Raw genomic sequence first — 137,018 nt, 5'->3', positions numbered from 1 at the left:
TGCCAGGACCCAGTTGTTTTCCCAGGTGTAAGGCCTTCAGTCATTTCAGTCATCTCCTGCCCTGACCCCCAGGGCAGACGCGCTCTGACACCTCCTTACTCCTGTGTTGTTGTCCAGTGCTGGGCACATAGGCACCCTGGACGGCCAGGAGACCCTTCGAGTCCCCTTGACCTGAGATCTTAATGATTACTGGGCTAAACTGGCATTTATTCCGAAACAAGTATCAGTATTAGCCAACAAGACTTCAGGGCCAGCTCTCCCAGCAACTTTTTCTTGTAATCCCCAGATGTATAAGTTTGGGCGAGTTCTTTCCTCTTTCTGGGCTTTTTTTCTCCTCTGTGAAAGATGGGTGTTGACCACAGCCCCACGCGGTAGCCTGGATTTTGGTGAGTCCACACTTCTTCCTGTTGGGTCTCTGTGTTCTCCCTGGGATCCCAGCCCAACCAGGCTGCGAGGTCTCCATTCTGGGCTGTGCATTCCTGCAGCTCCCATGTGAGTGTGGCCACTTTGCCCGCTGTTCTGTAACACTATACAAATGTAACCATAGGCCAAGGGGCGGGATCCAGGGTTGCAGTTATTTTGGGCTGTGCAGGAGCCTGTGGGAAAACGCTGGAACATGTCCGAGTCACTCCGGCAAATATCTTTCTTTCCATGTTCCAGCATGTTTTCAACCTTGAGGCGGCACAGAAAAAAGCCCAGGCAGGCTCACATGCCCTCCGTGTTCCAGCGTGCCCTTCCTGAGCAGTGCTCTCTGTTTCTGGAACGTACCTCCACATCCTCTGAGCTCTGCGAAAGGGCCACGGCCAGGGCTGGATTAATCCCTTGGAGGACCTAAGCATGGAAAAAAGTGTGGTTCCTCCCCCTCTACATAAAATAAAAACAATAGTAAGCCTCAAGTGTAAGGGTGTATTTGCCATGTTATGTACTCTGTAGCTATGGAAACATTAAACATTAGATTCCTCCAGTTGTGTGTGCTTGGGCGTGCCCCTGCTTTCCTGCTACTCAAGCTGCCTGTTGTCCAGCACTGCCCACTAGGGACCAGTGGAGGCCAGGAAGAGCTGTTTCAGTCCCCGGGCCCAGTGTTGCCCTGGGTGGGGCGGGGCTAGGACCAGCGGAGTGAGGCACGGAGGAGCCAGGCATGTCCTACCATTGCACTCAGTGGAAGGGAGTGGGAAGTGACCACAGGTCACCTGCACGGGTCCTCGCCAGACTTAAAGCGCAGACAATGGGGGCAGAGTTCCAGGTGCAACTGGAAGCCAGCCTGAAGGAGGTAAGGAAGGGGACTGGAAAAGTATCCCAGGTAGAGGGGGACTTTTCTAGAACACTCCCTTTCCTGTCCTTGTTACTCTAGCCAGAGCTTGGCCCTGATGTCTTGGGTTGGCCCACACGGAGGCTGTGATTCTCCACAGCCCTGTTGCTGAGGAAGAAGGTCTCCTCTTGTCCAAAGAGAAGTGCCACCCCTGACCCCTCCCTTGCTCCTTTCCACTTCCTCTTTGCCAACCAACTGGCTCCTTCCTTCTCCTTCACCTACTAAAATGCAGACCAAAAACGAACGTTTCTTGCTTCTCAGTTTACTCCCTTTATTACCAAATATCTGGAAGGAGCCAGCTGATGTCACCTCCTTGTGTCCCATTCACCACATTCCTCCATGCAACCCCCCCCTCTCCTGTGAGCAAAGGGCTGCAGTTCTGGGCAGAATGGGGGGGTCTTCCCAGGAGGCTCCTCCCAGGGCTCCTCCCAAGGCTCATCGCATCACAAATACCCAGGTCACCCTCCTGCCTACCCACTGAGAAACCGTGGGGACCCCTGGCTCCCTTCCTCAACCCATGGCTCTTACCACTGTATAGTCAGCTTGGCTGGTGGATAGTACCCAGCTATTTAATCAAACCCTAGTCTAGTGGCTACTGTGGAGGTATTTTGCAGCCGTGGTTAACATCCACAATCAGTTGACTTTATTTTTTAAATATTTTATTTATTTATCTTTAGAAGGGAAGGGAAGGAGAGAGGAAGAGAAACATCAATGTATGGTTGCTTCTCCTGCATCCCCTGCTGGGAACTGGCCCCTGCCGGGAACTGGCCTGCAACTCAGGCTTGTGCCCTGACTGGGAATCGAACCACAATCATCTGGTTCACAGGCCCACACTCAATCCACTGAGTTATGCCAGCCAGGGCCACAATCAGATGACATTAAATGAAGGAGATGGCCCTTGATAATGTGGGTGGGCCTCATCCAATCAGTTGAAGGCCTCAGGAGCAAAACAGGTTTCTCAGCAAAGAAGAGATTCTGCCCCCAGACTGCAGCATCAGATCCTGCTTGAGTTTCGGGCCTGCCGGCCTGACATAGATTTCCAACTTGCCTGTCCCCCCAACTGCATGAACCAATTCTTTAAAATAAATCTCAAAAAAAAACAACCAGACACATGCTCATGTACATGCACGTGTTTCTCTGGAGAACCCTGACTGACACGTACTGTCCGCGCTCTCATTGGGGCACTGGCTTCCACTCCCCAGACCCCAGACTCCTCTGGGTCCGTGTTTCTGGGACCCTGTTCCTGCCGAACATCCATCTGATGTGCACCACTGTCTAAGGGCACACAGAAAAGCGAGCATGGCCCAACATTCTCCAGGAACCTAGGATTCCAATCCCAGGGTTCCTTCAGCACCCAGTCAGCTCTGCTGCAGCCCAAGCCTTGCATGGGTATAATCCCCAGTGCTCACAGAGGCCACCAGGTAGAGGAGGAATGGCAGAACCAGCTGTCACAGTGTGAGGCGCGGGTCGGGGGGCAGACGGCTGCTGTTCAGCCCCAGCCAGTGGTTGCCATGTAGAGTCAATGAGTCCAATGTTATAAACACTTTCCAATTTTCAAAAATACCAGAAGTCTGTTGGGGGAAATCTCACAATTTTTAATTTTTTAAAATGTTTAAAAAGGCAGGGTTGGGAATATAAGACAGAAACCTGTACTTGAACAAGAATTAAATAAAAATTATATTTTAAAAAAATGTTTAAAAAAACCAGCAAGCCCCCCCGAATCCATCTGCAGGCCAGATTCGGCCCTCAGCTGCCAGTAAGCACGTTTCAAGTCCCCTTGTGCCTTGAATAATTAAATCTGTCTCCAGTCCTCCTGCCCTTCCCTCAGCCCCTGTGGGTAGAGAGAGCAATGACTGTGGCCTGGGGTTCCTCAGCTCAACGGCCCCTCATGTGGAGAGGAAGGAATGAAGGGGAGAAATGGCTGCAGGGAGAGGGAACTGGGCTCCCTGGCCCCATTCTCTCCGTCTTGCTGAAGCCCTTTTCTCTTCTCCCGCCCCACCCCACCCCACCCATCTTTCATTCACCCTCTCACCCAAAGGCTGCCAGCAGCACCCGTTGCCTCTAGTTCAGAGCAGGTCTACTGTCAAGCTGCCCTGTGCTGAGCATGTCAGCGGGCTGCCTCCAGGTCCCCTGGTGTAAGTCACAGTCAAGTCGCTTCTCTTTCACTGGCCGGCACCGTCCACAGGCATTCTAGAGGCAGCAGCCTCAGATAGGCGGAGCTCCCATTCCAGGTTCCTCGCTCGATACCTCACTGTGAGCTCAGGTAGGCTCTTAACCGGTTTGAGCCTCCGCTTCTCCCTCAGTTAAACAGTGAGAATAAATGTGCCTAATTCTATACCACGGGACACATTTAATCCTGAAGACAGCGTGCCCCCTGGAGCCCTGTTTCTACCAGTCTTCCCTTATGCCGCCTGATGGCCAGGAGAAAAGGGCCAAGGAACAAGTCTGTGGTCGCTCCTGCTTGCCAGCCCCAAGGCGGCACCAGGGCAGAGGCTGGGGAGGGGTAATGGCACATCGCTCAGTTCTCTCCCCACCGTCCCTGTCATCTCTGCAACCTCCCGTTCACGTCTGGGTGACCTCTTTACACAACGCATTCTAGGCAGGGATTTTACAGTTGTGGAGAACAGGGAACACAGAGACACCCTCCCCCCAAAAAAGAATCTCAAGCAACAGGTGTAATGCAAAGATCTTTGAGTCCTGGAACCCAGGAAACACCCAAGCCCCGCCTTTAGGGAGCAGCGCTGAAGGGCAGCGTGGCCCGGAGGGGCCCAGGGTCGGCTCTTGGACTAACTGCCTGCACTCCCTGCACTTGCTCAGGGAGCCTCTCTCCCACCGGTGCTGAGGACAGAAGAATCAGGGCAGGTGATGCCACCAGGGAAGCACTCACGTCGGCCTCTCTGGCCATTCCGGGGAGAATGACCTCAGCAAAGGGAGAACCGGAAGCAGGAAGCAGCGTGGTGCTGGGAGCCGGAACCTACAATTGGTAAACACAAAGGAACGGTAGGAGCGCGGTAGGTGTGCTGCCTGTAGGAGCACACTGACCCTCAATGCCCTGGCAGTTGGTCCCTAACCATGCCAGTCACCCGTCAAGGTCCCTCGACAGTATGTATGTGGAAGGGCAGTGATTAAGAGGAATGGTCCAATTCCAAACCAAGATACAGAAAGGATACCCCTTCATACATTTCTAAATGAAACCTAGATCAACCCAGTCCTAGGTGGCGGGTGCTGTGCAAGACAGAACAGACACAAGCGCCGGCTTACAACCCGCAGCCTCAAAGGCGTGTGTGCTCAGCCTCACAAAACCACACGCCACTGCGTGTCCTTCTCCCAGTGAGACCAGAAGGGGGTGACAGAACAGACAAACCTCCAGCGAAAAGGCCTAGGTCGGGAATCGGTCGCATGGAAAATCACAGTGGACAAGCTCTGGAGGCATCTATAATGTGGTTCTCTGTAGCGATAGAGTCTTGGAACTGTTTCCTTCCAAAGATCACCGCTGCGGGGTGGGAGCAAACAGTGGCATGAACTTGAAAGTCAGAGGCTGGTGGAGCTGATTTCTCACAGCCTGGGGGACAGGGTGGGCTTCTTCTGGCTTACAGCTCTGTGGGGCAGAGTTCTAGGAAGTGGTGGAAGGGTCTGCGGAGAAGGCGGCCACTGCACGGGTGCCAGTAAAATGACACAGCTTTGGCTGCCCCAGGCTCTCCACGGCCGTGTGGTCTCTTTACACGTGGTCTCATCTGAACCTTTTAGCTTCCTCTTCCACTGTTCCATTCTCTGCATACCTTTTTTTAACTTCAGCCTCACTGAGATATAGTCCACATACCATACAATTGATGATTTAAAGCACATAATTTAATAATTTTTATATTTTTTATTTTTTATAAAAGATGTTATTTATTGAGCTTTAGAGATGTGGACAGGGACAGAGAAAGAGGGCTAGAAACATCGACGTGCAATATATACACCCACCCCAACTAGGAACCTGGCCTGAAACCCAAGCATGTGCTCTGACTGGGAATGGAACCAGTGACCTTCTGGTTCACTGGTCCTCAATCCACTGAGTCACGCCAGCCAGGGCACCCACTCACATTTCTACCAGTAGGATAGGAAGATTCCAGTTTCTCCATATCTCATTCTCCATGTATCTTGGTTAAAACGTCTAAGACCACCGGTTTCGCTGAAGCTCATCTCTCAGTGCCAGGTGTTATAGTTCACTGACGAGCTTGTGGATTGTCTGCCTTGGGCCAGTTTCTCACCCCTGGCCCGATCAGCAGGGGCCAGAGGGAGGGGGCTGAGTAACGTGATCCAAAACATGGCTACAAAATGCTCCTCCTTCAGCAGAGCCTCTGAGGAAGAGACGAGGTCTGAACACGGTGCCCTGGAGACCGAGAACTTGAGGAGGATACCAGCTTCACCCCAGGACCATATGTACAAAGAAGGCAACAGGCCACAGAAAGGTAACGGCATTGGTTTGGGGGATGATCAACGCAACAGATTAGGCGATCTTGTACTTAGTTTGACCTGCTTCAACCACATACAGTTAGGGGCCCACACAAAGTCAGGTCTCTAATTTTTCCAATTAGTTTCTTGGAGCACCCGCCCGCCCGTATGAACAAGACATTCCGAGTCTCCGTTTGAAGGCATCTCCTTTCCTCCCTGAAATGTCCAGGAACCTCAGGGTGCACTCACTTGGGTCAGTGAGGGTCTAGCCCACTGCAGGCGTTGGCAGAGAGAAGAGGAGGTGTGGTTTGTTCACCAGTCCTTCCAGCCACCCTCAGTGTCGACCATGAACATGAGGCTATTGATCATGGCCTTTCCCAGTTAGGTGGACACTCGCTCTTTTTGCAGAGGTCTGGCCTGGATCCCTAAGGCTACCACCCAGGGCATCCACGCTCTCCGTTCAAAACTATCTTGGGTCACGCCAACACGTCCAGCGGTTGGGTCCAGAGCTTCCTCCTCAGCCACACCCTGTTCGGAAAACAGCTTGTGATCCCCGTGAAGACTCAGCCCAGACCTGAGGCCCAGGACTGATGAACGCAGACTGGTCTAGGTCGTTGGATTGCAAACTCACACCCTTTCTTAGTTAGTACAAACAGATAAACAATTTACTTAGCATAATAAGAATATGGCTGCTGAGAAGGCTAGTGAGAGGATGCTCAAAATGCATACTGCTAACAGAGGGGCCTGCAAATTCATGGCCTTTGTCGAGTGGCAAAGCCGGGAGGCGCCCTGAGAAGCCCTCCACTTTGGCCTTTGACATTGCCTTCTAGGTGTGATGCGGAGAAGGTGCTGATCACTGTAACAAGACTCTCCTGCACACTTTCACCTGAACTGGAGACCTAGCCACCTTCAACAGAGCAAAGCCGAATAGAGTCTACTAATTGTCACCTGTGGGCATTCACCCTGGAGCCACCAGGTGTGTCCTCCTTGAATCCTCATTAAGCTCCTTGACCCCTCCCAGCCGCCTCTCCACCTTTCCAGCCCTGGCCTCCAGTTCAGATTTCTTCCACAGAGTTGTTCCTCACAGACTTCGGTTTTCTTTTCTGTCAAAAGGTCCTTCATTTATCCCCGAAGGTTTTTCTGCCTTTGCATCTCAAACAAAGAGAGGGACCTGCAGACTTTGGCCCCCTGAGGCTCCAAGACTGTCAGACAAGTTTACACTCTTTCTCCCAGGCAACCACGCTGGATTCACATCAAGAGGTATTAAGGGAGGGGCAGCCTTCATCAACCCCTTAAATAAGCGTTACGTCAGCTCCACTCAGGGGAACAAGTGCCTGCTTGCCCTCGGGGTTCAAAACTCAAAGAATCCACTCCAAGAATAATGAAAATCCTAAGATGATCTGGGTCTACCCTCAGACCTAGAAGCAGCTGGAACAATGTAGAAATTTCTCTTCATAGGTGACTACTTACATTGAAAAATTTTAAAGATAATTTTGATGAATTATGGGGTGGTAAAGTTCTTTCAGACTAAAAGATCATTATCTCTGATACATTTTAAACCCTTAGGAACAAAAATGGTAATTCTTCCATTTTGTTCATTATATTTCACCCTAAATATCACGATATCAGAGAAGAGTTTAAAAATAAAGAGAGATTCTCTAATTATTTCATGAACAGTGTTAAGGATAAAGTTTCTCAGACAGGAAAGAGAGAGAAGGAGGAGGGGAAGGGGAGGGAAGCAGGCAGGCAAGGAGGGATGTAAGGAGAAAGAAAAGAAGGAAGGTAAAAAGGAAGGAAGGAAAGGAGGGAGGGAGGAAATGTATGGCTAAAATGGTTAATTTTGGACAAATGTGATATTTTTATAATACATTGGAAAGTTAAATTCAAAATATTTCTTTACAGCTAATGGTTCACCAGAGCTAGTGGCAGGTCTGAAATCTCCAGGGGGGTCGATTTATGAGGATAAGGTTAAGGCTGGCAGTCTTCAGCCTCGGTGGCCTCCGACCTTGCAGTCCTGAGACCCTGGCTCTTCACCACAGCAGCAGCAGTAACTCACTGTGTGTTTTCGCAAACGGCTGGCCCCCGGTTCTGTGAAATTCTGCATTGGTTCGGTTGTTAATAGAGGGCTCAGTGCCACAAACCATTAAATCTGAGACCAGTGCTGACTTCGGCGGCCCATACACTGTAGTAAAATCGGAGTGATGCAGCGGAGGTTAGCATGGCCCCTGTGCAAGGATGACTCACAAATTCATAAAGAGTTCCATATTTAAAATAAATAAATACAGTGAAATAAAATCTGAGATGAGAAATTTCACCTTATTGACCAAAAGGGGGCGACTCCTGACTGTGCCTTCCATTTTTACCCCCAGTCCCAAGAAACCTTTTCTTGCTTTCTCAGGAAGTCATTCCTGTGAGTCACAGGATTCATTTCAGAATGAATTACTTCTTTTGCTATTTCTTACTTCATGTTATACAAGTGATGCACTAACAGACACTAAGGTCTTACATGAAAACCAAATAAAGGGAGCAAATACAGGATGCACTACTGGTCCAAAGAAAGGGACGCAGCCATGAATTCATTCACTCTTTTGCTCCATGAACGAATGCCACATCCCTCTTCTCTGACATTGGGAGATATGTGTATCAGAAATCATCTAATTCACCATCTGATTAGAATTTCCTTCTAATAATGGAAATTAAGGGTCTCTGTTCCAGACCCTAACAGCCTGCCAGAATCCAAAATAAATCTTACCATCACCTAGAACCTCAGATTATATCTGTATTTCATACATGATGTCTAGTACCTAATAAATAGCAGAGCTTCAAAATAGATAATAAAATTGGTAGAAATAAAAATAAATGGACAAACTGGTGTGAAAATTGACATAAGTGGAGACATTTTAATTTTTTAATTGATTTTTAGAGAGAGAGGGAGAGATTGTGAGAGAGGAAAACATCAATTTATTGTTCCTCTCACTGATGCATTCATTGGGTGATTCTTGGATGTGCCCTGACCCGGTATCAAACCCACAACCTTGGCCTATGGGGATGACACTCTAACCAACAGGGCTGTAAGTGGAGCCATTTAAAAATCGAGCCAAAGCAACAATATTGTAATAACTATGATAACTATGCATGGTGTCAGATGGGTACTAGATTTATCGGGGTGATTGCTTTGTAAGTTACATAAATGTATAATCACTGGGTTATACACTTGAAACTAACGTAGTATTGTATGTCAACTAACTGAAAAATAAAAAGTTATTATAGAAAATAAAATAAAATAGAGCCAGCGCAGCCATTGCAAGGGACCTGTTTGCACATCTTGCTCCTTGAACCTCTGGAATATTTGACTGGGCCAAATAGCCTTTGCCCCGGATCAAAGTCACGTGTCCTACAGACAACTGTTGATGAAGCTAACGGGATGGCAGACATCCTGACCACGAGGACAGGTGATTCTGGACGTTCTTTAGAATCATCGGTGACCAGCCACGTGTATCACTAAAGAGCAGCTCAACTTGTTCACACCTGAAGGAAGTTCAAGTTCTTCTCTTCATGCACTTCTTTCCCTTGCCCTGTTTCTTTTCTTATAACTCCACAAAATGTACACTCCTTAGTTCTTCTCCTGCTTTTCTGTTTCCTTCTAGTTGTTTTGTGGGCTCCTCTTTCTCCACCTCCCCTTTTAAAGTTGGCCTTCTTCTGGGTCCAGATTTTCCTTCCCTCTCCAAGTTCTATCTTTCTTCCTAGTCACTCTCCACACACTCATTGTTCCCCACGACCCCAATTGCCTGCTCTATGCTAACAGGTTCTAGAGTGACAGATCGTCCTGACCTCTGTCCGGACCTCTGAATCAACTGCACAGCTCCACCAGGGTGTCCCATGGGCCCTCCCAAGTCACTGTGTGAACACCTGAACTTACCATTTCCCCCCCTATCTTTCTCCTCTTCTGATGTTTTCTACTTCAGCAAATGGTACCACCCTCTGCCCCAACCCAGAGACTGGGCCTCATACTCAAGGGCCATCTCTCTGTCACTCCCCACACCCAACCAGACACCAAATCTGGAAGAATTGACAATCATTCCTTTATATACCAAATACCCAGTGTTTCACTTTCTAAGTATCTCTTTATCTTTTCTTTTCCCTCCTGCCATCGTCATCATCTGTGAGGTCACTCAAACGACCCCCTAACTGGGCTTTTCACCTGCAGTTTTCCACCCCCCCCCCAGCCCAGGGTGTTCCTTTTCCTCCTCCTCTTTAGAAGAAATGTAGTTTCAGTACTTTAACATATTCGCAGAGACTCAAACCACTATAAAAGTGCAGGCGGACTGCTTTGCTATAAATATAAATTTTGGTTACTTTTAAACTTTGTATGCAAAATTTTGTTGATGCATTAAAGAAGACAGACTGTTGTAATCTCCTTGGGTTCTCCTACTTCCAGAACCAACAACCATCAACCCGGGTGAGGCCTGTCTCCTCCCCATTCCAATCTATAAGCCATCACAGAACACTTGGAAGCAAATATCACATAGCCTATCATTTTACCCACAAATATTTTAGTAGGGACGGCTAAAAGATTTTTAAAATATTACACCTAAAAAGAATTAAAAATATTTTTAATATCATGAAATATCTATTTTCTAGATTTCGAATGTCCTCATAGATGTCATGAGTTTTTAAAATTTAGGACCTAAATGAGATCCATACATGGCGACTGGTTGCTATGTCTTTAAATATCTTGTGATTCACTGGTTCTCCTCCTGTCTCTTTATTTTCCTTGCATTTGTTTACTGAAAGTAAAAAAGAAACCCATCATCTGTTTTGCAGAGTTCGCCGCAATCTGGCTTTTGTTGATTGCGAGCCTATGGTGTCATTTAACTAGACCCTCACTCAGGCTCCTGTGTTTCCTACGGAGGGTAACTGCACTTTGAGAATGTGTTAGTTGAGGCGGGCTGCCAAGACAAAATACCATAGACTGGGTGGTATTTTAGAAGTTTACTTCTCACAGTTCCAGAGGCTGGGAAGTTGAAGATCAGGGTGCCAACATGGCCGCATTCTATGAGAGCCCTTTTCTTGGCTTGCAGACAATTGCCTTCTTGCTGTGTCTTCAGATGATGTACAGAAAACGCTGGTCTCCCGTCCTCTTCTTCCAAGGGCACTAATTCCATCATGGGCTCGCACNAAATACCATAGACTGGGTGGTATTTTAGAAGTTTACTTCTCACAGTTCCAGAGGCTGGGAAGTTGAAGATCAGGGTGCCAACACGGCTGCATTCTATGAGAGCCCTTTTCTTGGCTTGCAGACAATTGCCTTCTTGCTGTGTCTTCAGATGATGTACAGAAAACGCTGGTCTCCCGTCCTCTTCTTCCAAGGGCACTAATTCCATCATGGGCTCGCACCCTCACAACCTTCACTTAATTATCTCTCCAAGGCCCCATCTCCCAATACCATCACACTGGGGATTAGAGCTTCAACACAGAAGTTCTGGGGAATGTAAACATTCAGCCCATAACAAGGAATATCTTTTTTTTTCCACTAGTAGAATCATTGCATGAGACTCTTGATATGCTGAGTCTAAATTGATTTTCCTTTTCAGTTTAAACTTTCTGGACAAGTGTTTCTACAGCTAATTATGTTTTCCCCCACACACTTCCTATCTAAAATCTATCGGTAACTCCCTTATTTTCCTTTGGCTGAAGTCTGAAGAAGTAATCTTGCAATCATTCCCTGGCCACTGTGATTGGCCAGTGGGGAGCTTGTGACCTACCCAGTCGGGGCCCACCCATCGCAGCTCTTTATCAGCTTTTCCTGCTGAAGCTGCTGGAAACTCTTTTTTTTTTTTTTTTTTGCTGTGGAATGACCCCACGTGAGGCTCAGAGGAATTCCTCTGGAAGTTCTCTTGTTTTCATGAAAGGACCCCTGCTAGCACAGCGGTTCTCGAACCTGGCTGCCCACCCAGAGAGGTTTCGAAACAATACGCAACCCATGAGAGAAGCCGGACTCAAAAGGCCACATCCTGTATGATTTTGTTTATGTGAAATGTTCAGCATAGACAAATCCCAAGTCGATGGGTGGTTGCCAGGGGCTAGGGATCAGGAAGAATGGGGAGTGACTGCTAGCGGGTTCTTTGGGGGGATGATGAAAATGTTCTGGAATTAGATGTGATAGTTGTGCAACTTTGTGACTATACTAAAACCAGTAAATTGTACACTTTAAAAAAGTACGTTTTATGGTATGTGAAGTGTATCTCAATTAAAAAAGACACCATCCCAGACTTTCCCCAGACCAATTAACTCAAAATCTCTGTGGCTGGGGCCCAGGCACTGACAACTCTGTAAAGCTCCCAGGTTATTCTAATGAGCAGCCAGGCTTGAGAAACTCTGTTAGGGTCACATGACTGCTCCCTTTCTCCCCACCAGGCTTCTCTCCGAGAAGTGAAGAAACTGGGGAGACGCAGAATTTGCGTGTTTGCTTACTGTGGCTCTCTGTCTCTCACCCTTCCTATTTCTCTTCCCTCTCTAGATCAGTTCAGCAGGAAAGCTATCAAGAAGCCCGATTATAGCCAGTTATGGACCGAATTGGATCCCCCAAATTCAGACGTTGAAGTCCTAATGCCCAATGTAACTATATCTGGGCATAAGGCCTTTAAAGAGGTAATGAAGGTTAAATGAGCTCATAAAAGTAAAGCCCTGTCCTGTTAAGAAGAGGAAGGAGCACCAGGGGTGTGCTCACACAGAGAAAAAGGTCACGTACGGGACACCGAGAGAAGGCAGCCATCTCCAAGCCAAGGAGAGAGGCCTTAGAAGAACCCATGCCTGCTTGACACCTTGAATTTGGACTTCCAGTCTCCAGAACCATGAGAAAATAAATTCTTGTTGTTTAGAGGGCCAGTCTTTGATATTTGTCATGGCAACCTGACAGTTTGGGATCCAACTGTGTCTGTGATAGAGCAAGAGGTGGGCAGTCATATGTGAAAATAGTGATGATTTTGTCTTGTCTTCTCATTGTCATGCCTCTTTTTCTTCTTTTTAACAGACAGACCTTGTTTTATTAAGCTTCATTTTATTGCATGTCACAGATATTGCACTTTTTTACAAATAGAAGGCAAGACTCTCCATCAGCAAAAAGATTATGGCTTGCGTTATTGAGAAAGTCTCTTTATGATGGTGGTCTGGAACCAAACCTGCAGTTTCTCTGAGGTATTTTGTTGCGTTATCTAGAGGAGATATATATATATATGCAATTATGTACATAGATCCTTCTCCTTATTCAATACTATACAAAATTTCTCTATCTTCCTTTTTTAAATTTGTTTTTTTATTATGGTAAAATATTTATATCAAAGTTTATCATCTTAACCATTTCTAAGTGTGCAGCTCGGCAGCATTCACAGTCCTGTGTACCCATCATCACCACCATCTCCAGAACTTCTTCCGTCTTCCCAAACTGAAACTCTATTCTCATTAAATTTACACTAACTTCTCAGTCTCCCCTCCAGCCCCTGGCAACCACTGTTCTGCTTTCTGTGTCTCTCAGTTTGACTAGTCTAAGTACTTCATCTAAGCAGAATCATACAATATTTATCTTCTTGTAATTGACTTATTTCATTCGGCATAGTGTCTTCAAGGAGGGAGAATATCCATAAATGCCTCAGCCCTGAAGCAATACACGTTGAGGTTCATTGGCCAGATCTAGTCACATGGCCCCAAATGAACGGCAGGGGAGGCTGGGAAAATATAGAGGAGCACATGGAATATTTAGTGAGTCCCATGAAACACTGGGTTCCATGAGACCCAATCGTATCGTGTGATACATTCTCTGTTTCGCTTAAGCTAGCTCAAGGTGGTTGCTCTTCCTTGTAACCAAGGAATTCAAATCAAATCCATTCTACACATGTGTCTCAACATCTGGTTGTGGAGGGAGCTGACAACTGAGGACTCTTTATTTCTAACTGGGAATATTTTTGTGCTGGTTTTTAAAATTAGAACTACAAGGTGCTGGCATTAAAAGAACCCTGAATCCAGACTCGAGGCGATCTTGTAATTTAACTTTCTGTAGACCACATATCTATTTCAATCAGCATTTATTAGACAAAGTGCATTGAGCACTAAGGACGCCCCCAAGTGAACTATGAACAATGAACTGTGAGGACTGGGGGGGTTACACCATGGAATACAGTTTGGTCTCATTCTAGTTGATGGAAAACATTGCCTTTCCTCTGTTGATCATAGTTACTTGTTTGACCTGTGACCTAAATGTTGGTTATTATTAGACTGTGCTCACAAGGGAAATCTATGAGTAACTGTGAGTGCATTTTTGAGTGTATAATTTCACTTCCTTTTTCTTAACACTTTTACTATTGGTAATACTGTATTAAAATTTCCACTTTTTCTTGTTCTCTCTCTCTCTTTTTTGTAAAGTTAAATACTAAGGATGCCACATTTCTGAAACTTTTATGAAATCTTTTACCCAGGAATGACTCCTCAAAAATTTTAAGTACCAGAGTAACTTTTCTAAATCTGTACTCGATGATCCCAAGCCTATGATTTGACACTATTACACAGCACAAGAGATCAGCAAGCTTGGCGGGGATATAAAAATATTTATATGAATGTAGACATAGATACAAAGAAGGAATCAGTTCTGTGTCTACATAATCAAGACACGTGGGGTCTCATGTTGGGTCTTCTCACAAATTAACAGCATCACTTTGAACAAAATCCTTAAACTTTCTAGCCCAAATATGGAGAAGGCAATATAAAATAATTCAGAACAGCAGAAAGTGGAGTAACACAAAAAAAAGGTGAAAATGAGGAAATGGAAGGTTAAATTTTTTTTGGAATTGCATAACTAAATCATATGAAGTTTTATTTTTAAGCCTAAAGAAAAAGAAGACATCTGGTTATTTATATTTCTCTTGCATGAAGATGAAATCTTTGGGAACTACTGTGACTATGACTTGCCTGTCTAGGACTTAGCAACTGTGGAGGAAAAACCCAGCTGACCTCTAGCAGTTACTTTGAGCTGTCGTTCTGTTCAAGCTAGTCCGTAGTCATTACTGAGTAAATAAGTGCTTTTTAAAGGGAAAGTGGACAAAGAACATTGTAACATATCACGAGACAATGTGGGGTCACCCATGAATAAATCATTCGCTTTGATTGGCTCTTCCCCAGACTCAGAAAGAATGATTGTGTTTGATGATTTCCGTCAGCCCCCAGCAGAGTTCTCTACAGATAAGGAGAGCAGTGCCTAGCTCCTGGCCACCTGACTCACGTGGCAGTGGGCCCCATCACACCAATGGTGATGTGAGCGGCTTATTCTGACTCAGTCAACTGGTCAGAGGCCACACAGCACACACAGAAAGGGCAGTCCCTAAGCAAACCATTGCTTGGTACCGAGGGAAGGCTCTCCTCCAGGCCTTTCCCTCCCCATCCTGTCTCCTTCTCTGTAGCCCTAGTTGTCTTGCTCTTGGGTCAGACGCAGGGTCCCCCCATCTGTAACTTACCCTTCTACCCTCTTAGGGCCTAGGAGACCTTGGCAAGTTCTTGCGTTGCTGCCGGTCATCTTCCATATCCCTAAATGGGGACAATTGTGCACATACACTAAGTAGACTGACGGTACCTACCACAGAGTCTTACGCAGAATGGAAATTCAAAAATGTTAATTATTTCTATTATAGGTATTTCTATCTCTGGATATTCTTCTCCTCTCTTTATAAAGAAGAATCATTTAGAGTTGATCACTACATCTTGGAAGAAGTTTCCTCTGAAAAACATTGTTACCAGCTTTACGGATGGGAATACGAAAATTTTGTAATGGAAAAGTCACATAAGATTCTAATAGATTCTGTGGGATAAGTTTCAAGTGATAGCGTCATGAATATTAGAGATGGGCAAAACTCCTAGAGAGCTTATTTAGAGAAAGATTCTGAGCTATTTCACCAGTAAATGTGGTGGTGTCTCCCTTTTTGCCTGTAGAGACATGGCTCGGGGTGGTTTTGACATCTCTGCCCCTAGGAAGCGATTAGCCTGTTCTCAAACTGATTGTTGTAGGTTGAATTATATCCCCTCAAAAGATATGTTCAAGTCCTAACCCCCAGTAGCTGTGAATATGACCTGAACGGAAATAGGGTCTTTCCAGATTTAATCAGGTTAAGATGAGATCACACCAGAGCCCCAGCCCCATGGCTGGTGTCTTTGTAAAAGGAATAAAATTTGGACACAGACACAGAGGGAGAACACCATGTAACAAGGGAGGCAGAAATGAATTAGAGTGATGTGTCTGCAAGCCAAGGATGCCAAGCATCCCTAGCAACCACCAAGAGCTGGAAGAGGCAAGGAAGGATGGTCCCTGGAGCCTTCGGAGGCAACATGGCCTTGTCAACACCTTGGTTTTGGACCTCTAGCCTTCAGATTGTGAGAGAATGAACTTCTGCTATCTTAACCACCCAGCATGGTGTAATTCATCTCCGCAGCCCGAGGAAACTAACATGCTGACCAAATGGCCACATTTCTCTGTCCCTTCTCTTCTTTAATCTGTAAAGCAGGACTACTTCTTTCTCTGGACAGCTTTGGGATTTCTAATAGAAATTTTACTATAATTACTAATATATACAGTAGCTTCATCTTACAATAGTCCATATCTGGATTGGGGAACCCTTCTAGTGATGAGTTTGTACGCTCCTAGGAAAGAGAGAGACACTCCCCCTGGAAGCTCCCCTGTCATCCGTGCTGCTCCATCAGGGCTGGAGGTTCTGCTGGGAAAACCCAGGCACCCTGGGAACGTCTGTAAGGGCTGCTGACACCAACTTCCTGCTCCCTCCGAGTCAGAGCATGTCTTACAAGTGTTTTGAACTCTGTAGAGACTGCTGTGGAAAATTAGATGTAGCATCGTCTTCCTTTGCCTCCTTTTGCCCCAGCCTCACCCACCCAGCTGTTTGTTTTTTTTTTTTAACGGACTTTCCCTTCCCCAGGACTTGTTATTCATATCGTTTTCCTTAAGACATCTTCTCCTTGGTACCTGACAACAATAATTCTTGTTCTGATATCGTTGGTGAGTCCACACCTGAGCAAAGGTGATATTTTTCCAGTCTATCAGGAACTCAGCTGTTTACTTCAATCCATTCATAGACCCGTAGCAGAGAAGGACATTTTGGTTGACTATATTCCCTTACTCATCAGACTATAGATGCATTCCTTGCACTGTGGTTTGTTGTTTTTTTTTTAACTACGTGACATTGATGTTAACTCTGTGGACCTCATGGATTTTCTTGCTTTGTTTTGTTTTGGCTTCTCTCACTACTACAGTGGGTCACATAGAACTTGGAACTGACATAAACTGGTGCCCTGAAAAAGGATCCATCACTTAATTACATCATTAGTGATAGGCTCTTTGGTCTCATACTTTCTAACTCCAAAGAAGGTTCTGTTGTGCCTGTCAAATGAGGAATCCTCTGTCCTGGTTCCAGGGAGTTTTTCATTCTCCTTTCCGGCTTCAGTGTTAACTCTCCTCTAGAGCGTCCCCAGCATTCTTTTTCCTCAAGCCCTAAAGAAAAATATGAACAGCTATTTGGTTTTGTATTTCTGTAAGCATAGCCTCGTGGCTCTCATGCTGTCTCTAATACTTAGACTTTTTTTGTTGCCCATTTTTCACCTTTTTTTCTGTGCTTTAAGAAGAAGATGCTTTTTCGCATTGGATGTTGATTCTGATTGAGGGTTTTATGATTGTTTTTAGAAACCTGTGATTATTCTCAGGCATCTCGCTCATTTAGACTGTTGGTGCTATTTTTAGCACACAGCGTACCTTGCACCTGCTGTTTTAGATTAGATTAATACTGGAACTAAATTTCTTGACTCTGTTTTTTTCCATTTTCTCAGCTAACGAAATACTTGCCAAATGTCTGAAATGGTCATTTTTAAGAGGTACTCTCATTTATCCAAGAATTTTACAGAGTATATCAGTTATGGGTGTATTATTGCAAGTATCCAGTTTATTTTCTTTCTTTCTTTCTTTCTTTCTTTCTTTCTTTCTTTCTTTCTTTCTTTCTTTCTTTCTTTCTTTCTTTTTCTTTCTTTCTTTCTTTCTTTCTTCCTCTCTCTCTCCTTCCTTCCTTCCTTCCTTCCTTCCTTCCTTCCTTCCTTCCTTCCTTCCTTCCTCTTTCTCTCTCTCTCTCTCTCTCTCTCCCTTCTTCCCTCTATTTTCTCTTTTCTTTTCTTTTCTTCCTCACCTGAGGATATGCTTAGGGAGAAGAAGGGGAAGCGAGGGAGAGAGAAAGACACCCATGTAAGAGAAACATCAATCTATTGCCTCCTGTGTGCCTCAACCAGGGATCAAACTGTGACCTAGGCGTGTGACTGAGAATTGAACTCGCAGACCTCTGGTGGATGGACGATGGTCAACCAACTGTGCCACTTGGCCAGGGCTCTATGTTATTTTCTGTATTTCACATTGTGTTTGCAAAAAGATTCCACAGTTTTGGATGGTCCCCAAGAAGTGGTAGGGGGATGATGGGAATAAGGTAGGAGAGTAGGTAAGCTGAAGATGAGATCTTTGGCTGATATTATGGGCTGAATTGCATCTCCCTAAGGCCTTATGTTAAAATCCTCAAACTGTGTCTTTATCTAGAAATAGGGCCTTTAAAGAGGTAGCGTAAAATACGGTCATATGAGTGTGCCTGAATCCCCTATGAGTGGTGTTCTTTTTTTTAAAGAATTTTTAAAACATTTTATTTATTTATCATTAGAGGGGAAGGGAAGGAGAGAGGGAGAGAAATATCAATGTATGATTGCTTCTTGTGTGCCCCCCACTTGGAACTGGCCTGCAATCCAGGCATGTGCCCTGACTGGGAATCAAACCACGATCTTTGGGTTCACAGGCCCGCACTCAATCCACTGAGCTATACCAGCCAGGGCTAAGTGGTGTTCTTATGAGAAGAAGAAATTAGGACACATATGACATGTGACAGACGATCATGTGAGGACACGGTAAAAAGGTAGCCAGTTGCAAGCCAAGGAGGGAGGTGGCACAAGAAATCAACCTTGATGATACCTTCATCTTGAACTTCCAGCCTCCAGAGTTGTGAGAAAATAAATTTCTGTTGTTTAAGCCACCTGGTCAGCGGCACTTCGTTAAGGCAGCTGGAGATGCTGATATGGCTTGGGGTGGGCAACACGTCCTTGCCTAAGGTGGAGCTCAGCTGGAAGGGGGGGGCGTGGAGAAGGACGGTGGCAGAATCATTGATTGGGACATTGGCTTGGTAGCACTCTGAAGTCTCTGAGTATGTCATCCTGTGTAGGCTGACTGGCAGAGATGGGGAAGGGGACGCAGTGCGGGTGGTGACAACACATGTTCCTGAGACAGAGAGATGGCTGCGAATACTCACACCGCAATAGTCTGCCTCCTGTCATGCTTGACTCCCTGGTGGCCGCCGTCGTGCCTTTCCTTAAGAGCAGATAAAACTCTACTTTCCAGAAACAGAAGGAAACAAAACAGTTCACTTGTATGGGCTTCTATTATTCTCTCCATGGCTTTTTATCTGAGCAGTGAGGGACTGGTGAATTGAAAGGGGCAGTAAGAGAAAATAAAGCCATTTAAGAGATCTGCAAATCTCCCCTGGGCAAGCGTGCTTAGTTTTATAGTGTCTCTCACATCGTGTCCATAAGGAAACCGTGAGTGGAACCTTATTTGGAAATAAGGCTTTTTGCAGACATGGTTAATTGTTTACATGGTGTCATACTGCATTAGGGTGGGCCCTAAATCCAATATGACGAGAGTCCCTATAAGACGAGGAGAGCCAAGAGACTCACATAGGTGCAGAGGGAGAAAGGCCGTGTGATCATGGAGGCTGAGGTCGGAGTACTGCTGGTGCAAGCCTCGGGAGGGAGGGAATTCCCGGGAGGCTGGTGTGGCTGTGGCGGGTGGGGATCACCCTGGACTAGCAGTTCCAGGGTTGGTTCCTACGAGGCCTGACCTCAGAAACTGTGAGATGCCTCGTCCTTGTCAAGTTCCTGCAACTCGCTGAGTCTTCATTGAGCTAGATGATTGCTAGAGTTCTCCATCACTCCCCACTGAGTGAGAAGGGACGGTCATTGGCCCCTGCAGTGGGTAGAATAGCGTGTCCCCTCCCCGCCCCCAAGTTCTAACACTCAGTACCTGTGAGTGTGACCTTATTTGGAAACAGGGTCTTTGCAGATGCAATTGTCTTTCTCTGAATGAGATCATCCTGGACGAGGGTGGGTCCTAAATCCAATGACCCATGTCCTCATAGGAGACAGAAAAGGAGAAGATACACAGAGATGGAGGGGAGAAGGCCATGTGAAGACCCACGTGAAGACAGAGGCAGAGACTGGAGTTGTGCAGTGACAGGCCAAGGACGGGGAAGCAGGAGGGAGGCAGGGAGTGGATTCTCCCTGTGAGCCTCCAGAAGGAAGCAATTCTGCCAACACCTTCATTTTGTGTTCTGCCTCTAGCACCTGGACAGTGCAAATTCCTGTTGTTTAAAGACACCGAGTTTCTGATCATTTTATGGCCACCCTAGCAAATTAACGCAGTCCCCTGTAGTCATGAGGGCCCTGGCAAAATAGGCCCTTTCCACTAGAGACCCCCAGTAATCTTTTTTAAAGAAAATATTTTATTTATTTATTTTTAGAGAGAGGGGAAAGGAGGGAGAAAAAGGGAGAGCAACACCAACGGGTGAGAGATTATACATAGATCTGCTGCTTCTTGCACAGCCCCAGCTGGGGACCTAGTCCACAACCCAGGCATGGGCCCTGACCCGGAATTGAATGGGTGACCTTTTGGTTCACAGGCGGACACTCAGTCCACTGAGCCACACCAGCTGGGGCAACCACAAGTAATCTTGATGCAGCTGATAATTTAAAAAAAGCCAGTGCTGTCCAGGTCTGCCAATCTTTGGCAGAGCAAACACTTACCGAATTCTAACAGGGGTTGTGTTAGTTTCCTGTGTGACTTAAAACAACACACTTTTTATTCTCCTATGGCTCTCGAACACAGAAGTCCAGAGTCAGCCTCACGGGGCCAAATGAACTCAAGGAGTCAGCAGGGTCCTGTTCCCTTCAGAGGCCTCAGGGCAGAATCAATTCCTTGCCACTTCCAGCTTCTTTCTGGTGGCTGCTGGCATTCCTTGGCTTGCGGCCACGCCCTTCGAATCATCTTTAAATCTCTCTCTGCTCCGTCTTCATACAGACTTCTCCTCTCTGTGTAACGTCTCCCTCAGCCTCCCTTTCACAAGGACACCTGTGATTGCACGGAAGGCCCACCTGGGCAATCCAGGACAAGATCCTTAGTCACGTCTCAGGACCCTTAACCTTATTTGCAAAGACTCCTTTTCCATATGAGGTCACATTTGGAAGTTCCAGGGATTAGGACCTCATAGCTTCCTAATTATCCAGCTGGCTATGGAGCTTTAGACTGACATTGAAATGTCAGATGAGCAAACTGAAGCAGTCCAGTATCAGGGCTGGAAGCTGTGCCTTCCTTGAACTGACTCTTTTCCTCATGCCCTTCAGGGCGAGGGGCGGATGGGGCCAGTCCTCTCCTTTAGGCCTTCAGAGACCATTCTGAGTGGATACTACCTGTTTCCTTGATTTGATCTCTGCAGTTTTTGAGTGTCTGTCTCCTGTCCCCCTGTAATCCCAGTCCCAGTCTGATGTCTCCCAGTCCTTATTTAGAAAATTCCAACCTTCCCAACAGATTGGAACCCGTCCTCATCTCCCCAAGTATTTACTACTTGGGCTTCAGCCTGATATTACTGAGGATGTTCCTTTGTTGGCTGTGGAGTGTGTGTGTGTGTGTGTGTGTGTGTGTGGTGTTGTGTGGTGAGAGCGAGCTTGGGTTCCTACAAACCAGGGAAGAACTGAGGTGCCTTGTTTCCAGGGAGTGGTTTGACCAGAAAGGGCTGTGGCCAGGCTCCTTCTGAATCACCTAAGGTCAAGCACAACGTGCTACCTGGAGCGTTACATTTCCTCCCAAGAAGACCTAGTGTGACATCACACGATGAAAACACTCTCTTCTTATGGACAGCACTTTCGGATCCACTCCTGGAACAATCTGTAACTCCAGCATCATTGAATCAAAGAACTCTTCCTCCCTCTGTTTTCACGCGAAGGGCTCCACACTGACTGGGAATAGCTCTCTCTCTGAGTCACTCGGGATGAATGGTGCTATCTTTGTACACGCTGTTTCCGATCTCTAAATTTATCTCTCAATAGAAGTGAGTATGTAGGGTGTGTGTGGGCTGGGTGTGTTCACCCAGCTATATGACTGTTAATGAATTAGAGAACTGGAAAGAAGCAGAACGTATCTCTGCATTTAGACAGAGAGGAGGAACTACAACCATACGAGAGAACGATCAAAGAAGGGAGTACATACCAAGAGAAGGCAAGGAGCAGGCCCCCAGCTCCCCACCTCTCCCATAATGTAGAAGCACAGAACACTCTTTCTCGCGAGGGTTGGAAGCAAGGTTTGTGGCACCCGAAGTTTTTTAAAATAGGGAAGGTCCCCTTTGGAAGGAAGAATACAAAATAATGAATACAGAATTAAGTCTACGGCTTTGGATGAAATCGAAAATCCTGAAGCTTAATCTTTATTACCTGCAGGGCAAATCCTCCGTCTCTAGTAGGGAATCCAGACCAACACCCTACTTCTATTCTCGTGATTAGTTTCTATTACTCCCATCTCCCAGTGATGTGGTTCCAGGTGAAAAACATTTGAGTCAGGTGTGTGTGTGTGTGTGTGTGTGTGTGTGTGTGTGTAATATCAGGATTCTAAAGTATAAATGCTATTTAATGTTAGGAATCTATAATGATAATGTATAATGTTATGAATTTGTCAAATAACCTGAGATCTAGAAACTTCACACATAAAGCAGATTTTAAAAAATTACAAAATAACATTTCTATAACACTTTATTGTTTAGGGCACTCTTTCAAAGACTTAACTTCACTTAATCCTGACAAGAACCTTGGAAGGAAATTGTATATTTTATCTCCATTTTACACGAGGGAGACTAACTTTGGAGAGTTGGGAGATTCGCCCAAGTATGTAAGGCTCGGGTTAAGAGAGGAAGAGGGGTGGGACCCGGGGTTTGGCACTTGCCATTATGGACCCGGTGGGCGTAAACCCTGTTGGCAAGCACATCTTACAAGGGGTAGAGGAGAACAAGAGGAGAGGGTTCATCTAAACTGCCTGTCTCTCCATCTCGACCCTTCCTACTTGTCACTCTCCATCCCCTTGGATTTCTCAGCTCCAAGCTTGACAGGCAGAAGAGTCAGTAATTTGCTCTGAATGGGGGGTGGGGGTGGGAAACGAGGGGAAAACGAGGGACTTCAGACACCTTGGGGAATGCCTACCGATCCAGAGCTGTCTGTTTCTGCAGGCGGTTACCTGTCCCCAAGCTTGTCGTTGTCCTCTGAGCCAGACACTCGAATTCCAATCATGAAATCACAGAAGTCCAGATACTAGTCTGGGAATTTTGAACGTGAGGGCCCAAAATAAAATTGTTTACGAGCTCCCTTTTTTTCCCCCCATTCAAAATGAAAATAGTTTTACCGAGTTCCAAGGGAGAAATCAGGTTCCTGCTGGGGCGGAGGGATAAACTCCCGCCTTTCTCCACAGCTGGAGAGCTTTGTGGTTTAGCCTCCTGCTATCTCTCCCCTCCCCTCTCCCTCCCAAGCAGGACCAGGCCCCTCCAGGGGAAATAGTCCTAAGAGGTCAGATTTCACCACTGAAATAAAAAAGGAATCTAGAGGGCCATTTGGCCAGGAGAGGCATGGGAGTATCTGTGCTGTATGAGGGCAAGGGTGAGAAGTAAAGAAATAAGATAAAGAAAAAAAACCCCAAAATTAAGGGGTGTACAGTATTGGGGAAACACACACAAGGGACCTCCACTTTCTCAAATTATTTTTAATTGTATGGAATGGATCTTTTTAAAATCTCAATGTTGCTCCAGACTGAACCCTTTGCATTGGAGCTTTGTAAGCATTGGCCCTACAACCTAGAACCCCTACTTGATTAAGTTATAGAACAGCAATGAGAAATAATGCATAATGTGCAGACAATTTAAATGTTCATATCTCATCATATTCAAGAAAGAGCAACAGCACTCTGCTTCTGAAACCAGACTGAGGTCCAGCTTTTAAAAATATATTTGCCACTTCTGCACCTGGTCTCTGGTCGCCCTCCCTGAGCCTCACTGAAAACACTATCTTGAAGATTGCAAATCACATTCCACTCTTCACTTCCCCCATCTATGCTCCCCCACTCCCTTTGCTCATCCAAACAGCCTTCCCCCAACACACACCCTTCACTGGGCTTCCTCCAGTTCACTGAAGAATTGCTGTAAAATTGAGAGAAAGGATGGAGCAGTATTAGGAAACCCAAACCCTATCTTTCCCTTGAAACTAAGGGCTGATTTTACAAAATGATGGAACACTAAGATATTATTTTTCTTTATTTATTTTTAAATTTTATTTTATTGTATTTTTTCCTATTAGCATTTATCCCCCCCCATGCCCTCTTTCTTATTTTTCTTTAACCAGGAGAAGAAGTAATGGGTTTAAAATCTGATTTTTCCAAGGATGTAAATACCAAGTTTCTACAGAAGTAATTTTGCCCCTGTTGTTTTTCTGGTGCAGAACAAAGCATTCCTTGAAAAATCTCTAATGTGATTATCTAACAGGAAGCATTTTGGTCATTGTTATTGATTTGCGATGGTACAGACCCCAGAAGGCCATCAGGCTGAGAATTAAAATTGGCAGAGAGGAAGAACAGGCCACAGCCACTCCTGTGGTTTAGAAAAAGTGTTAAAGAAAAATACAAAAAAACCTCTGTTTCTTACACTCCATTTAAAAGAGTATACAGTGCAGAAAGATGGCTTATGTACTTACCTACACCTCACTTTGACAGCATTTAAGGTATTAGACTTCCAGTCAGGATGTCAGCATAGGTAAACATGGCTCATCTCACACTACAACATCAAAATTGCAACTAAACTATAGAACAACCATCATTCAGAACCATCAGAAATTAAGCTAAATGGATGTCCTACAACTACAGGATTAAAGAAGAAACCACATTGAGACTGGTAGGAGGGGTAAGAATGTAGAACAGGCTGGTCCCACACCTACATGTGGTGGATAAAAATCAGGATATCTGAGGAGTGAGGGGTCCCAGCCCCACACCAGGCCCTCCAGCCCAGGGTTCCAGTGCTAGGAAGATAAGTCCCTGTAAATTCTAGCTGCAAAAACTGGTAGGGATTGAGACTATGAAAGATAGAAACTGCTGGCATCTGAGCCAGTTTCTCTTAAATGGCCCCCACACAGACTTAATCAGACTTAGTCCCTCTGAGCTCCAGCATTGGGGCAGAGATTGGAAGGCATCAGAGACATACATGGAGAAAGTGAATTGCCCATCATCAAGGTGAGGGTTGTGGGGCAGTTTTCCCCAGACAGAAGTGCTGGCAGAGGCCATGGTATCTTTTCTGAGCCCTCCCCCAACAGAGCCAAGGGCAGGCAGGCGGGTGGCATATTTGAGACTCCATCCACCTGACTATCCCTGTTTGCTTCACCCTGATGATTCCCTGAAGCCTGGCCCCACCCAATGTCTGGGCCCACCCAAGCTGTTTCCAGTGGCTTTTCCATACAAATGGCTTGTCTTGGATTTTCTTAAATTCTCTCAAACAAGCAGCATCTGCCTTTAGCAAGCCCCATGCCTCTACCTAAGTTGCCCCAGGTCTAGCACCAGCAGCAGCTGGCCTTTGTACATAGCTTGGCCTCATCTGGGCACCTCCAAGCCCAGCACAAGTAGCAGCCATCTACAGATCCCTTCATAGCTTATGCTGTGTGACCCTGAACAGAACACAGGGATGGCTGACCTTGGATGTGCCAACAGCAATCAGAGCTCAACTACAATAGGAGGGAGTACACAGCCCACGTGGTGCATGTACCTTGAGTACCCAGCTTAGGTAATAGGGGAGGCAGTCTCACTAGACCCTATAGGACACCTGCTACACTAGAACCAAGCTTGGGAAGTGTAGCAGCTCTACCTAATACACCAGAACACACACAGGGAGGCTGCCAAAATGAGGAGACAAAGAAACATAGCCCACATGAAAGAACAGAACAAAACTCCAAAAAAAAAAAATAGCTAGGCATAATGGAGACAAGCAACCTACCAGATGCAGAGTTATAACACTGGTTTTAAGAATGTTTAATGAACTTAGTGAGGATCTCAACAGCATAAAAAAGATCTAGTCAGAAATGAAGGGTACACCAATTGAAATAAAGAACAATTCATAGCGGAGTGGATGAAACCAAGAATCAAATCAGCAATGTGGAATATAAGGAAGCAAAAAACAACCAATCAGAACAGCAAGAAGAAAAAAAAGAATCCAAAATTATGAGGACAGTGTAAGGAGCTTCTGGGACAACTTCAAATGTATCAATATTCCCATCATGGGAATGCTGGAAGGAGAAGAGAGAGAGCAAGAAATGAAAAACTTATTTGAAAAAAATAATGACAGAAAGCTTCTCTAACTTGGTGAAGGAAATAGACATACAAGTCCAGGGAGCACAGAGAGTCCCAAACAAGATGGATGCAAAGAGGCCCACTCCAAGACACATCATAATTAAAATGCCAAACATTAAAGAGAGAATTCTAAAAGCGTTAAGAAAAAAGCAGTTAGTTACCTACAAGGGAGCTCCCATACGATTGTCAGCTGATTTCGCAAAAGAAACTTTGCAGGCTAGAAGGGACTGGCAAGAAATATCCAAAGAGATGAAAAGCAAGGACCTACAACCAAGGTTACTCTACCTGGCAAAGCTATCATTTAGAATCAAAGGACACATAAAAAGCTTCCCAGAAAAGAAAAAGCTAAAGGAGTTCATCACCACCAAAACAGTATGACAAGAAATGTTAAAGGGTCTTCTTTAAGAAGAAGAAAATAAAAATGTGAACAACAGTATGGCAATAAATACATATCCATCAATGATTGAGTCTAAAAAACAAACAAGCAGAACAGAAACAGAATCATAGATACAGAGTACGTTTTGATGGTTGCCAGATGGGAAGGGGGTTAGGGTTATGGACAAAAAGGTGAAGGGATTAAGAAGTACAAATTGGTGGTTACAAAATAGTTATGGGGATGTAAGGTACAGCATAGGGAATAGAGTAGCTAAAGAACATATACTCACGACCCATGGACATGGACAATGGTGTGGGGATTGCCTGAGGGAGTGGGGGCAGTCTGGGTAGAGGGGGCAAAGGGGAAAAATTCGGACAGCTGTAATAGCATAAATGAAAAAATATTTTTTAAAAAAGATATTAGGAAATCTAAAAATAAGAAGCTGTGTATGAAGCATAAAAATAGCTAGGTCTGGAACTCCTGGCTTGTCAAGGCAAAATGTTCTAGATCCTTAGGTAATAAGTCACATAAATATATCTTTTCGGTTGTGGTGGAAGAATGAGTTTTACACACATGCATACACACATGTGCAAGATAAGTATAATTTTTAAAAAATAAAAAACAATCCCACAGGATTTATTGTCATCTGGTAATAACATAAGGGTGATTAAAGCAATATGAATAAATGTTTAAGAATTCTACCCCAACAAAGGACACCTAAAAAACACAGCCTGTGATAACTTTGCAACAATTTCTCACTTTATTAGCCATTCCTAGTTAGAGACGCTTTGGAACAGAGTAATATTGTCTGACACAGTTGTTTTCCTGACTCTGTTTTAGAATGAATCTCTTTTGCATCGTCTAATACGGTTCATATACTCATCAAAACCAACGATACAGTCCTCTATCCGCATGTTCACTTGCTCCTAAAGCCACACCTGAATCCGAGATCTATTCTGCAAGTATTTGAAGATGAGGTTGATGGGCTGCACCATCACCTTCTGTACTTTTAAGCCCTGGCCAGAGCATGCCATGGTGGAAGCTGATAAAGACCACACTAACTTATGCCTTTTAAAAGTTTTTTTTTAAAGATTTTATTTATTTATTTATCTTTAGAGGGGAAGGAGAGAGGGAGAGAAACATCAATGTATGGTTGCCTTTTGTGTGTCCCCTGCTGGGAAATGGCCTGCAGGGAACCGACCAGCAACCCAGGCATGTGCCCTGACTGGGAATTGAACCGCGAACCTCTGGTTCGCAGGCTTGTGCTCAATCCACTGAGCTACACCAGCCAGGGCTAAAAGTTTTCTTTTAAGGCATTAAAAGCACATGGTTATAAGCCCCTGGCTGGGTAGCTCAGTTGGTTAGAGCATCGTACAAGTACATCGAGGTTGTAGGTTTGATCCCTGGTCAGGGCACATACCAGAATCAACCAAAGAATGCATGAATACATGGAACAGCAAATCAAGGTTTCTCTCTCTCTCTCTCTCTAAAAATTATTTGCAAAATGACAAGGAAAAGCTTCTACTCTCCCTTTATTCCCGATTGCCTTCCACCGCCACATCTCACCTCCATTTGCATTCCTCAGAGGTAACCACAGCTAGTTGTGTTTTGTTTCAGAATGTTCTGGACAAATAAAACATAATCTCTATCTCATCCTCCCCTTTTAAAATGCAAATGGAATACTTTAAAATACTATTCTGCAACTTGGATTTTTTCTATTTAATGGTATACCTTGGACATTTTTCAAACTAGCTTACTTAGAACTATTTTTTAATTTTTAAGATACTTTTTAAATTTTATTTTTCAATTACAGTTCAAATTCAATATTTCGCAGTAGTTTCAGGTGTATAGCAGAGTGGTTAGACAACCACATACATCACAAAGTGTTTCCCTCAATATTTCCAGGACCACCTGGCACCATACCTAGTTATTACACTAGTATTGACTATATTCCCTATGCTGTACTTTAGAAGTCTCTAATTTTTAAACTGTCTTATCTTCTTTTTTAATTGAAAAGTAAGTGCATAACAGAAAGGAACTGAGAAAGCTGGCTGTCCACAAATATGAAATTATCACTGTAGAAGTCTTTATCTTTCCTCTGGAGGGAGCTTAAATGCAGAAAACACATTTCATTTTTCTTCTCTCTCATACTCACAGAATTGTTCTAGCTGGTTTAAACAGTAACTTGGGTCCTTGACTATTTTATCAGGCCATACAATGAAATAGCCAGTACTTTTTAACCCCCAGAGCACAGAAATGGAGGAACGATGGTCTTCTTCATTAAACAAAGTACTCTCTCTCTTTTAGACCAATGTAATGGTCCCCTGAGGGACTTTCCCACTTTCTGTTCTATGTTTGTTTAATTTTATATGCCTCAATGCTCCAAAGTAGTAATTACAATTTCCAATTATCCCTGATAAAGTTACAGGAGGAAGTTGCACATGGTCACTGGCAGACAAATCCACCAGAAATTGGCTGATGTTTGGTCAAGTGTAACAATGGGCTTCTGAGTGTGTTGGGCCCTTAAGCACCCCAACTGCTGACGTAAGAAGTTAGCAGCCTCCTGGAAGGCAGAATATGTTTTTTCTTTAATCTCTTCTTTGGGAGATTTCTCATATACAAAGAAGACTGAAGAAAGTTCTTCTTACATACAAGGCTGTGGTCAAGTGTGACAGGAGATGATGTCAAAAGTCAAATTGCAGTGAGGATACTAGATTTTTAATCAGAACCCCAAATCTGAGAGACAAATGATAAACTTGACATTGAAGGCCAAACTGGTCATCAAAGTTGAGTCATTTGTCATCATTATTTGAGTAGGTTTAACTATGTGGACTCATTTCCTCATGTTCCTTGATTTCAGGGCTGGAAAAACCCTAGTGATCATCTCTCTTAATAAATAAGCAAACTGAGACAAAGAGATTTCGTGGCTTGGCTGAGAGCACACAGAACCGGCTAGAACCTAACACCCTGGTGAGCATACTTAAATTAGTATAAATATACCACACATGTAAAAGAAGATATGTACGATGGTCTTCACGTTTAAAAACAGAACAGCATCATAAACATTGCACTATAACCTGGGTGACACCATCCGAGGGCAGGATGGCCTTGAATTAGGAAGCTGGATGGGAGTGATGAAGATAGGGAGGCCAATCAAGGAGAAACTTCAGGACACCTGACAGGCAAGCCAGCTGAGGCAGTCGACTGGGGACCTACTATCTGCCAAGGCCAGAATATTTTCTCTTTCACTCGTTCTGCTCCGCCAGGCCAGGGCTCTACCTACCTCAAAGTCAAGCAAGTATTTAGAGCAAGATGGAGAGAATGGTATACGACTAGGTCAGATCGACTCCAGGAAATTTTTCCTTCCGTTTTTTTCCTGTAAGGACTCTGCTTGTTAATTCTGGATTTACAGGTAACCAACCCCTCACAATGGTATTGGTTAAGGGTTGGTTGCTCTTTTCTGCTAAACTGCTGTCAGGTAAATTTTTGCAATTAATTTCATGGGAAATAGTAGTGCTTACCTCAGACACACATTAGAATTCTCTGGGGAGCTCTGAAAAAAAACAACCTGATAACAGAGCCCACCACAATTAAATTCTGGTTTATTTAGTCTGAGATCAAAACATGGGTAGGTTTGAAAAACTCCCCAGGCCCAAGTGGTCCTAACAGCTAGGGTCAGAACCACTATAGGTTTAAAACATCAGGCAAAGTTTCAGTCAACTAAGCAACTGCTTTGAAAGTTACAATAGCATTGTTTTCTTTACATCTGGCAATGTGATTCACTAAAAAATAATGAAGTCACTTGTAGAACATTCTGTCTTCATAGGGCTTTCTCATTATGTATCACTTTTGCTGAGGAAAGTCAATATATGACTGAATTCAACCCTAGATCTGAAACTGATGGTTCCACTGAAACTTCTTACCACCTTATTTCTATTTTCTACGTCTAAATCACATCACAGTGATTTGATATGGTAATTATTCCCCGGGACTTTTATGTTGCGGTGTCTGGGCAGCATAGAAGGCATGGTACTTATCAGAGATTCCAGGACATTTTTGTCATCATGGGACTTTCTGTGCTATGGAAATTCAACAAAGAAATCAGTGTGGGCTGGAATAATTAGTAATGTGTAACTCCTTCCTGTGTCTGGGTCCTTTCACTTTGATCAAAGCAGAGGTAAAAATCATTACCTTGCTTTTCTGGTCTCCTATTTTGTCTTTTTTTTCTTCTCTTATAAAGCAATGTTTAAAAAAATTATTTTAGGAAGAGTGAGAGACAGAGACAGAGAGAGAAAGACACACACACACACACACACACACACACACACACAGGATCAGTTATGTCTACCCAGTTTTCAGATTTTCAGCCTGGGTGCTGCCAGAATTTTTAAAACATACAATATGTGACTATTTTAGTCCAGGGCACTGAACTCTTTTCCCTTAGACTGTCAAATGAAAAAATGACAACAGCTAACTCAATGATAGCCATGTGATGTGAATGAATCAAAATAACACCTATTTTTCTGTCAGATTGGCAAAAAATACATTTTCTGGTGTGCCACAGAATTTTAGTAATTGGCTTTTATGGGTACCATGAGATGAAAAAGGTTGAAAATCGCTGCTCTGAGTCATTAGAAAAGGCAAGAGAGAGGAGGAGGAAGGCTCACTGATTTATAAACCTGGCCGTGTAATGAAAGGCCATTTAATTCAACCACCACCTCAGACCAAAAGACCTTCCCGAAATGATCCAGGTAGATTACACCTGGAACCGGGCCTGGAACTGGGGCCTGACTAGCACAATTCTGTTCACGAAGCCAGCTAGCCCGAGACAGACACCTGTCTGTGGCACCGCGGGCAGAACCCGGTCCCCCTGAGTCAGGCGGGCCGGCCTCCTTCCTTGTGGCCTTTGGAACCGAAGCCCACTCAGGGCCTCCTCCTTCCATAAGAGGTTCTTCAGCTATCTTGCCCTTGTCGGACTAGATCCATCCTCTTCATTAATTGACTTATTTTATGAAGCGTTTTCCGATCCATCCTGCTCAATTTGGGACACAGTAGTTTCTGACTTCGTTCCTTCCTCCCGGCTACTTAGAGCCCTGCCCTACTAATAAGTAGTGTGTTTTCTATTGTTACACGCTCCTCGTTGACGTGCACTTATCCAATACCTGCTGTTGTCAACGGCCTCAAGGTTCTAATAGGAAATGCCAAAAGAAGACAGCCCAGCTTTGACAGAGAGCCTGTCTGGACAGTCTCCGACCCCAGCCCCACCCCAGCCCCACGGCTGGCTGGCCGGGTTGTGCGGGAAGCTGGTGCCTGCGGGAAGGAGTGGGTTTCGAGCTGGATTTAGGAAGTTGGTCTGGCCTTTCTCAGGGCCGGTGAAAGGCACGAATAACCTGCTGGCATGGGAAGGGAGGCCCATGAGTGGGCTTCGGTTCCAAAGGCCACAAGGAAGGAGGCCGGCCGGCCTGACTCAGGGGGACCGGGTTCTGCCCGCGGTGCCACAAGCGGGCTGGCCATCCGGCCCGACCAGCGTGGGAGAGGGAGGCTGGGGAGGCTGGGGAGGCTGGGGAGGCTGATGAGGGAGGAAGAGGACCCTAGGGGCAGGAGCCGGGGCAGTAAGCCCGGGGGAGTAAACTCGGGGAAAGCAGGAGGCACGCAGGCGGCCGGAAAGGGCAGGCGCCAGCGCAGAGGGAAAAGAGGCGCGGCGCGGCCGCAGCCAGGCACTGGGAGGAGCCTGGCAGGAGTCGGGGGCGGGGCCAGGCGAAGGTTGGAGCCGGGGGAGGAGTCAGGGGAGGAGCCGGGCGGAGCCGGACGAGGGGAGGAGCCGGGGGAGAGGCCTCTCCAGCCAGTGCAGCTGACGGTCGCCGCGGGCCACCGCCTCCGGGGCGCGTTCTCTCGAGGGTCCGGCCGCCTGGGCGCTACCTCAGCCGCCGCTGCGAGGGGCACGGGCTCTGGCGGCCCCGGCGGACGAAGACGCTCCGCGCGCTCCCCGCGGGCCGCCGCCGCCCGGGCCCGGGGGCCGCCGCCTCCCTGAGCTCCCCGGGCCGGCATGGAGCTCTTCCAAGCCAAGGACCACTACATCCTGCAGCAGGGCGAACGCGCTCTGTGGTGCAGCCGCCACGATGGCGGCCTCCAGCTTCGACCCGGTGAGGCTGGCGGCGCGGGGTCACCCTGGGCCTGGCGGGGCGGGGGGCGAGGAGGGGGCGCGGCTGGGCCCCTCAGCCCGCGACCGCGGAGGGCGCCGCCTGCGGCCCAGGAGGGCGCGGCGGGCTCCGCGGGCACGAGCGAGAGCGCGCGAGCTGTCATAATTTCCTGACGGAGGGAGCGTTCGCCTCTTCCCTGCCCCTCCGCGGGGACAAAGGGCCGGCGACCCTCGTCCCTCGGAGATGCCTCGCGTCGAGCTCGGCGGGGCATCCCCGGGAGGGCGGGCCCGAGCTGCCAGCAGTCGGGGTCCCGCCGGCTGCCGCCGGAAAGTTCCGAGCGAGGAACCCCTGGCCTCAGAGGCCTCCTCCACTCCGAGCGGCCTCTGGCGCGCCCTTCGCCGCAAGTTCTGGGTTCGAATCCCGCCCCCAGGCCAGAGGCGACCCCAGGGCAGTGAAGCGTGCCGTGGGAGCCTCGCTCTGTTGACACCTGTTTCTGGTCCCTTTTTAACGGCGTGGTTCGTTCTGGTTACCCCACAGGCGTCGGATTTTAAAGCCCCTTTCCTTTGATTTGTGTCGCAATGAAACTCTACTGTAATGTCCAACTTTTAATATTTTTGTGTGATTCAACGTGGGGCGATGCGGCATGGGTCATGGGTCCGTGTTTGGGGTCAAGGAAGCTGCCCTGAGACGCCGAAGTCGGCGGGGACCAGTTCACGTTGGGAAAAGCGGTTCGCGATGGCGAGTTAAACCGCAGCCGGGCCTCGACACCGACCGGCCAGGGGCCCTGGCAGCACCTCCGCCTCCGGGGTCGTTGGTCCTCTTCCTCACCTCCGCAGACGTCTTTCCCCGGGGAAGTGAGAGAAGAGAGCTCGTGGAAGAAACAGAGCCTTCCAGATTTGCTCACGTGTAATCTCGGCAAAGGAATTCCGTGGTAGGACTTGAACCGTATAAAAGGTCCAAAGGAGCTTTTCGTTTCGCAGCAGCTACCTTTGTGGGATGGTTTCCAGGGATCTGGCCCTTCGAGTATCACTCCCAGGCCCCAGGACAACCTTCCGGGGCAGGTGTGGCAGGTGGCGTCGCCGAGGTCGCAGGGGGAGCAGAGCTGCCACCCCCCAAAAACTTTGTGTCCGAAGGCCTGTGCGCTGCTTTGCTGGGAAGGAAAGCTGTGTTTTTCCTGACTCTCTCGCCAGTGTGCACTGTTTCCTCTTTTCAGAATGGAGGAGAAACTACTGCCCCCAGATAAGGTTCTTGATGATTCTGGGACAGAAGTTGTTGTCGATTGGCTAATTTTGGCCAGCCTCCAGCCGGTCTCCTTTCTCTGTTTTTCCTGATATGACTATTGTGCCTGGCTCTCCCCCATCCCCGACCCCCACCCTCGCCCCCAGAGTTTGGGTGAGGCTCCAAGTTTAGCTTGTGGCAAGGGAGGTGGCAAACTTGCCCAGGCTGTCGAAGAGCCGACTCTGTAGGTAACGATTTACAGCTGCAGGAACTCGCGATCCTGTCCCGCTCATGGGCCAGAACACTGGTCTGCACCTCCTTTCCTCAGCTATGAAATGACGGTCAGCTGCTTAGTCCTGGTCCCTAAGGAAAGTTGTTCGGAACGATGCCCACTAGTTCAGTGTACGTCTTGTTCGGCCAGGGGTCGACCTCGATGTGTTTCATGAGAGACACTCATAAAACCTCGTGGCCTCACCTGTGAATCTGGGCAGTGAGCTGGGGGATGCATAAATAGGGTGGGCTGCGTTGCCTCCATTCGTAGGGCCACGCTCTTCTTTCTCGGAGCCCCTAAGATTGACAGACGTGAACCGAGCTGGCGGAACAAGGTGGCATCACAGGAGATGCCATTCATCTCTGAATAGGAGAGGTCTTAGGTGAGTCGGTGGTCATTCGGTTTGGTCCGCTCGGTTTTCTCATCGAGGGAGGTTCTCCTGTCCTGGTGGTCGTTTGTGGGTTAGTCCTCTCAAGTGAAGCCCCTCCGCTCTTTCCAGGACGCTGGCCAGCGCCTTCTCTTTCTTTGGGAGGGCGCTTCAGCCTGTACCTCCGAGCTACAGAGCTCAGCGAAGACACAGATCTGAGGCTTTTGTGGGTTAGGAAGATCCACCGGGTAACCTGGGCCCGGATTTGGGGTTAAGCAATGTGGTTTGAGTTACTGTTTATACATCCAAAGTCCACACCTGAAGGCAAATTAAAACTTTTTTTCCTACATAAAATGCCTGTAGCCTGTGCAATTACATTTAGCTCACTTCTTAGGAAGTAGTCAACCACAGACTGAAGTAGATTGAAAATCTAGAGGAAGGAAGAGGCCACTGTATTTCAGAAGCAACAGCCTGTTTTGCTCTTCAGGTGTCCAGGTAGACCCAGTGAGCAAAGAACCCCATGCACTTGACCAAATAGTTCTCCTCTCCAGTACTTAAATCATTTTTAAAGATGGGCTATTAATAATGGTATTTTAATTGGATAAGTGCCTTTCAGATCTTTTTCTATAGAATCACTTAAAATTCTTTTCATTTATTGGGACCTTTTCCCTCTGCTTTTATGGCCAGTTTTACTCTTATTTCTAATGACAGCATTTAAACTCATGATTTCCAATTGGCTGTTCAACTGAATAGATTACTGACTGAGTTCTTTGTATCTTTTCCAAATGGCCATATTATAAGACCAAAAAAGCCTGTGGGCATTGTGTGTGGTTTTTATGTTTATGTTTATTGAACAATCTGAATCAGGCCTTTGTTTTGTCTTAGAGACATCAGAGAATCAGCATTGATATTAAAGTTAAAATGGCCAATTTCTTATCCTGGAATGCTTGTTACTCTCAGCCTCGTTTCCTGCCTCGTGTATCCTGTGAGACCCATCTCGGCCGTCACCGCCCCTGTGCTCACCCCAGCCCTCATTCCGGGGGCAGAGCTATGGTCACAGTAAACGCATTACTGTGTACTCAGGTGCTTTATACACCTAGTGCACACTTTGATTATAGCCCTTACTGAACTGTGTAATAATAGTTGTCATGCGTTTTCCTCAGGGGACAGTGCATTTCCCAAAGGCAAGGGCCGTACTTTACTCATCTTGGTATCTCAGGGCTCTGGAGTGCTTAGGACACAGAAGGTATTTTTGGTTGAGTTGAGCTGAATTAAATTTAAATCAAAATTTTCTCTCAGTAATATTGTTGCCCTAAAAATAGGATGTTTCTTGTATTGTTTATTGCTCATTTTAGGCCCTGTTTTGAATATCTTCTAACTGGGGTGGAAAATCTTTGTCCAGCTGGGTGAGGAAAGAAATGAGAAAGAAGGTGCATTTCCTCTTGTGTGTGTGTGTTTTTCCTATCTGACTTAACATTACCTTTAAAAAAAATCTTTGACCCTGACCCGTGTGGAGCTCAGTTGGTTGTGTGCTCCTGCATAGAGAAAGGTCACCGCTGATTGATCCTCTGTCGGGAAACATGCGTGGTTGTGGATCTGGTTCCCAGTTGGGGTGCGTACAGGAGGCAGCCAATCGGTGTTTCTCTCTCTCTCTTCCCACTTCTCTCTCCCTCTCTCCCTCTCCCTTCCTCTTTCTCTACAATCAATAAAAAAATTAAAGTCTTTGTATTCCTTATCTTTAACATTGTTTATTTTTCCTATTTTTTCTTTCTAGTTGAACAGTTGAGAGTATTGTTATTTTTTCTGATGTTTTTATTTTTTTAAGCATAGTAAGTAGTCTGTAGCATTGCTTTTTGGTGGTTGCTTATGTCTATTGCAAGGTGGCCACTACCGAAAAACATCTAGGTTGTTTTATTTTCTACCAGGGAAAGTGATAAAACACTGTGTAAACATTCAGTAATTTCCTGCAAGTGGAGTTTTACTATCTGAGAGTAAAGATTGTACGATGATTTAAAGACTTTAAAAGGAATATAATAAAGTCTTCCGTTGGGAAAGGGTAATATGGTCTTATCTCTTCAGCTTTGAAACTGTTTCTACTGCCCTGTGTCTTTGTCTGATACGACTGTGTTATGTAATTTACCAAAAAGACGTGACGTGTCTGGCACACACATACCATTCATAAACCTATACACTAGGGAGAGAGAGAGAGATGATACTCCGGATGATGAATACTGGTGAATGTTTTTTGAGGGGATACTAGCTATCAACTAGAATTTACAGAAACATAAAAAGGTGTTTCTATTCTTAGAGTTATTTTTTGAAAATAAAATTTTTAGTATGTCATATGAAGTTAACTTTTTTTGAATGAGAAATTATAATTGTGGAATTGAAATCCACATAGAAGCTTTTTATCTCTTTTCAGGATCAATCATATTTTATGAAACTATATTCAGTGTATTTAGAGTTTTGTGTCATTTGGTATTTACTTTGACAAAAAAGATTTTGAAATGTGAAAAAAACCACATTTGCTAAAGAATCACAAATTACCATGACAAAATATAATAGCACATTTTAATTTAAAATTTAATTAATAAATATATTGTAAAAATCTTTGTTCTTCTTGTTGTTGAATGACCAGTTTTTTTCCTAGTGGCTTTACTCTTCAATTCCTTTAAAGTAGCTTAGCAGTTTTTATACCTGGAACTACTTTTTACCCCATGTTTTGTATTTCTGATAAGCTGTTGGTTGATCATATCTGTGTGTTTGTTTTTATGAACATTTATTTTTAAGCATTTATATTCCCTCATCTTTCCAAAGTTTTTTCTTCCTTCTTGGGCTAGAAAGACAGACAGATAGACAGAGTCTTTCTAAGAAGGCAGTTGACAGTTTTTGGATTCAGATTTTGTAGACGGAGGGAAATTTTTTAATATACTGTGTTGTCTACATTGCTAAATGAGATTCATAGGAGTTAATAACAACTTTTATTTATTGAGCATTTTCCTGAATCAGACACTGTATCCCCACAAACCTCAGAAGGGTTTATTATTATCATTGTGGGTGAGGAGACTGAGGCACAGAGAGGTCATGCGTTCAAGTTCACAGAGCGAGTGGGAGAGAGTCGGGCTTCAACTCAGCATGTGACTCCAAAGCCAGATTTCCCTCAATATTGACACAGATGTTTTATACACCCTCCTACCTTCTTGACTATGAAATGATAGCATTTATATTTTAATGGATAATACTGAGATGTATCTTTAGCTATTATAATCATTGTAGTATAGCCTGAATAGAGAATTATGGCTTCTCATATGTCAAAGCACAAACACTGAGGGAGGATCAATATAGAAAGAAAAGGTTGATAAAGGGTCTACAGGTTGGTTCTTTGACCCAACACCTACCCCGGACTTCTTGCAAAATTAGTTTATATGGTTACAGGGGATGTTGTTATGTAATAGATTGACTAGTTGTTTTTCCAGTTCCAGTCAGTTTATCAGGTTTCTCTTCTTAAGTTTTTAGAACATCTGCAGTTTGGGGAGGGAATAGATACAGGGTAGATCTTTGTGCAGAAACATTGATAAGTACTGGATAGGAACTATTTCAGCCCGTGATGAGCAACCTGAAGCCTTTCTCAGTCTAGCTTTGCAAGAGCCCTAGATCCAATTTCACAGGCATCTTTTCAGAGCCTACAAAGCAGAGAGGGAATGGCTGAGAAAAAGTCTTTAGGGCAACTACCTTCAAAGAGGGCAGGTATTTTTGTAGAATCATTGGTTCCTAAATGCTCTGTTCTGACCAGGTAAAGCCAGAAACTGGGGTGCCCTGGCAGCTTGGCCTTTCAGGAAACTGGCCACATGGGTACTGCTCCAGGATGCCCAGCAGAACGGCTACCCCTTGTCCTGCCTGCCCAGCCTGATTCGTCCAGAGCAAGGAGGAGAAGATGTAGATTCATCTCCATACCCCTAGCACCTGGCCCACAGCAGGCCTGCTGTAAAAATTGTGTTGAATGAATTGACGTAATACTAGTCCCTGGATGGCCCTCTTTGAGCAGCAGAGAGGTTGTTGGAAGGATTAAATGGAGACTATAACAACAGAAGGCTAGAATGCTGCCTCTCTTGCTAACTAAAAAAATCGTGGTAATTTCTCATTCAGTAAGGTGGGGAATCTAACTTCTAGGTCTGGGATTCAGTAAACTTGTTCTCTTTTATTTTAAACTTTCTTTTTTCTGTTAAGATTTTACTTATTTTTAGAAAGAAGGAAAGGAAAGGAGAAGAGAGGGAGAGAAACATTGATGTGCAAGAGATACATTGATTGGCTGCCTGTTGCATGCCCCCAACCGGGAACCTGGCCCACAACCCTGGCATGTGCCCTGACTGAGAATCAAACCAGCGACCTTTTGGTTCGCAGGCTGCCACTCAGTCCACTGAGCCACACCAGCCAGGGTAAATTTGTTCTCTTTTTGAATGAAAGTAAATGGGACCCAGAGACATTTTTATTTTTCTTGAATTGGCTCTTATACAAAAAAGAGAAAAGAAGAAAGTTGATGATTTTGGTTCTTGTGATTTATGACAAAATGAGCTGATGTATTTGCAGATATATGTTAGACTATTGGAAAAATCAAACTAGTTTGTCTATGCTATTTATTGATTTAGTGAATTCTCAGAGCCATAATCTAACCTTGGTGTGGTTTTGTGGGGATTTAAATGTTAGATCTTTATAAGCTGTATTACTGTCTCTGTGTATCTTTTTGTTAACTTCTATTTCTATTCAAGTATGTTTTAAAATGTCACTCTTTAAAATCTAGCATTACAAACACAAGTCTGAGAAGTAACAGTAATGTCATAGAACTGTAACAAAAATTACTTATTAGCTGGTTAAGTCATAATCATTATATGCCAACTGACCAGAATTGAACTGAAAAGAACATTTGAATTAGATTATGTTTAACAAAATAGAGCAACTTAAAAAAAATACCAGTTGCTGTTGATCTTAATAATTATGTATAAATAGCATTTTAAAAGTGAAGATAAACACTGAACATTTAGTATTGTAGTACTGTCACAACTTATATTGGTAGTATCTTAATTAAATCCCATGCTCTGTTAGAATGACTCACTTTCTGGTTGCTGTGAGACCCTTAAAGGAACTGCTCATTCAGAAAAAGCATACACTGCTGCCTGCTTTCTTTGGAAAGGCTGGTTGAATGAAATACAGGTTGGTTTTAGGTCAGAGTTCCTTGGTGTTTTTTCTTTTAAGTTATTTCATTTTAATTTCAGGTTCTTTCAAATTTAACCTTGCATTTCTTCCACTTGACAGTGGGATGTTTAAAAGTACATTCATCCCGGGCAGGTGTGGCTCAGTGGACTGAGTGCTGGCCTGCAAACCAAAGGGTCTCTGGTTTGATCCCCAGTCAGGGCATGTGGGACAGGTACCCAGTTGGGGGCACATGAGAGGTAACCACACATTGATGTTTCTCTCCCTCTCTTTCTCCCTCCCTTCCCCTCTCTCTAGAAATAAATAAATAAAATCTTGAAAGAACAGTACATTCACTTTCTTTATAAATCTTATTTTTTGAATCAGCTTCCACAGGTGTCCAACCTTTTGGCATCTCTGGGCCACACTGGAAGAAGAATTGTCCTAGGCCACATTAAATGCATTGCGACACATAATCACAAAGAACTCGCATAATGTTTAAGTAAGTGTACAGTTTTGGGCCACATTCACAGCCATCCTGGGCTGCATGTGGCTTGTAGGACGCAGGTTGGACACCCCTTATGCTGAGCTGAAATCCCAAAATCTCTGCAATGGTCATTATATACAGTCTGAAGCAGTTCATACCATCTAACTGAAATATTAGGAAATTTTAAACATACCCTATGCTTATACTTTTAGTTTGCATGTATAATAATGATGCTCACAGTGTCATTACACATTGCTTTAATGGCAGGTATAAATGTTTTTTTCTCCTCCAGGCAATAGCTGTGATGGGCAGATCTGAGTTTAGCCGAGTTATGGTTTGCCAGTCTCCCTTCTGGGCAGTTGTGCTTCTTGACTTCCAGGATTTGTCTCTCCTTCTTTAGTAGCTATTGCACTTGTCCTCCTTTGCAGCTTTCAGAAATTCCCTTTTCTCAAAGAAGCACCCCCCTCCCCCCTTCTAATTTAGTATTCTATTTCTCCTTCCAAATATATTAAAGCTGAATTTCTGTGTAATCATTTACTTATTCTTTCAGCAAGCATTTACCGGAAGACCTGTCTGCTGGGCATTGTGCCCAAGGGAGAAGATGGTTAAAACACTGTCTGCCCTCGCCAAGGACGCGGCCCAGGGTGGGAGAGACATGCACAAGCCTTTAGAGTAAAGATGCTGTGACCAGGCTGCAAGTGGGGTTCTGTGCGAGATTTGAGCTGGGTTTGAGGTCTCAGTGTTTTGTTTCTTTTCTCCCAAGATGGTAAAAACCTCTTTTTTCCTAAGAAAGAAAACGGGAAGAAAAGTGCTCTTTAATTTTATTCTGTGAAGTTTCTTCCAGCTGTAAGTAGTCTGATCGTTTCTCTCTCTGAGTGGAAAGCTGTGGAAGAAACCGGCTCTCTGTACTTGTGAACTTTTATGGGGGTTTTGTTTTTTGCCAGAAATAACTGTTCTTATGTTCAATGCCTTCATTCTAAGTGGGTACTCAAAACAACAAAACAAAACAAAACAAAAGTTTCTGAGGACGAATAGTGTCTAACGGGCCAGACTGCAGCAGTGCAGGGCTTCCGGTCGTGGTGGTCTTTGCCTGATCCGGTAGCAGTTCTTTGTTTGACCAGAGGGTGGGTTTGAAGGCAAACTTTTTGTTGGTGAGGACTTATGGGGACAGAAGGACTATGCAAACAATCCTAGATGGAAGAGAGTAGGTCAGTTTTGAACAAAGTTTTCCAGGAAAGCTAGGAAATTATTTAATGATGGAAGTGCTAATTTTCTGTATCTCAGTTTAAGAGCTCTAAAATGAGGGAAGGAAAATACCAACTGTTAGCTCAGTTGTGCCCTCATTTGGCTCTCAGAATTCTATTTCTGAAAGTTATGTCAAAGGATAATTTTTGGGAGAGCAGAATGTGAGAGACATATTTCAACACGTTGCTATGTTTCTTGGGCGATGCATTATGAATTTATCCAAAGATTCATTTAATCCTTGTTTGAACTGGTTATATTTTCAGCCTCTTTAGGTAATGCATTTGGGAAGTTGTGACTTAAGCTGTACTTCCTTTCACTTATTCTCAAACCATGTCTTTTAAACATGTGTCCCCTGCATTTTTATTCTAAATGTGCTGTAATCTCCACACCTCTCATAATTTTATATGTATCCATTAGGTTTTCCCAGGACCTAATGACATTATTTGATCTTTCATGAAAGTCTCTTTCTTTAGTTATCTCCTGTTCTCCTGTTCTTTTTTGAGTTGCACTGGATCTTTCTTGAAATGTCACTACTAGGACTTTCTTCTTCAGATAGAGAACAACTCTTGGTGTAGAGTTTAAAAATCAGTTTCTAATACCCTTCGTGACTGTGATCACAGCTTTGTGCCCCCTTTGCTGCACTGTAATCAGGTGCCTCTTTTAATTGAGAAGTCTAGATATTCTTTTTAAAAAGATCTCATTTTTATTTATTTTTCAAAAATCGATTTTATTTATTTATTTTTTTAGGGGAAAGAACAGAGAAAGAAATGTCAGTGTGTGGTTGCCTCTCGAGCGCCCCCTACTGGGGATATAGCCTGCAACCCAGGCATGTGCCCTGACTGTGAATCGAACCAGCGACCCTTTGGTTCACAAGCTGGCACTCAATCCACTGAGCCACACCAGCCAGGGCAAAAAAAGATCTTATTTATTTTTAGAGAGAGGGGAAGGGAGGGAGAAAGAGAGGGAGAGAAATATCCATCAGTTGCCTCCCAACTGAGGACCTGGCCCTGCAACCCAGGCATGTGCCCTGACTGGGAATCAAGCTGGCGACCCTCTGGTTCATAGGCCCACACTCAATCAACTGAGCCACACCAGCCAGGGCTAGACCAGCTTTTATGCGGCTGACTATATTATGAGATCTTTATGCAGTTTATGGTGATTTATTACATGAAAGAGTTTAAAGTTGTACATGGCACAGCTATCATCTTTGAAGCAAACTGATAGGTTAAAACAACCTACTCATGCACATTCCATCCATTAACTTATAATTACTTAGACTAGTACAGTAGTTGCCCCTTATCCGAGGTTTCCCTCTCCTCAGTTTTAGTTACTCTCAGTCAGCTGAGGTCTGAAAATATTAAATAGAAAATTCCAAAAATAATTATAAGTTTTAAATTGTGCGCTGTTCTGAGTAGTGGAATGAAATCTCACACTGTCCCTGCCCATTAGTCACTTTGTTTATCAAACTGTCGAGGTCCTGTAGTGCTTGTGTTCAAGTAACCCGTATTTTACTCAGCAATGGCCACAAAGTGCAGGAGTAGTCATGCTGGCAACTCAGATATGCCAGAGAGGCCGCACATTGCTTCCTTTAAGTGAAAAGATGAAAATTCTCTTTTTTCAAGAGGAATGAAAAAAGTCATATACTAAGATTGAAACAAGGAATGAAGAAAGTCATATACTAAGATTGCTAAGACCTATGATAAGAATGAGTCTTTTACCCATGAAATTTCCGGATTTATAAATTAAACTTAATCACAGGTATGTATGTATAGGAAAAAATTAAATACAGGGTTCTGTACTATCTTCGGTTTCGGACACCCGCTGCCCCACCCCACCCCACAATAAGGGAGACTGCTGTAATTCCCAACTTGGCTGCGCATGAGAGTCACCTGGAGGAGCTTTACAAAATACCTGTGCCAGGGCCCCACCCTAACCCACTGAGCCAGACGCTCTGAGGGGTGGGGCCCAGCCATCAGTATTTTGTAAACCCCCCAGATGATAATCAGGAGCAGCCAGAATGAGCAGCCAGTGAGTTGGTGTTCACACTGGGAAATCACCAGCTGCTAGAATTTCTAAATTGGATTAGCTCTTTAACTTGCTGAATGCCAGAAAATCATCACCATTAGAGTGTCCCAAAAACTGTGTATCAAATTTTGCATTTTTAAGATGGCTCCTAAATCCGAATATTCTTTCATCTGTTTACCCTGACCAGTTCAATTCCAAGAGCTGAAGCATAGATAGGCTAACAATTGGAACTTTCAGTTCCTCCTTTTAGAACCCTTTTCCTCATCTGACTTTAGTGATTGTCTTTTCAGACCAATAATATCCATTGTCTTTAGCAGGAAATGAGACTTGGGTCTGATTATTTATGTGTACCCTGGCACCACCACCCTGCCTTTTTTTTAGGCAAATGAAACTGTGCATAAAGTTCAGCAAGCAGTGAAAAACCCATGGTTGTTCTTGGGCCGAGGGAGTGTCGTCACTCTGGGCTCTTGGAGTGAATGACTCATGCTCTTTGCAGGCACATAGTATTTAATCACTTTCTGTGTACCAGGAAGAGGAGGGCATGTGAAAATAGAAGCCGTGAACTGCCGCATGAATCTGGAAATGTTGACCTACTGGGTCAAATAATTGAGCTTATGACCAAATAGTTACATCTTTTGGTGTACGTTGCTGTAATTATTTCACTAATTAAAATTTGGCATTATTTGTAAAATGCTATACATTTGTAATTTATAAGCAATATCTACTCTTTTGCTAGATAACTTTGATAATGCCAAATTTTAAAACCTATTTGCAAACTTCAAATGTTTCTCTTTTGAATTTGTATGCTGCATTGGAATAAACTTTTTGAAGGAAGGATTAAAAAGCAGTGTGCTTGTTGGAGCAGATGACTTACATGGCTGTTCTTTGTGGAAATTGTGAGCCCACTGCCCATTTTCTTTGCCACTCCAATGCCTTCTGCCTCCAGAGTAGCCATTAATATCGGTGAAGAGTATCTGAGTGTATTTAAGACATATGCTTAGACGAATATCACTTATACATCTCCTCTATACTGACTACTAATGCCAATTTTTTCTGTTTCCTCAATGAAGAGTAACAGATTAAGACACACACTTCAATATGTTTGTGTGTGTGTTTTAATCTGTTACTCTTCATTGAGGAAACAGAAAAAACTGGCACACACACGCACATATTGAAGTGTGTGTCTATTGTGTGAAGTGTGTGTCTATTGTGTGCCAGGCACTGTACAGGGCAGCAGCCACAGCAATTCAAAAAGACATGTTGAGCCTCTTTGCTTGTTCCAGTTACATTGCCTGCCTCAGGGCTTCCTGTATTGCCTTGTGTCTCCCATCTTTGTATTGGTGTGGGGAACCATGGACACAAGCTAGAGATTGTTTCTCTGAATTTCTAGGTAAGTCTTTCATTGTAAGAAATCACATGCTCATCATTTACTACGTTTTTTGAAAGATAAATGTTTTTATCAAAAGTGCTTGTATAGCAAAGTCTGGTGTTTTAGGGCTTCCTTTAAAAATGTTAACAATTTGAAATGTTAGTCCTATTAAAAGTCACTGAAAATAAATAATTGGTAGGAGAAATCCAATTTTTGGTTTTCTCCTTTATGAATATTTTTACTAATTTATTTATTCATTTGGCTTGATAATTATTGAATGAATGCCTGCTAGACCACAGGTATACGGTGGTAAACAAAATAGGCATAGAATTAAGTAAACTGATAGAGAGGTTGAGACTTAATAGTTGAGACTTTTAATGGGTTAGTTGAAACTTTGTATTTAATATATTAGGAGTTATTTCTATCTTTTATTCTTGTTTTCCATTTATTGTACTTTTTCTTCTGTATTTATTTTTTTCCTGTTACGTTTTCCTGTGTTCCATTGGATAGCTTGAATTTTTGCCAGGGTTTTTCTGTTGCTGATTGAAAGTTACCTTTCTATTTATATTCTTCTATGGTTTCTCAAGACTTAAAACCCAGTGCATATTTTCACACACATAACTAAAATCTACCACTGGCTGTCTTTTTCCCAAGCATAATTTTACCTCTATTTAGCCTCTACTTCTAGTTATTCTCTCTCTCACCAACCCCTTCTCCCCCCACTGGGCGGGATTTAAAGGGGAGGAGGAAGCTGGCAGTCATGCTTGACTTGCCATTTGGGTCTGAACTGGGTTGCTGGGACTGAGACTGGATGTGTAGTTTCGAGCTGCACAGAGATGCAGATCTACACTTCATATTATGAGGAAACAGTCTCAGGGGCTTATCTAGATATTGAGATTTTCGTAAAACATTTGTTACTCCGAGGAGGTTTTCAGGAATTATGATATCACCATAAGATTTAAAAAGTCAAAACACTGGAGGTTGTTACTTTTAAAGCCACATGTAGATCCTTAAAAATCTATGAAGAGATTTACTGAGTGGTAGGAACCTGGAGTTTTAAATGCATATACATTTCCCAACTTGAGCTAAAAACTGCTGAACATTTATGCCCCAGATATTGTGCTGGGCACTTTCACATAATTCTCTCATTTGATCTTAATAAAAATCCTATAAACTAGATGAAATTCCCATTTACAAAAGAGGGAACAGAAGCTGAGAGGGCTTCAGAGACTATAGCAGAGCTGGGAGTCTTCACCATGCTCAGGCTGTGCACACATCATGCCTGCACCTCTAGACTTGTTTCAGGCTTCCAGTTCCAGAGTCAGCTCTGGGCTGCCCTTGTACACGTGCTTATCTGGATCTCTGGCTTTAGGCCTGCCCTCTCATGTCCGTCCTCTACAGAGGCCCTGATGTTCAATTTCAAATGCAAATCTGTCATGTCTGGGGGAATAGCTCCTAAACTCACTATCTGTTGGCCTCCTGAATTTGTCCCTGTGTAGTTCTTCAGTCTTGTTTTTGCAGCCTCCTGCCTTCACCTTGGGGTCCCGCAGAACCAAACTGTCTGGAGTCCTCATTGCATCCAATCCATATTTGAGTGCCTGTTGTGTGTTAAGTAGCCTGCTAGATAAGGGACTGACAAGAGCTTTTTAATGATGTAGATGGAGGAGGTCTTCACCCTGGGCAAGGACGGTGGCAGTGGGATGGAGAAAAGTAACCCATTCATCAGCTATTGGGTTAAAACCAACAGGGCTTGGTGAATAAGAACAGCATTTTGCTGGGCGGAGGAGGGCAGAGGGGGGAAATTGGCACAACTGTAATAGAATAAACAATAAAAAAATAAAAATGAGAGAAAAAAAAGCATTGTGGATGTTGCCCAGGTCCTGCTTGTGCACCTGGGATGATGGTGGTGAGCTGAAACTCCCACACAAAAACAAAATGAGAGCGTGGTGTTTACACCTGAGAACATTTGGGAGCGGGACTTGTGGTGTTAGACGTGTATTAGAAGGAGCCCTGGTCTGAGATTGGGTGATGGTGTTTTTATTTTGATACGCTGTGTGTTATTGGGCAGCCGCTGTACCTCTGCAGCCCTAATATCTTTATCGGAGATGACTGGGTGACTGACTTTACCACTTTAAGTAGCAAACCCTTCTAACGCGAGTCACAGCAATTATCTGACTTCCACTTGCCTCTCCATTCTGTATGGTGCATTCATGTGTTCACCCAGCTTTTTGGAGCCTGCTGTGTCATGCACTAGGGACATAAAGCTAAACGAGACTAGGTCTTAATGAGCTTCCTGCTCCTGATGAGCTTCCTGCTTATTCAGGGAGACAGGAAAGTCAGTAATTAAGTGCATAAAACCAAAATAAGGTGCTATGCTGGAAATATGAGCAAGCTTCAGAGGAGTCACAAAATAGATCCTGATCCAGTCTGCTGGGTGGGTGGAGGAATGTGTCAGGGAACACCAGTGACCCTTGTCCTGAGTCTGGAATGAAGAGCAGGCAGAAGTGGGTGGGGAGCAGCATTCTATGGCCAGCCTGTGCATGACTGAAGAAAGACCAGGATGCTGGGGGTGGGGAGGCAGGAGGAGGGTGGGTGGGACCAGCCCATGCAGAGCTTTCCAAGCCTTTGCAAGGAATTTGGACCTCGTTTCTAAAGCTGTGGGGAGTAGGAGAAGTAATACAATTGGATTAGCAATGTTCATATTTATCCCTCTTTATACCTAGTGTATTTCCTTCACAATATTAGTGGTAGGCAAGCTAGACTTTTTGGGGCAAAGAACATTATTTGAAATAAAGTCAGTTATTACATCCTGATAAACAGAGCAGTTTACCAAGAAGATATTATAATCCTGATTTATATATGCCTAACAACATAGTCTCAAAAATATAAAGCAAAAATTAAGAAGGAAAAATGGAAAAAACACAAAGCATGAGATTAAAAAAATAAACCCAATGCCAAAACGTATTAGGTTAAACAATAAAAAAAAAAGTTAGCAAATAAATACATAAAGGATTTGAACAAAATAATCAACAAAGCCTGAAGTTAAAGAGTGTGTTCAGATGTTTGATGTCTGTAGTAAGAAATACTTTTATAAACAGGACCTGGTGAACAAATATGTATATACCAGAAACAAAAGTTTCATGAAGTGTTTCCCTTACATGGTACAGTTTTTGTTTTTGTTTTCCTCGAAAACACTAAGTTAAAAATATACGTGCTTTTGAAACACACATAGAACATTGGCAAATTGACTTTCTGTGTGCCCTTCACCACACCAAGCCTCTGCTGTCCCTCTGTTCTTCCCTGTCCTTCCTCCACTAAAGCAAAGCTGCCTTTGACTCCTATTTTTACTGAGTCAAGGCCATCCAATCTGTTCATCTGCTTCTCTTCCCCATTTCTATATTTAGCCTTTCATGACTGCTTAAAAAAAGTGACTTAGAAAAAAGTGGTACCCTTCCTTTTCAAAGGTTAACTTTTATACCTGTACTTCTAATATCATCATCTTCTGGGTTTTGGGGCTTTTTCCCTTTAATAAATATCTCTGGTTCTTACATCTGCACATTTCTCCTTGATTATCCCACTGTCAGTTAATCTTAATGGGTTTAACGGGTTCTCTTTCTGAACCTCAAAGACTATCAGTGACTATTATTTTTAGTCTTTATTCCACGAACTCGGTTATCGTTTTAGTGTTCTCTAGTTTTCTTAAGCTAAAATTTTATTTTTTTGAGTGGCTGATGTATTCACAAGGTTCAAAATGCCAAAGATGCAAAAAGGTCTTGAGTTAGGAGGTTCTACCCCATCTTTTCTCCCTGGTACTGCGTACCCTGTCCTTTCCGTGCCTTCTTACTCTTCTGGTCCATGTCTTCATCTTCTCCCAATGGGGAGAGACTCGCTGTTTCAGGGTCATCTTTGATTTACTCTATTCCTGCCCTTTATACAACTTCCTTTGAGGTGTTTGATGTTCATCTTTTTTGCATTCTTCACCTACTTACTGCCCACCCCACTCCACAAGCTAGGGTAGCTCTGTGTTCTTTTAAGCCAAGACCTCCGGAATAACCTTCTAGCTCCTTTTCTTACTGTCAGTCTCCACCTCTTTCCAATGCCGTCAGCTCGTTGCTGGCTGCCATCTTGTTCTATATGTCATTATCTGCCTGCCTTGGTCTCCAGGAAGTGGGGGCTCATTAGTCTTATTCAAGTCCCTCCACAATTGTTTGCTTTTACTTTTTCCAGTCTTATTGATTCAAATCTCCACTGTACCCATTGGTCTTCTGTTCTGGACTGTTTGCTTCTTTATTTTTATATCTCTTTAGCCTGAGATGGTGCCTGATTCCCGGCAAGTACTTGAGTGGCATCAGTCATTGGCCATTCTTGGGAGAACTGAGAAAACAGTCACCCAAATCATTTTCTGTTCTGTGGCTGAGGTGAGGAACTCTGATTGGTATGCCTGGTGTACAGTAGGCACTCAATAAATGGAAGCGGTTCCTATTATTTTTTGCCCTAGAAGTCCCATAAAAGAGCACTGGCTTTCTGGATTCCTTTGCTTGGTGTAACTTTCTTTGGGAAAGGGTGCTTCCCAGACTGTGATCTGTGATCCAGTAAGTGGACATCTCGATGGCGATTTTGCAGGCCGGACCCTTGGATTTGGGGCTGGCTAGGGCTGTAGGCCGGATGACTGCTCTCTTTGCTGTTTTGTAGTGTACCAGCCTCTTTCCTCCACTGCAGGGCGCCAGAGGACTGCCTCCAATCTGAGCAGAGTTTCAGAATGTCACTTGTCTCCCCATAACTGTCCTTGTGACAGAAGCCTTATTATTCAGTCCTTGGGTTTAATGCTTTTTCAAAAGTTGTTTGCTAGTAATGTATTCAGTTCTGGGTGTTCATAACTGCTCCTTTTGGACATTGATCATTTTTTAATATCCTGTTTTTAACAGTATTTAATATACTGTTTTCATTTGTTTTCTGATGAATGTTTTCTAATGTCTGTTTCTTATTTTATTTTAGCTACTGATCTACTTCTTGCCTGGAATCCCATTTGTTTGGGTTTGGTAGAAGGTGTTATTGGGAAAATTCAGCTTCATTCAGGTATGTTTTTGGAACCTCCTTACACTTGTCAAATTTAATGTGGCATTCTATGACATTTTCTTCTTTTGCGGATACATGTAGATTCTGTTATGGCTTTGATTCCTTCATCTTAATTATGGGTCTCCCCAGAGTGGGTATATTTCCATATAAGTTTCATGAAATAAAAATGAAACTTTAGAGAAAAGGAGGTGTAATATTACAACCCTCTCTTCCTTTCTACAAAAAAAATCAAATGCCCACCGCATGTCGGGAGTTGTGCTAGTTGGCAGAACACAATAGTGAGCGAAAACCGACCCATTCTCACCCTCATGATCTTACTCTGTGGGAGAGAAGACAGACGTTAGTGAATAATCACTGAAACTAATGTATAATTATTTGATAATGGTGGTAGGTGCTCTGATGGAAAAATACCTCAGCTGCACTGATTTCAAGGGAGAGGACAGTGGGAACAAGGCTGGAGAGGTAGGCGGGTGGCAGCCCGTGACTGATGGCTCCGGGTCAGCTGTCCATTCCCGACACAATCGACTCTGGGCAGGAAAGAGTGTGGCTCTCTCAGTATGGAATGTGGTCCTTTCCAGGAGTCCACTCCGGTCAGGCAAATTGACGGAAGGTCTAGATGTGTCCAACCTTTTGGCGTCTCTGGGCCACACTGGAAGAAGAGGAGTTGTCTTGAGCTACCCATTAAATACACAAATACTAATGAAAACAAAAAAAATCTCATAAAGTTTTAAGTAAATTTATAATTTTGTGTTGGGTCGCATTCATAGCCATCTGGGCTGCATGCAGTCTGTGGGCCGTGCTGGGCTCCCCAGCACAAGGCCTTCTCTTTGAAGGACAGGCCATGTGGTTTAACCCAGGTGGTTTAAAGGTAATTTTGTTCCTGAGAAAATAGATGTTTTATAGGTGGGTCCCAAAAAGTTTTGAAAAAGACAAAATGAAATAGTTTAAGCATTAAATTTAAATACCTGTTTTTCTTTAGGTAGCAATTTTAATCTGAGTTATGAGCTATTGGAGGCCTTGCTATTATTGCTGGGTATTTGGGAGTAAAAAGTGTACCTCTTTTCATTGTAAAATAGAATTTTGAGCATTCGAGAGTTAGGTCGATTTCTGGGTATTATAAAGCACATACTGCAGGAGACAACCTAATTTTCCTTTGTTAGATTTTTTTGGTTGTTTTTGAAAATCTGTTTTTATTATGAAATATATTTTAGATACCAAAGCTGTTTATCACAGGTATATGGTACAGGTTATTATAAAACAAACACATGTCTACCACCCAGCTTAGGAAGTGAAACGTGAGTAGTGTCTTTTGAGCCTCTCTGTCCCTTTCTCCTAGTATATCCTGCTTCCTTCCCTCACAAGAGCCTGCCATTTTAACTTTTTAACTTTTGTATTTACTCCCTGGGTTTTCATTATTGGCTGTATTATATATGTACCCCTAAACAATGTTGCTCAGGGTTGTATTTTGGGGATTTTTTATAGAGATATGAAGCTGTTAGTGTTTTTTCATTTTTTTCCTCTACTTTATATTTTTTTAGACTTATCCATGTTAATGTATGAAACTTTAGTTCCTTCTTTACAATATTGTATGAATATATCATTCTGTTTCTAATCACTGGGTAATAGCATCCTTTCCTTTTTTCTTCTCCTTCTCCTCCTTTTGTTTTGTTTTGTTTTGCTATTAGAAATAATTCTGCTACAAGCATTGTTGTATATTTTGCTGTTGATAGTTTTAAAATTCTTTCAATACAGTGGAGAAAGGCATTTAGATATTGTGTAACCATGATAAGTATTTTAGTTAACTCTCCTACCTGTCCACATTTACATACATATATTTTTAATTCATTTATATGCTGACAAGATAATTTCACAGCTGAGTGTTCTGAACTAACATTCATTTTCTATTGTTTAAATGAAGTGTATGAAACTTTTGAGGTATTTTTCTTCAATTTGAGTCACATCTTGCAGCAGTGAATAAATCACTGAAATCAATCAAAAAACCTGGATTCAAGCTTTATTTATAAGCTTTGAGATATAAGGGAAGTTACTTAACATCCTTTTAATCTATCGATTGCTGTGCAACAAGCCATGCCAAAAGTCAATGCCTTAACACAACAGTTTGTAGTAGCTGATGAGTCTGTGGATTGACCCGGATGCTCTTCTGCTCTTGGGTGCTGTTGGCTAGAGTCCTTACTGCAGCAGCGTGAGCCGGGTGTCTCGGTGTTCCTTCACGTGGCATCTCCTTCCGAGTTCTCTCATCTCTCGTGGATCTCTCTCCCGGGCACCTCTCCTTTGGGAGGAGTTGGGGTAGTGGCCAAAAGACAAGTTCTAATATACAAGGGTTAATTAAGCATCTGCTTGTGTCACTAAGTTTGCTAATATCCCATTGGCCAAAGGAAGTCATATAGCCAAGCCCAGAGTCACCATGGAGGGAGGGGATGTCACAAGGGACATCTGGTTCATTGGGGCCACAATGTCCCTGAGCTTCTACTTTGTAAACAGTAAAACATGAGTAAAAATAACTGCCCTATTTTCTTCCTAATATATTGTCAGTCTCCAATGATACAGTATATTTGAAAGTATTTAATCAATTATAAATCACTATTTTATCAAGACTCTTTTGGTTGCAAATACAAATCTGTCAGCTAATGCGAAACAAAACTAAACAAAATAAAAAACACAATAAAAAACAACCAAATTTTATAAGGAACCTAAGGAACCAAAACCAAGAAGTGGACATTGTACAGGATCCGAGGTTACTTTTTCTGGATGCCGGTGGTTTCTGACCACCACTTCTCCCTGTACCTTTCCTTTCTTCCTCTCTCCTTTTGGCTTTCTGTTTCTGTGTATGTAGGACAGAATTTTTGCCCTTATATGGTACTCAAACCAACTGTAGCCCTTAAACCAACCAACATCCTATAGTCATTGGAGACTGATTAGCTATCAAGGATTGAGTGGGAGTCTAGTTCAGGCCCCAAGGACAGAGACTCCTTGTGGGCCAAGGGCCTTCCCTGGTCACAAAGTTCGGATGTTTTCGAGAAGAGCTCTCCTAGGCAGGAGGGACGGTTAGAGCAGTAGGATCTGGACTTGGCAGACAACCCCAGAACTGTCTCCTACAAGCAGTGTACAGATGTGTTACTGGCTGATGAGTCTGTGGTGCTATGAAAGTGTGGTCATTAGGAGGTGGTGAGTTGTGATCACCTCCTGTGGTCAGCCCCACTTACATGTACTTCCCCTTCTTGCACTGCTTACCTTGGACAAAAAACAAGCGGTTGATAGGCAGTGGGGTATTTGTGGTATAGGATATTTTGGGAGAGGGAGAGGTAGGGGATAGAGTGGACTGGAAAGTGTTTCAGCTTTTCACTTTCCTAATCTCTGCCCTTTTCCCCCCTTGTCACATCACTTTAAGGTTTGGCTGTTAACAAAGGGAGTGGAGAAGAAACACAGGAAAACTTTGCTGGGCCCCTGCTGCTCTTCACCCACGGAGAGAATTGCAGCCCCACCCTGTGTGTGTCATTCCACCCCCGACTCCTCGCTTTTTGAGCATTCATCTTATTCTTCTTGCCTTCTTTCTTCATTCTCTCCCCTGGGATGCCTCCTCCCTCCCCAGCACCCCAGTAAGTTTCTTGCTGTGGCCACACCATCAGCCTGGGCCGTGGGTGGTGTGCCCCTGGTTTGCACTGGAACCAAGGGAGTCACTACAGGCATACTTTCCCATGGGAGCATATTACCTTCTGAGGGGAGGCTGAGGGGCATAAACATATGTACCCAAACTTTTTCACCCTCCTACTTACTTTCTACATATTAATGCATGATTTTTCTTGCCTGATGAGATGGGAACATAAATTTATTTGAACAGATGTCATTGACAGTCTTAAAACGGCGTGGGTGAGCCCTGCTGCTGTTCGTGACTGTCACCGAACTCTGAGCTCTGGGAATGCAAGCGGGTGTGACTTGGGAACTGTTAGTGTGTGCAGACCGCCACAGCGAACTTCTGCGGGCTAGGTGGCTTGGACAACAGAAATTTATTTTCTCACGATTCTGGGGGTTCAAAGTCTGAGATCGAGTTGTCCTTAGGGTCTGGGGCCTCTCCTGGGCTTGTAGATGGCCATCTTCTCCCTGTTCTTCACATTCCATTATCTTCTCTCTCTCTGTGGCTGTGTCCAGGTTTCCTCTTAAAGGACACCAGTCATATTGGATTAGGGTTCACCCTAATGATCTCATTTAAACTTAGTTACCTCTTGAAAGACCTTTCTTTTCCCTTTCTTCAAATACAAGCAAAATTTTACTTAGAAAGTCAGAGAGGTAGAAAAAGTGAGCCAGCTGGGTTGCATGGGCTCAGGAAATAAGTTACAGAAGCAAAAGCCAGGCTCTTGGAGCTTAGGGGAGAGAGAGAGAAAGGTTTGCGCCTGGAGGGAAGAAGAGGGGGTACGGTTGCCTTGGGTCAGGTTACTCCATCTAAGCCTCTGTTGCTGACTCTAAGACAAAGATGGTAACACCTCCTTGATACAGTTATTGTAATAAAACTCACATAAAGTGCTTCACATGGTTCCTGATAATAGTAAGCACTCAATGGATGTGGGCTAACATTTTTTCCCTTAGTTTTAAGAGTAACTTGGAGGTGTCAGATAGTCTATTAGAGAACAACTTGAGTTCTAGCTGTACAGTTTTGAAGAAATTTTAAATTGCACTTTTTTCCATTAATGTTAATATTTGCTGAAACTATAGTGATTTTAATGTCACTAAAAGACTACATGGTATTTATACAAATTAATGTTTTTGGTAGTAAAATGTTAGTAGCATTTGTGAAGGTCATATTTCATAATCCACATGCCCTTTTTCAAAAATGTTTGGTGAAGGAATTTCAAGTATTCTTCGGTGTGGCATTCTTTGCTGAGAATTGCCCTTGTTCTCTGCAAGCTCTGTCAAAACAATGGTTCTGTTAACCCTGGTGCCTAGAAAATGCCTGTTTAAAACTGCAAGCCTGGCTTCGGTGTGGAAGGCCCCTTCCTCAGACATCTGCAGGTGGGCGGACTTACAGTCCACGTTTAACGTAGGCTATCTCTGACAATGTGTCTGACAGTCATTTGATCAGTTAGGATTTATTAATGTAAGGGATGAAGAAAGTGGAAGGGACATGTAATGTGCTAACTAGATGAGAGGAAAGTAGAGCTGGATGAAAACTCAATATTTTTTTATTCCTGTGGTGTCCAGAGGAAGTGAGAATGATAGTCAAATTCTTATCACAATTTTCTTTTTTGTTTGTGTTTGTTTTGCACACTGCTATCTCCCTGTACAGAGGCCATTCAAAAATATGCAGCAAATGTTTATTTAACAAGTTATTTTTGGAGTGCCTCCTGTGAACCAAGGCCTGCATCAGTGCTGGGGGCTACAGGGTGAACAAAACTCAGAGCTTCCAGAAGCACAGACTTGAATCCAAGGGATGACCATTAATTACCCAACTACACAGTGTTATCATTACGCTCAGGCTGCGGAGGAAAAGTGTGGGTGGTTGTGAGGCACGTGCCAGAGGGGCCTGCCGGAGGGGGCCGGGCCTGCGTGGAAGGCATCCCCGAGGCGGTGACGTCTGGAAGCTGAGGCCCGAAAGTAAGGTCATCTGGCCGTAGCCGGGGTGAGGGGCAGGGCGTGAGAGGAGATGTGGGGCTGGGCAGAGTAAGTGGCCGTGCAGAAGGCCCCCCTCACGGATGCGTTTGCTCCGTTTCCCGTGTAATGTCGGGGAGGCAGCTGTATCTTCTCACAGCTCTCCACGAAAGGTTGCTTTAAGCTGGAGGCTTTCCGTGGGTCTCCAGAGCTCTTTAAATTGAAATCCCTTGTGAAGATTGAGATAAGGATAAGCTCTGTTGGGGTCAGAAATATCTGAATATAAAAAGCAAAAGTATATATTCTGTGGTATGTTCAGAAATAGTTTGAAGAGAAAATTGTCAGGAATCTTGATTGATTTGGCAATAGAGGCTCTTGATTTAGAAGTTAAGGGAATCACTACATGTAGTATTGAACAGCCACAGACACAGTTCCCTCAAGTAGCTCTCATTCATTAAAATAGTACTCGCCATCTGCTGTTTCTCCACTTTTGAAGTGGTGAAGATGTCTCAATCATTAAAATAGTGAAATGTATTATGCAGAGAGTATTAAGTGTGTAATTTTAGTCTGCTGCTGTCTGTAGTGACTTTCTTGCTGACACTGAGGACATGAAATATTGTATATATTTCAGTGATGAATGAATGTAGTGTCACTAACATTGCTTTATGCTTTCCTAAAAAGCCATTAGAAAACCCCACTCCTCAAGGGCTCTGGAGAAACGGGAAGGGGAGCCTGGCATGGCCCACACAGAGCTTTCAGTCTCTACTGGAGCTGTGGTCCGTGGGTCATGCCTTTACCTAGGGCATCCTTTTTTTTATCGTTGTTCAATTACAGTTTACATATTGCTTCTATTTAAATATGAGTTTCATTGTCTGCATACAATTGCTTTATGAGAGCGATAGATTGTTTTATTGTTTATTGACAACTCACATTATTAAAAACTTAAAAACTTGTAAGGACTGTGATGGTGGCTACACAGTTCTAAATCTACTGAATTGTTTCATATGTACTTCCAATGGGTACATTTTATGGTATATGAAGTCATTATGACATATGGTATATGAATCTACTAAAAACATTTAAGTCAGAAAATAGCCTTTATTGTAGCTTGTTGTCATTATTTTTTATTTTATCTTACTTAAAAATAATTACATATATCTATCTTTTTGTAACTGATTGGTGATTTTTTTTTAATGTACTAAAGTTACTTTGAGGGAAGTATTCTAAAGAAACAGCATTATTTGTGACATAGCACATCTACCAAAGTAGGAATGACTTAAAATATAATTTAAAAAAAGAAACAAAGGAAAAAGATAAAACAAAAAATGTAATTCAGTTATGGTCACTTCATATTCATTTTGTCATTCATATTCGTTTTGGAGGTAAGACTTTGGTTGGTGACTAGGTACCTAACTAACCCTTAAATGATCATTGAATTGTAGTTTAGTGGACCTATTCTATTCATGGTCTTGGGCAGGAAAGTGGTGTGAGAGGGTCCTTTCTTTGGCATCTTCTCCTTGCTCTTTTTTGCTCCCCTTCCGCTTACTGTCCTCAGTGCCTATGTGCTAAATGGCCTCCACCGTCTCTCTGCTCCCTCAGCCTGTTCTGTCAGTTTATGCTTCAGATACTCCTGTCATTCTCTTGTCCCTAACCCAGGCTCCGCGGTACAGATGGCCCCACCGCCTTGGTAGAGCAGTGCTTGAACGAGGTACCTGGATGTGACCCGCAACTCTGGGCTCTCCTAAGTGTCATCAGACAAGCACGCTTCTTATTTCTGAGCCTATCTGTGACTGGCAGATTTTATATTTTCAGGCAGAGAGACACTTGCGAGACAAGCCAGCTTGAGCTTGACTTTTCTGCTCTTGCACTAGGATTCCATTTTCTAGTTGTAAACCCATTTGTTCTTAGACTCCAGTTGTTTTCCTCTGATTCCTATGGCGGTGGTAGTAGAAGTTTTCGGCTTCGGCAAAAGGAGTTGTTATGGTAAGAGTATATGTATGGACCACCTGTAAAGGTGCTTTCTGTATTTATTTCCTCCTTTATGTATTTTTAGACATTTAATCTTACTGAACATTTTGATGTGGTTACAATTAAGTTATTATCAGGTCTAATTGTATTTAAGAAAGGAAATTCTTGGTAAATATGGTAAGTTCACACTTACTTAGAGGTGGCCAGTATCAGCCATTCAGAGGAGCAAATGAAGGTTGATTCATTTAATCGACTCAGTGATCGTGTTTGTTACAGCTTGTGGGCTTGGATCCTCATAGGAGGGGCCAGTTGCCTCCGGCCTTGAAACGTAGCGTGTCACCTTTCAAAACAGTGACTTACCTTCATGACTATAAACCTGCATTATGAATGAAAATCCCAAATATACTTAGTATACTTAATTATACTCATTAGGTAGAGAGGTATGTAATGCATTATTTTCAATAAACATATAAGAAAACATCTTAGCACTCTAAGAGGATAAGCTATAGTTATCTAGAAAATGTACTTTTATTAAAAAGTTCATTTTGCCCAATGATACTTTAAAAGTTAGACTTTTCTAGTTTTCTAAGACTATTATTGGTATAAAAGACTTTATCTTTTTATAGAGTATAAGATTATTTAATTTTATGGCAGTTGATTGTTAGGGATTTAAATTCATCCTAAGCGTCATAGGCTTGGCTGATTATGCTCCTGCCATCACTATTTGATTATTTCGGATGGAGCCTATTAAAAGTGCTTCTGGTCCTTGATGCGCTCCTATGAGTCATTGTCCATTTGCTGTCCGCCCAGACTTAGGAAACTTTCGTAAGCTGCAGAGCAACCAGTCAAGAAATGTTGAGTAGCTACTCTGTGTGGAAGATAAACAATTAATAATTAGCTCTTGAGTCACTGAGAGCATTAGATGCCCAATATGATGTACTTTTAGGTCCCATGTACCTGACAGTGAAAATAACAGTGCTGGAGTGGTTGTGTTGTAGTAGTGCTTATAATTCCACTTAATTGATGTATAATTAAGTCAATGTTCCCTGAATATAGTCTGAGATGGATAGTACTGTCTTTCCATTAGGGGGAAAAACCCCACATTTCCCTTAATATAGTTTAAAAAAATAGAAATGGTTTTGAATGTAAAACAAAAATTATATGAAACATTACCATGAATTCATATCTTTAGTAGAAATTTGTTTATTTATTTATTTATTTATTTAAGATTTTATTTCTTTATCTTTAGAGGGGAAGGGAGGGAGAGAATATCAATGTATGGTTGCCTGTCGTGTGTCCCCTGCTGGGAACTGGCTTGCAACCCAGGCATGTGCCCTGACTGGGAATCGAACCGCAATCTTCTGGTTCGCAGGCCCAGGCTCAATCCACTGAGCTACACCAGCCAGGGCTTTAGTAGAAATTTAGATTCATGCATAAGTTTGCATAAACCTATGTTACAGACTTATGCTCATTTAGAAGTACCAAGGGGCCAGCTAATAGTTTATGCAACAGATAGCAGTGAAGTTGGTTTTATGCACGCATTGACTGAATTTAAATTTCTGCTAAAGATTTGTAAGGATGAAAAACACGATCCTTCAAATTGGAACATAATTTATCTTGAGATATCCCACATCTTAGATTCTCTTAGAAACATAAGTATTTTTACTGTCAGCTTGACACAGAAGAAAGGAAAAGTGAACAGAATATAATTCTCTTTCCTAATTCTGTTTTCTTTTTTTAAAGGTTTTATTTCTTTATTTTTAGAGAGAGGGGAAGGGAGGGAGAAAGAGGGAGAGAAACATCAAGTGTGTGGTTGCCTCTCACATGGCCCCCACTGGGGACCTGGTCTGCAACCCAGGCATGCACCCTAACTGGAAATCCAATCGGTGATTCTTTGGTTCACAGCTGCGCCCAGTCCACTGAGCCACACCAGCCAGGGCCTAATTCTTTTTTCTTTACCAACACATCTCCGTGCCCTGACATATCTGGTGCAAGTGCAGGTGCTTCTGTGGCTCATTGAGGCATAATCAATCTGCAGAAGCCCTTCAAGAATTTAAATATTTACATTTGAATATTATGTCATAAATGACTTTGGAGTGTATAGTATCCACCTAGTTCAGTATTTATTGGCAGGTGGATGTAATTGTAAATTCTGTGCTGGCCCCTCCATTCACTGTCGGCTTTGAGTGTTAAAACAGCAGGTGCTCTGTGCTTCACCAACTCCTGGCTCTGGGAGAAGGGGACCTAGCAGAGGTGAGGGGGGTGCTTCGTCATCAGGAATATAGTCTGCGGTGTTGAGCAAGCTAAAAGAGGTAAATATGTGAGAGTCATTAGCAGACCCACTTTCTCTTTTTATTTTTACCTTTGGTCATAACATGAACATTCATAAAGAGATACAGAGAAACTGGAAAGTGTCCAAAAGAGCAATTGAATTTCAGTATTGGCAATACCAGTGTTTTGTGGGGAAGGGATGCCTTTTGGTTTCCCAAGTAAGTTTATATGTGGGGTAAAACTTCCATTTGAAAGTTAATAGTTTTATGTTTTGGTATTATATCACTAGATGGTTTATTGGAGAGACATTTATTACATTTGATTATGCACATTATGTTTGTCATAGCTCTAATTTATTAAGATTACAATTCGTGATGTTAATATAAAATAAATCCAAAGTAATAAACCGCAGCAGGAAGGCTTAACTTGGAAGAGGGCTTCTTGATGTTGGCTTGTCTGGTCAGCGGGCAGCACCCTAAATTGTTCAGTGTCAGGTAGAAATCACTCCTGTGAGGTGAAGAGACCTGGGGTAAGGACTTCTTTTTTTTCAATGAAATGTATTGACGTTCAACAGCATATTATGTTTTATGCGCTTTATTTGTCATGTGTTAGGTTTATTGTGCATTAGGTGCTTGGTAACCTTGATTCATGCCTTCCCAGTACATGGTAGGGCCTTGGTTAATGTTTAATGATAATGAATAATGAAATGGTCTGTAGAAGCCTTGAAACTTTGGAATAGATTTCCATCCTACTTTATAAAGAATTATGAAACACTTCCAAACTCTTGCATTTTATGAAATGCCTAAGGCTCATCTTCAAAACACTATTCCTAAAATGAGAGTTGATTGATGTTTGGAAGAAAAAGTAGGGGAAATTGAAATACTTTGTTATTTTTCTACAGTAAGAAATTACTAAAACACTATTTTTTTAATTTAATTTATTTATCTTTAGAGGGGAAGGGAAGGAGAGAGGGAGAGAAACATCAATGTATAGTTGCCTCTGGTGTGTCCCCTGCTGGGAACTGGACTGCAACCCAGGCATGTGCCCTGACTGGGAATCGAACCGTGATCATCTGGTTCACAGGCTCATGCTCAATCCACTGAGCTACACCAGCCAGGGCTATTGAAACACTATTTTAAGTATTTTTATTTTTGGTGTTAATTAGGTAGTATAATAGTTTCTAAAATATATAACCTTAAACTGAAAAATTATTTTTGTGTGTGGTCTTTCATAGCTACTTCTCATTTAATTAAAAATTGTTTGTGAGAAGTAATAGCTTGCATTGGAAAGATGACTATTGGGCCTCTGGGTGTTTTCTTCTTTCTCTCTTATATTTATTAAAGATTTCTTGCCCTGGCCGGGTAACTCATTTGGTTGGAGCATCATCCTGATACTTGTGTTCCCCCGGGAGAGAACCGAGTCAGGGCCCCCCTGCCGCCTAGCTTGTTCCTTGGTTCTTGTCTCGATTGCATGACACAAATTCAAGCAAGAGACATATATAGTGGAAATGAGATAGCGAGTTTATCTATGAAAGACAACCACAAAGCTGCAGGCCGGCACCTGACTAGTCTGAATGCCCCACGTGTAGAGGAAATAAAGTTGTTAGTAAATTTGTTCTATACACTTGAGCCAAGACTACAAGTGGATACTTAGCTAACTTAAGTACACCAGACTATTGGGGTTCAGGGGTCATATACTTCAGTCAATTTTTAGGTTCCTCTTGTCCCGCTTCTAAATCTTGGGAATAATGTACAGCTGCAAAGGCTTTCTTTCTCAGTTGAAGGCTCTTTGTCTTAGTGAAATGGCCACGGAGGCTTCCTTTCCCAGCACAGAGTCTCAAGGACTCCTCTCTTCCTGCACCCTCCCTGCGGTGATGTTCTGACCACCTGGCACTTTTATCTGACCGGGCTCAGGACTGCTGAGTTTATTGCTGAGACATGACTTCCTTGTGTTTCCAGCCTCCTGTTTTAAGTTCTTTGTTAGATTGTAATGTCAGGGGCCCTCCTTTATTTTCCCTCTGGCTGCTCATTTCTAGCTGCTACCTGCAGTAACACTCCAAGGTTGTGAGTTTGATCCCCAGTGAGGGCACATAAAAGAATCAACCAGTGAATGCATAAATAAGGGGAACAAGTTGATGTTTCTCTTTCCCTCTCCCCTTCCCTCCCTTTCTTCCTCCCCCCCCTCCCTCCCTCTCTCCCCTCCCCACCCCTTCCTCTCTCTCTAAAATCAATTTTTAGAATTTAAATATTTCATTTGTTTTAGCATCTTCTTTCCTTCATCCCTCCTTTCCTCAATGTATTTACTAATTTGCTCAGTCCTAGTATACATATAAAGTAGTTTTGGAACTGCTAATCCATACCCTTGGGAAAAACAAATTCACGAACAAGAATGCAGTGTTCAATTGTTTTTGTCTTTATACTTACAAAATGCTCTTTTCCAAAGTTATTTAGATTAGTTTTTTCCTCCCTATCTCCTATAGTATGGTTACATTTTCCATTTGTAGCTAGGTTGGTTTACTATTTGCATTTAGTTTTGGGTTTCCCCCACATTCGGGTGTGTTTGAGCTATTTAGTTTTGAGGACATGTGAAAAATCACCATGGTTCTAACAAAGAGGTATACTCAGGGGGCTGTTGTTTCCTGTTCCCTTTTGTTATTCCCACGTTCCCCTTCTCCCATTCCATTTATGCCTAAACCCTGTAGGTGACCAATCTCATTAATTTCTGACTTACCTTGCCTCTTGTTTTTTGTCCAAATGAGCAGATATGTGAATATTTCTATTATATTCTTCCTTATATAAAGGGTAGCATACTTTAGATAGTCTTTTGTACTTTGATTTTATGATATATCCAAGAATCACTCCTTACCAGTCATAGAATGCTTTAGATTCTTTTTCACAGCTGCCTAGTTCTCTGTTGAGTGAATGTACCTTAGTTGATTCAACCTGTGTTCTCTGTCTGGGCATTTGAGTTGTTTCTAGTATTTTACAATTACAAACTGCTGCAATGAATAGGCTTAAGTGTATATACTTCTGTGCTCTTGTGTATTTTCGGGGTAAATTCTCAAGAGTGGGATTTGCTAGGTTACAAGGTAAGTGCAGTGTTTTATTGTTGGGTATCACCAAACTCCCCTCCAGAGAAGTTGTATCTGTGTAGTCCCACCAGCTCTTTGTGGGAGTGACTGTTGGCCCACAGCTTTGCCAGCAGATGTGCCGTCATACTTTTTATTTACCCCAGTCTGATGGGTGAGATCAGGATCACTCTGATTATGAGTGAGACCGAACATCTTTTCACACGTTTAAGGGCCTTTTATATTTTGTTGTGTGCTGTACTTTAAAGGGTTGTATCTACTGCACATATTTTGTTGTTGTTGGATTATTCACCTTCAACTTCCCAGGACAGTAGCACTTCATAGATACTAGACATTAGTGTAACCTTCTCTTTCAGATCTTCCATGGTGGCTCATTTTAATTCGGCAGAAAGCACTGGTCGGCAGACTTCCAGGAGACCATGAAGTCTGTAAAGTCACCAAAATTGCTGTGCTCTCACTTTCGGAAATGGAGCCTCAGGATCTGGAGCTAGAGGTGAGGAACCGTCTCAGGGAGTTTTATGGAAACTTGATATAAATGTAATAGTGATAGTGAAGATTTGGGTTAAGAGACCAGAATCATACAATTTCAGAGATGTATAATATCTTTAAAACAATCCTGTGATTTTCAGACTTCATTTTAGTAGTGCGACTTTTGTTTCAAAATCTATGAAATCCAGGATGTGAGGTGCAAGAAGGCAGAACTGCTTTGGGTGAGGTGGTGACGGCGGCGTGGGGCGCTGCTGTGGACATCAGGGTACAGATTTTGGGTGGGCATTTCTCTTCTCTTCTCTTGGGTATATATACCTAGGGATGGAATTGCTGGATCGTATGGTAACTCTATGTTTAACCTTTTGAGGAACGGCCACCCTTTTTCAAAGCAGAGTGCCATTAAAAAAAAGATCTATACAGGATATGAAGAATCCGTAAGGTTCAAATAAATGAGAACCTAGACGTTCTTTCTTTTGGGAAGAAAAATCCTTTAAAGTTTTATAGGCTTGTGTTTCGTGTCTACATATCGTATTTGCTGTATCTCATTGCCTTAATAGATAACTGCATCATTTTCCATATTTAGTTTCCCATTAGATGTCTGTTTAAAGTTTTAGCTCCAGATGGACAGAGATAGATACCAGCTTTCAAAGTGAAATCATTTATTTTTATTTCCTTAAACAGCAGCAGCCACATCAGCTCTTAATGTTGGTTGTGAAATGTAAGTTGCAGGAATAATAGAAGAACTAGGGGAGCACCGAGGGGCTCACAGTGGTGGTTTTCTTTGGGGATCCTGTGCATCAGTGTTGTGATAAGGGCCTAAGCACACGCTGCACAGAGTTGGCTGGACCTCTGGAAAAGGGAAAGTGATCCCACCGTCAGCACGCCGTGTTGTGATCCCAAGAACCCTGTCTGAACAAAAGAGTTTTATGACTGCAGAAGATCCCAAGAAGTCATTTTCTCTGTGCATAGTTTGTGGTGGGACTTAATTTAACCTTTTAAAAAAAGATAGCTGTCTACACTTTTTTTTTCTAGAGGTATCGGTATGGAAGATTCTAAAATATTCACTGAAAAGGTTTATGTTCAAAGTAATTTTAAATTTCTCTTTAGAAAAATCACTTTTAAAAGGTAGAGATGGATTTCTGGAGTAGATGGTGAAGTGAGTTTGTGCTTTGCTATGCAGGCCACAATACTTATCTGGAACCTTTGGGGCTGTATTTGTTTTAGAATTTAAGTTTTTGGTGGGGCTATTGAGAAGTTTATTCCATGTATTTCATATATGCCCTGTGAGTCTGGGGTGTTACTCTACAATATAACACATTAATACTTCTTAAACAATCATATGAATATTTCTACTAAAGGAGGTAAATGATGACATCAGTAGCCTCCTATCAGTTTAGGGTACATTTGGCATATTGTAAATGAGTTGTAGCAAACTTAAAAAATAAACTTACAGATTTGAGAATTTTTTTGATTTTTGGAGTTGTTGATAAGGAAAGAACTTGGCATTGGGCATGTATCAACTTGTTCCAATCTCAGGAAGAGGGTAGATAAAAAAAGAAAAGAAAAAGAAAGACAAGGAGACATTGCTGGGCCTGGAGAGTAGTATCTTTATGGACCGTAAACAGAACAGCAGTTTGAACTGAGGCTGTAGGCCTTCTGGGCTCTGGATCCAGGAGCAGGCAGTGGCAGGGAGAGGTTTGGCCCCTGCCCAGTAAAAGGGAGTAAAAGGGCAGCATGTGGGATGGAGGCCTGAAGCCGTGCTAAGTGCTTGAAGCCTGGTGCTGGAGTGGGGCTCCCCAGCGCGTGAACGGAGACTGTTAGGTCGTCCACCCTAGTGGGGTAGTTGTGCCCAAGAATTCTATCAGTGAAGCCAGTAGCACTTCCTTTGAGAAACACTGGTGTGGGCAAGGATCTGGATTAATGCAGTAGCAATCAGGATTCCATGGCTGGGTTTGATAGGAGAGACTTTAGGAAGGAGAGTAATGGAAGATGACTGGTAGCTTTTTGCTTAAGTGATCCCATGGGTGGTATAGTCGTTGTCTGAGATGGGTGAGACCAGAGAAGCAAGGAGATCTGAGAAACAAATGTTGGCCAGTTGGAGATGCTGAATTCGAGGGACTGGTATGTCAGTGTTGCGTGTTTGGGTCTTGAGTGCAGAGCAAAATATTGGAGTCAGACACCTGAACTTCAACATGCAGGTAATTAAAATGGGGAGAGTAGATGAAATCTTGTAGACAGAGCTTGAACAGGAAGAGAGCTAAAGATGGAACATTGGGAGCCATCGTCCTCTCTAGCGACGAAAAGAGATGCCAGCCAAGGAGACTGAAAAGCAACAGTCAGATGTGGGAAGAACCCAGAGAGATTGGTGGCATGGGGACCAGAGGCAGAGACGGCAGGGAGGGGTTGTTCTTAGACAGAGAAGGGGTTTAGCCTTTCAGACTGAGGATGCCTTGTTTTACTCTGCCTGAGCAGTGTCCTTGGCCTTCCCTCTGACCTGCCCCAGTAAGACTACGGTCCTCACAGTTCCAGGGACTGGCCCTGTTTGCACCCTGCAGATTCACCCAGGCGATTCCACAGTTGAGGAGTGGATTTTAAAAAGATTCTGGTAAACTTGAAGAGAAGAGGGGGTGAATGACAGGGTGAGGTCCTGATCCCAGGGGGCAAACAGCAGGAAACTGGCTTTGAAGAAGAAAACAACTCCCAGCCTTCTCTGAGTGAGGAACATGTGGGTGTGGGCTGGGTGTGCTGCTACAAGATTGTTGTAGAATAGCGAGATCTTCAGAATCATTGTTGGTATTTCTAGGGGGAGATTTTGCTGGCTTGGATGCTCTTAAGGGTGACTGTGTGTCACGAATATATAATGCCCTGTTTTGAATATTAAGACTGCAGTAATCTGTACCTAGGTTTGGAACATGTTTTCAGATTTTTTTAAAGGAAGTGTTATTAATATAATTAGGTAGTTATTGACATTCTATTAAAAATTGCTAACTGACAGTTGCTCTGCACCACAAGCAGAGCTGCAGCAGTAGGGGACTCATGGGGAGAGCATCTTTTAAAAATTGCCTCTGTGCTGCCCCACTGACTCCACACTAAGGAGGGTGGGTGCATGTGTGGTATGTTCACACAAGAAGGGGTGTGATGATTTTCCTGGGACTGCTTACCGGTGTATATCCCATGTGTGAATCTGGAGGTTACCACTTAAGTTTTTAGCATCAAAGCCCATTCATTCATTTAACAAATACTTAGTGCAACCTCTTATACCCGATGCTGTTAAGACACTAGAGATGTGAGTCAACAGAACTAAGATTGCTGCAGTTGTGGAGCTTATGTTATAGTGGGGGATCAGACAAGGAACGTCAGTATAATAATTATGTAATGTTGTGTGTTGGAAGGTAATACGTGGTTTGGTAAATAAAAGTTAAGCACAGTTAAGTAAGGATTGTGGGGGGTGGGGGGGTTCCGGGGGCTGGAGATTGTGGTAAGATATCTGGGCAGAGAGAACAGTTAGAACAAAGTTCCAGAGGTGGAAGCATTCCCCAACACATGGAGAACCAGCTGGGAGGCCATTGCGGATGGAGTGGAGTAAATAAGCAAGGGGAGGAGACAAGTAGGAGGTGAAGGCCGTGGGGGGAAGATGAGGGTCTAGTTCGGGACATGCTGAGTTTGAGATGTCTGGTGGAAATCCAAGTAGAAATGTTGGGATTTGTAAGCTTCGGATTTTTGGAGAGAGTGGGGCTGGAAATACACATTTGGGAGGGAGGGGTTGAAATACAGGTGGCGTTTGAATCCATGAGACTGGATGAAATCACTGAGAGAGGTAATGCAGATTAGAAAGGGGGGTTAACACCTGAGCCTTGGGTTGCTGAGACATTGAAAAGGAACCAGTAAAAACAGATAAAGAAAGTGACCAGCAGAGGGCAAGTGAAGACAGTGTATCAAAGAGTGAGGCAGCGATGAACTATCAAAGTTATTGAGAGGTTAAGATAAGGACCAAGAATCCACTTTAGGGTTTAGGCAGGTGGAGGTCATTGGTCTCACTGAACAAAGCAGTTCAGGTGGAGAGGTGTGGGGCCAAAGTCAACCCGGGTGGGCTGTGGGAAGAGAGTGGGACAAGAGGAGCTGGAGGCAGTGAGGGGCACAAAGAATCAGGACACTGGCTGTCAGAGGAAGAGACTCCAAGTGAAGGTGGTAGAGGGGAGAGATGTCAGTATGTTTGCAGTTGATGGGAATAACCCAGCAGAAAATAGGCAAGAAGAGAGAATTGCTGAAGTGGTGTCCATCCACTGAGTTCTTTTCCTTCCTCATCAACTTAAGATCTTGTTAGTTTTGCTCATTGGGAGGCAAGTTAAGTTAGCTTGGTGTTGGCAGCAGGACTATGAATCTTTTCAGCACCATCTGTAGTTCCCTTGTCTTTTTAATTGTATTTCTAGAGAGAGGGGAAGGGAGGGAGAGAGGGAGAAAAACATCTATGTGAGAGAAACAGCAATCGGTTGCCTCTCACACACCCCCCAGCTGGGGGCCCCACCCACAACCCAGACACCTGCTCTGACTGGGAATCTAACCAAACCGGTGGTGACCTTTGGGTGCGCACCCCACTGAACCACACCAGCTAGAACAGTCCCCTTGTCTTTAGTGGTAGGCAGGAGCAGTGTGAAGTTGTAATCATGTCTGGAAACCCATGTGGACAGAGTTTTTGATAGCTTTAATTTTTGAAAAGGCATAAAATTCGTATGATTCCAGTTGGTCCAGTTGATTCATGCTAGTTAATGGAGTGTTCTGGTCTAGAAGGTGTCAGTAATTTGCTCAACAGAGAAGCCTCAAAGCTGGACATTTCAACCACTTCCTGTCCTCTGACCCTCACACACTAACACTGAAAATGTGGTCCAGTTATCAGTCTCCACTTCCGGCTTTTCTTCCAGCTTTATTGATGTATAATTGATGAATAAAATTACTGATATCCTAATTTGATACAACAGGGCTGTTCCCTCTCTTTAAAAAATTATGATCAAAGCTTGAACTAGCTTTTCTCATTATGCTTTTCATCCTTTGTGTCTAGTGACAGTTATTTTGTAAGTAAGCATTAGTTATTTTGTAAGTAAGCTCATGAGAGGAGACTACTACTTGGTATAGGAATAAAACTAGGATGTAAAAAACGTGAAATTGCCTGCATCTAGTTAACAGAATTCCTGTGTACCTTTCTGAATATTTGCTTTGGATGTTGAGCCACGTGAAATGCTATGTAAAGCACCTGATGTTGGCCAGGTAGCTGTCTTCAGAACCTCTGTGCCCTTCTCTGTTCTTCACGTGCCCCATCCTCTTCTTCGCCTGTGCCCGTGGGCCTGCACGTTTCCTGCTGTCTCTGTTTACTGCTTCTTCACATGTAACCTTGGGACCCAAAGGGTGTGTTCTTTGTTTATTGTGTTAGTGTGTGAGGGTAGGAGGACAGGAAGTGGTTGAAATGTCCAGCTTTGAGGATTCTCTGTTGAGCAAATTATTGACACCTTCTAGACCAGAACACTCCATTAACTAGCATGAATGAATATTTAGCACAGATAGCGGTCAAATAATGCCTCCGATGCACAGAAAAATGTGTAATTTGCAATATATTAAATTTTAGATACCAATTTTTAAAGAATTAGTTAACCTCAACTGGAGCATTTTATTCTTCAGTCATATTAACTAATTCTGATCCTAACCTGAATTTTCCACCCTAAATCCTGAGTATATCCCGTCCTGTTTTCTTTGCTTATCCTCTGCTCTAGTTTTCTAATCACTGAAAGCACAGCTGTGATTCCTGATGTCAGTTGTCTACTTACTTGGTCATTTTTATAACTCTCAGGGTTTACTTTTAACCACAATGCATGAGCAGTAGCATCCACTTCTGCACATTCTTGAACATTTAACAAGCAGATATTAATAATAACGAAGTCTTTCTCTCTCCCCAATTGTCTAGCTCTGTAAGAAGCATCATTTTGGACTTAACAAACCGGAGAAGATTATGCCATCTCCTGATGACTCAAAGTTTCTGCTGAAGACCTTTACGCATATTAAATCCAATGTGTCTGCTCCTAATAAAAAGAAAGTAAGAGTTTAATGGATATGAGCTTGGAATTAATTTTTGATTAGTTTTAAATTGAGGGGTCATTTTCTTGCCAGTAAACTTAGTTTCAAACCACCTGTCATATTCCAACACTGTCTCTGCACGTCCTTAGGAAGGTGTGTGTTATCCACATACGCTTTCCATTTAATTCCTGCAGTGATAGTAGATTCGCTTTTTACAGGTTAAAGAAAGTAAAGAAAAGGAGAAGTTGGAAAGAAGATTACTTGAGGAATTGCTGAAGATGTTCATGGACTCGGAATCCTTTTATTATAGCTTGACCTACGACTTGACCAATTCAGTGCAGAGGCAAAGCACTGGGGGCAGGGACTCCCGGCCCCTCTGGCAGAAGGTACCTGTCACGGTTCAGAGCAATTTATGGACTCATTGGCTTTACAGGAAAACCGAAACAATAGGTTTCTGAACTGTTTACTCTCTACCTTTTCCAGGTCGATGACCGATTTTTTTGGAATAAATACATGATACAAGATCTTACTGAGATTGGTGTGAGTAGTTGTTTCTAAAATATTCCAAGACTGTTATAGTTAAGCAAATATTTTAAAATCGTATTAGAATAAATTTAAAATCTCACTGTGATGTTTTTCCCCATAGAATGGGAATCGTTTAGCTAGGAAAAACTAAGGCATTTTGGTAGTTCCCCCCTTTTAAAAAATTTTTTTATTATATTTTATGGATTATGCCATTACAGTTGTCCTATTCCCCCCCTTCACTCCCCTCCACCCTGCACACCCCTCCCCCATCATTCCCCCCTTTAATGTCCATGTGTCACAAGTTCTTTAGATTCTGTATTTCCCATACTATTCCTGCCCTGCCCCCTGTCTATTTTCTACCTACCGTCTATGCTACTTATTCTCTGTACCTTTTCCCCCCTTTTCCTCCTCCCACTCCCCCGTTGCTAACCCTCCATGTGATCTCCATTTCTATGGTTCCACTCCTGATCTAGCTGTCCTCTTAGTTTGCTTTTGTTTTAGGAGTAGTTGTTAATAACTGTGAGTTTACTGTCCTTTCACTGTTTATATTTTTATCTTCTTTTTCTTATATAAGTCCCTTTAACATTTCATATAATAAGGGCTTGGTGATGATGAATTTGACCTTATCTGAGAAGCACTTTATCTGTCCTTTCATTCTAAAGGAAAGCTTTGCCGGATAGAGCAATCTTGGATGTAGGTCTTTGGATTTCATGACTTGGAATACTTCTTTCCAGCCCCTTTTTGCCTGTAAGGTCTCTTGAGAAATCTGCTGACAGTCTGATGGGAACTCCTTTGTAGATGACTCTCCCCTTATGTCTTGCTGCTTCTAGGATTCTCTCCTTCATTTTAATCTTGGCTAATGTAATTCTGATGTGCCTTGGTGTGTTCCTTCTTGGGTCCAACTTCTTTGGGACTCTCTGAGCTTCCTGGATTTCCTGGAAGTCTATTTCCTTTGCCAGATTGGGGAAGTTCTTCTTTATTATTTGTTCAAATAAGTTTTCCACTCGTGGCTGTTCCTCTTCCCCTTCTGGTACCCCTATAATTTGGATGTTGGACTGTTTAAAGATGTCCCGGAGGTTCCTAAGCCTCTCCTCATTTTTTGAATTCCTGTTTCTTCATTCTTTTCTGTTTGGTCATTTTTTCCTTCTTTCTGGTCCAGTCCTTTGATTTGAGTCCCAGTTTTCTTTCCATCACTATTTGTTTCCTGTGCATTTTCCTTCATTTCAATTAGTTTAGCCTTCATATGTTCCTCTAATTTGTGACTAAAATCAACCAATTCTGTGAGCATCCTGATCACCAGTGTTTTGAACTGTGCATCTGAAAGGTTGGCTATTTCTCAGTCGCTTAGAATTATTGACTCTGGGGCTTTGAGCTGTTCTTGAGCCATGTTTTGGTCTGTTCGCTAGTTTTAAGGCAGTTCACAATTTCACTGCATAGCCACAGGCCTGTCTTTTTAGCACATTCCCACAGGATAGTAGTAATTTAAGGCCGGGGAACTAATGGCCTCAGGATTCCTGTAAAAGAGGTATTTTGTTTACCCATTGGAAACGTTGAAGCCCAGTTGTCCTTGAATAATACCAAGTCATTTAGCTTTACTGTTTCCTCATCTGGGAATTGCAGTAGACGGATCTCCAAGGACATTTCAGTACTGCCAGTATTTGAATCAGGAAAGACAGGGAACATAATGAGGCTATTGCGTGAGATCCCTTCTGATTTGTGATTACTTTCTCCCTTTAATCTGTCAGACGGATTGGAGAATACGGCTGTCCAAGGACAGTTAACCCATTTATTCAATCAATCAACAAGTGTTGGTGGAAGGCCTGCTAAGTGCCAGTTATTGTTTGGACACAAAGTGGGCAAATAATTGCTTTGGGTCATAAACTGTCTTTTTCTTAACCTTTCAAAAATTTCAAACTTTTTTCCTTCCATTTGTTTCCCTTGATGGGGGTTAGTATAAATGATTTTGATCATCCAGTGGCACCTGCCACTAGATGCCTATCACACCTCTGTTGAGAATGAGGCCTGAAAATGTTCTTGGCTCTCTTCTGGATGCTGAAACTGTGACCACCAAAACTTTGTGACGGGATGAGCAAGAAGGGTGTCTGTGATGCATATTTGTCCCGTTTGCTGACATACTGAGTTCCATATTTTGCAGAGTTTTTTACATTACCATTAAAACTGATGACTTGCAATAAAGGTGGCATTTGGCAACATGTATTTTTCTGTTCCTGTCAAGAGTTTTGCATTTATTGCTAGAAGAAAAAAATATGAATAATGGGAATGGTGATAAGAACAATTAATGTAGGTAGACCCCTCATTATTTTCCACCACCTCTGTAAGATTCTGTCTGCAGGCTCTGTGAAACAGCTGTGAGCTGGGACCTGGAGGTGTGGTCACGGAGGAAGAGGTGGATTGGAAGTTGCTGCTAAGATTAAGGCTAGATAGCACCGTGGAGGTAGGAGAGAAAGAGGGACTAAGAACAAAGAGCTTTTTGTTCTTTATTGTCCTGGTGTACAGTCAGTTAAGAAATATGAGTGTTCTAGTCTGAATGACAAAGAAGAGGGGATCTCTAACTTTAATTAATACTGTCCTAATTATGTTAAATGGCATTTTAAAATAAGGTATTTATGGAAAGGAATTTGGGGCATTTATTTACTGCTGTTTGCTTGGCAAAGGAAGTTTTTTTTCTGTAAAGGAAAATAGAGTAGACTTCTGTGTTTTTATAATAATAAAGTGGCCAGAGCTGGTTGTATTTTATTAAAGGCACAATACAATTGGAAATTGAAAAATCAATCTTTAAGTTTAGTTTTTCTATTCCAACAGGTATAATCGTAATCTCTACATTTGTTAAATGTTTACTATAAGCAGTCGCTATGCTAAACACTTTACTTTTTACTCATTTAATCTTCACGATAACCACATTGTGGGGTAGTAGTTTTTCTGGTTTTTCAAAGTGAAACGTCCATGCATTGATGAGGTGCAGTGATTCACCTGGTTGAGTTAGTAAGCGATTGAACTTGAATTTGTACTCTGGCTGTCTGGCTCCTATGCTCTGGTCCCTCTCAGGCGGCTCCTTCTCCAATGATCCTTATTTTAAAAAAAGGAAAGGCTCTCAGCTCTACCCCATTCCATTTCTTCCCTCCATTCCTTTGTGTTCTCCAGTGAGCAGAGAATGTGATTAAAGAATGGAAGGTTTCTGCTTCTAATAAACTGATAAATATGTTCTGGCTACTGTTTGGGTTTAAGAAAGTAGCAGTGCTGTATAGCATAGAAACAACATAGTGCTCCTATTGTTTCCAGACACAAGATGTGGACTTCTGGATTATCCCCATTATCCAAGGTTTTGTGCAGATTGAAGAGCTTGTGGTTAATTATAATGAATCATCTGATGATGAGAAGAGCAGCCCAGAGACCCCACCTCAGGAGTCCACCTGTATAGATGACGTTCACCCACGATTTCTAGTGGCTCTGATTTCCCGTCGCAGTCGGCACAGAGCAGGTGAGTGCAGGGTTGTAATAGTGCGCAAATCCAGGTAAGAATGGAAAATCTGTGGGGGTGCTGAAATGCTGATGACAGTATGGGTTTGGAAATACACTTGGTTTCAAAGTGCTCCATGACTCTGATGTGATTGGGGGCAAATTACTGGAGAAAGGTGAATGGGGAGAGTTAGCAAAAGGAGAAAGAAAGGAGATATATTTAGAAAGAAGAAAGTCACTTGGGATGTTCTAAAATATCATTGTTCCCACTGAGGGGCTGTATCACAGTAATAAATCCTTCCTGAGTGCTAGCACCTTTGGGAAAATCCTTATCTTGCGGTGCACAGTAGCTACCTTAGCTTCAGCTGTAAAAGAACAATGATGCATACAGTTGTGGTTTGGGGTAAATCGATACAATTCTGCCTGACAGTTGCGCCTTAGATCCCCATGGCTATCCTGAGAGAGAGAGACTTGGGTAAGAAGCATAATCTAGTCAGACTACATTTTTAAAAAAAGTTGCTGTTTTCTGTTCTAATTTTTTTTTAGGAATGCGCTATAAACGAAGAGGAGTGGATAAAAATGGAAATGTTGCAAATTACGTGGAGACTGAACAGCTAATTCATGTTCATAATCATACCTTGTCATTTATTCAGACACGAGGCTCTGTGCCTGTCTTTTGGAGCCAGGTTGGGTATCGATATAATCCGAGACCTCGGCTGGACAAGAGTGAGCATGTCGATTATTCAGTTTGCAAATGATGGTTTCAGACGGAATATTTTTAAAAGCATTAGATACTTTACAGATTTGGATTTGCATTGCCAGATGCTTCATTCAAAACAATAACTCATACAGCGAAATTTAGTAGAAAGTGATGTAAACACTATAATAATGGTTGTTGACAATTTAAGTAATTTAACAATTAAAAATTCCCCAACAATAGAGCAAAACAGCTTATTTCAAATTTTAAATTATTGTTTCTTGGAAGAATACTATATTGGATATTTAATTTTAGAAAAGAGCAAAGGAAACCACTATTTATAGAAGTGGAAAGAAAATAACATGGCATTTATAAGATAAGATACCTTTTATTCAAATGTCTCACTGTGAAATGTTTGTTATTGTTGTTTTAATTACTGAGTACTTAATTTCTTTCAGTATTTTAACTTTAGTACCAGAATAGCTAAGTCATGACTATCTAATTATATTACTGAATGAGGTTAAATTTTAAATTATTTACATAATATTTTTCTCTCAAAACTTAATTTATATTCCTGAGAATTTGGTAAAACTTCAGTCTTAATATCCTTGATTTAGATACATTTTTATTTTTTTATTGTAAACCACATGAAACTTTTTCTGACAAGTAAGCTGGCTATGCAAATAATATAATTTCACAATTTATGCTTTATGTTTTTATTTAGTTTAATTGGAAAAAACAAATCAGAAATCTTTGGCTTAGTATTTTATTTTAAAATACGGTTTCAGAAATCTTAGTTACATTTGGGCTGTCAATAAATTATTTAAAAGCAAAAGTAAAGATGGAATAGACATTAATTTTTGTCTTAAACATGTGAAGGAAAAATAGATTTTGTATCATTTCTTTGTAGGTGAAAAGGAAACTGTTCCCTATTTCTGTGCCCACTTCGAAGAACAACTGAAAATTTACAAAAAACAGGTGGGTTTGATCTGTAGTAGTAAATATTTCTTCATATTTAGAAATGATTGTGTATCTGTTTCTTTAAATTTCATGAAAATAACAGTGTACTATTCATAATCAAGCAACATGGCATTTGTCATGAAGTTAAAGAGCACATATAAGCTAAGAGTATTCTTGATATTTTTTCAGAAATATTGTCAGCTATTTTAGACCATTTTTACATAAGAAATTAGTCTACTGTCAAGTAGGATGATTTAAGAAGTATCTAGAGTAAGAAATAAAAAGCATTTTTCTTTTTTTTAATTCTTTTTTAAATTTAATTATTGTTCAAGTATAGTTTTCTGTCTTTTACTCCCGAAAGCATTTTTCATTACTACCCATGTTGTTCTGCCTCCTAGAGAAAACAATTTGATATGTATCTTTCAGTATCTTTTTTTCTGCCCACTTTTCTCATATATTCATGCACTCTTCTAGGAATGTGATCATTTAAAGCAAAATTAGATGAAAACTGTTAGGTGAAATACAAGTTCAATAAGATGACCAGATTTCAGATATAAGATTGAGCTACAACAGTCAGTAACTTATCTATTAGTTATGACCAGTCAGAATGTATAATGCCATGGATATATTTTTCCAACAGGAATAAAAATAAAATAGGAAGAACTTACCTAAAATCTAATAAACATATAAGAAAGATATGGTGGCAAGGGAGGGGAATTACTGAAGAAGAACACACAAAAACATCTGAATTAGTGGAGAGAAAATACCATGTTCCTAGAAGGAAAGACCTAATACTGAATAGATTTCAGTTCTTCTAAAATTAATATATAAGTTTCATGCAATCCCAAAGAAAATTTGGCTTTTGGCTTTTCCCCAGCAGGGAAATAAAAGCCAAATTCCAAGATTGAAAAAAACTATAAAGTTTGATAATAAGAGACAAAGGCAGATATGTGGGGAAATGAGACTCACGCACATTGCTAGAAGGTGGCTAAATTGTTGGTACAGCCTTTTTGAATGGGATTATCAATCACAATAAAATATGCTCTGTTGTTAACCCAGTAAATTCACTTCTGATACATATCCTGTGTACCATAAACAAAACTCAGTTCTAGATGGATATGGATTTAAATATGTGAAGTTAAACAAAAACCTTTTAGAGCAAAATATAGAACATCTTTTTTGACCTTGGATCTTAAACTGGAATTGAAAAGCATTAGCTATAATGAAAAAAATTTATAAAATTGACCTTACTAAATTTTTAATTTTTATTAGATTTTTATTTCTTGAAACTTTATCATAGTATTAAATGCTATTACACATATTATAAATATTATTTATTAAACCTTTATTGAAATGAAATAAGACTTTGAAAGTACCAACTAGAATGAAAAATTGATAAATTTGACTTTACTAAAATACTTTTTAAAAAGTATTTATTTTTAGACAGAGGGGAAGGGAGGGAGAAAGAGAGGGAGAGAAACATCAGTGTGTGGTTGCCTCTTGTGTGCCCTGCACTGGGGACCTGGCCAGCAACCCAGGCATGTGCCCTGACTGGGAATCGAACCAACAACCCTTTGGTTCTCAGGCCACTGCTCAATCCACTGAGCCACACCAGCCAGGGCACTAAAATATCTTTTGATTATTAAAAGGCAGCATTAAGAGAATAGAAATGCAATTTTCAAAGTGGGAGTATAGTATCTAGAGTGTATTTTAAAAAACCTATAAACCCATGAAAAAAGGTGTACAATCCAAAATAAAACTGGACAAAAGACTTGAACAGACTCTTCATAAGAAAAGATATCCAAAAGGCCATTAAACATATAAAAGGTGCTCCACTTCATTAATCATCAGGAAATGCAAACTAAAACCACCACACACACACCAGAATGGCTAAAATAAACATGGGAAATAACAGGTTTTGTCAAAGACGTGGAACATCTGGAATGCTAATACAAAATTTTTAAAATCTCCCTGAGAGAAATATGTGTTCAATCAAGGAGGCATGCATAAGAACATTCATTGGAGTATAAAAACAACCTAATTGTTCATCAGGAGGTCAGTGGATAAAGTACAGCGCATGTGAAGTGTTGAATACTAATGCTTAACCATGATAAGATGTATCTCTGTCCTAATAACATAGGAAGATCTAAAATCACATCCAGCATGGAGTGAGAAAAGAAAATTCTGTAATAGCACATGGTGTGTTACTTCTTAAAAAATCCCCAAACCAGAGTCATGTCATTTATATATATGTACTTCTCTTCCATATATGAGTGTTCTCATGCATACATGGCATGCTTATTTATATGGAAATGCATTTATGTGGCCTGAAAGGGTACACTCCAAACTTGAGTGTTGACGGGAGTTATCTCCAGGGAAGGCTGTGGGACTGGGTTGTGGTCAGAAGGATTCAACCTTTATCCTTGTTTCAGTTTTTACAATGTGAATAAATTCACATATTAGCAATATGTGTAGTTATAAGCAGTATTACAGAATAAACCACAATTTACATGCCACCCATAATTGTAAAAATTGAAGCAACACTGAGGTGTGTAAAGGAAGCAGAAGAAATTAATTCCTCATCACCCTCGTTCCTGCTCCCTGTTGACTTTCAAGACCTGTTTGTGCACATCGGTCTTATAGGAGTGCATATTGAGAGGACTTCCTCATTTCTTACACCCCCCCAGTAATGTCTGCTTATCCACTCTCCTCCCTGGGTAATTGCTCTCCGGGAGGTGGGACCTTGGTGGGTATGACACGGTGGCACCACTCGGGCCTGTGCCTGTCTGTCTGTCCACTGGTAGTGGGGGTGGATGTGAGGAGAGGTCTGCTGGGAGCCTGCTGGGAAAGAGTTCCTGCTCTACTAAAGAGAGACAGTAACAACAGTCCTTCTGTGCTGTGTCCGGATTGGCTGTGGTGCTGCTGTAGTTACATCAAGCCCACAAATGAACCAGCCTGAGGATTAACCAATTTGCTGGGGATGGCAGAACAAATAGATGGAAAGAACTGGCATCAGTAACCACTGAATGAAGCAGTTTTGGGACCAAGCAACCGCCAGACTTTTTGTTCTGAGATTTGAGTCAGTGATTTGTCATTTGCAGCAAAACACACTTGACACATGCATGTATACACCTTCAAAATTTAAGTCAGAAGAGGCCACACCATGGACACTGTTCTGCAGCTGTTTCCACTTAGTACCTTGTGACTGTTGAACCACTTCTCCACTGGGGGGCTTTTAGGATATAGTTTTTTGCTCTTACAAAAATTCCCCAGAAGACACCTTTTAGGTATTCTATATTCTCTGCGGAATAAATTCTAGAAGTGAAGTGGCTGGTCAAACAGTCCATGTGTGTAAAGTTGATACCTGTCACTTCCTTGCTCCCCACAAAGTCACCCCAGTTCACACGCTCAGCAGAATGGGAGCCAGTGCCCGTTCCCATGTATTCACCAGTGCTGTCTGTATTTAGCATTCAGTTTTTGCCTGTGTATAGCTGAAACTAGATTTTTGTTTTAGAATTTGTGTTTCTCTGAGTATTAACAAGTTGTAGTCTCGTGTTCATTGCCTATTTGTATGTTATCTCCTGTGAATATCCTCTGTATCCTTTACCCATTTTTTTCTTATTGAATCTATATTATTGGTTTTTATGTTACAGGTATATTCCCCTAGGTAGTTCTTTTTGTTTTTTGTTTTTTAATCTTTGTCATTTGTTACACAGAGGCTTTAAGTTTTTATGTTGTCACATCTGTTCATCTTTTTCTTTATGCCTTTTGTGTTTGTCTTATGCTTAGAAAGTCATGCTCCATCTTACATTATGGAAACATCATTCCAAATTTTGTTCTTGCTTTTTTTATAACTCAAAGAAAAAATATTTAGGTCCTTAATGCATCCAGAATTTATTTTGTGTATAATGAGATGTAGGAGCTAAAGTGAGTTTTTCCTCTCTATGTAGATAATTATCCTTTTCCATTTATGAAATAATCCATATTTTTTAGAAGGATATTCAACCTTTGTCCTCGTTGAAAGCTTAGATTTCTCTATATAGGCCTGTTCCTAGGCCACCTGTCCTGTTCTGTTGAGTCACTCATTTTGCTCTGGTACCACAGTTTTAATTGCTATAGATTTAGAGTGTGTTTTGCTCTTCAATGGGACAAAGTCTTCTTTTATTATTATTAGCTTTCAAATTTTTTCCACATATTTACTGTTCCAGATGAACTAGAATTAACTTGTCAAGTCCATAGAAAAATCCTGATCAATTTTTAATTGGGATTGTTTGGTATGTAGATGAATCTGGGGAGACCTGACATCTTTACAGTATTGCCATCTAGCACCATGGTATGTCTCTGCATTACTCAGGTTTTGTTTTATGTATTTCAGCAAAGTTATATTAGTGTAGGGCTTGTATATTTCCTCTAAAAGTATTCTAGATATTTTAAAGATTTGCTGTTAAAAGGACCTTGTTTTCATTATGTATTCCAGTTGGTTATTTCAGATGTATAATGTTAAAAAAGCTCTCAATGCCATTGATGTAAACAGTTCTCACAGACCTAGATGTAACAAACAAAAATTCGATTTTAGCCCTGGCTGGTGTGGCTCGGTGGATTGAGCCTGGGCCTGCGAACCACACGATTGTGGTTCGATTCCCAGTCAGGGCACATGCCTGGGTTGCAGGTCAGTTCCCAGCAGGGGACTCACGAGAGGCAACCATACGTTTATATTTCTCTCCTTCTCTCCTTCCCTTCCCCTCTAAAGATAAATAAATAAAATCTTTTTAAAAAATCCAATTTTATAGGGAAATATCGATGCTTGAGGGTTTTAATTTCTAAGCATAGCTATAAAATGTCTAAAACATAATTCTAAATGAATCACATTATGACTATAACATCTGATTAAGCTGATTTCCCCCCTCATTCTCACAGGTTATTATTAACTTGGTAGACCAGGCAGGAAGAGAGAAAATTATCGGGGACGCCTACCTAAAGCAGGTGCTGCTCTTCAACAACTCACACCTTACTTACGTTTCTTTTGACTTCCACGAGCACTGGTAAGATGGCATCCTAAAACGAGTTTTGATCGTTTCTAATGGCTGTGGTAGATGCGGTCACAGGAACCTAAGTTTCTCTTTATCGGGAAGAAAAATTTCTTCTCATTGTTGGAGAGGGAAGGGGTATCATTTGTTTACTTTGCTTAAATTTCATATGGATTTGATTTGGGCTAAAGTTTTAACTTAGTTGTTCCTGAAATATTTATACTCTTTCTGTTCCAAAATAACTTGGAGACCTAGACTTCCATTTTTCCTGTTCTCATTTAATTAAAGAATTTCCGGACCTTTACTTTTCTGCTTGAGTCTGAGCCTGGCAGAAGTAACAGTGCCCTTACTTACTAGAAATCATGCTGCTGGCTCACTTTTATACTCTGTGAGTGACACTTCTTTCCCTTGGATAAACCTCCCTAGGATATGCTCTAGGAAATCAGCAGTTAGTGAACCAGTAAGTATTCTGAAAGTTAGGTTCTTTTGTCATGATCCCGGTTCTAGCGTGGGTTCATTTACCTCATCATTGAAAATTTGGTGGGGAGAAGCTCTTGGTATCTTTATGTTTCAATATATTAAGTATATTCCACAATGCAGATTAGCTATACACATTTCTGTAATTGCGTATTTATAACAGTTTTAACCTCATGTACTTATAGTAATAATTTTTTAAAACTATTACTAAAGATTTTTTCTTTCTTTTGGCCTGTATTTTAGCCGAGGCATGAAATTTGAGAATGTTCAAACACTGACAGATGCCATTTATGACATCATTCTTGACATGAAGTGGTGTTGGTATGTATTTCCTATTTCATAAGAGGTCAGTTTGACAAACTGCTTGGTCTGTGAAATCATGTTTGTTTAGTACCAGTAAGCATAAAATAATAGCAACAAGCTGAGAAAGCATTTTTGTTTTTCTTGTATTGCTTCCCAGTTCCTGTGCTGCTTTTTAAGAGAGTGTTAGTCATTAGGCATTGTTAGCTTAGACTAGGGAAGAGGTGTCAAGTTGGGCAAAGTGGCGTGGAATGCCGTAATTTCCTCTTTCTCCATTCTTGCCACCCCTAACATGGAATGGAGGCTTAGAGGACCTTGGTCTCATTTTTCAGGCATTTTAAATGATCTGAGAAGGGCAATGTTTCTCAGACTACAGGAGGGAGATGCAGGAAGAAGAAATTGCCTTAAATGGCAGTGAGAACTTTCGATTAGACTTTATGCCATGGGTGGCCCGGGAAATTAAATGAGCAGGACGTGCCGCGTGACTCCCCCTGGGGGGCCAGGCGAGCGAGTCTGTTCCAGCTGGTTGAGATGCACTTCTACTCGGGTTTGAAAGGAGGGACAGGATGGGGTTTTGGAGTGCCTTTTGGCTTTAAATGTGCCAAAGGCACATTATGTCACCTTGTGTGACATAAGGCAAGTGACTCTTCACCTCATTTTTTTTCAAAATGGGGATAGTAACATTTCTCATCAAGTTGTGTAATTTAACGGTGTTTACAGAAAACTCAGTAATTTCTGCCACATAATGGTTATCACAAGCAAACTGATAACCAGTACTACTGTTCTTGATACGCTTTAAAGAATTGTGGTTTTTGAAAACAATCTCCTACTATTTTTTAAAAGGGTTGATCAAGCTGGGGTGATATGCAAACAAGAAGGGATTTTTCGAGTTAACTGCATGGACTGCCTGGATCGCACCAATGTGGTCCAAGCTGCCATCGCCCGAGTGGTCATGGAGCAGCAGGTAATTTGGAGTCTGTTGGATTGTGAATATTCATTTTTTATTTTTTTCAAGTGTGAACAAATAACTAAAATCTTTGTGCTTTAGGACATTTATGGCATACAAACAACCTTGTTGCATTAAACCCGGAGAGCACAATCTCACTATAAATACTTTGAATCAAGTGGTATTTTCTTAAGTACTTATTGCAAAAACGTGAGGCCCACATTTAAAAATTTACTGGGTGGCACTGTATTGCCATTTACCTTTTTCCCTCATCTCTGAACCCTCCCTTCTGTATTCCAAGTTGGGAGTGTGTACATTTCGTTTCTGCCTGGCCAGCTAGCTCTGGGTCCGGCCCTGCCAGGAGTGGGCACTAAAAGAAGGTTGTGAGGCTGGAGGAGGAAAAGGGACAAGCGTCCTCACCTGTGTTGTGTTCCTGTCAGCAGCGCCATCACTGGGGCCATTGGTTCCTCTGGCACCGCAGAACCAGCCTCTTGCCTTACTGCCCCAGTTGGTGGCAAGTGCCTCCTGTAGCCATTGCATCTGTTACCCATGTCCCCTTCTAGATCTTTTGGGCCTCTGATGCCTAAGTAACCAATTCCAAGGTAGAAATTTCGAGCATGGTTTCTAGGTTTGTTTGCTTTTTTTATAGAACCCAGTGACTCTCCTTTGAGGATATGAGTCAGTTCCTTTGAATATCTCATCGCAGCAGTCAGGCTTTTGAGTCCTAGCCCTACTAGCTCTTCTACATACTAGGTGCTGATCCCATGCAAAGAACTTAACCTCTCCCAACTTCTCTCTCCTCATCTTTAAGATGGAGTAACAAGTGTCCTGGTCAGGTGGCTCACTTGGTTAGAGCGTCATCCTGCACACAGAAGGTTGTGGGTTTGATACCTGGTCTGGGCACATACCTAGACTGTGAGTTCAGTCCCTGAAGGGGTGTGTACAGAAGGCAACTGGTTCATGTTTCTCTCTTAAATCGATGATTCTTCCTCACTTTCTCCCTCCCTCCCTCCCTCTCTCTCTAAAAAAAAAATCTGTAAGCACATCCTTGGATGAGGGTTAAAGAAAAGTTTTCTAAATAAAATAAATAATAAAATAAAACAAAATAGTAATAAGCATATTGATTGCATAGGGCTGTTATGAGGAGTAAATGAAATAATTATTTTAAACGTGTCTTGGAACCCCAGCACTAGAACAGAGTTAATGTTTATTGGGCAATCAGTGCTCTCCTACTATTAATTAATATTGCTGTTTCAATGCACTTTAAAAAATACTTATTTTTCGGGAGAGGAGAAGAGAGGTAGAAAGAGAGGGTGAGAAACATCGGCATGCAAGAGAAACTTTGATCAGTTCCCTCTCCCATGCCCCCAACTAGGGACAGAGACTGCAATCCAGGCCTGTGTCCTGGTGGAGGACGGAACTGGTGACCCTTCGCTTTGCAGAATGACGCCCAAGCAGCTGAGCCCCACTGATCAGGCCTCAGTGTGCTTTTTTGATAATTTCACTTCATAAGCAAGTTAAAACAAAGACGAAATATAATATGAGCGTGCACATTGAAAACCACACCCAAACACTATAAATATCTACTATTTTTTACCTGTAGAATTCATAAGATTATTTCTCAAGTGGTACTTTATTTTTAAAAAGTCTGAAAACACCATTTCTTTTATTTAAGGGTCCTAAATTGTGCATGAACACAACTCCTTTTTCTGCAGTATACATTTTATGCTATGGTGTCCTGGTTCATATATCATTAATCCACCAATGTGTTAATTTTAGCTGAAAAAATTAGGTGTGATGCCCCCAGAGCAGCCACTACCAGTGAAGTGCAGCCGGATCTATCAGATAATGTGGGCCAACAACGGTGACTCCATCAGCAGGCAGTACGCTGGGACCGCTGCTCTGAAGGTGAGTACCTGCAGCAACATTTATGCACAATTCTGTGGGACATGGAACGTGGTTCAAAACCATCTTTATTTTGGAGAGAAAGGTGCATGGGCTACAGGTGGGAGTTGGCTTTGTTCTGCAATGGTTGGCTATGGCAGGGGGTCACACATTCGTATCTTTGCTGGGCCAGGTGATGTGACTCAAGCAGACCACCCATTAGATTAAAGGGCAGGATGGGGTTGTGTGGACCGAAGGAAGTGCACGTTGTCTCAGGAGGGTGCTGTTCAGCTAATTCCTTGTAGGGATGGAAGCCCAGGGTTGCTAGATCTTCCAGTTTTTAAAGGGAGTTTGGAAATTGGGAATTGTGTGTGAAATATTTGTTTTTTAAAACTTAATATAGACAAACCAAAACCTGTCTATTGGTGAGGTTTGGTCCCTGGTATGATAATTCGCCTCCCAAATTTGCATCCCAATCCTGCTTCTTATTAGCTCTGTTGCCTTAGGCAAGTCACTTAACCTCTTTCTCAGTGGGAGAATACATATTCTTCAGAAGTGCACGTGGGACATTTTCCAGGATAGATCTACGTTAAGCCACAAAACAAATCGCAACAAGTTGAAGAAGAAAAAAAATTTTATCAGAGGGTTTTGTTTCTGTTTTTTGGCAACAGTGGTATGAAATTGGAAATCAGTAACAGTAGGAAGGTTGGAAAATTCACAAATATGTGGAAATTAAACAAGGAAAAAAGAAATCAAAAGGGAAATTAAACATATATTGAAACAGCCCTTGCTGGGGTGGCTCAGTGGATTGAGCACCAGCCTACAGGCCAAAAGGTCACCAGCTCAATTCCTGGTCAGGGCACACGCCTAGGTTGCAGGCCAGGTCCCCCAGCTGGGGCCATGCAAGAGGCAACTGATTGGTGTTTCTTTTGCACATTGATGTTTCTCTCCCCCTCTCTCCTTCCCCTCTCTAAGAATAAATAAGTAAAATCTTTAAAAATATAAAAATAACTTGAGACAAAATAAAATACAAGTATAACATACCAAAACTTACGGCATGCAGCAAAAGCAGTTCTAAGAGGAAAGCATGTAGCTGTAAATATCTATATTGAGAGAAAACTTAGACAGCCTAACACCTGAAATGACTAGAAAAAGAAGAAACTAAGCCCACAGTTAGCAGAAGGAAAGAAATAATAAAAATCAGAGTAGAAATATGAAATAGAGAATAGTAAACAAAGATGAGATAAAACTAAGAGTTAATTTTTTTTGAAGAAATAAAACCGACAAACCTTTAGATAGGCTAACTAAGGAAAAAAGAGGGGACTCAAAATTATAAATGAAAGAGACATTATTACAACTGATAGCACAGAACTTCATAGGATCATGAGACTATGTTGGCAATTATATGCCAACAAGTTGGACAGTTTAGAAGAAATGGATAAATTTGTTGGCAGTTATATGCCAACAAATTGGACAGTTTAGAAGAAATAGACAAAAACCCTGCCAAAACTAAATCATGAAGAAACAGAAAATCTGAGCAGACCAGTGAGTAAGATGAATCATTAAGCAAAAACCTCTCAACAAAGAAAAGCCCAGGACTAGATGGTTTCACTAGTGAATTCTACCAAACATTTACAGAATTAATGCCAGTGCTTCTCAAATTCTTCCAAAAGTAGAAGAGGATGGAACACTCCCAAACTTATTTTATGGGGCCCTGATACCAAAGCCAGATAAGAACAATACAAGGAAATAAAACTTTAGGCCAATATCCCTGATGAACATGGATACAAAAATTCTGGAGCAATTATAACAAACCAGATTTAATAGGAATACACACCATAATCAAGTGGGATTTATCTCTGGGATATAAGGATGGTTCAGCTTATGCAAATCAATAAATGTGACATCCTCCACTAATAGAATGAAAGATAAAAATCACATAATCATCTTGATGCAGAAAAAGCATAGGATGAAATTCAACATCTTTTTATGACAAACACTCTCAACGAATTGTGTCTTGAAGGAACATACCTTAACATAATAAAGACCATATACGGCAAACCAACAGCTAACATCATACTCAACATTGGAAAGTTAAAAGCTTTTCCTTTAAGATCAGGAACAAAACCACGGTGCCCACTCTCACCACTCTTATTCATCATAGTTAGTGCTGGAAGTTCCAGCCAGAACAATGGGGAAAAGGAAATTTGTTTATAAGCTGGCATGATGTTATGTATAGAAAGAATGTAGAAAATACTTCACCATAAAACTGTCAGAACTAATAAATCAGTTCAGTAAAGTTACAGAATACAAAATTGACATACAAAAATCAGTAGTGCTATTAGACACTAACAGCAAACTATCTGATAAAAAAATAAAATAATCCCATTTACAATAGCATAAAAATTACTTAGGAATAAAGTTAACCAAAGAAGTGACAGATTTGTACACTAAAAACCATAAGACATTGATGAAAGAAATTAAGAAGACACAAATAAATGTAAAGATATCTTGTGTCTGTGGGCCAAGAAAATTAATATTGTTAAAATATTTACCCAAAGCCATCTATAGATTCAGTGCCACTAGAACTTTATTAGAAGTTCTAGTGGCATTTTTCAAAGAAACAGGAAAAAAATCAATCCTAATGTTTGTGTGGAAACATGAGACCCCTAATAGCCGAAGAAATTCTGGGAAAGAAAGAGGCATGACACTCCCAGATTCCAAACCATACTGCAAAGCTATAATAATCAAAATAGTAATGCACTTGCTTAAAAACAGACACAAAGAACAATGTATTCGAACCAAGAGCTTAGAAATAAACCCACACATACAAGGGGGGACCCCCTAAAAACCAGAATTATGTTCTGCAGGGCAGGTCCCTTGTAGTCCCTTGTAGGCTTCCACTGCTAGGTGAGTGTTCTGGGAACCCATCTGTATCAGTGTAACCAGCTGGTGGTGTTGTGAGAGGCTGCTTTCAGTTTCAGTGAATTTTAAAACTTTTTAAATATTTTCTACACCTCGACCCATTTCATGATGGGTGATTTATGAATGCACCTGCCCACACTGCATTGAGTGTTCAGCAGTTTTTGACCAAAATGGCATGACCCCTGTGCTCCACCCTTCCTATTCTCCTGTTCTCGCCCAGAGCAACTGTTTTGTTCTCTGGATGAAAAAAGTCCTCAAAGGAAAAAGGTCTGCTAATGTGGAAGAGGTGAAACAAAAAAATGGCAGAAGCACTAAAAGGCATCAAAATCGATGAGTTCAAAAACTTTTGAGCAGTGAAAAAAAGTCTCAATAGTTGTATTACATCAAAGGGAGAGTACTTTGAAGGTGACTTCAGTTTAAACATGTAAGAATAAATACACAATTTTTATAAATTCTGGGGTTTGGGGGATTCCCCTTTATATACAATCAGTGACAACTGTTGTTGTACAGCTAGTAAAATGTGGTACAAGATGAATAAGTTCTGGGGACAATGTTTGACAAGTGAGTCAGCGGTACTCAGTGGGGAAAGGAGGGTCTGCTCAGTGGGGCTACGGAAATGGGGTATTCACATGTAAAATTTAAATGGTATCCCTGTCTTATGGAAAATTAACTCAAAATGATTAATGACTTAAATGTAAGACCCAAAACTTTACAGTTTACTCCTACAATAAAACACAGAGAAAATGCTCCATGACATTGGTCTTTGCAATGATTTTTGGATGTGACTCTAAAAACATGAGCAAGTCCATACATTTCTCTCCCTCCCTCCTTCCCTTCCTCTCTAAAGATAAATGAATAAAAACATGAGCAAGAAAAGTAAAAGTAAATAAGAGGGTAAGAGGGTAAGGATGACATCAGACAAAAGTTTCAGCACGACAAAAAAACAAAAGCAAAACAAACAGCTAACAAAATGAAAAGACAACCTATGGAATAGGAATGGGAAGAAATATTTGCAAACCATATATCTGATAAGGGGTTAATATCTAATATCTATAATATGTAAGGAACTCATACAACTCAGTAGCATAAAAAATAATTTGATTAAGAAAGGGTAAATGACCTAAACAGACATTTTACAAAGAAAATATGCAAAGGGCCAACAGGTACCTGCAAAGGTGCTCAACATCAGTAATCACCAGGGAAGCAAATGCAAATCAAGATCACAATGAGACGTCACTTCATACCTGAAGGGGTGGCTATTATCAAAAGATAAGAGGTAAATGTTGATAAGGATGTGGGGAAAAGGTAGCTGTTGTATTGGGTTGGCAAAAAAGTATGTGTGGTTTTTTCTGTGAAATAAAAGACACATTTTTTTTATTTTCACCAATAACTTGATTTGGGTATTTCCCACATAGTATAACATTGATTGTTCTCCATTAATGTCTCAATTTGATTGTTATCACCCCCGGCTGGTCTCGAACATGAGACTTTGCAAACCACTTTTGGCGTGTTCACTCAGTCATAGCACCTCCATATACTGCACAAATCTTTCTTTGTGTTTCAGTTGCATTTTTGTTTTTTGAAACAATAAAGCATAATATGCCAAAAACATCGCATAATTTTTCCATATTCAAAATTAAAATGGCCACACAAAAATTTGCCAATTTTGATGTTTTTTTAAAATGCATGATGATGCGAAAGGTTTTATAATACAATCTAACAAAACTGTTTTGAACGAACCTAAAGGCAACTAGAGCCATTGTTTGGAAAAAACAAAAGAACTTTTTAGCCAATACATTGTTGGTGGGAATGTAAATTGGCATAGCCATTATGGAAAACAGTATAGGTGTTCCTCAAAAAATTAAAAACAGAACTACCGTATGACCCAGCAATCCCATTTATGGGTGTACAGTCATACCTTGGTACTCACTGGCTTCGGAACTCATCACACCTGGTACTTGTCACATTTTGACAAGAGAAAAGTTTCAGCACTCAGTGCTTGCTTGCCACTCACAGCACTTCGTAGGATTTGTGTGAGTCATGACACCCCCCACAAGAGAAAATGCTTCATTGTCACTTGCTTGCCACTTATCAGAACAAATTACCGACAAATACCGAGGCACCACGGTGTATCTGAAGGAAATGAAATCACTGTTTAGAAGAGATATCTGTACTCTCATGTTCATTGCAGCATATTCCCAATAGTGAAGACATAGAAACAATCTGCGTTCAGCGATGATGAATGGCCCAAGAAAATAGGTGTGTGCCATGGAACATTCCTCAGCCATGAAAAAGAAGGGAGTTAATATTTGGGACAACATGGATTGACCTCGAGGGCCTTATGTTTAAGTGAAATAAGCCAGATAGAGGAATACAGATACTGCATGATCTCACTTAGTGGAATCTGAATAAGTCAGACTTCTAGAAACAGTGAATTGGTGGTTACCAGGGTTTGGGGGAAATTGGGAGATGTTCAAAAGGTACAAACTGAATAAATTTTGGGGATCTAATGTACAGCATGGTAATAATCATTAACATAGTGTATCATAGAATTGAAATTTGCTAAGAGAAGAGACCTTAAATGTTCTCACCATAAACACACACACACAGGAATTATGTGAGGTGAGAGATGTATTAACTAACCTTAATGTAATCAGTTTATTATATATATACTATATATAATATATAAACTGATATAATTGTATATGTATATTGTAAACTGATTGTAATCAGTTTATATATATATATAAACTGATTACATTAAGGTTAGTATGTATGTATATACATATATACATATGTATATGTATGTGTATGTATATACACATGTATATATGTATATATATATACACATGTATCAAGTGATCAGGTGGTACACCTTGAATTTACATAATGCTGCTTGTCAATTATCTCAAGCTGGAAAAAGAAATACTTTTTTCTTTGACATTAAACTTTGGACTCTGCATTTATGTCTCTCCTGTAATAGATATAGATTTAATTACTATTACCTGTGGATGACTTAATTAATTGGCAATATCTCCTTCCAAAATTGTCAGTGCTGGGACAGGGTCTATTTCCGAGATTGCCTTGGGTAGAAATAGTGAGGTCGGGTGGGGGTACAAAGGGACTATGCTCTCCTTGCCTTAAGTTTAAGTCACTGCTGCTCTAAAGACTTGCTCTGACACCTTTATTGTGAAAAAAAAGTTTTGACCTGGAAATTGTCAAATTCTATATATTGCAAAGAATGGCTTTACCTTAAACCATTATCGAGCTGAAGACTTGTTGCTACAAGTAGCGTGTTTGTTTGACATGCTTGGGTCTAGTCAAATACTAGTAAATATTTTAATTTAACTACATTGTTTGGAAATTATAAAAGCCTAAAGAATTCCAGTCTTGAATTAAAAGCCCATATCTACTTTGGGGACAGTCTTATGTTTAAACAAATTGTCAAAATGACTTTTTCCTTGACAGGGTGACTTTACAAGGACTGGAGAAAGGAAGTTAGCAGGAGTTATGAAAGATGGTGTTAACTCAGCAAATAGGTATTACCTGAATCGATTTAAGGATGCTTATAGGCAAGCTGTCATAGGTAAGGAATGTAAAAGCCTTTCTTTCTTTAATATTTCTTATTCCTTCTGTGACTGTTGTATAGAAACCAATTTTATTAACATAGTTAATGTGTTTTCTAATATACTTGTGCTTCTATTTTAATCATCTTACTCAGTGAATCTAATTCAAAATTTTAGAAGATTAGGATTTGATAAATTTTTTAGGCTGGAGCAACACACAAGAAACCATCAGTTTTCATACATATTTTTCAGTTTGCTGTTCATGTAATAGAAGGCAGGGCTGAGACTCCAGGAGTAAGGAATACGGGACCCTAAACCTCATCAACTGAAAACTCCGTGTTCTATTTGTTTGTCTGTTACTCAAGTCTGAGAGATGCAACAAGATCATTTTTTTTCTTTCTGTGCCATTTATTGTGTGTTCTTGCTGTGGACAAATAGACCGTCCTTTCTTCCCATTGGTGTGATTTAACAGGACTTTCAGGTATCCGATTTAGAGGTGATCCTAACCAATTCTTGGGTGTTTTCTAGAAGAGCATGGAGGGTAGATTGCCCAGTGGCATGTTTTAAATTTAATTTTCATCACAATACTACCTTATAGTATTGAAATAAATATAGTGTTCTGGATTAGAGCCAAATGTAACACTTTGTCCTATGGTGTCCGAAAGTTTTGTAAATCCAGTTTTTTAACCTATCATTTATCATACATGAAACATTAGGCCAGTTAGTAATTTGAGAAGTCTGATGTAGAGAAATTTGGTTCATTTGCCATAGACAGGGTATGTGCTGATGGGAAAACTGGATTTTAGCAGTTTATTAAAGGAAAAATAAAATACCTTCCTTCTGTTGGTTGATCTAGTGACTGAGTTCTATCCTTGAGGACTCAGGTTCTGTCCGTGTCTCAGTTCTACCATCCATGGCATCAGCTTCATCCTAATCTTCAAGCTGGATCTCTTCAAGGTTGAGACAGAGGCCAGGAGCAGTCTGGGCTATTGCTTCCCCTTGTCGGGCCAGTAGTGACAGATCTCTCACAAGCCTCCTCCCATTTCATTGTTTCAGACAACTGCAGGAAATGGGATTATAACTACTCGTTACAGTGTGAGCCACATGCCACAGTAGGAAGAAGTTAGCTTGTCTATTCAGATTATTTGCCCATTTTTAAATGGGCTCATTTGTCTTTTATTGAGTTGCAGGAATTCTTTATGTTCTGGGTACAGGTCTCTTATCAGATATGTGACTTGTAAATATTCTTTCCCATTCTGTGAGTTGTCTTTTCCCTATCATGTTATTTCCCTTTGAAACATAATAGTTTTTAATGATGTACAGTTGTCTATTTTTTCTTTTGTTGTGATTTTAGTGTCCTATTTTTAAAAAAATAAACAAAACACATCTAATCCAAGATCTTTAAGATTTATACTTATGTTTTCTTATAAGAGTTTAATGGCTCTAGGTCTTCATTTTCTTTTGTTTTTTAAAAATGTTTTAATAGCCCTAGCTGGTGTGGTTCAGTGGATTGAGTGCCAGTGAGGCAAGGGGTTGCTGGTTCAGTTCCCTGTTGGGGCACACGCCTGGGTTGTGGGCCAGGTCTCCAGTGCAGGGCACGTGAGAAGCAACCACACGTTGATGTTTCTTTCCCTCTCTTCCTCCCTCCCTTTCCCTCTCTCTGAAAATGAACAAATAAAAATCTTTAAAAAATGTATTAGTAAACTAAGATGATGTTAGATATTAACACTTTCTATTCTAGACTTGATGCAAGGCATTCCAGTGACAGAAGATCTTTATTCCATATTTAACAAGGAGAAAGAGCATGAAGCTTTGCATAAGGAAAATCAGAGAAGTCACCAGGAACTTATTAGCCAGCTCTTACAAAGCTACATGAAGTTACTGCTACCTGACAATGAGAAGTTCCACGGGGGCTGGGCCCTCATTGACTGTGACCCCAGGTGAGTAGAAGTGGCATCCTGGTAACTAATGTGTTTATTTTTCTGATGTTGCTAAGTTTTCAAAATTAACACTGGAACTTGTCCATAAAGCTGTGAGAGCATGGTGCAAGGTGAGCTTGGATGCACACTGCAAGGCAGTTTTCAAATACAGGGTGGGTACTAAGGCAAGCTGACTGAGGCTCTTGCCTTCGATCATGATTAAGGGGGTACTAAAAAACTCAGTAATGAGAAATATTTTAATGTAATATTTGACATAAAAAAGACAATTGTAAAATTATGGTTTGCAGCTGGCTGCATGGGCTTCCGTCCTAGGAAGCAAGGTTTATTGTGCTAACGCGCGTAACTCGGTGCAACAAGAGGTACAATGATGCTACTTTGGTTGGTTGTAAAATGGTCCTGGCCTTTCTTAAAATAAATAGGCCACCTAATGCTTAACTTTAAAAAAAAAAATAAAACCATCCAATTATAATCTTCATTATTATGGATTAGAAACATTGCAGATAATTTTAACTCTAAGAATAAAAGGCTCTATTTAGATTTTGTCTTATTTTCTACTTATTGTATTTTTAAAATATTTTATTTATTTTTAGACAGAGGGGAAGGGAAAAAGAGAGGGAAAGAAACATCTATGTGAGAGAGAAACATTGATTGGTCGTGTCCGGTACATGCCCCAACTCAGACAAACCCACAACCCAGGCGTGGGCACTGATTGGGAATCAAACTAGCAACCCTTCACTTTGTAGTACAATGCCCAACCAACTAAGCCACAATGGCCAGGGCTGCATTTATTATATTTTTAATAAAAGAGATGTAAAACAAACTAGAAAGAACAATTACTTGCAAAGTATTATTTACATGTATTAAAATGAATTTTTAAATTATTTACTGTAGGTTCATAGGAAACTTTCTATGACTTTATAATTTCATGAATTACTTTGTAGTCAATACTATATGTATGGAAGCAATTTGCTGACTCTTATAGATGAGGCTTTTCTCACACAATTTAGCAGAATATTTCTGTGCTCTTATGAGCCATTTGGTAAATACATTTTTGATTAATGTTCCTTGGTTTTTTTGTTTTTAAAATAGCAGACCAACTTAATCCAGCACCAAAAAAGAGAAGTGGTAATACTTTAATTCCCATTCAGAAATAACTGCAGATATCATGCCTGCATTTTGCTTGCGTGTTAACTTTGCACTTCAGTTTTTTAAAGGTGGCGTGATTGTCAATGTCATCTTCCTTAGATCAAGTATTTTTGTTTCTACTTTGGAGATAAGTGAAATAGGAAAAGACTGAAACGGTTCATGTCTAAAGCTGACTGCCAGAGACCAGTGCCTCAGTAGTCCCAGTGTGGTCACGATCCTGTTTAAATATCTGGCAGGAAGTTACAGCAGGCAGTTTACAAACAGCCCCACGCTGGCCAGCAGGAATGGCTGCCATTACCTTTTTCTTAACCTCCTAGCCGTCCAACTGGAACTGTCCAGCATGGCCATGGCCAGTTGCTTGGTTTCTGCTCTCAGAGCATACCTAGTGCCCACTTGCAACCCCAGGCCTTTTTCTTTTCAAACGCTGAGCGTATCTCGGTTCATTTCCGTGTGGACAGTTTCTGGCTTGTACAGCTCAGACCTCTGACCTCTGCGGCCTCTCTGCGCCCTTTCACTTGCACCACCAGTTGCTGCAGGAAAAGCTCTGACTTGAGTGACAGCCAGTAAGCACCTGGCGGTGCACCGGGGCAAGGAGAGGAATCTTAGTGGGAAAGGAAATCAGCGCACTGCCCGAGTGCCCTTCAGCATCTCCACAAAGCCCACTCTTTATCTTGTCCAAGGCATTTTACACATGGGCAGTTGATTACTACTTCTCCGCTAGCGGCTTTAGTGGAGTAGCGAGGCAGCAATGCTTGGGCAAGTGACAGTGCAGGGTACAGATGCTCGATCTTGGTGACACAGTCCACCTGCCAGGGTCCCCTCAAGTAGTGGGCAGAGTCCTTCACTAAGGCTCCTGTGAACTCTGGCAAGGTCGGGTGGGGTGTGCAGAACCTGCGACCACCTCGGCGCCCCTTCTGCGTGGGGCTGGGGTCTGTGATCTCGAGGGTCTCCGGGCAGGACTGGCCGCACATGCGCACTGGGCTTGTGCCGCGGCGGAAGTGGGCGGGCAGAAGCGCCGTCGTCCTGGGCGTGGCTTGGCGCGGCAACGCTGCGGTTGCCGCAGTTGCCGCAGTCGCCGCGGTCGGTGCAGGCGTGAGCGCTTGGCTGTGGCGGCTCTGACTGAGCTTTGACTCGTAGACAGACGGACGGACGGACAGACAGACTGACGGGCAGACGAGCTGACGAGATGCCGCGCTCCCACAGGCCTCCACCGACCTCTCAGCGGTCCGCCAATGCCTCGGGCAAAGCCACGGAGCCTAAGCCTGAAGGCAGCAGTCTGGTGACAACTTTCAAGATTCTTCTCCTTTTTGCAGGACTTATGGTTAAAGTTCCTGTGGGGTTATATTTTTCTTGTAAATTACTCCTTTTCCAAAGTCTCCTGCTAATGTCCCCTGAAGACAGTGGTTTTTACGCGACCATTGTCGCGGTGGTTGGGCTGCATGTGGTCCTGTCCGTTTTTGTCTTCGTGGTGTGGAAGGAGGGCCTGACCGGCTGGTGGGAAAAGTGGTGGGAAGACAAGGACGACTAGAGCGGCTGTCGGAGCTGCGGACGCGGGGGGAGGGGTGCAGTGCCCGAGGGGGTCCTTTCTTTTCTGTGGGGAGGGGAGTCTTTTTGTTTGTTTAGGGGGGCGGGGGGGCAGTTCAGTATTTCCTGTGCCGACACCTGTCACCGGCGGGTGGGGGAGGGCTGGCGCTTGTCGCCACTGCCTGCGCTGTGCCAAGTGTTTTTTTAAAGGACATGATGTTTTTGACTGAGGATCATGTCTGACTGATGTAAATATTAATGTTGAATTAGGAAACTAGGATTAGATGACACTAATTAGTAGTACAATATTTTTCATGTAAGTGTTGTGGCGTAGTAATTTTTATCGCTCGACTGAAGCAACAGTTTTCAGAGTGCACGTAAGTATCGATGTGCAAAACTAAATTACAGTCTATAGTGCTATTCTGTATTCTCGGTGAAGCTACTGGAATCTTTGAAATTATGGTTTTTTTCCTTCCTTTGATTGATTAATTGGTGCTCATAGGTGGGACCCATTGGTGTATTGTCGGCTCTTTGCATCTTACCTCATTCGTTGTATTTTTGGGTATATTTCATTAAGTGAAAATGGGGAATTTGTTATTTTAGATTAATTAGAGTTACACTGCAACAAGGTGCTGCTGATATAAAACACTGCAGTTTAAGCTTTTGGTGAAATTTTCTCTGCAGCACAGGTTAGACAATGGCCTCATTCTGACGCAGATTAAATACGTGACTCAAAATCAGTGTATACAGGAGTTTCCCGTTTGTTTTTCAGTAGCCTTTTGATAAGTATTGACAAATAGGTGTGGAATTCTGAGGCCAAATTATCCACTCTTTAGGTGGAATTTGGAGACTTATGTAAGGACACAGGTTAATTTCTACCCTTTGTTTGGAAAGGCTGTTGTTAATACGAGGTGAATATTAGATTAAAAATTCTGTATGATTTCACATTCTCCCTGTGTTAATCTGTTGATTATTTTTATTTTTGACTGTTTTCTTATTTGTAATCTTTAAAAGATGTACATTTTACTGTAGTTTTTGGTTTATCAACACTCATCCAGGGTTTAACCTTTATTTTGATACTTGATTTTAGAGTGGAGGTAAATATGGCAAAATGGACATAGAATAAGGAAATGTTTGCTGTTCTTTAAAAGCCAAGGAAATTAATCTATAACAAGGAAAGCACCAAGTAGCTTGGGCTCAATTCCATTTTTGCACATTAGGTAAAGTTCTTTCAAAGGATGCATTCTACATGAGCATAAAAATTCCCTTAATGTGCGGTGTCATTTCAAAGGTTAGGTCATGTGAGATCATCTAGACTATTTCCTTCCTTCTCACCGGCACGTTTTTTTCCAGTTCCCCCCTTTACTGTAGACCAATCTCCCCCTCACCGCCTGCCCCCCATTATCCATCTCCCCTGCATCCCATTCCTTCCCTCCAGCTCGGCTGCCCCTGAGAAGGGACCTCTCTGCAGCTCCATCCTCCCTTCTACCCTCCCCAGGCTGGATTCCTTTTTCTTTTTTAAAAATTTCCAAATGGATAGATTATATGCATTTAATTTCAGAAGTAGGATGCATTCATTATTTGATTTCTCCCTCTCCTCCCCCAATCCTTTATATAAAAATAAGCTTAGCAAAAATGTAGATGAAAATGCTTAATCGCTTGTGTCGTGTTTGTTCAGCCTCATTGACGCCACTCACAGAGACGTGGATGTGCTGTTGCTTCTGTCTAACTCAGCCTACTACGTTGCCTAGTAAGTGGCTTATTGATTAAAAGCTTTTACTTTTGGTTTTAAATCTGAGTGAATGTCCATTTCAGGAAATTAAGAATCTGGATTTGTTACATATCTTGAGAAATATCATTGAACCCCTTTATCTTACATAACTGTTACATCACTCAGACTTTCTTTTATTAATTTGAAAGTGTTAAGTTATAGTTGTATCAATGTGTTTATGTAATATTCCTTTAGCATTTAGTATTATTTCCTGTATATCTCCTGAGTTTTGATGTGTTCCACCTATTTTTATTGTTAATGACCATATATCAATGTTTTTACTACTGTGCCTTAATTAAATGTCTCCCCGTTGTGAGGCATTAAAATAACTTTTTTTTACTATTGTGAATGATACAGCTACTTTTTGCTGATCATTTTGTGTGTCTGTGTGTGCACTCATGAGCACACATGCACTTCTCTTTGGCTGTAAGGTTATTTTGGTTATATCACTTGGTTACAGTAATGAGTGATATGACTCTTGTGGTTTATTGCCAGACAATGCCACTAGCAAAAACACAAGTACTTCCTCATAGCCTTGCCTTTCCCTAGTATTTACTTTCTTTTCGGCCTTGTGTGAACTGTCTTTTTTCTTTTTAGTCACTGGTCCAGGTACCTGTTGGTCACAATCATTGATCACATGGATTTTTCCTTCTTGATTAGGATTTAATTTATCTGCTGTACTATTAACAAATACATAGCTTCAGTATATGTACGTGTACTTTCTGCCTTCCTTTTAGGTTAAGGTTTAGGTTTTTTGGGTTTTGTTTGTATAAATTTTTATAAAACTTAAATTATTTTCCTGTGAATTGATTTCTGTAATGTAAATCTATAAACTGATTTTCCTTTAGCTGTTAACTATGTATATGTTAATCTGATTTCATCTAGTTTTTAAAATATTTAACTGTAGGTATTGCACTGTGGAAGATTTTTAACTACATAGTAGTTGCTACTATTAGCAACTGATAAGTTGCTAACAAGACAAATATGCCTTTGATTTTAATCCTCTTTTTAATCTCTTTTCCTTTATCTAGTTATGATGATGAAGTTGATAAAGTAAACCAGTACCAACGACTAAGTCTAGAAGACCTGGAAAAAATAGAAATAGGTAAATTTTAAGATACTAACCAAGTCATAGAAAGCAAATACTGGTTCTTCCGAGAGTAGGTCAGATTATTTGTGGAGTCAGTAGAACATTTTATTAGACCCAGAAAGTGGTATTCCCAGTAGTCTATTTTTCTAGGACTCCTTTCTTTTCTTTAGAGATTAGTGATAGATACAATAATATAACAACTATTTTTTATTACTTGTGAAGATTAACCCAGGGATCAAGAAAGTTTAAATATTTGAGACTGAAAAAGTTTTGATGAATATTCTCATCAGACCAAATTGTCACAATGAGCTTATATTTTGAGTGCTTTTAGATTATGAAGATAAAGGTGCTAAATATCTTTTGAACATTTAGAAGAAAGTAAATGTGAAAGATTTACACATACTCATTTGGTCTTCAGGTCCTGAACCCACTCTTTTTGGTAAGCCAAAGTTCTCCTGCATGCGACTGCACTATAGATGCAAAGGAGTCAGTGGCTATTTCCATACACTGAGAGCTGTAATGCGCAATCCAGAAGAGGATGGGAAAGGTAATGAAGAGAGATGAAATTAATGAGTGATAACTTTTTATCTGCTTTTATAAGCCCACATGGAATCGGGGGGTACGTGCCATTACCAACTAAATGATCCAGAGAAATAGCTTTGTGGTTTGAGACCTTGAAATAGCAACTTGGTTCTCAGCAAGGCAGGGCGATTATTTGAACTGATGATGTAGTTTGGGGCAAGGGAATCTATAATGGGAATTCTATTATGTGTGTGTGTGGCGATGTGGATGCTGGACTTTTCCCAGCGCATTCGCCTCGAGTGGATAGTAGTCAGGGACCATGTCTGTCTTGTTCACAGGTATTACCTTGGCTTCCATCACTTAATTGCAACTGATTCGGTTGCTTTGCTCTTTATTTACTCTTCTGTCAAAGTTGGTTTTAGGTTACCGAATTAAGGGGGGGAGTGATAAGTAGCAGTTTTCTATAAATTGAAGCAAATAAATAAATGTGTATTTGACTGGAAGATCACAGATTTCATTTAGATTCTGAGTTAGAACTGCTGTAGTTTTCCGTATGTTTTTGGTGAAAGTGGCAAGCAGCTGTCTTTGGGTTTCAGATACCCTTCAGTGCATCGCGGAGATGCTGCAGATCACCAAACAAGCCCTGGGGTTGGACGTACCTGTAATCGAGAAAAAACTGGAGAGGTGCGTATGCTCCTTTGATTTCCTCTCATGATTAAAGACATTATTATCCACAGTTTTCTTTAAAAGTATTTGCACACACATTTTAGGGGATCACATTATGATAATGAGTTGGTATTTAGAAAGGGAAGTATCACATTTCTGTGGATCAAAAAGTGTAACTTTTTGTTAAAATTTAAGGCCACAAGTGGTATGTTTTTAAACTCTTAAAATACACTCAAGGGGGGAGCACTCAAATGTTAATAACTTTGTAGAGAAAATAGCCAGTATATTTTAAACACTAGTTTTTTTAAATAGAATTCTTTCTGTAGTTTTTAATGTTGTGATTTTTATGAAAGTCTCATGGCCAAGAGTCAAACATTTGGGATACCTGGGGCAAAAGCACAGTTCTTTGTATTTATGTATTTATAGCTGTTACGAGAGATGCCAAAGAAACTGCCAAGTTTAGTGGTGTTAAATGTCCCAAATCTTTTTAAATAAATTCAGATAATCCATGGGAAACATCAGCAAATGAAATCTTCCTCCCCTGCCTTTACTTGAATTCAGCCAAATTGGGATATGCATAGACAGCTGTAGTTAGAGTGCTGTAGATGAGTGTGTGGGTCTTCCCATTTATAGTTGGCGTTGCCTGGGCCCATTTAGATGATGGATGTGGAGCCTTTGAAATGCGATTAGCCTGAATTCTGGGTGTGGGGTTTTTTTGGTGTTTTTGAGAAAAATTTATCCTCAGAATGTGCAAAAACGTGGGCTGAGGCAACAGTCGGGAAGCTTCCCTCCCCTCCTCCAGTCTCTTCCTCCTCCTGTTTGAATGCTTACGAGAATACAGTTAAAGCAAGTATGCAGCAGCAGACAGCGACCAACTCTGAAGCCCACCAGAAAGAGCTGCGTTGAGTGGGATTAGGACACTGCGGATTTGTTAGTGTTTCCCCAGCGTGGCTGTGTCGCACCTGATGCCTGCTTGAGGAAGATGAAGACAGCACATGTGGGAGATGTCTCTGTCCTTCTTGCTGCACTTGGGGTTAGAGTCACACAGCCAGGCCACCCGTTCCCCCTCGTGCCTGGGAACAGTCACCGATGTGATGTACAGAGGCTTCTGCTGCCGTCCTGTAAAATACTGCCCACTGACTGTGCCAGAGACTTAGGATGAGAAAGAGTGAGACGCACCTCGTTCTCTTTTAATACTGGTTAGCTGCTAAAATGACAACATTTCGTAGATATTGGCTTAATTTAAGTAAAGTACTATTAAAGTTCATTTCACATTTAATGTGGCTGCTAGAAAATTTTCAGCAACATCTACAGCTCACATATTTCTGTTGCACAGTCTTGTTCTCATATCAACTCCAAGGGGTTATCTGACTTTATTAATCAGCAGTGCACCATGGTCAAGAAATTGGAGCCAATTTAAATATCAGCGTTTTCACTTTAATAATTGGAACTAGTATGTTGAATTCCAGGGGAAATAAACTTTTTTCTCTTCTAATTTGTAGGAAAAGCAGTAAACCTCATGAAGACATTATTGGCATCAGATCTCAAAACCAAGGCTCTCTGGCCCAAGGAAAAAAATTTTTAATGAGCAAATTTTCATCTCTAAATCAAAAAGTGAAACAGACCAAATCCAATGTAAATATTGGCAATCTACGAAGGCTAGGAAATTTTGCAAAACCTGAAATGAAGGTTAATTTTCTAAAACCAAACTTAAAAGTAAATCTTTGGAAATCAGATAGTAGTCTTGAAACCATGGAGAACACAAGTGTGATGGATAATAAAGTCCAGGCGGAGTCTGATGGGGAAATGTCTTCAGATAACGACTCCTACCACTCGGATGAATTCCTTACAAATTCCAAGTCTGACGAAGACAGGCAGCTAGCTAATTCTTTAGAGAACATAGGGCCAGTAGACTATGTTCTTCCCAGTTGTGGCATTATTGCGTCAGCACCTCGGTTAGGCAGTCGATCCCAGTCCATTAGCAGCACTGACATTAGCATTCATGCCCCTTCAGAGATTACTGTTGCTGCTCACGGAAGTGAGCTTGGAAAACGCTATGAATCTCCTTTGAAAAAAAGTCCTTCTGCTGATTATATACACACATTGACTGGCTTTGCCAAGCCTGTGGATGTTTACTGCCACAGATTTGTACAAGATGCACAAAACAAAATGACTCAACTATCAGAAATCAGATCTGTTTCTCGGCAGGCTAGTGAGGAAGGAAATCAAACGACCAATCGAGTTTCTAATGAAGAAACCCAATCTGAATTGACGGAACAGATACCGTCTCGACCATCTCAATTAGATGTGTCTTTTTCTGCAACAGGCTCACAGTTTTTGTCTGTTGAACCAGTGCATTCAGTGGTATCTCAAAAGAACCCTGGCTCTGGATCCAGCATGCTTGAACTTGAGACTGGACTTCATGTAACTCCTTCTCCTTCAGAGAGCAGCGGCAGCAGAGCAGTGTCTCCCTTCGCGAAGATCCGGAGTTCCATGGTCCAGGTCGCTAACATAACCCAGGCCGGGTTAACCCAGGGGATCAACTTTGCAGTGGCCAGGGTTCAGAAGAGCCCGGCAGAGCCTGAAGTGGTTAATGAAGTCCAGCAGAATGAACTTAGAAATATGTTTACGCAATGCCAGACACGAATAATTCAGATTTAGTTTTTAGCCACAAAGAATCCTGTGGCTTTTACTTAATCTGCCCCCTCAAAAAAAGAAACACAAAAACGTTCACATATGGGGCTCTTTTAACCTGTACTGACTTTGAATCTTGGGATTTTAGATTGTTTATTGGGAAAGGTTGTCAGAGGTTTCTAAATTTGAGGACGAGAAGTGCATCGTCCTACAATGTGTAGGCCGGAGTAGCTGATACACTACAGAGCAGTTTGTCTCTTTGAAGCTAATTCCGGAATAGATTACTTTGGGACATAGTAATCTGAACCTGTTTGGGAGTGGGTGGGGTGGGAGGGTCGAGTGTATGAAGTGGACACAAAGGATGGTCATGGATGCATTTAGGGATTAGCATTTTTTATAATTTTCATTTCTGTGTTACCTCTACAAGGTAATACATTTAGTTTTTAGTGGGTTTAAAAGTGTTACTAATATGGAGAAGCATTTGAAAATTTAAAACTTTTGTTTTGACAGCTTAACCATTCCCTATGAAGAATTGAAGGTTATTGGCATAGTCAGGAAATGTCTGCCCATTTAATCCTAATTTTCCCCCTCTAAACAAATTTTAAATTTTCTGCCACCTTGTACACCCCAAAATCTAGGAGCATTAAGAAATGTCAGTCAAAACCTGAGACATCCAATGTGAATACCAGCACCTATTAATTTTGCTGTTTTCAGGTAAGAATGTACACTCACTGGATATTGTTAATTCTTAAAAGTCTTCAAGTTTTAATTTTTTGTAGGGGTCATTCCTTAACATCTTGTATAGACTGTTACAACTATTGAAACCTAGTCTGAGTACAGTTGTGCCAAAATTGGCTTTATGACTGTAAACCTGACCACATGGAAACAGGGCCTCTTCTGTAAGCCCATACTCTAAGGAAGTTACAGTTTATTCCAAATAAGTATTGGTTGGTCTGGTATCTTTAGAGCCTTACTCTGTTGAAGTGATTCTCAGCTAAACATTATGTCTGTTGTAACTTTGCTAAGTATTTCCACTTTTGTTATTTATTAGTGGTATCTTTTTGTGTGTATGTGAAGTATCAAATCTTGTGACTATTTAAAAATAAAGAACTGTTGTAATTTAAAGTGACAATGTATGAGAATTCCTTCAGTAACATTTTAAAGATAAGGGTTTGATTTTTGAATTAAAGACTTCATAAGCAAGTTTTCTATGACACTTGTCCCAGCCTTTCCAAATATTTTACTCTTTTGAAATGTTTTCATTTTAAAAAATGATGAAATGGATCACAAACTATCAGATTTTAAAATCTAAACACTGAAAATGAATGTTTTATCCTGTTCTTTACCAACTTTTCTTGAATATATTAACTGCCCCACAGCACGAGCAAAGTTGTGATAAAATGTGTTTTAAGCTCCTCAGAAATTAGTTTTGAAGAGATTTTTGAAGACTAAAATTAAGGTGATCTTTAATTTCAATTACGGTAATGTCTGTTCAGTTTCTTGGTGATGGAAACAGATCAACATCACATCGGATCAACAGCTATAATGTCCACGTGTGTAGCAGGGAGGAAAGGATTTCGGAAGCCTGGAGGTCTCTCCCGTCCTACCCCCTTTCCAAGTGGGACGTGAGTCCGAGGACGTGGTTTTCCACCCAGAGGCAGCAGGGTCTCCTCCACACGGATCACATGGGATGCGTTTTATTTCTTTGGAAGGTTTTCCTTTCAAGGGAGCTTTTCTGCTAGACCGCACTCCTCTGGTAAATTACAGTTCACATCGGTACAATAAACACACGGTAACTAGTCTACTCTGTTTAAGTTATTCCCCTAAATCCACTGGGTTTTCATTAAGGAAGGTCTAGTCCAGGGGTGTCAAACTCATTCACCGGGAGCCACATCAGCCTCGCAGTTGCTTTCTAAGGGCTGAACTAATTTTAGGACTCTATAAAAACAACTATTCCTTAACGGTTAAAGGGCTGACATTACATTTGGCCCTTTGAAGCAGCCTCAAGGCTAATGTGACTCCCCCCCCCCCCCCGTAAAAGTGAGTTTGACACCCCTGGTCTAGTCTGAGTTAGTAAAATGAAAACCAGTCCAGAATACTAAATGATTATTTACATTAGTTTATAAAAATAGATTTGAGTTTAGGAAAAGTGAAACAACTAGTAAATTTTCACTTTCATTTGTTCCGCATAGTAAATTCCTTGATTTTCAAAGCTGGCCCAATTTCCTTGGTTAGCAATGTCAATTTAGGCTGGGGGGTGGAGTTGAGGGACTCGTTTTAACTGAACTACTAATGTTCCAACTAGGTAAGTAACTGACTGAAACTAATCTTTATATACAACCACTGATTGCTTCAGTAATTTTCTAACCTTCCCAAATATTTTGGATTCCATAATTATACTGTGCTGCATTGATTTGCTTTCTAGCTATAAATGATATTTTTGTTCATTTAAAAACTTACATAAAGCCCTGGCTGGTGTAGCTCAGTGGATTGAGTGCGGGCCTGTGAACCACACGATTGCGGTTCGATTCCCAGTCAGGGCACATGCCTGGGTTGCAGGCCAGTTTCCAGCAGGGGACTCACAAGAAGCAACCATACATTGATACTTCTCTCCTCTCCTTCCCTTCCTCTCTAAAGATAAATAAATAACATCTTAAAAAAAAACTTACATAAAAACTAATTGGTCTGAGAAAACCCTACTTACAGTTTTATCAGGGCATTCTAGACTAGCAGATGTTAGCTGAGCTAATAAAGTTCAAAATCTAATACAATCATCAAAGAAATTAAATGACATTAGGAAAAGAATTTAAATCTTTTTTTCTAAAGAAGGCTCTTTTAAAAAGTTAACTTTTTTTTTTTGCTCTCTTTAATATCTGGGCAAAACAACTTCATAGGGTGGAATTTGCTTAAATGTGTCCCATAAAACAGTGGTTCCCAAATGCACTGTGGTGAAATGAGAAAAATAAGGACAATGGAGTGGGTTGTGTTTCCTGCCCCCCCGCAAAAGGTGCATTTATTCCATTTAAAGGAGTATCTCATTCTGAGATTTTCCTCTTATGAAAAAAATAATGGTGATAATACAGTGATTTCTTTCAGGTAAGTTGGCAAAATAAATTGGCGACCTTGTCCATCTCAAATTTTTGAGAAACATTACTGGTCTGTGAATTCCAAAAGTATGGGAACCACTGCCACATGAAAGGCTGGTTTTGCAGGTTAACAACTATTAAATAGGGAAAAGGTTCCATGATCAGATGTTTGGGAAGTCATGTGAAATTCTATGGTTTCATTTCCCAAACATTCAACCACTAGACACCTTCAGATCCACTAGTAACTGGAAAGACGTAAAAATCTGGAGTGAACAATTCCAGACTTTAGAATTGCTACGGCTTTCTTCAAATGACGTTGCTGCTAGCATTTTAACAGAGTCTGGCCTTTGACTTAGCTGAAGCTAAGGAAATGGTATAATCAACAACATTATCTTATCAATATTAAACTTTTAATATCAAATACAATTTTTGTACATTGTTACTAATTTATAATTATAAAACAAACTCCAAAAGCTCCATAAAACCAGCAAGGTAAAAGCCCTTACTGAATATGATATAAACTTCAGATGTCACCAGGCTTGATTTCAGGAAAAGTCATTGGTTTTTGATACAAATTATCTATAAAACAATGGTATAAATGGTATTTGAATTGTACAATAATGTGGCTACAATTTGCCCATTATTCTTTCATAGCTATCAGATGTTTAAAGTTCATTTCCATTCACATATTTCTGTTGCTGAAGCCTGGTTCTTCTCAAAGACTCTAGCTGCTTTGCTCTTAGCCATCGTTCTCTTGACAGTGTGGTCTGACCGGCACTGAGAGACAGAAACCTACGTTGAAAGAGAGACACACAATTTAAGTCCAAACCTAGGATAATAACGGTACTTCGTTTTTTCATTTTTAAGACCTAGGAATACTGGTTTAGGAGATAAGATCTCTAGTAGGGATGCAAAGTCAGACTTCTACAAAGGAATCTTTTAAGGCAAATTTGGAGGATGACTCGCTTTTAGAAGCTTAAAGAACAAGCAGCATGCTGGGTGGTTCCCTGGAAGTAGTCATGGTCCAAACACAATGCTACTTCACAAGGTGTTTTTAAAAACAAAAAGTTCCTTTCTATTCTTAGAAGTCTACCTCAGTTATTCCTAAGTAAGCCAGGGGCTTTTATTCATGCCTCACTTTAACCAGACTTGTACTGGCAGGCACACTCACCGAGCTACAATGAGCAGCTGGTGGAGATCATCAGCAGTGATGCTCTGAGGATCGTTCTTGCGCATTTCCACAAAGTCATCTTCAACGGCCTTTATCAAGAGAGTAGAACAAAATTTTGACTTTAAAACCATTCCTTAGCAGGAAACGACACTTGTATTAAATAGGGAAAAGGGAAGTAATGTGGTCCCTGACTGACATAAACCTGAGGAAGTCAGCCCTGCTTCTCAGACAAATGAGATGACACGGGTGAAAGGGTCACCAAACTTAATGCGTATGGCTAACACTACTGAGGAAGGTATTCCAAACAAAGTGAAACTCGGATTCATTTGAGAAGACCAGGCAAACAGATAGGTCAGCAATGTGCGCAATAAACAGGACGCCTTTAAACACAGAACAATGACATTAGCAAAAATGGCAGAGTGCAGGCCTCTGAAAAGTCTCTCCACCATTAAAGGGAATAAGAATAGTAAAAATGATCAACACCAGCTTCTTCAAAGCTGGAAAATCAACCAGACGCCTCATAGCATTTACTCAAGACAGAAGTGAGAACACTGAGCTTCAGGACTTTTAACTTGGCCTATTTCCCAGCCCATCTCCCAAGCAGCCCTGAAAACGGACAGCCTGGCAAACCCCCAAAGAGGGTAGTCGGGCCAAGAATTGTTATCATTTGGCTGGCTGGTGGTTCCCTGGAAGAACCCATTTGCAAAGCTGTCTTTAACCTGCCTTGAAGCATGCCCGGTATGACCGGTGCTTCTTCCCCATCACAACCAGAAGCACTTAATATCACGGCTGCCTCAGGCACTGGATAATATTGGGGCAAACAGCAGGCTAACTGAAAGCCTTAAGAGGATAGACAGGGAATGAGATGTCCACGTGTATGTAAGAGACAAATAAATTGCCAGGAGTTCAGAAGGTCACATGCCATGCACAGGTCTGTGTGCATGCTCAGATCTGAGCAGGCCCTAAGCTCGTGCCTCTGAATAACCTTGTGACTCTCTGCAAGCAGAAAGTGAAGGAAGGCTAGCCCCTACATACATACATACACACACACACACACACACACCCCTCCCCCACCCCCAAGAAAGAATTCTAGATCCAGCAAAAACTAGTCTTCAACAATGAAGGAGAAATTAAGACATTTCTAAATAAGCAAAACCTTAAGAGAAAATTTGTCACAAGCCAATCTACCCTATAAGAAATACTAAAGAAAGTTGTTCTAGCTGAAACAAAGGAACACGGCAAAGTAACTGAATCCACATAAGAATCAGTGGTAAAGGGAACTACAAAGGTAAACAGAAGCAGTCTCAATGTCTTTTTCTTTGTAACTTTTCTTCTGATTTAAAGATAACTGGATAATGCAACCATTATAAATGTTGATGGACAATGTATAAAGACATAATCTGTATGACAATAAAGCACACAGGAAGAAGGAATGAAATTGTAAAGAAGCAAAGTTTTTGTGTATTATTATGATTACACTGACATTAATCCAAATAGACGGTTATAGTTAAGATGGTTGACTGTAGCCACCAGGGCAGCTACTAAGAAAAAAAAGTATAAAAGACGTGGAAATTAAAATTGTATACAGGAAAAGCTACTTCAAACAAGACAAGGGCAGAAATAGAGGGATACAGACCTACAGAAAACAAATGACGAAATTGCCTTATCAGTCATTACAATAAATACAAGTTGGTTAGTAAGTACTTTGAGAAGGAAATCCCTTATTTTACCCCAAACATACCTTGGTTATTTCATCAGATATGCTATAATCCAGGAACCTCAGGAGGGTCAGATAAATGCGGAATTTGTTCAGCACAGAAGGCAGCACCGCGGAGAGAAGGCTGTTCATGTACTCCTCCATGTTCGGGGGGGTCAGCTGTGGCTGTAAGTGGACCTGGCAGTCTGCCTGAAAAGAGGAACAGCACAGTATTTTCCAAGTCCCTAAATTAATACAAATCTCAGGCAAATGGATGCATCATCTCTACCACCCCTAAGAGAACTGAAAATACTATTCATTGCGGGGGAGGGGTCTACTTTTTAGCATTAAGTTACACTACACCTACCTCAGCCATCATTACAAGTTAGCCCTTTCTTGGTTACTCATGTTTCCTCAACAGGATCAGCAAACATATAAAAAGGTAGCCAGCCTCTACAAAGCAGCTAATTAAAATGTTTAAGATTTCCTTAATCATGAAATATGTATTCTCTATCTTACTGACACTTTCCCACTAAAAACTTACCAAATAGGCCCTTTCATCCTCATTTGCCAGTCGTTTTCTCACGAATCCCAGTGAACATGACTACACAGAGACACGCGATGCCCTTCCAACACCCGAGGGTACTTCTCACCATTAAGAGACCTGTCAGCGCCCCTGGTGAGGCTACCAGAGCCTTTCACCATAAAGCATGAAAATCATCGTCAGGAACACTCCAAAAGGAACTCTAAAATATTGCTCACGTGAGACGGGCAGAAAACAATGGAGCAGAGGCAGCAAGAACAAAGGTCTGGGTGTTATCAGGCAAGTTATGGGCAGCTTCTACTTTCTATGCCTAGATGTGGGAATTCATCAGTGCCTTACTGATAATCAGCAGTTAAATTTTTAAAACCAGGTTAGCTTACTAATAAGCAGCAGCCAAGAGAAAATACAGTTATCTTTCCCATATAACCTCTCCATTTAAAAATGACTCATCATACCGGTAGGAGTGACCTCCCCTCTGAAGTAATCAGAACATTGATATTGCAGGGGAATTCCATCTGGTGGTAACTGAAATCATAATCCACCTTCTGCCAAGTTATTAAGTTGCTCAGGGCTGTCACGTTATGAACACCTAGAAAGGCAATAAAATAACTTTTTAGTTATTTCATTTTAATCACCTAAACAAATCACCGTATTTTGCCGTGTATAGCACGTATTTTTTGCCCAAATTTTTCAGAGAAAAATAAGGGTGCGCCATACACGGAAGCACATTATATACAGCAAAAATAAGGTAGTTTTGCTGACGCTGATTGTAAGACATGAGGTTTCTACTTTTTAACAACAGTACATGAGACACTATTCAATTCACTAAGCTTCATGTTCATTCAGTAATGGGCTTCTTATGAGGTATTTGTCACACTAGACAAATGTATTTCTGGGGCAAAAGACCCCCCAAAATCTAAACAAGCATCTAGTATGCAATTAGGCAAAAAATAGGCTCCCAATTAGTTATGATTACTTTTTATGCGGTGGGTTCAAGGCTAAAATATTATGGTAGAACTAAAATTCTATATATCCATAGACATGTTATTGAATATGACACGCCACTCATTTTTGCCATATTATGTACCCCCCCGCACTGTTTTTAATTCTATCTTTTCCCACTGAACTTATCACCAACAGTGTCTTAATTCTCATTTGAACAGATATATTTGCTTTCTTTTCATAATGTTCCATCAACTAAGATTGGTTCAAACCATGTGATCTATTACTGACCTTTTTTCTCAGAGATTGTTTGAAAAGATTTTTATTTTCACATTGAGCGGTAAACAATGTTTTTTTGAGACCTTTTCTACACTTTTTTTTTTAGGTAATTGTGACTAAAACCTCTTCCCTTTTCAGACTTCAGCTGTTCACTGCTTACTTGTTCTATCATTAGACCATTTTTTTAAAAATAACTTTTTATTTAATTCTTGTTCAAGTACAGCTTTATGTCTTATATTCCCAACCCTGCCCACCCCCCGCCCCATGCTCCCCGCCTCCCTCCCATTTCCACCCCCCACCCTTAGTTATTGTCCATGTGTCCTTTATACTTGTTCATGTGAGTCCATCCCCTTTTCCCCTATGATTCTCCCCTCTCCCCTCTGGACCCTGTCAGCCTGTTCCATATTTGAGTGTCATTGGTCATGTTTTGCTTGCTTGTTTGTTTTGATTAGATTCCTGTTAACGGTGATATCATATGGTATTTGTCTTTCACCGCCTGGCTTATTTCGCTCAGCATAATGCTTTCCAGTTCCATCCATGATGTTGCAAGGGGTAGGAGCTCCTTCTTCCTTTCTGCGGCATAGAATTCCATTGTGTAAATGCACCATAGCTTTTTGACCCAGTCATTGACCGATGGGCATCTAGGTTGCTTCTAACTCTTGGCTATCGTGAATTGTGCTGCTATGAACATCGGGGTGCATAGGTTCTTTTGGATTGGTGCTTCAGGGTTCTTAGGATATACTCCTAATAGTGGAATTGCTGGGTCAAAAGGCACGTTCATTTTTAGTTTTCTTAGAAAATTCCATACTATTTTCCATAGTGGTTGTACCAGTCTGCAATCCCACCAACAGTGAACTAGAGTCCCCTTTTCCCCACAACCTCTCCAGCACTTGTTGTTTGTTTCTTTGTTTATGATGGCCATTCTGACTGGTGTTAAGTGGTATCTCATTGTGGTTTTCATTAGACCATTTTGATAAAATGTGACAAAACACCGTTGAGGTTCACAATTTATAATATGTGCGTGTTTTAATTAAATTCATGTGGCAAGCCTTTACCTTAAATATTTCTGAAATCTAAATCTTTGATTACAGCTATTCTTTTAAGAAGCCTTTACCAGATCTGGCTCTCGGGCCAGAAGCGGAAGGGAAACACTGTGCACGCACCCGGGGCGTCCAGCTGGCCTTGCTCCAGCAGAGTCTCGTCCACCACGAGAGACGTGTTGCTGGGGAGCTGGAGAAGCCCACTGACCAGGCGGTTGGCTGTGTAGTCTTTGTGAGGGATGAGCTTCAGGTGGTTCATGTTCTCTATAGTCATCTGCAGACGAAAAGACTGCAAAGAGAATTTTTAATGAGTAGGGTGGGTGGGAAGTTTCCGGTTTTAAGAAAACATGTATTTGGAACTAAATATTGTGTTTTCTACAGAAAGATCTTGTCAATTCCCGAGAGTAGTCTCATGGTTTCTTGAGTTCTTTTAAGCAGAAATTGTACCTATATCCTAAATCAGAATTTCACTATGAGCTGCTTTATTCTCAACTGTCTTGTTCAGTATTCTTTCGATTCATTTTTATTTTACCAGTGAACCATAAACAAGTACCTGGAAGCAGAACTTCTTTAACCTCCCACAGGGCAACAAAACAGAAAACGGTTATGTACTCTGCAAGATGGGGAAAGAAGAGCTAACTTTCCTCTGTGCTCTCTGAATATAAATCACAGTCATTCACCACAGACCACTGCAGATTCGTGAACTGTTCCAGAAACACCAAGGCGCAGGGTGCACAGAGCTGTGGCTGGCACTGCTGGTCTCCCAGTGCACTCGCCTGGGCTGCAGGCCACCTCCGGGGCCAGCTGTCACAGCACACCTGTGTAAGCCCTGCGCCGCCTCCTTCCACCCCAGGAGTGCTCCCGCCCCTTCCCTGCTCCCACTGCACCCCGCTGCACCCTGCTCTTCCAGCTCTCTGGCCTAAGCAGCAGTGCTGTGGCGGGGGTCGAAACTGGGGTGGGCGAGAAGAGTGCTGAGGAAGAGACCAGGCACATTTTCAAAATTTAAAGGATTTTTGTACTTTGGCTTCACTGAAGTCAAAGATAATAGGAGAGGGAGGCCACGTCACAGGTACAGGCAAATCACCCCAAAGGAAGCAGAGCCCGACAAAACGAGGCGTGGCTCTGTGCAGGGTCCGGCTCCACGCAGGCGGGCTGCCTGCTCTGTTGTGAACACCACGCAAGCTGTGAAAGAGGCGCATGTTCGGTGCACACGGAGGAGCCCACATTACATGCAAACTGGCGGCGCTGAGAGCACAATCTTGAGAGCATAACTGTACCTGGGTTCACTGTTACATTTACAGAAATTTCTGCTAAGGCAACAGTGAAATGTTTTGGGGCGAGTGTATTTTAAATTATGGAGCTTGGCAGGCTCTGTTTCCCCATCAAAACATCTTGTAAATCTCAGAGTTAAATATTTGGGTTGAATGAAAGACATTTAGATGGACTTTAAAAGTGTGCTCAGATTTATAATACATATTTATACCGATCTTACCGCTGGAACAAGATGTTGAATAATTCGATACAAGTGTTCCGTGAAGGTACTGTTCCGTGGGCAACCACTCAAGTTAACTGTAAATTTTCCTAGCGGAAGAACATCTCTTCTTGTATACCTAGGGGAAAAATAGCAATCTGTGATACTCAGGTGATTTCCATAAAACAAACAAACATGGGAAAATTAAGTGTCACTAAAAATAGATTATTCTGATCAGTACTGCAGTGTAGTTTAGAAAAAACTAGGAAACTCTAACATTTAGGGAAACAGTGCAACGGTCTATAATGAAATACTGTGCAGCCATTCAAAAGTTCATTGAGAAATGAGGGCTGTGACTGAACACACATAACCCGAGAGTGGGAGCCGATGAACTCAGAAACAGAACAACACACAGAGGGGAAAAGAGGAACTTAGAAGCTATTTTTGTTATTAACCAGTGACTAATATTAACCAATAAACAAGCCAAGGGTAAAACAAAAAAAAAGTTCATCAAGAATTATGGAGCCGTGGCTGGTGTGGCTCAGTGGACTGAGTGCCAGCCTGCACACCAAAGGGTCGCCAGTTCGATTCCCAGTCGGGGCACATGCCTGGGTTGTCGGCCAGGTCCCCAGTAGGGGTGTATGAGAGGCAACCACACATTGATGTTTCTCTCCCTCTCTTTCTCCCTATCCCTCTCTAAAAATAAGTGAAAATCTTAAAATATTTTTGATGGATGTTTAATACATATTAAGTGGCAAGAGCAAACTGGATTTGTGTTTGGAGCACAGCTGAGAACGACGTGGGAATGTATACAGTGTAAACAAAAATACGGCACGAACGTGTGCTGGAGTGTGTTGACGGGGGTGATCTCTAAGTGGAGCGATTGCAGACGATTTCTATTTTTTATTTATGCTCTTGGAATTTGCTGAAGGTGCGCACATTACCTTTGACATCAGAAAAGAGGACCAGAGTGATGTGAGAGCAGGGGTGCCCACACCCACACGGAGCTGGCTGTGCCCACGACAGACCCGCTGACTGTTAGACAAAGGGCCGTAGATGTACAGACACAGAATTCCAAACTCAAAAAAGGTAGAACAGTTCACGTTTCTCCAGGTCCCTGATCTGACTTTGGCTTTTACATTTAAAGAGAATCAAAATGCTAAATGTGAAACTTAGAAAAGGTAGAAAAGGAATTTGTCTTTGATTCAGTCTAACAAAATCTTTGATTTGGTTTTGTTACACTGAATAAACCACCTGATGATGAAAACCTCGGAAACCTCCGAGGAAACCTCCTGCTCTTTCTCACTTTCAACGAAGCCCAACCCCCTTGATCCCCACGAGGGACACGGCACTTACACAGTGGAGATGAGATGTAATATAAGGTACTCAGCAGCCAAACCGTCTCCCAGAAGGGCATGGGTTAGGAACCCAAGCAGCTCTGCTCTGACCGGAGACAATTCGGACATGAAGCTCGAAACAACTGGAGAAGGAAGGGAGACTAGATTCAGAATAAACACACCAGCTCCTCTCAAGTGTCTTAGGTTAAAAAGGTTAACTCTGTGGAACAAAAAGCACTGTAAGTCAGTAGATGACCAGCAACGACTTACCAAGATCAGTCAACCAGAAGTGCCAATCTTCAAAATGAGACAGCTTATAACACCCCCCCCCCCCCACAGCCCTGCATTTAGCAAAAGGAATTAACCTAAAGGCTTATGGGGCAAAGGAACAGTGATTACTCTGACGAATGAGGACCTGACTCTCAGTTCCATTGTGAGTGAGTGCACGTCACAGGCAGCTCCTGACACACACTGGGGACAAGAGTCTCTGGGCCACAGGCCTTAGCACTTACAGGTTTTGCTCTCCTCTTTGTTAAGGCAAGCTGGCAATAATGGGTTGATGTGCTGCAGCTTCTGGGCCAACACCACATGAATTCTTGGCACTAAGGAAGCGGGGGGGCTGTGCACTCTCTGCTCCTCGGCTGTGTCTGTGCACTCCATCGGGTCCAGAAGGGAACAGGCGTCCCTGCAGAGGGGGACAGAGCTTAATTCCGAGATCCGTCAGTTGTGGAGATGTGAAAATAATACACATCTCTGAAAAAAGTGAGCATTCAGGCTAGGAACAGTTCTACCTGTACATCTCCTTGAAAACCAGAAAATAGCTCCTCTTTCGTCACCCCCCAGACTTCCGGATGGCCTGACTGCACAATGACACAACATGTGTTCCACACTTTGAGAGCAGCCACTGTGTAAACACAATGTGCTGTCACTGCGCTCAAAGGGATACAGTACGTCTACTCGTTTGGTTATTTCAAAACAGGTTCTTGAGCCATCAGTGGGAACATTAAATATGACAGGATGTCTCAAAATGCTGTGTCTTTTCCTTAAAAGCCACCAGGTAGCTATTATTCAGTAAGTAGAAAATCCATTCATCTCTATTCTGCTAATAGTTATCAAAAAAGAACAAAAGACTCACTTTTCCTCATTATTCAGTATGCTTAGCACAGGATCCACAGAGAGTATGCCGTATAACTCAAGAACATCGTTTACTTTGAAACAATCCCAGTCTTCATAGACCTAACAAAAGACCACATGACAACATGTTGTTAGGACTAAGTAACACCAAACAAGCCTAAGATAGAAGTCTTTAAGTAAAGTAATAATAACAAGCCCTGGCTGGTGTGGCTCAGTGGATTGAGTGCTGACCTGTGGAACCAAAGGGTCACTGGTTCGATTCCCAGTCAGGGCACCTGCCTGGGTTGTGGGCCAGGTCCCCAGTTGGGGGCGCGAAAGAGGCAACCACACACTAATGTGGTGGTTCTCTCTTTCACTTCCTCCCTCCCTTCTCCAATTTCTAAAAATAAATAAAATCTTAAAAAAATAAAAGAACAAACTATTAATATTTTTTCTTATGTTTTAAATACAAATGAGAAATGGATTTTGGCAAGAGAAGGAAGACTAGTGGAAATAAAGTAGATATTAGAAATTCAGAAATAATATAGGAAGAGAGCAGAAAAACAGACTTCCCAAAATTGTCTATATCCTAATTCCTGAAATTTGTGACTATTCTTTCATAAGCATAAGTGACTAACTTAAGAACCCTGAGATAAGGAAATTATCCTGGATTAGCTGGGTGGGCCCAGTCTGATCACCAGGCCCTTAAAACTGGAGAACCCTGTCTGCCCTTGGAGACGGGACTATGAAAAAAAGGGTCGGAGAGATGCACTGCTGCTGGCTAGGAAGGGGCCACAAACCAAGAAAAGGTGGGTGGGTGGCCACTTCTAGAAACAGTAAAAGGCAAAACAGATTCTCCCCCAGAGAAATGCAGCCCCACCTCAGTTTTACCCCAGGAAGACCCCTGTCAAACGCTGACCTAAAGCCTAGAAGCGGATACATGTCTGTTCTTCTAAGCCACCAAGTTTATGGTGCCTTGTTATGGCAGCAACGGGAAGCTGACACAAATCCCGAGTTTCCCACTGCAGTTTCTAGACACAAAACACATCTAGGTCAAGGGCAGTCTGCGAAAGGTCTACCTTTACAAGGCACGCAGGGCCCTTCTCTCCCGGCAGGGGGAAGTTCAGGTCAAATGGGGGAGACAGGCTCAGGCAGCTCCGCTGGTGTCCGGTAGAAGCTTCCGTTTCCAGACGTTTCGGCTCGCCACACCACTGAAGACCACCAACATTCCCTAAATTCGAAGGAGAGCACTGTGCTTAGCCACTTCGAAGGCCTTCTGCAGATAAAGAACCTTCCTAAGGAGTCTTTCCCGTCTGATATAAACGATGCTTCTGAGCTCACAAACTTTTTAAGGAAGTAACCCGTATTAGCAAAGCCCTGTGCCTGGCCTGTAAGAACAAAGACTATTACGATGATGATCTGAAAAATATAATCACCGTTTCTCCTACATTAAAATGGCGACAAATCCCCGCCCCAATTTCCAGTGTAAGTGCTCTTAAAAGTTAATATCTAATAGTGTTTCTTTGACATCTCTGACCTAAGGAACTCGTGGGCTACCGACAACAGAACCACCTGGGAGAACACCGTTTTCTACTTAGCAAGCAGAATAAAACCACACAGCAATAAATTCATTTGCCAAATATTTATTACCATCCACTATCTACCAGGAACCTGACTAGTGGTTGGGGTGCAACGATGATTGAAAGAGAGCCTGTAACCCAAACTGTGACCGTTCAGGGCTGGTAACTAATTAGAACCGACACACAGCCTGCTGCACTGTGGGGTGCGGCTCCGAAATAAAAAGGAATAAGCTGCTGACACACGGAACCACTTGGACGGAGCTCTAGGGAATCCTGCTGAAAAATGGCGACCCACGAAGTTAACATACTGTAAGGTTCCGCTTACATGACATCCTTCAAACGACAAAATCACAGAGATGGAGAAGAGATTAGTGGGCGCCAGGGTGAAGGACTTGGGGCAGCAGAGGCAGGAGAGAGGTGGGCACACTTCTAATAGGGCGGCATGAGACATCCAAGTAACAACTGGCCTGCAACTCGCCTGCCTGTAGCAGGCACATGCATCTACACGTGATGAAACTGCATGGAACTAAGCACACACACAAAGGTGTGTGTAAAAAACGTGAATTCTGAACAAAGTCAATGGATTGTATCCAAGTCCGCTTCCTGGTTATGATATTCTACTGTAATTAGAGAAGATGTTACCACTGGGGGAAACTGGGCCAAGGGTATACAGGGTCTCTCTATTATTTCTTACAACTGCTTGTGAATCTATACTTCTCAGAAAAAGGTTAAAAATATTTATAGCCTGAAAGACTGCCCAGAAACCAAGAAGCTAAACTCTATAGAAATAATGTGCTTGAATGAAAAGTTAAAAGCCTGGCAGTACGGCATTCAAACAGGGGCGGAAACAGAAAGGAGGAGCAAGTGCTTATGTGGTAAGAAAGAATCACCTAAGATCATTTATTATTATGACACACCACTAATTTTAATAGACACTGGGGGTAGGTGGAGAAAAATACTATGTGTGTCTGTATTTGCTGTAAAGCATTCCAACTTTAAAGCCGGTAAAGTATTCCAGACTAAGATATAATTAAATGAAGTTCACTAGGAGTTCTCTGCTCACCCCTGACTTGTGTTTGCTCTCGCAACCTGATCTGGCGGAGACCAGTGGGCTAGCTTGCTTTGCCTCCTCTTCCTTTAATCTGCCATCTCGTTAGAAGTATAAAGAGAAGTGAGTGAGCGAACACAGGAGACACAAAGACAAGCATATCCACCTGCCAGAGCACAGAGAGCCGCCACGCATAAAAACTGCAATCAGTGAGATCAATAATGATACACAGATTGTGTAATTCGCTCTCTCAGAAAATGTCAACGTTTGGTCTCTTCTTTTAATCAGAACCAGGTGTGTTTTAAGAAACAAGCTACCGCAAACATAGGTAAACAGGACAGAAGCGCGCCTCTTGTAAGGGCCGCCTCCTTTAAAGTTTAGGAACAGGCAACGCAGTGTGTCACAGCTGCCTGTGTTTCCGTCTGAGATTGAAGCGCCACTACAAGACAGTAAAGAAGGCTGTTTTCAGACATGAATAAATCATTTTTAGGGTAAACCACTACCTTGCACATTACCTAAGGGCTGAGAGAGAAGTGAACATAAAGGGCCCTGGCTGGGTAGCTCAGTCTCAGAGCATCGTCCCCACAGGCCACGGTGTGGACTTGATCCCCGGTCAGGGCACATACAAGAATCAACCAATGAATCCGTAAGTGGAACAACCAATCAATATTCCTCTTTCTCTCCCCCTTCCTCTCTCTCTACAATTAAAAGACCCATTTCAGCTAACCACTGCATACCCTTAAAAATGGACAGCAAAGCACCAACGGCTTACTACACGATCCTAACTGCGCAGTCTGACCAGCGTCCTGCAAAAACTCTCCACCCTGCAATTCTGCAGTGCCTGTAATTCTGATACCCGTGAACGCTAGGCTGTCAAACCGCCGCTGGCTCCTGAATCCAGAGCTGTGTTACGCAACGGCGCACTCTGAAGACGGATCCAAGGAGAGGGAGAGGGAAGTCGGAGGAACCCACCTGTCCGTCTGGCCCCTGCATGCTGGTCTTTCTGTTTGTGAGGCTGTAGGTCCATGTCTTCATCGTCTTCGTAACTCCTCTTGTGACGGCTGGGCGTGTACGATGTGGAAGGAGTGACTCGAGCTTGGCTGGTGTTCATGTAGGCGTTAAATAGAAGGTTAAGGAAAGACCACCGTGTATTGAGAAACATCCTAAGTTATGTTAATTATATGACTAATAAAAGACTGCTAAATTGGCAATGTGCTCAAAATGAAAACACATTTTTAAAAATATTTTATTTATTTATCTTTAGAGGAGAAGGGAAGGAGAGAGGAAGAGAAACATCAATGCATGGTTGCCTCTCGTGCACCCCCCTCTGGGAACTGGCCCCTGCCGGGAACTGGCCTGCAACCCAGGAATGTGCCCTGACTGGGAATCGAACCATGATTGTCTGGTTCATAGGCCTGCGCTCAGTCCACTGAGCTACACCAGCCAGGGCTGAAAACGTATTTAAAAGAAGGCTGGCTTCCAGTTTTGGTCAGCAGAACCTAGTAGCTTAACCTACGCCCCCTACCCCTGCTGTAAAGAACCATAAATGGCCCTGGCTGGTGTAGCTCAGTGGACTGAGCACAGGCCTGCGAACCAGAGGATCGCGGTTCGATTCCCAGTCGGGGCACATACCTGGGTTGCAGGCCAGTTCCCGGCAGGGGACACACGATACATTGTGTGTCCTCAGCAGAGGCAACCATACATTGATATTTCTCTCCCTCTCTCCTTCCCTTCCCCTCTGAAGATAAATAAATAAAATATTTAAATAAAAAAAAAAGGACAATGTGGACAGAAGACAGGAAGCAGCTCCTTTCAAGCACTGGACCACAGGGAGCACCTGGAAATGATCCTGGAACGAGGAGTAATTCACCAGGCGAACTCCACTCCATGCCCAACTCTCTTGGGGGCACTTTCTAAATTGCAACAAGAGAGAAGTGACCACCTAATTGTTTACCTCATTACCATGGTGGCCTTCTTTTTCAATCTTTAAATCTACCTCAATCTTTTTACCAGCACCTCACTACAGGGAAGTGCCAAGATTTTACCGTTTCTAAGTGACGGATACTTCATTGCTTCATAGGCGCCCCCCACCCCCAACCCCTAACACCAGCTGGCTTCACTGGAGTAAAAAGACTTAAATTTTTACAAACCTGAAATCCAAATGATGGGTTTTTCAATTAAGAAAATGATCAGGAACCATTTACTACAAAAGAAACTGCCAATAAAGGATATTTCTTTTACCCACGTGGATTCTCCGGGCACTGGAACACAATAGAAAGTCTGTCTCTCCAAAGTGGTGGTTCGTGGAGAATTCAAATCAACTTCCTGCTGAGGCTGGGATGTGCACAAAAAAGTTTTTTAATTTTGTTATGAAAAACAAAATTAAAAAAAAAACCCAACCATATTTTCATGTTACTTTATAAAACCACAGTAAATTATTTCACATCAAGAGTTAAGTGAATTAACAAACAGCTACTAAATGCAAACTGTCATTTTTATTTTTTTTTAAGATTTTATTTATTTATTTTTAGAGGGGAAAGGAAGGAGAGAGAGAGAGAAATATCAATGTATGGTTGCCTCTGGTGTGTCCCCTGCCGGGAACTGGCCTGCAACCCAGGCATGTGCCCTGACTGGGAATCGAACCACGATCGTGTGGTTCGCAGGCCCGTGCTCAATCCACTGAGCTACACCAGCCAGGGCCAAACTGTCATTTTTAAAAAAATACTGACACACAAATCATTTTGCACACAGTAATCAGCTTACTATCTTCCCTCAAATCCATAATACACAGCATGCTACTTTCCTTTAATACACAGGATGTTTTAGACAATGCATATGGTAATCCCACTGTCTCTGTCATAGGAAATGTATCAGAATCAGCCTATAGAAAAGAAATGTAATGAAGTGCTCATTATGACGTAGCTCCAAGATGAGATCTAAGACTCAGCTATTATTCCCTAGAAACACATTCTCTATTTCACATATACTTAGAAAATGCTAAAAGGTAAAAGGTTGCAAAATGTAACTTTAAAAATTAATAAACATGCAATTTTATACTACAGAAAATCCTCTTTAAAGTAAGATGTGCATTCTGTTTTGTAGGGAAAAAAGACCCGAAAGACATCAAGTTTGAGCCTGAGATAATATTTACAAGCTGGGTCTCTGTTCCTTTCTCCCCAGGCCCAAAGCCCCTTCCCTGGTACAGCGCTTTCACCCCTGACTCTTTGGCCACACGGCACAAACAGTCTCTCTGCCTCTGGCAGTGTCACAGCTGGACGGTCGCATCTGTCTTACTCCCCTACTTCCAGACACAGAGCTACAGTAACATTGCACTGTGTGTGAGAAAAAGTTGTGTGTTCGCTATTAGCTTAATGGGAGACTTAGAGCTCCTTCGACAGGAGGTTCGGTCAGCATTTAGAAGTTGAGTTGTCAACCTGGGAGAACACTTTACCCTACGGAAACACTAAAAGTAAAACTACACTGGGAGACCCGAGGGCCATCACATGTAAGATTAAACAAATTCACCTTTCACGAGCCCTCTGCTCTAAATAATTGTAGGAAGTCACGTTTTTGTTTAATAAAATCTTTTGGGCAACTTCCCGAACTGTCTAGACCGGGCCACTGAACTAGAACACTCCATCCAATGGGAAACAAATCCCATGAACAAATGCTCCAGGATTAGGGACTACAAACCCATCTAGTGAGGTTTGAGTAGGCAGGAATCTGCCCTCCAGACTGGGGGGTGGTGACGGGAGCGGGCGGAGAAAACCCTAGAAAACCTGATTAAACTGAAAGCATGGATCCGCAAAGCAGAGAATCAGACCTAGAATGGAGGTGACTCCACCCAGGCCCCACCTTTGTGCTGAGGCCTTGCCTGCTCAACCCAATTCCTTCCAACTGACAATTACTGTCTGTGTTTCAACAGGACCACATGGAAAACACACAAAGTGCACAAAATGGGGGACATTTTTGGTTAATATATTTATTTTGATATGTTGATAATCCTTTCTTACTATTAAACTAGAAATAAATTTATAACTTTCCCCAGTTACAATGCCGGGTATGTTGAACAGGTTCTGAACGCAGTTAAATTAAGTGGTGTTCATGATCAGAAAAGTCGTTTTTTGAAATGCAGATAGTGTGTTCTACTGTAATTGCTCTTCTAGTAAGTTCCTACTGCAAGGCTACTCCTTTCAGAAGGCATCCTGCCTTCTCTCCCTGCCTGTGCTGATATGTGAGAGCATCCACTGCTTCCTCGGATCAGAAAAGCTTCTTTTCCTCTGGGGAAAAGCAGGAAGATCTTGATAAAATTTAATGAGCAAGTGTTAAGCCCAAAGTTAATCTTCCACTTTCATTTTTAAAGAATTTATTGTAACCTGTAATTTTTTTTAACCAAGTACACAGATCTTGGGAAAAGAAATTAGTTTCATTATTTGTAACATTCTACCTTTTAAGAGATTTCTAGAAGCCAAAAATGTAAAAAAAAAAGAGCAAAAACATTTCACAGGACTTCTTAGAACTTATTTACATACAAGATAAATTTAATATCAATCAAAATGTAGTAAGTTGTCTGCTTAGGCAAAAATTCTTATTAAAAATGTTTTATAGATCTTAAGGATACGTACCCCACATTCTGCTATATCTCTATATTTTCCAAAATGAAGAACCTATGGCCCAAAAAAAAGGGTAACAGAATTATAGCAACACATTTAATTCAAAACTACCGTAACACAAGAACAAAATTAATAACACTTATTATAAACAAAAAGTCCCATGATAAAAAGCTATACATACACGTGCTTTTGTGTTTCGGTCAACCGTTTCATAAACTCCCATGTAGAACTCGGGGTCGAACATATCCTGAATCATGCAGCGAAATTTCACAAAACTGTTAGGTTTCAAATAATGAAGGGGAACCTCATTCAATGATGGTACCTTAAAGGGAAACGAATCCGTCAATAAGGCACTGTATTTACAAAACATCAAGTTCATACACATACATACACATTACATGCAGACCAGAACCGTAACCACAGGCACCAAACGCAGCCCTGTTAGGAAGCCAGTCCCGCCAACAGTCAACACAACATAGTAACTGCTGGACAAAACGACTTCCGAGTTCCTCCAAGTTCCTCCAAGTTTGCATAGTGACATCTGACCATCTGGTAAACAAAGTACTTTTCCTTCTGATCACTTCTCAGGCAGCGGGAAGCCACTGGGTTTTACTGGGCTCCTCCTTTAAGACTAGTGCATGCCAATTCTTTTTAAAAGAGTAATAATCAAAACTTTCACAACTACTGATTTTGTTCTCAGAACGTCAGGTAGTCAATTACTGCCACCTAGAGGCATCAATACAGAAACATTTAATTGGCGAGTTTAAGCTTAAGTTGCAAAAGACCAAGTCTTTTAATACATATCATTTACAGCAGTGAAGGCAGAAGGCAGAATACATTAATTTCTGTTTTAAAATTATATGTGGGTTAGTCCTCTACTGAGAGAATGGAAGTTAGCCTAATCCTCTCCCCCGACAAAGAACAATAATAAACTTACCCATTTAGGAGCATTATTTTCCTTCAGCTTTCCTTTAAAATATTCAATTACTTTCTTCTCCCAGTCAGGATTAAGTCCATTTTGGGCTGAAAGACAAATATGCTTTTCAAAGGCAAAGCTACAATACAAAATAACAGACCATCTCGGGCGAGTGCCAAGTTCACAAAGCCCTACACACACAAGGCCAGACACCACCCCCTATATTCTTAGTAAAGGCCAGCTTAAAAATATCTGGTACTGCTGGACAATTAGGGGACTGCCTTAGACACCCCCCAACCAAATATACAACAATAACTGCCCATTATTTATTAAGCCTCTTAATAAGTGTGCCCAACACTCCACCAGGTTCTACAAGGACACTGAGAGCTGAAGGAACTCAGAGCAAAGACAAGCTAGGGGGTTGAAAGGGAAGCAGCCACAGCAAAGAAGAAGAACGAATGGAGGTCAAGAACCTCGGAGAGTGCTTCTGACAGAGGGGTGTTGAGCTGGGCCTTGTAAGACAGCAGAACCGAAGCATGTGGACGCACACGGGATTGGCATACTCTAGATGGGCGATTTTCAACCAGCATGCTGCAGAATTTTAGTAGCGTGTGTGTGCCATAAGAAGAAAGAGGTGGAACATCACTGCTCTGGATGTAGAGCAAGGACGGGATGAGTACCACCAGTGAGATTCAAGTTTTCGGAGCACAAAGCGCTTGGAAGCTACACGTGGCCACGGTGACCAGGATCCACCTGAAAACGAAGCCCTTCCAGAGGACAACAGTGTAGGCAGAAAATTCCTGCAGACAGAGTTTAACTACTGGGTTGCAGGGCTGCATCTGAGCCTGACAGGCAACCCACTCGTGACTTAAGTTGCTGAGACACGCATTTGTCTTTCCCAGCTTGAGTAGGACCAAGCTGGGGCACTTGCAACCACAGACTTGCTTGGAGCACACATACCACTCTATCCTATTTCCTGGGAGTTCTCGGCCAGCTGAACTTGAGCACCCCTGCAGGCGGCCTTACTCTAGTTTAAGGGGTCTGGAGAACTGAGGTGCTAATTCTTTGTGTAGACTGGATTAAGTCTTTTGTCAGATAGATGTAAGACAAATAGTTTCTCCTCATCTGTAGCTTTCTTAACATCCCGAATAGCATCTTTTGATGACGCTTTCATCTTGATTACGTCCAATTTGTCAGTTTTTTTTTCCTTTCTTTAAGAGCACCTCCTTCTTCTCGGCCACAGAGTATTCCACTGTGTAAATGTACCACATTGTTTTTATCCACGCATCTACTGATGGGCACGTGGGCAGTCTCCAGACCTCAGCTGTCGTAAATAACACTGCTGTGAACACAGGCACACCGCCTGGGAGAACACCTTCACCAAGGATACAGCTGATAAGGGCCAATTTTCCAAAATATATAAAGAACTCACACGACTCAAAACCAGGAAAACAAACAACACTATTAAAAAATGAGCAAAGGACCTGAATAGACACTTCTCCAAAGAGAACATACAAACGGCCAATAGACATATGAAAAAAAAAGTTCAATGTCACTCATCATCAGACTGATGCAAATTCAACCACAATGAGGTACCACCTCACACCTGACAGAATGGCTACCATCAATAAACCAACAAACGAGTGCTGACGAGGGTGCGGAGGAAAGGGAACCCCCCACGCACTGTTAGCAGGCGCACGGACTGGCGCAGCCGCTGCGGAAACAGTATGGAGCTTCCTCAAAAAGCTAAAAATGGATCTGCTACTGACCCGGCAATCTCACTGCTGGGAATACGTCCTGAGAACCCCGAAATACCGGTTAGGAAGAGCATATGCACCCCTACGTTCTTGTCACCTTTCTATTACCATTTCTAATTTAATGTTATGATGGCCAGAACAAACCAGAGGATTTCAGTTCTTTGAGGTTTGTTAGTATTTGCTCTGTGACCCAGGATGTGGTTGACCTTGCTGAATGTCCCCTGTGTACTCCAGAAGGATGCGCACACTGCTGCCCTTGGTGCAGTACCACGCGCGTCAACAAGACCCGCCTGGCCCAGGGCGGTACGCAGCTCTCCTACACCCTTGCCGCTACAGTTCCACAGAGTACTCAGCGAGGAGTAGTGAACTCCCCGACCGTACTTGTGGTTTTGTTTATTTTTCCTTTCAAGTATGTCAGTTTTTACTCCACGTATTTTGAAGCTCAGCTAGCAGGTGCATTTACATTTTACGTCTTCCCTTATGATGACAGATACGTATTTTATACATTTGTCCAGAGCCATGGAGGGCACACCACCAAGAATGAACCCCAATGCAAACCTTGAACTTTGGGTGATAATGATGTGTCAGTGTAGGTTCATTGACGGTGACAAAGGTATCATCTGGTGGGAGAGGCTGCAAATGGGGGAGGCTGTGCATGTGTGGGGGTGGGAGGTACACGGGAAATTTTTGTATCTCCCACTCATTTTTGCTGTCAATCTAAAACCGCTCTAAAATAATAAAATCTTCAAAACCAGGAAAGAGGGAAAGTAACAGAGACTCAAATGGAGGATGGATATATATATATATATATACACATTCAGAATAATGGTTGTAAGTTATAACAAAGTAATGTAGCTAATGTTTATGAACTCTCAAGACTATGCCAGGCACTATTCTAAGGACTTCATAGGTAGCATCTCATTTAATCCTTACGACGGACCTATGGAATCTCTTATACCCATTTTACAGATAGTAAAATATGTGTGGTTGCCTCTCATGCACCCGCTACGGAGGGTGCACCCAGGTATATACCCTAGACTGGGAATCGAACCAGTGACCCTTTGGTTTGCAGGCTGGCACTCAATCCACTGAGCCACACCAGCCAGGGCTCCCGCAGAGAATTCAAAAATAATAAAACCAACTAAAAATCAGTCTGCTTTTATCAGCACCACATATTTGCAATTCTACACAATATCACTGATAAAACATTCTTCCTTGGAAAATCTTTTGTTGGTCTCACTCCTAAACGATCATTGTTACTTCTGAGTTTTAATATGTATGGAAGTATCAAATTAGCATAATTTTTACTACCTATCCTTTAATAAGCACTGCATTCTGCACATTAATTATTTCAGAGAATCATCCTCGGTTAGGCAGCTGACTCCCAGCACAGACAGCTCCGTGCATCCGTCTGGACAGTAAAGCTCTAAGTGGTCCAGAACTTGCTTAGTGCACAGGCAGTACCCCCCAACCCCCATGGCAATCCGGAGTCCCGCCTACCTGCAATTCATCTGAAGTTAACAATACCACAGTGATTGTACAGATGACGAAACAACCTGAGTTACTTCAGTTCTACCTTCTATGAGACAACTTGGGAGTTTTTGCATTTAATGTTTAAAACAGTGGAAGTATGAGAAATTTTAGGTCATACATGAAATAGTTTACTGAATTTGAATTCCAGCTTTAATTCTTTTAAAACTGTTATTTGCTTTAAAACTAAAGAATGAATCAAGAAAATGCTTGAATGAGTCAAGAATGAATCAGTGGACGATTTAATTGCCTAACTTATCTTTTGTAGAGGTTTCCATTTTATTTGGGTTCTCTTATTAGTTGCCAGATAATTCTTTCCATAAAATATTATTACATCCAACCATAACCAGAGACCAAAATTCAAGCTATTAAGTAGCTATAAATATAATTGGGTAAAGAATTGAGCATTTTTGTCCTGCAGGAATTTGGGGAGTTACTCTTATTTCAAAGAATTAACTGCGATTAAAACAAAATTATTCAAATCTGAAGTGCGAAACCCACACCTACATGGAAGTACATTGATACAGAACTCAAAACAAAAAAAAATTCTAAAATGGGGGTCGGGGCTGGGGGAGGTGATAAAACAACGATGTCTGCATCGATTCTGACACGCTGTAATTGTGTACAGCTCTGATACACGACTACTGCAGAAAATCACACTGTAGCAAAAAGAAGAAAGTGTTAAAAATTATGCCCCCGCCCTCCCCCCACCCCGAGCCGCCTACTCAGGGTAGGGTCCTGGGGTTAAGCAGCGGTCTGGCTCTCGAGTCTGTAATCTTAACTATTCTATGTTATAAAAAGAACTTTATAAAAGCACTACAGATTCAATGTCAGTTCTATCAAAATGCTGTCTTTTTTGCTGAAATGGACACTCTGAGTCTAAATTCACAGGGAAACGCAAGGGACTCGGAAGAGCTAACGCTACTTTGAAGAGGAACAGAGGTGGACTCATACTTCCTGATTTCAAAACTTCATACAAAGCTACAGCAACCAAGACAACACGGTTCCGGCAAAAGGTTAAACATACAGACTAGTGGAACAGAACTGAGAGTTCAGAAATAACACTAATGGCGCAAGGGGCAGACAAAGGTGCCAAAACCCCTCAGTGGGATAATAAGAGACTCGAGTTGGCGAAAGCACCCGCATGCTGGGAGGGCAGCACGTCCCGGTTCCCTCCATGGACAAAACCTCCTGAACAAGGAAGGGATCCTTCTGGACCTCACCCTACGTGCTTCTTCATCTGGTGGTTTATTTATGTGCTTTATGCTTTAATAACAAACTGCTAAACGTAAAAAAACAAAAAACAAACGGTCCCGAGACAACTGGATATCCACATGCAAAAGAATGAGTTTGGATCCCTAGCTCATATAAAAATTAATTCAAAGTGGATCAAAGACCCTAATGTAAGAGCTAAAACTATAAAACTCTTAGAACACAGGTGTAAATCTTTTGCATCTGGCTTCTTTCACTTAGTACATTTCCCACACTTATGTTGTAGCATGTATTGGCAGCACTGGGTTTCGTTTCATCACCCAAAATAACGTTCCATTGTATGACATACTCTACCCTTCATTTAATACCATCATGTTTCTGCAACCATGTACAGGTTATTTAATGAGTTAAAAAGTCCCATATACATATACCACCCTTTGCCACAGCTGCCCAATCTATTCTTCTCTGAGACTCTGCCCCCTGGTTGAGGTGTGGGTCCGAACAGTCACGTCTGTCCTACGGAACTAGGCTCTGGCCATGGCTGATGAGTGCAGGAGTGGACTCCTGACTGCACGCTGGGCCAATCCGATTCAGTGACTCTGGAATCTGAGATTAAACAAAAGGTGCAGACTGGTGTGGGTTGAAACTAAGTGCAAGTGAATTTGGGAGCTGTGTGGAGTAGAGATAAAGGAGTAGAGATAAAGTTGCTCAGATTCCTGCTAGCTTTCCAGCTCCCGATCCACTCTGCAGTCTCTGGGGATACCAAGCCACCCTCCCTGCCTACAAATTCTACAGCTTTAGTTAAGACAAATTCCTTTTCTTTTTAGAGGTCTACAAGGGCGGGATAGTAGGAGAGATCGAAGGTGGGCAGGGAGATATAACAGACAAAAGGGGGTGAATTGTGTTTAGGATCACAGTGACAATGAAAAAGCATACTGACTTCTAGTCTACTTTCTTACTGCTTTAAATCTTTTAAACCACTAAGAAATACTCCTTCCCGCCATCCTCCACACCCCACTACTTTTTTGAATGAGATGCTCTTATCTCTAGTTCTGTTAGATACAACCTAAGTACCTTAAATATAACCAAAAATAACGATCTTGACCCACCCAACAATCTGAGCAGAATATACTAAAAGAATCAGAATTGATGAGCACCCCCACTCCTGAAATTAACAGCGGTTATTAATTCAAGTTTTTAATCAACTTGAGTAAAGAAAAAAATTGTTAACAGAAAAAGACATGTACAGAACTGTCTTTCTTTTTTAAAATTAAGATTCCTGCCTTTGCTTAAGAAAAGCAATTTAATACAGGTCACTACATGAACAGGCACTGGGGATCTGACTCATTAGCATCCTGCACATAACAGGACCCAGCAGAGACCCGCTGAACTAAAGTATTCCTAATCTTACTGTGAGCCTTGGACTAAATGTCCTGTACATAAAATCTTTTATATGTGTGGAGTAGACATTAAATATTAAAGGCATTTTATGAAGGTGTACAAAAAATTTTATTTTGAGTTGGCCAAAAAGTTTAGTTTTTTCTGCAAAATAAAAGACACTTTCCATTTTCACCAATAACTGCATTCATTGATTTGGATATTTTGAGTATGTCAGCTGTCTCCCACTATTGGCTTCTAGTGGGTAGAGGCCAGGGGTGCTGCTAAACATCTTCCAATGCATAAGCCAGTGCCACAGCAAAGAATTATTTTACCAAAATGTCAATAACACCAAGAAACTTTGCAAACCACTTTGACACATTAGTCAGCCACAGAACCTTCTCCATACACTGCACAAACCTTTTTTTACATTTCAGTTTTTACCTTTCTTGAAATAATGCAGCATAAAACACTGAAATATTGCATATCATCTTCTACCTTCAATATTAAAGTGGGTACACAAAAATCCACCAACTTTGATTTTTTTTTAATGCGAGCTATATGACAGCTGTCACAGTACCATCTAACGAATTTGTTTCAAATGAAGTTAAAGACAACTAAGCACTCCTGGCTGATGTGGCTCAGTGGATTGAGCACAGGCCTGTGAACCAAAGGGTTGCCAGTTCGATTCCCATTTGGGGCACATGCCTGGGTTGCAGGCCAGGTCCCAGTGGGGGAGCGGAAGCATGTGAGAAGCAACAACACATTGACCTTTCTCTCCTTCTTTCTCCCTCCCTTCCCCTCTAAAAATAAATAGAGTCAAAATCCAGCAAAGGAACCCAAGATACATGCTAATTCTAGGACACGACACATAGGATTCCTGGAGTAGCACTGAGCAGGGGTACTGAACTTAGGTTCCCAAAGGAAGAGTAAGACTGAGCCAGGAAATGTGGAAGTGGGATAGAAAGGAGGGCCAGGCAAAGGAAACAGCTGATGCAGAAGGCAAGATTCAAGGTTGAAGACAGGAAAGAGGGTTCAATGTGAGGGGTAATGTGGTGGTGAGTCCTGAGAGCTAGGGAGGGATGGAATCCAGAAAGGCCTCATAACCCACAACAGACGTGCATTACTTTTCTATCCGGGGCGGGGGGGGGGGGGTACATTTAAAACAATTTCCTACTAAACCAAAGTCTAGAAGTTTAATACCTGACATCTCACTGAACATGCCCACAGTGCTGTTATTAAAAAGGTATTCAATATATTCACACAGTGACAGGAAAAGAGAGCAAAAAATACATACACATCAGAACAGCTTCTAGAAAAAGTCCTGACCACAAGACAATATTAGTTTCTTCTCTGCAGGACACAACCTAGTACAGGAACAAGACATTCTGGGGGGGTATGTCCATCAGCAAGGTCCTGGTCCCCGCAACGATTCACAAAATTTTCTTTTTTGAAAAAGATTTTATTTGTTTTTCAAGAGAGGGGAAGGGGGGGAGACAGGGAGAGAAACATCAATGTATGGTTGCTTCTTACACACCCCCCACCAGGGACCTGGCCCACAACCCACCTGCGTGCCCTGACCAGTGAGTGACCTTTCAGTTCTCAGGACAGCGCTCAATCCACGGAGCCACACTAGCCAGGATAAGTCACAAAATTGTCAAACTACTTTAAAGTCAGTACTATACGTACAAATGACAACCTTTCTGTACCATGATGAGATGTGTCCCTTTGGATCATACACTCAGAAGACAAAATCTGACACAAATACATTCAAATCTCTATCAAATATAAAATCTTCTCATTTATCCAGCACAACTAGGGGATGGGGTATTTCTCATAACTAAAATTTTTACAGGACCAGTAACTGGAATTTCACTCTTTAAGCCCCTAAAGTTTATACTTTTGAAGGGTTTCCCCCTAAAGTATATATGCACCTGCGCCCTGGTACACCAACTGCGCAACGTAATTTTCACTCCACAGCATGGGTCATTATTTTAAACATCAGTTATGGGTTCCAGTATTCATTCTGAAGATTTAGTGGAGAGACATTTGCCCCTTCCTCAAAGCCCTTCTGATAGAGATAAAATGATTTTTTTTGCTGGTTTTTAAAAATTATATATACCTGGGCACCAGCCGGGGAGCTGACTTGGTTCGAGTATCTTTCCAATACATGGAGGTTGTGGGTTCAATCCCCCAGGTCAGGACACACGGAAGCAACCAATGAATACATCAGTAAGTGGAACAAATCAATCTCTCTCTCCAATCAATAAGTAAAAATAAAATAAAATAAATTTAAGTACCCAGATATAGTTGTCCATTTCTTCTTTATCAGGTTGTCAGTGTTCACTGGCTACCACCAGGAAGCCTAACCAGGATTTCTTCTACTTTGCTGCCTTTTATTTCAGCCTGGGAAACCAGACAACTAAACTAGTTCAAATTATAGGAAAATAATAGTGTTGCTCAATCCCTCCCTCCAAGAAACAGTAGATACATTTTACAGCATCAGTTTTGGCTTCTGGGGACTATTTAGCCTCTTATTGGACGTTCTAATATCCCACGATGCTTTAAACGAGTTAGGGGTACTCTACAGTTTTAAGTTACTTGCGGACAAGTAAGGTGTTGCGGATCCAACACAGTGATTTGCGGTTGAGTGAGTTTGCCTCCACTCCCATCTGTAGGGGAGGCGTCAAAATGCCCAGTTCACCGACAACAAACCTAAATTTTCCTTCCCGTACCCTTAGCAGAGAAGTAGCATTAAATGTACTAAGCTGATCTGCAGCACCACAAGCTCTTTCTAGGTAGAAATTCATCTGGGTAATTCAACATTTCTGGTTAGTTCCGGCACAGGAGGTGTATACCTAGGCAGGTTATAAAGCCGCCCTACCAGAAAAATTAAGCTGTTACACGAGATCTTATCTCGAAAAGGGAGGATGTGTGTAATAGTAGTTAGAGCCAACTTCTGCGGCCAGCGAGCCAGCACTCCCCCGGCGCACCGGAAGTTTTGAAATATCCTGCAGGCTTCCCCAGGCAAAGTGCTCGTCCTTCGCCCCATCGCTGTGGGCCCTCCCGCAGGTCCGGGGACCTCTCCGAGTTCTGCGGCGCGCGGGGCTCCGGCCCGGGTCCGGGCTCCGGCGGAGCCAGGCAGGGGCGCGCAGCCGTCAATCACGGCCGGCCTCCCGCTCCTCGCGGCGTAACCTTGGCCGCCTGCGGATCGCGAATCCGGCAGGTGGGAGGCACCTGCGGCCCGACCCGGGCAGGGGGCTGTCTGCGCGCCGGCGGCGCAGGCCCGATTGACCGTCTGGGCCGCGGGAGCCCCCAAGACAGCGCCCGCGTGGGGCCCGGTTCCCCGCACGGCAAACTCGGCGGCCCGCCCCGCCCCCGGCACCGCCACTCACCGAAGAAGCCCTGCACGATTCCGAGCGGGTGGCTGAGCCAATCTTCCCCACACGGCATCTCGCCGGCCGGCGTCCCGCACCGCGGCTCCTCCTCGGGGGCTCGGCCGCACCTCGCCCGCGCTCTCCCACGCAGGGCGAGACTCGTGGTTCCAGCCGCCCCGCCTCAGGGAGCGGTGGCAGCGGTGGCGGCGGCAGCCCAGGAGCAGCAGGCGACGGGAAGGCTATGCGTATAGGTCCCCAGCCTCCACTTCGCACAATGGCGGGAAATAGGCGCCACCGACCGCGCTGCTTGCGACCTGGGTGGAGCTCGCGCGGGAGGGGCGGCGGGAGCGCGCCGCGCAGCCCCGCGGGCGAGGAGGCGGGGCGGGCCGGCTAGCCCGGGGGCGGGGCGGGGCGGGGCCGCGCCGCGGCGGCGGCGCGCCGCCATCTTGGAAACGGGCAGAAGGAGGGGCATGCCGGCCTCGAGGAGGCTGTACCGCATGGAGTCGGGCGTCCCAGGCCTGCGATGGCCTTTCGCTCTTCGGCACCCTGGGCAGAAATGAGGAAGAAAGCTCCCGAAGTGCGATTTATCAACTCCTGCAGCGAGGCCTTGCCACAACAGCCCAAAAGGCACAACCCCAGAGAGACCCCAGGGTCATCGATCGCTGGGCAGAATTAATGGCCACCTCCTCTTTATTTTTCCTCCTAAAAAAGTAGCAACTTTTTATTCTCTGGCACCGTGTCCAAAACCCTATGTAGTGACTTTTCCTCAGCCTGATAAAGTCTTACCCACCAAGGGAGGTCTACATTTAGAAGAGGGGGACTTTGGAAGGCGGACACCTCTCTTGCTGTCACAGGCAGTGTGGGAGAGACACTAGTCCCTGAGAGCCAAGCTCCTAACTGGGACAACACCCTGGTCTGCGACTGCCTAGAAGCCGGAAACAGGAGTGTTGGCGAGGTCCCTGCAGACTGAAGAAATTTGAAAGATATCCAAGTTCTCTATGTTACTGCGAGGCCTAGAATGTGCCTGAAAAAACTCCAGGTTCAGGTGAACACAGGCGTGTGAACAGGTGCATGATCCGAATGGAGCCTAGAAAGTGGGGACAGGAAAACAAGAACTGAACTCGGATTTCCAGCCCACTTTAGGGCAAAGGGAGGTAAATTTGTGTTAAGGTGGTCAGTGCTGCAGGCTGTGAAAGAATTCACAAAGAGAAGAAAGTGTAGAGAATAAAGTTATTTATTCCCTCTCCCAGAAAGAAGAGGGGCTTAGTGTGGAGAGACACACCAGTCTTGTGGGGTGGGGGCTTTCAGCTTTGATTGGATTGTAATCAGATTAAAAAGTGGTGGAAGGCCCTGGCTGGTGTAGCTCAGTGGATTGAGCGTGGGCCTGTGAACCAGACGATCGTGGTTCGATTCCCAGTCAGGGCACATGCCTGGGTTGCAGGCCAGTTCCCGGCAGGGGCCAGTTCCCAGCAGGGGATGCACGAGAAGCAACCATACATTGATATTTCTCTTCCTCTCTCCTTCCCTTCCCCTCTAAAAATAAATAAATAAATATTTTTTAAAAAATGGTGGAGGCCCCTGCTGTTGTGGGCCCCTGGGCTGTTGGAGGCGTTGTAAGGAGGCTGCAGTTTCTTCCACTGTGATCTGTTACTGCTTCTGGTGATTTCCTGCCCTGGGGACACAAGGTCAGAAGAGTAGAGTGGCAGCCATGTTTCCCAAGGGCAGAGGCCGGCTGGGCAAACGATGCCACGATAGCAAATGGGACTGGCCTTTGTCCTTTCAGTTTGTGTTTCTCATTGTGGACTAATTAATTGGCACACTGGGCTGTAGAATACATTTAGTTCCTCTGAGTGTGGATGAGTTTCTTCCGCGTGAGAAAACTGCAGTTGCAAATTTAGGGCGTTACCATCGCTTTTCTCATTCATTCATTTGTTTAGCAGAGAGGGTTGCCAAGTCCCTAGTACTGAATGCAGACTATTCCCTGTTGCAGCTTCCTGGACACAAACAGGCAAATTACAGTTGACCTTTGAACAATATGGGTTTGAACTGCTTGGGCCACTTTTACTTGATTTTGTTTTTCGATGAATACACAGTCAGCCCTCTGTATCCCAGGGTTTGGCATCCTCAGGTTCAAACGACTGTGGATGGAACTGATAGAGTAGGAAGTAAGACATGAGCAGAGTGGGAACGAAAGAGAGGCCAGGTACAGAAAGTCACCAGGGTGGAAAGCCTTGGGTACCTAGCAAAGGGCAAAATTAGGTTGGGACCTTGCCCCCAGGGTGACCTTCCCTTCTCTAGCATATTGCTGGTCATGTGGTTTAGACCGCCTGACCATTCATATTCCTGGTCACGAGGTTTGGACTCTCCCCTCCAGCACGTTGCCAGAACGTCTTACAGAAGGAACAAAGGGGCCAGAGAAGAGCCTTAGATGACTTCCATACAAGCCCTGGCACAGCTACTCCCTTAAGCGTTGAGCCCTCAGGATAATGAGATTATACATCAGGTAAACTTCAGAACAAAGCCTCGGATGTGCTTTGGTCAAACCATAGATAACATTATTCACTTACAACTGTGAGAAGTTCTAGGAAGAAAAAATGAAGTTCTGTTAGAGGGATGAACAGCTCCATCTCTTGTCCCCAACAACTCTTGTTGTTACCAAATGCCTTCAAATTTCGCTCCAAATGCCAGTGCTGCCACCAAATCTGTTAGGGAACAAAAGATGAACTGAGTAAACCTGAAGATGTAATTGGCTTACCTGAAAAATTCATGTCCCAGGCAGTGTTCTGTTTAGTGAATGAGAGGTGCTCCGAGGAGCTGTACAAAATGGAAGGTTTTCGTGGGCAGGAAGATGAGACAAGGAAGTTATTAGCAAAAGAAAAAGGACTGTTTCAGGCAAGGTCACACTGTTTTAATCTGAGAACTTGTATCCTTCATTTCTGGGAATAGTTTTTTTCTTTTCCCTTTGATGGTTTCCTCCCCAGCATTTTCTCTGTCTCTGTTCTTAGCAGAACTCTAAATAAATATTCAGCTATGGGATTTCCTTGCCTATCACTCTAATTTTCTTATGTTCGTCTCCTGTTTTCATATTGTTCTTTTAGCTTTATTTTTTGGGAATTTTCTTACATTTATCTTTCTTCTGTTGACTTTATTTTATTTTTTAATAAATCTCTTTCCCTTAGTCTCCTCCAACTAATCAACAGGACCACTGGGCCACAACACTTATTGACACACAACATTCAAAAGTGGGGCCTCTCTGGCATCCAGGAGGTATTAGGCGGGATCCGTGGTAAACTAAGGCGGGGAGGAGGAGGGTGACCATCTCACCCGTCGACTTGTAACAGGGTGCAGCCAAGGTGGGGGGCCACCAATTGGGGATTTGTAATGGGGTCCAAAACTCAGGATGTCCAGGAAATATTAGAAAAAAATATATATAGGATGTCACCACCCCCACAATCCTGAGCTGGGGGGCGGGACACATGGAGCGGGGCCATTGAGAGCTGTTTTGCATAGCAACAGTTTTGCAGCCAACCTCTAGAATGGTCATTTACCATCTCTAGAACCTTTAACTGGTTTCATAGATGTATTAAACAGCTGTGACCATGCTTTGAGCCAGGGGGACGGGAGTGATGCAACTGGGAGGTAACTCCCCCTGGTTACTGAGCCTGAGTGAGAGCTTGGAGATGATGGGCACCACGCCTGCCTGGACTTAATATGGCAGCCTGGCAAAGTTGGAAGAATAAGGAATGCTGGCAGGTATAACTGATTGTGGGAGGAGTCAGAAATGGGGCTGCAGAGGGAGATTGGCCCTGGGATTTAATTCCAGGCGTGGCAGACATGCGGGCTTTTGGGGACCACGTGGCTTTGGCAAAAGTTGGGACCGTGCAGCTTTAGGGTGGGCCCTTTTTGCCACGTGGCTTAGGAAGCAGGAGAGACTTTGCCTGGAAGAAGAGGGGTGACCAGACTCTTGCTGGTGGGCCATGAGAGGGTGCCACATGGTTTTGGGTCAGCTGGCAGACATGGCAGTGACATAGCTGATGGTGCCGGAACCAAGGAGCTGCCTGAACCATGGACTTCTACTTTCCCTGAGCCATGGGACCCTGGACTGGGCGAAGGGGAGAAGGAAGGACTGTGTTGGTGGGTGTCCTAAAGGACTTGACTATTTTTAATGAAGACATGAAGTCATTACTCTAAATCTGTATAACTTTTCAAATAAATAATCCCTTTCCTTTTCACCAGTCTCTGGCATTGGGAGACATCTTTCCTGCATGGTGGGCAAGGTGAACCTAGTACAGGGTTGGGGGGACCCCTGGAGCACAAGGGTGGGTCCATTTGGTAATAGTGTATCATTCAAACCACCCTCTGTTCTGTGACACAGTAGTCCTGAGCCTGGACCAATAAGATTGCCTGGTGTTACGAACTTCATGGCAGGGATAGTGTGGGAGGAGGGGAGTGCTTGAGACTCTGTGACAGTTTCACTAGGACAAAGAGCCTTTACCAACTGAGAAAGAAAGCCTTTGCCGCTGCACATTGTTCCCAAGGTTTAAAAGGGGAAGACAGAGGGGTACCTAGACGCTGACTATAGTGTGTAACGCCTGAACCCCAAGGGTTAGTACTCAGATTAGCTGAGTGCCCACTCGTAGGCTTGGCTCAAAGAATGTAGAACAAACTTACTAACTAACTTATTAACCACTTTATTTCCTCTACATGTCGGGTATTGTCTGGTGGCTGTTTGCAGCTTCATGTTCCTCCATACTTCTTAAATAAGCTTGCTATCTCATTTCCACTCTGTGTGTTGTCTCTCGCTTCAATTCATTTCCTGTGAGAGGCAAGAATGAGGAGCTGTCAGGATGGACCCCAACTGGGGTTCCTCCCTATAACAAAGGTATTGACTTTTTTTGGTTTCCTGAATTTCTTTTCTTTAATTTTTCTATGCTTAATGATTTTAGAGAGGGGGGAAGGGGGTAGAGAGAGAGAGGGAGAGAAACACCAATTTAAGAGAGAGACACCCCTACTGGGGACTAAACCCAAAACCTAGGCATGTGCCCTGACCAGGAATTGAACCTGTGAACTTTTGGTTTACAGAACGATGCTCCAACCAGCTGAGCCACGTTGTCCAGGGTGCTTCTCTTTTTTAAACATACTCTGGTGCTACTCTTGGTTGCTGATTCTCTTATCCCTCTGAAGATATTATTCATAGATATTTTAATGTTTTGCCTTACTGTGTGGGCTGTTTCTGCTAAGTTGCCATTTTCTGTTCTTTTTGAGTGTGTCTTGTTTTGATCTCTGATATTAAAAGATCTCAGCCACGTGGTGATCATATTTA

The 137,018-nt window shown here is 42.3% G+C and overlaps 2 protein-coding genes, 1 long non-coding RNA gene, 1 other non-coding gene and 1 pseudogene across 4 annotated transcripts; 3 read left to right on the top strand and 2 right to left on the bottom strand.

Annotated features, from left to right (window-relative positions):
• Window positions 1-1,162: 1,162 nt before the first annotated feature.
• On the top strand, window positions 1,163-12,693 carry LOC118996272 (uncharacterized). Its single transcript, XR_005068457.1, has 3 exons — window positions 1,163-1,270; window positions 6,577-6,722; window positions 12,267-12,693. It is a non-coding gene; the product is annotated as an uncharacterized LOC118996272 (long non-coding RNA).
• Window positions 7,909-8,016, top strand: LOC118996327 (U6 spliceosomal RNA). Its single transcript, XR_005068469.1, has one exon. It is a non-coding gene; the product is annotated as a U6 spliceosomal RNA (small nuclear RNA).
• Window positions 12,694-27,437: 14,744 nt separating the features above from the next.
• On the bottom strand, window positions 27,438-27,700 carry LOC118996271 (small nuclear ribonucleoprotein E-like; annotated as a pseudogene).
• Window positions 27,701-32,505: 4,805 nt separating this feature from the next.
• INPP5F (inositol polyphosphate-5-phosphatase F) lies at window positions 32,506-101,635 on the top strand. The gene is made up of 20 exons (XM_037059635.1): window positions 32,506-32,807; window positions 49,969-50,049; window positions 63,334-63,470; window positions 69,420-69,548; window positions 69,748-69,915; window positions 70,013-70,069; window positions 73,355-73,553; window positions 74,078-74,257; window positions 75,139-75,206; window positions 80,106-80,230; window positions 80,936-81,013; window positions 81,836-81,956; window positions 83,718-83,846; window positions 90,216-90,333; window positions 92,055-92,253; window positions 96,602-96,673; window positions 97,726-97,799; window positions 98,203-98,331; window positions 98,903-98,990; window positions 100,475-101,635. The coding sequence occupies exons 1-20, from the start codon at window positions 32,711-32,713 to the stop codon at window positions 101,631-101,633; spliced, it is 3,408 nt and encodes a 1,135-aa protein (XP_036915530.1). The 5' UTR covers window positions 32,506-32,710; the 3' UTR covers window positions 101,634-101,635.
• A 2,965-nt stretch (window positions 101,636-104,600) lies between these two features.
• On the bottom strand, window positions 104,601-132,044 carry MCMBP (minichromosome maintenance complex binding protein). Its single transcript, XM_037059636.1, has 16 exons — window positions 131,714-132,044; window positions 122,464-122,549; window positions 121,708-121,848; window positions 121,539-121,580; window positions 119,146-119,247; window positions 117,886-118,030; window positions 115,365-115,516; window positions 114,308-114,408; window positions 113,685-113,857; window positions 113,192-113,315; window positions 111,857-111,974; window positions 110,488-110,653; window positions 108,559-108,692; window positions 107,605-107,769; window positions 105,864-105,952; window positions 104,601-105,484 (listed from the first exon to the last, which is right to left on the bottom strand). Exons 1-16 carry the CDS (start codon window positions 131,769-131,771, stop codon window positions 105,358-105,360), a joined length of 1,923 nt encoding a protein of 640 aa, XP_036915531.1. The 5' UTR covers window positions 131,772-132,044; the 3' UTR covers window positions 104,601-105,357.
• Window positions 132,045-137,018: the final 4,974 nt, after the last annotated feature.

The sequence above is a fragment of the Sturnira hondurensis genome, unplaced genomic scaffold (assembly GCF_014824575.4).
Source record: "Sturnira hondurensis isolate 20B ecotype Veracruz unplaced genomic scaffold, ASM1482457v3 Scaffold0011253, whole genome shotgun sequence".
Lineage (NCBI taxonomy): Eukaryota > Metazoa > Chordata > Mammalia > Chiroptera > Phyllostomidae > Sturnira > Sturnira hondurensis.
Note: the sequence above shows the minus strand (reverse complement) of the source record. Positions and strands in the feature narration are given on the sequence as shown.

What these genes read in the sequence shown, in the direction of transcription:
- MCMBP (XM_037059636.1), bottom strand. Translation starts at nt 131,771, where the DNA reads ATGCCGTGTGGGGAAGATTGGCTCAGCCACCCGCTCGGAATCGTGCAG. An exon ending in AAAATAATGCTCCTAAATGG is followed by an intron (nt 121,849 to 122,463) that starts GTAAGTTTATTA and finishes TTTCCCTTTAAG; the next exon opens with GTACCATCATTGAATGAGGT. An exon ending in AGGGGAGGTCACTCCTACCG is followed by an intron (nt 107,770 to 108,558) that starts GTATGATGAGTC and finishes TCCTCTTTTCAG; the next exon opens with GCAGACTGCCAGGTCCACTT.
- INPP5F (XM_037059635.1), top strand. Translation starts at nt 32,711, where the DNA reads ATGGAGCTCTTCCAAGCCAAGGACCACTACATCCTGCAGCAGGGCGAA. An exon ending in CTCAGGATCTGGAGCTAGAG is followed by an intron (nt 63,471 to 69,419) that starts GTGAGGAACCGT and finishes CCAATTGTCTAG; the next exon opens with CTCTGTAAGAAGCATCATTT. An exon ending in CTTGACATGAAGTGGTGTTG is followed by an intron (nt 81,014 to 81,835) that starts GTATGTATTTCC and finishes ATTTTTTAAAAG; the next exon opens with GGTTGATCAAGCTGGGGTGA.